Raw genomic sequence first — 144,179 nt, 5'->3', positions numbered from 1 at the left:
TGGATAGTAAGAGGCTCAAAGAGCTGGCAACTCCCCACTCTATTTCCACTCAGCACAGGGCTCTGGGTAAGGCTCAGTCAGTCAGAGCTGCTAGCATAATCAGGCGGGCTTTCCGCCCACTCGAAGACCTCTGGCTCTGCCACTCTATCCGGTAACACAAGCGGGCGCCCACTTCCGGGGCGCTTGGAGGAAACTCTCACTCACTGTCTGCAACCAGGATATCCGGCCAGCAGTCTCACGCTCTGAGTGAAACCCCCAACCGCAGGGAAAAGTTGCAGCGTTGGAATTGAGTCTCGCTCCGTCCCCGTGCGCGGCTTTTGCAAGGCGCTGGGGCGGCCCGAGATTCTGCTTTGGCCCACACAAAGGCCCCTGACTCTGCCCCTCTGTGCGATAACACGGGCGCGCACTGCGGAGGCACTCGGAGGAATCGCTCACTCCTTATCTGCGCGCGCAAACCAGGATATGAGGCCGGCCGCGGTTCCCTCTGAGTGAAACACCCTCCAGCACGGAAAATCTCCCTTTGGAATTAGTTCTCACTCCCTCCCATGCGTGGCTTTCCCAGGGCGCTGGGGCTGCCCAGAGACTCTGCCCTCAGCCCACAGAAAGGCCTCTGACCCTGCCTCTCCGTGGGGCAACACGGGCACCCACTTCCGGGGCTTAGGAAGAAATCTCTCTCCCACTAACTGCGCACCGACCAGGAGACCGGGTAAAATGGCCGCTCCGCTTGTCTTTCTTTGTTTGGGTTTGGCGCGAGTGTTAGCTTGTATTGCCCGGGTTGCCACAGGATCAGATTTTCCTCGGCTTGGATCTCCGAGCCACAGCCTGGTTCGGCCGTTTGTGCTGCGGCGGCCTGGATCTATTCACCCCCTTTGCCCGCCTCAGTTTCTATATTCACAGTTACCAGAGAAAGCCGCCCTGTTTAGGTTAGTGAGGAAGGCGGAGCATTTCTTACTCCCTATTTCCTTCGGGGTTTGGTTATATATTTAGCCAATTTTTCACTCAATCATACCTTTGGGTGTATTGCGAAGAATCTGGAAGCTCCAAGTATAGGTTTTTCTGTTTCTGGTTGAAGATCTTGTTGAGTTTTGGGGGAGATTTATCGGTATCGCTTCCTACCCCGCCATTACTCTGACAAGATATTATTTAGTCATAAAGGAAAGAAATCTTGAGGGGAAGTGGGAATGGGTAAAAGAAGTGAAGTAATTAAGGAGAAAAAACAAACAAAAAACCCCAAACATACAAAAACTCTTAGACACAGACAACAATATGATTACCAGAGGAAAAGGGGGTTGGGGAGAGGTGGAAGAAGGTAAGGGGGGATAAATAACTCAGGGAGGTGAACATACAATACAATGTACAGATGATATGTAATAGAATTGTACACCTGAAACATAATTTTATTAACCTTTTTAATTTAACCCAAATAAGTTAAATTAAAAAGTTTTAAAAAGTGTCACATATTTTAAGTTGTAAAAAAACCACATATTGCATGAGTTGATTGATATAAAAGGCCCAGAATAAGCAAATTCATAGAGACAAAGTGGATTAGTGGTTGCCAGGGTCTGTAGGAGGAAGGAATGAGGAGTGACTGCTTATGGGCCCAGGGTTCTTTTTTTGTTTGTGACAGAGACAGAGAGAGGGACAGATAGGGACAAATGGGAAGGGAGAGAGATGAGAAGCATCAATTCTTCATTGCAGCTCCTTAGTTGTTCAGTGATTGCTTTCTCATACAGTATTTCCCCATGTATAAAATGTACCTTAATTTTGGGGCCCGAAATTTGAAAAAAAATGTATTACATAAAGTTATTGAACTCAAGTTTTATTTATCATAAAATTCATAAAACTCCTCATCACTGTCAAAACTCCTATCCATTAGTTTGTCCTCATTTGTGTCTGATGAGGAATCACTGTCTTCATATATTTCCTCGTCCTCAGTTCCATCTATGGTATTTGAAATGCCACACTTCTTAAATGACTTGACAACGATCTCAATCATGATACTATCCCAGGATCTTTTCACCCAGGTACAAACTTCTCCTATAGTTGGTTTCTTCACTCTTCCTGATGGTGTCAGATTGTCCCCAGAAGACTTCATCCATTGGTTCCATGCATCTCTCATGGCAGCTTTGAAGGGTTTGTTAATACTGAGATCAAGTGGTTGGAGCTGGGATGTCAAGCCTCCAGGTATGACGGCAAGTTTTGTTTTTTGCTCTACAGCAATATTCTTTGTGTTTTTGTTATGTGTGCCCTGAACTGATCAAGCACCAATAGGGCAGGTTTGCGTAAGAGCCCACCTGGTCTCTTTCTCCAAACTTTCTCAAATCAGATCTTCATCCTATCCTGATCCATCCAACTCTTGTCATGAACGTGGACAATCACTCCTCGATGAATGTCTTCTTTTGGCTTTGTTCTGCATTTGAAAATCAGCAAAGGAGGCAGCTTGGTTCTGTAGGCACAACAAGCTAGAACAACTGTATAATGGCTCTTTTCATGTCCGCTTATCTTCACAGTTACAGTTTTCACCCCCTTCTTAGTTCTGTTACTTGGGACATCAAATTGAAAGGGGACTTTGTCCATATTGGCAATCCATCCCAACTCAAACTGATATGTTCTGACATTGAATGACAAAACAATGAAATTCAAGGACCTTCTGCTCACAGCTTTCAGGCATCTTTTGGGCAAGTCTTATGCGTGTACGCATGCTTAGTCCATTCCGTTTCATGAACCTGAAGCACTTATTGTGTCCTCCTTTGAAATCAGTAACTTCTTTTTCATCAGCAATTCTTCTTGCCTCATGTTGAACCATCTTTGTGGACACAGGAATTCCAATTACCTTTTGCTCTTCAATCCATATCTTTAATTCTCTCTCTAAATCAGGCCATTTTGCTGACTTGCCTCTCATGGCCTTCTTCTGCCGTGGCATTTTCAGTAGGGTTTCTTCTTCCCATAGTCAGTCTCAGATTGATTTCTCAGTTGGAGGAGGGCCAAACTTACATTCAGCAGCATGATTTCCATTCACTTTTGCAAACTGGATCACTTTTAACCTGAATTCCACACTGTAAAAAATTTTTTCTGAGCCATTTCTGTGCAGAAAATAACCTACTATAATATACTGGTAACAAGTGTGAAACAATGAGCACAAAGACAACAAGTGCAAAAAATCAGGAAATGCAAGTAAAAAATTTACAACAATGAGCACAAAAACAAGTTTGATAAAGTGGGAAATGCAAGTAAAAATAAAAAAAAATACAACCGCTATATAAGATGCACTTAGTTTTTAGACCCCAAATTTTTGAAAAAGGGTGCATTTTATACATGGGGAAATACAGCATGTGACTTGACAGGGGAGGGTGGCTACAGCAGAGTGAGTGACCCCTTGCTCAAGCCAGTGAACTTAGGATCAAGCCAGTGACCTTGGGCTTCAAGCCAGCGACCATTGGGCCCAAGCCAGTGACCATGGGATCATGTCTATAATCCCATGCTCAAGCCAACAATCTCACGCTTAAACTGGTGAGCCCACACTCAAGCTGCTGACCTTGGGGTTTCAAACCTGGGTCCTCTGTGTCCCGGTTCAATGCTCTATCCACTGTGCCACTGCTTGGTCAGGCAAGGGTTCTTTTTTTGAGATGATAAAATATTCTAGAATTAGATAGTGGTGATGGACACACAATTTTATGAATACACTGAAAACCATTCGCTTATACACTCAGGGTAAGCTTCATGGTATATGTGAGTTATATTTCAATAAAGCTGTTACTCTTTTGTTTTTTTGGAAGGAATCTTGCCATATGTGACAACACAATAAATGTTGGAGGTACTATGCTAAGTGAAACAAGTCAGATGGAGAAAGACAAATATCGAATGATTTTACTTTATGTGGAATCTAAAAAATAAAACTAAACAACAACAAAAACAAACTTATAGCTACAGAGAACAGATTTGTGGTTATAAGAAGGAAAGGGAGCTGGGGAAGGGCAAAATGGGTAAAAGGTAAAGAGGATCAGCAGTATGGTAATGAATGGTAACTAGACTTGCAGTGGTTGACACCATGAAATGTATGAAAATATGAAATTATAATGTGGTGCACCTGAAATATATGTAATCTTATATACCAACTATAATAATAATAAAAAAATAATAATAAAAAATCAGATATTAGAAAAATAAAATGATTGTTGATGTAGTTGGATTAATATCTATCAGGTTTGTAACTGTTTTACATTTGTTTTACTTCTTATTTGGTTATTTCTTTTTACTTCTTGCTCCATCCATATAAATATTTATCAATGTTTTTCCAGAACTTGCCTGAGCAACATCATATGTAGCTCTATCCAGCAAAATATGCTTCCTCACACCTGTACACAATGAGACAGGTACAAAAATGTTCATGCACACTGCCTATACAGTGAATTTTGATAGAAAACCAAATGTTTATCAAAGGGGCAATGGAAATTTAAATTATAGCTCATTGATCTAAAGGAATACTATGCAGTAGTTTAAAGTAAGCTAATACGTGAATATGTCCTGGAATACAACAAACTCTAACATATGTTGTTAAGTGAAAAATCAGCTGCAGGAAATATATACATTATAATTATTTTACATAAAAATTATTTTACACTGACCTGTGGTGGCGCAGTGGATAAAGCGTCGACCTGGAAATGCTGAGGTCGCCGGTTCGAAACCCTGGGCTTGCCTGGCCAAGGCACATATGGGAGTTGATGCTTCCAGCTCCTCTCCCCTTCTCTCTCTCTGTCTCTCCTCTCTCTCTCTCTCTCTCTCTGTCTCTCCCTCTCCTCTCTAAAAATGAATAAATAAAAAATTAAAAAAATTATTTTACATAAAAAATTTCTATGTGTAAATGCACAGAAGAAATTCTGGTATACAAGCCGATATGGTGATGGTGGGTTTGGGAAAGTGAAAAACTGTTAGTGACTTTTTTATTTTCTGATAAAATTGCAGTCAGATTTTTATTTTTATTTTTATTTTTATTATTAATTTTAATGGGGTGACATTGATAAGTCAGGGTACATATGTCCAGAGAAAACAGCTCTAGGTTATTTTGCCATTTGCTTATGCTGCATTCCCATCACCCAAAGTCCAATTGTCTTTCGTCACCTTCTAACTGGTTTTCTCCCCTCCCTCACCCTTCTCCCTCTCCTCCCCCCCACCCCGTAACCCCCACACTCTTGTCCATGTCTCTGAGTCTCATTTTTATGTCCCACCTATGTATGGAATCATATAGTTCTTAGTTTTTTCTGATTTACTTATTTCGCTCAGTATAATGTTATCAAGGTTCATCCATGTTGTTGTAAATGATCTGATGTCATCATTTCTTATGGCTGAGTAGTATTCCATAGTATATATGTACCGAAGCTTTTTAATCCACTCGTCTTCTGACGGACACTTGGGCTGTTTCCAGATCTTCGCTATTGTGAACAATGCTGCCATAAACATGGGGGTGCATTTCTTCTTTTCAAACAGTGCTATGGTGTTCTTGGGGTATATTCCTAACAGTGGGATAGTTGGGTCAAAAGTCAGTTCGATTTTTAATTTTTTGAGGAATCTCCATACTGTTTTCCACAGTGGCTGCATCAGTCTGTATTCCTACCAGTAGTGCAGGAGGGTTCCCTTTTCTCCACATCCTCTCCGGCACTTATTCTGTGTTGTTTTGTTGATGAGCGCCACTCTGACTGGTGTGAGGTGATATCTCATTGTGGTTTTAATTTGCATTTCTCTAATGATTAGTGATGTTGAGCATTTTTTTCATATGCCTATTGGCCATCTATATGTCCTCTTTGGAGAAGTGTCTATTCATTTCTTTTGCCCATTTTTGGATTGGATTGTTTGTCTTCCTGGTATTAAGTTTTACAAGTTCTTTATAAATTTTGGTTATTAACCCCTTATCAGACACATTGTCAAATATATTCAGTCAGATTTTTATTAAAGCTTTTAAAACAAAAGAATCTGAAAGTGTTTTTCCTCTGAAGCAGAAGGTCATCTGACGTAAGTAACCTTTTCAAAGCTCAGTGTTGGGATGGCTCACGTGAAATGGGTGCACCATGCCCCTGGTGATCCAGTGCCACAGATTCAGGGGCCAAAGATGTCCCTAGGCTCTTACTAATTCCAATGCTGCCCTCTCCCCCATTCTCCAGGACTTTGAGCAGATTGAGTCAAAGTGTATACTTTTTGGTTTACAGAGACAGAAGCAGGGCTCACCAGGACAGAGCGAGAGCCTCCTAGGATTTGGGGTGTTGGTGTTAGAAAAGGCTCTGGGCTTAGGGTGCTGGAGGACCCCTGAAGGGAGAGGGAGTGAATCTGGTCAAAGTGTGGATGATCCACTCATGTGGGCCTGTGCTTCTTGCTCCTGATTCTCAGGAATCCAGGGGACAGGCAGTTTTGATGAGAGCACAGCATGGCTATACTTCCCAGGCAGGTCTCAGGAGACAGGAAGATAAGGGGGCTTCACTACATGCACCAAGTTGGCGACCCTCTGTTGGGTACATGAGGGATGATTTTCTCTGTTACACAGTGGACCAGTCAGATGTTGTGTCAACTCACACATAGAGCTAGGATTATAGCACTTAATGAGCTGAGAGTTACAATGGGAGCCAGCTCATTTATTCAGGACCTTAAAGCCAGAAAACTCTGTTTCTGCTTCTTCTGAGTTATCCTCAGAAAGAGGAAATCACATACACAGAATCACTTACTGCAATTATGCCCCCAAATGAAGCAAGTTAATCTCATTTGGGGAAGTGGGCTGAGGGTTTTACCCTTCCCTCATGGGCATCATCACTCTGGATTTTATTGCTGTGGTCAATCAAGGTGAATTTCAGAAGTGTGTGACCTGCACATTAGTTCCCTAACATTTGTAATCAAGGTTGTAAGGATCTATAGCTGCAAGATACATCCTCCTGCTTTCAAATTTTCTCCCAGCAGAGTTGGGAGGTGGGTTGATATTGTCATCTTGGTTTGGAAGACAAGCTAATCTGTCCCAAATGTCAGTGAGTTTGTTCAGACGGAAACTTCCTCTCAGAGGTACATTATATTGGACAGGAAAGCTCAAACTCTGAGATGTCAGTTTCCCTGAGTAACCTACAGATTCAGTGTACTCTGTCAACCGGATACTCTTGACTTTGATTATAAAATGTACATGAAAGTAAAGGACCTAAAAAATAGATAAGATAATTTTGCTGAAGGGTAAGGGAACACCTGCTCTTCCAAATACCATGATGTATAAACTGCAGTAATTTAAACAGTATCAGACCAGTGGAAGAGAGCAGAGGGCTGAGAAGATATTTATGAAAATATTGGAAACGGATGTCCATAATGGCAGGTAAAGTATTTGGTCTGTGGTGCTGTAACCATTGGCTTTCTATGTGGGAAAATTGTAAAACTTGACCTCTATTTCAAACCATTCACAAAATATTCCAGAAAGAATAGAGACTGAATATGGAAAATACAGTTTTAAAACTTTGTGGAAAAAAATATTTTTATGACATAGTATAAGGGTAGCATTTCTTGATCAAGACAGAAGAATGCAAACCATAAAGGTCTGGTAATATGTTACTATATTAAACTTGAAAAAAAAAAGAATGTGGGACAAAAAAACAGTAAGTACAAAGTTAAAGAACAAATCTCAGATTAGGAAAAGATATTTACAATACATAGAAACAGCAAAAGATCATTATCTATAATATATTAGACTATTAAAAAAGAATAAGATAAAGATAAATAACAATTGAAAATTAGCAAAGTACATGAACAAGCCAATATCCATATAAAAGTACACTAACCCTTATTCAAATAAGAAAAATGAAAATTAAAACAACTGCTATCACTTCATACTCAGATTAGGAAAAAATAACAAGACTAATAATATCAAGCATAAATGAGGAAATGCCCAAGAACTTTTATGTAATGTTGATGGGAATATAATTTGGTACAACCGCTTTGGAGTCAATTTGACAACGTCTAGTAAAAATGAACCTGTTTAATTTCTCTAACCCCTCAGCCCCAGTATTTTCACTTTTAGGTATCACTCAGAGGAACTTTGAATTATAAGAATGTTTATGGAGGTATAAAGAACAGAAACTGGAAATTTCTAATAACAAAAATTAGAAAAAAAACTAAATATTTTATGGTAGGTGGATGGATACACAAATGATGATAAGTTAAATAACACAATGAATGAACTAGAGCCATGGGTATCAACAGATAAAACTCAAAGGTGTCATGATGTTCGATGAAATAAGCAAATTACTTGAGTGTACATGCAATCTGACATCATTTATAAAAAATAAAATAACATGCAAAATAATACTATGTTTATTATTATATCATTATTTATAAGTAGGTAGTATATAATAAAAGTATTACGAGTGTAAAATATAAAAGTTGGACAGGTAGAATCCATAAACCTCAGGACAGGGATTCCCTCAGTGGTGAATTCCCTCCCTTGGAGGTAGTAGAGGATGCAAAGAGGGTGAGGTAAGTACTAACATTTTATTTTTTATGAAATAAAAAATTAAAGAAAATTTGACAAAAATGTTAAAATGTGTAAATCTGACAGGAGTATCTGGGCATCTCTTATATAACTATCAGCACTTTCTTTAAATTTGACATATTTTACATTTTGAAACTGTTCTTTTTAGAAAGTTAATAGAATAATTACATATAGGGAGTACCTGCTGTGTTTCAAGCATGGTAAAAGTACTAGTTATACTCGGATTTTTGACTCCATAGGCCAGGGATTGGGGCCCCTAGATTCCCTGAGTTGTTCAAGGGTCAACAGTACTGAAATTTCCTAAGTTAATGAAACATTTTGTTGTTGTTGCTGTCCTGGAATGAGGGTGAGATTTAGATTGTTCAAAAAGAGCCAGGCAAATCATGTATCTGATAAGAGGTTAATATCAAAGACATAGAGAACTCATACAACTCAATAGCAAAAGGCTGAATAATTCTATTAAAAATTGGGCAAAGCAACTGAATAGACATTTTCCTGAAGAGTATATACAAATAGCCAGTGGTTCCATGAAAAGTTGTTCAACATCACTAATCATGAGAAAAATGCAACCCCAGTGGGATATTGCCTCAGAAATGTTAGAATGCCTGCCATCAAAAATCAAGAGCTAATCCTTGACTGGTGGCTCAGAGGATAGAGTGTTGGCCATGCATATGGACATTCTGGGTTCTATTCCTGGTCAGGGCACACAGGAGAAGTAATCATCTGCTTCTCCCTCCCTCTTTTTCCCCTTCTCTGCCTCTTCCCCTCCTGCAGCCAATGGTTCAGTTGGTTTGAGCGTGGGCCCAGGTGCAGAGTATTGGTTCAATTGGTTTGATCATTGGCCCCAGATGGAGTTTCCGGGTGGATCCTAGTTGGGGTTCATGAAGGAGTCTGTCTACCTCCCCTCCTCTCATCAAAACCAGCAACAACAAAAAACAAGAGCTAAATGCTGGTGAGGGCCCTGGCTGACTGGCTCAGTAGTAGAGCATCATTCCAGTGTGTGGATGTCCTGGGTTTGATTTTCAATCAGGGCACATAGGAAAGTGATCATCTGATTTTTCACCCCTCCTCCTTCCCTTTCTCTCTCTTTCTCTCTTTTCCACTCCTGCAGCCATGGCTCGATTGTTTCGAGTGCTATTGCCTGGGCACTGAGAATGGCTCCGTAGAGCCTCTGCCTCAGGTGCTAACAATAACTTGGTTACTAGCATGGCCCCAGATGGGTAGAGCATCAGTCCCAGACAGGGGTTGCCAGGTGGATCCTTGTTGGAGCGCATGCAGAAATCTATCTCCTCTCACTTGGAAAAGAAGAAAAAATTAAGGACATAATAAATGCTGGTGAGGATTGGAGAAAAAGGAATGTAAACACTATGATAATTCCTCAAAAAATTAAAAATAGAATGATTGTATGATTCCTCAGTTTCACTTCTGGGCATATACTCAAAGGCAGATGTCCCCAAACTACAGCCAGCGGGCCGCATGCATCCCCCTGAGGCCATTTATCTGGCCCCCGCCACACTTCCAGAAGGGGCACCTCTTTCATTGGTGGTCAGTGAGAGGAGCACATTGACCATCTCATTAGCCAAAAGCAGGCCCATAGTTCCCATTGAAATACTGGTCAGTTTGTTGATTTAAATTTACTTGTTCTTTATTTTAAATATTGTATTTGTTCCCATTTTGTTTTTTTACTTTAAAATAAGGTATGTGCAGTGTGCATAGGGATTTGTTCATAGTTTTTTTTTTATAGTCCGGCCCTCCAACGGTCTGAGGGACAGTGAACTGGCCCCTGTGTAAAAAGTTTGGGGACCCCTGCTCAAAGGAAACAAAATCACTATCTCAAAGAGATATCTGCATTCCCATATTCATTGCAGCATTATTTACAGTAGCAAAGATATGAAAACAGCCTAAATGTTCATCTATGGATGAATGGATAAAGACAAAGTAGTACATGTATACAATGGAATACTACTCTGCCATATAAAGAAGGAAAGCCTACTATTTGTAACAGCACGGATGAACTTTGAGGACATTATGGTAAGTAAAATAAGTCAGAGAAAGACAAATACTATATAATTTCACTTATTTATGAAATCTAAAAATAAAGTGAACTCATAGAAATAAGGAACAGATTGGTGGTTGCCAGAGGTGAGGGTAGGGGTGAGGGAAATAGGTGAAGGGGGTTAAAAGGTACAAATTTCCAGTTATAGAATACGTAAGTTATGGGGATTGTGGGGCAGATGTGTTAGGCTTGCTCGCGGGTTTACCAGCTGCAAGTACTTTGCCTGATTGGTGTGTGGGTGCGTAGCAGTTTCAGCTGTGTATGGCCTATGTAAGGCTATGGATCAGGGGTCCCCAAACTTTTTACAAAGGGGGCCAGTTCACTGTCCCTCAGACTGTTGGAGGGCTGCTACATACAGTACTCCTCTCACTGACCACCAATGAAAGAGGTGCCCCTTTCAGAAGAACGGCGGGGGGCCGGTTAATGGCCTCAGGGGGCCGCATGTGGCCCGCGAACTGTATTTTGGGGATGCCTGCTATGGATGCTTGAGCTCGAGAGAGATGGGAGATTGTGGATGGTGGATTGCCTGCCTGCCACTATGAGGGGTCATTCTTGCTGTTTGTTTGCCTGTGAAGCAGTTTTCCTCTGCCTGTGTGCTTGTCTACTGTTGTGAGACTTTATTAAACGAAGTGACCCAACCCTTTCCAGCTCCGCAGTTTCTCTATGTCTGCCTGAATCCAATGTGAATCTGCCTGGTCTCAGCCACCGGCATTACAGGAATATAACGTGTTGCATGATGATTATAGTAAACAATACTGTAAGGCATATTTGAAAGTTACTGCAAGAGTAGATCTTAAAAGTTCTCATCACAAGAAGAAAAATTGTAACTATGTGAGGTGATGAGTGTTAACCAGACTTATTGTGGTGATCATTTTGCAATATATACATATATCAAATTATTATATTATGTACCTTAAACTAATACAATGTTCTATGTCAATTATTTCTCAATAAAATGGGAAAGACATTGCCAGGCTTCCTTGCCTGTGGTCACACAGTGCCCAGGTCTGCCAGACATGGGCCTCTGCCCTAATTACTGAGCTGTCATGTCTGTCCCACTGGCTCCCACCCAAGTCTCCTCTAGCCTCACCTCTTTTCCTGTGTAGCTGGGTTTATTTGGCTTGAAATAACTAACCTTCCTTATTTTTTTTTCTCAAATAATCCAATAACTCAGACTTTTTATCAGGTTACACAGGCCTTCCTCTAAGTTTTTCTCTAAACTCACAGTCTTGTTTCTCCTCAAGGTGTCAAGGAACAGCTGGGCTATTTCTGGCTCCTGCCTGAGCTGCTAAGGTGTGCTAAAACTCAACCAGCTGGCATTGAATCTTAGCTCTCCAATGATTAAATGCTAGGTGATTTTGATTATGCCACCGAGCCACTCCAAGCCTCAGTGTCCTCACCTATTAAAGGGGTCACTAATATCCACCTGATGAGGCTGTTTAGAAAGTAGACAAAAAAGGAACACACAGCTCCCAGCATGGTAACAGTGCCTGGGAAGCTCTGGTCAAGTAGGAACGGTATTATTCTGCTGTCTTCTGGTGAGGAGCAGACAGGGTTTAAGACACAGCGGCCTCCTTCATGCCCTGTCCCTGGCTGGGGTGTGGGGCCAGTTGGCCGCTGCAGCGGGGCCTAAAAGCAGGTGGGGATTGTTTCTAAGTCAGTGTGGACCCCCAAGTGGAACATCTTCCCCCCAGGGCAAACCCCTCAGAACCCTTGGAAAATCACAGTTTCACTTTCAGCAAGCCCCTGCGGCAGTGCGGGGAAAGCCCCCGCAGTAACCAGTTCTCTCCAAAGGGGGTCCTCTCGGCAGGGCTGTGCCTGATCATTCCGCCTGCTTCCTGCACTCTCTTCTCCCCACTACTTAATTTCTTAGCTCTGTCCTGACCTGCCTCCTTTATCCTTTTGCTTTCTGACCCCTCTCCCCTCTTGTTTTGGAGGGCTGGTGCACCTTTACAAAGCTTTCAGGTTCTGATTGTTCATCTGCCGGCAGCATGGCTGAGGAGCCTCTGCCCAACAACCTCACTGCAGCCTCTCTTGCTGTTTCTCTGAGCAACTCATGCAACTCTGTTCTAAGATTAGGGCTCCCAAGTAAGCCTGCTCTGACATGCCCCTAGAAACGTGATGGAGATGAAACAGGTACCCCACTAGGGTTTGAGTTCCTGCCATGTGGACAGCATAAGCTGTGTGCTTTATCTGTATAAACACAGCAGGCAACTGTTAAGGAAAGATGTACCACTTGGGAAATATAGAGTTTTAAAATGCTGTATTTATATAAATAAGTGGAACAACAAATTGATGTCTCGCTCTCTTTCTCCCTTCCTCTCTCTCTAAAATCAATCAATTAATAAAAAGAAACCACTTTAAATGCTGTATTTTTCAAGAAATAATCCATGAAAGAAATAATTGATAAGCTGGTTTTCATCAAAATTAAAAGCCTCAGTTCAAATGCTATAGAAATGTTTACCTGAAGCCTCTGTACTCTTATTGATCCATGTTACCCCATTAAATTTAATTTCTAAAAAAAAACATTAAATAGCTTCTGCTCTGCTATATCAGTATTAGGAGAGTGATAAAACAAGCCGCAGACTGGAAGAAAACATTTGCAAAAGACATAGCTGATAAAAGCTATTATCCAAAATATGCAAAGAACTCTTAAAACTCAACAATAAGAAAACAAACAACCCCATTAAAAAGTGGGCCAAAAAAATCTTAATAGATATTTTTACCAAGAAGATACACAGGTGGCAAATAAACATAAGAAATGATGCTCCATATCATATGTCATTAGGGAATTGCGAATTAAAACAATGACACACTTACTAGAATGGCCAAAATCCAAAACACTGACAATAACAAATGCTGGGGAGGATGTGGAGCAGCAGGAGCTCCCATTCACTGCTGGCGGGAATACAGAATGATACAGCCACTTTGAAAGGCAGTTTGCTGTTTTTTCTTTATGAAACTAAACATATTCTTATCATACAATCCAGCAATCGTACTCCTTGTTATTTACACAAAGGAGTTGAGAATTTACATTTCTACAGATATTTAGAGCAGCTTTATTCATAATTGCTAAAGTGGAAGAAACCAAGATGTCCTTCAGTAAGTGAACGGATAGATAAACTGTGGTACAACCAGACAATGAAATATTATTCAGTGCTAGAAAGAAATGAGCTGTCAAGCCATGAGAAGACATAAGGGAATCTCAAATGCATATTACTAAGTGATCAAAGCCAATCTGAAAAGACTACATACTGTATGATTCCAGCTAAATGACCTTCTGAAAAAGGCAAAACTGTGGATACACTAAAAAGATCAGTGGTTGTCAGGGGTTGAGGGGAAGGGAGAGATGAAGCAGCAGAGCGCAGAGGGTTTTATTGTAACCAGACTACTCTGTAGGACACTATAATGGTGGATATATATCATTACACATTTGTCCAAACCACAGAATATACAATATCAAGAGTGAATCTTGCCTGACCTGCGGTGGCTCAGTCGACCTGGAATGCTGAGGGTGCCGGTTGAAACCCTGGGCTTGCCGGGTCAAAGCACACAAGACAAGCAATTAATAAACAACTCAAGTGAAGCAACTATGAGTTGACACTTCTTGCTCCCTTCTCTCTTCTCTATCCTTAAAATCAATAAATTAAGTCTTTAAAAAAAAAAGTGAGTCCTTGTGTAATCTATAGTCTTTCAGTGATGATGATGTGTCAGCATAGGTTCATGAATTGTAATAAGTATGTACACTCGGTGGGAGATGTTGATAATAGGGAGCTGCAAGTGAGGGGTCAGGGGTACGTGGGAAATCTTTGTACCTTCTTCTCAGTTTTCCGGTGAACCTAACATTGCTCTAAAAATAGTCTTTTTTTAAATGTAGCAATCTTCTAATACTTCTAATCTTCTAAAATCATATCAATACTTGTAAAGTATTTCTCATCTATAACCCATCAAGGAGGAAAAATGGTGACACTTATTATGGATGAAAGTGGATAAAACTGAGCACATGTTGGTGGCTTGGAATTTGATATCAAGTATTAAAAGGTATAAAAATATTCATACCCATATGCTCAGTAATGCCAACCTGGAAATTTTTTTCAGTAGATATTATTTTAAACTTGGCTTAATACAGTATAAATAGAGATTTTAAATGTTAGAAGCAATTGAAATGTTCAGAATAAAAGATTATTTAAACTATGATAATCTCTTCAATATAATTTTAAGAATTAAAATTATTAAGTGCTCTGATTATGAAAACTATGTAGAAACAAGAAAAATGCTTATAGCATGTTTTAGAAAAATATACATTCAGCATGATTACAACTATATAAAAAAGTGTTTTAAAAACATTCAAAGAAACTACATCAAGATGCTTTTCTCTGGCATTTTTTTTCCTAGTTTCTAAATTTCTTCCAAATAGTTAACTGCAGTTATATTACTTTTACAAATGGAAGACTTATCAATTACTTGCTTCCTTCCTGGGGGAGAGACAGACGCTCAGTGCTCAGCCCCACCGCAGAGACGGACTTCACAACTGGTCTTTTGGGGGCCCAATCCAGCTCTCTGTTGCCGGTGCCACTTATTCATAAGTCTCTCAATTCTCTGGTCTCGTATGTCAATATCTTTCTCCACAATTATTAAGAATTTTAAAGAACTATGGTAAAATATATATCAACATAAATTTTACCTCTTAAACCATTTTAAGTGTGCAGTTTAGTCATCAAGTACATTTACATTGTTGTGTACAACAGTCACCATCTTCCATCTGCAGAACTTTTTCATTCTCCGAAACAGCAGCTCTATCCCCATGAAACATTAACTCCCAGGTTCCCTTCCTCCAGCCCCTGGCAAGCCATTCTGCTTTCTGTCTCCGTGACTTGACTATTTTAACTGCCTCATATAAGGAGAATCATACATTCGTCCTTTTCCTACAACCATCTTGAAGGCTCTCTGAGGACAAGGACCAAGCCCGTGATCTGTTTTCATTTTAAATGTTATGTGTATTTGCTCATTTCTGTAATATTTTTTGTGCTAGCAGAAGGCTAAGCAAGACCTAAGCAGCACGTGTGGATTCCGAGGCTGATGCTGTGGTGGGACAATGATAATGGGGAAAAGCACCAAGAAGAAAGGACAGAATGTGATAGGTGTGGTGACAGACAACTCGGTGGGGCCTTCTTGAAATTCTGAATGTTCATAGGATGAACTAGGGAGCATTCCTTGAGGTAGGGACGGAGAAACCCTGCAGGTGTCCAGGCAGAGGGGTCCACTGAGTGGACGCACTGGTGGGAGTATGGGGGGGAGTCTGTGTTAGGGGTCCGTGGAGATGGCAGCCTGTGAGGAGAAGGGAGGGCCCTGGGCTTGGCCAAGGGCACAGCCTAGATGAAGAGCAAATGCCGGTAGCTTGTGCTGGGCTCCGAGGCCAGCACACTCTGCACCCACGTGACATCGTGGATGCCCAGCCAACGGCCTCTCTGGTGTGTTCAGCCTCTGGTGCTCAGCAGGGAGATGAGTGTTATTTCTAGATTGTAAGAGTGAAAACTGAGGCTTGGGGACGAGAAGCCAGCTGCCCAGGGTGGAGGAACAGTGAGTAAACAGGGACTGTGTGGTTGGAAGAAGGAGCAAACAAAAAGAGAAAAGGCCTAACCCCATCTCCCTGGCCATTCCCTCCCCGAGTCCTGGGGAAGGGGGTTTTCATTGCTCCACAGGCGGGAGAGGAGGGAGGGAGGTCTGTGGGTGGAGGAGGGTGGAGGGGGCAGGCCCCACCACAGCGGATGAAAAGAATTCTCATCTGTCCCCAGCGCAGAGAGTCTTCCGGTGCTTCTTTCCTGAAGCCTGGCCTGGACGTACTTACTGTAAGTGCAATGTCATGTCCCACTGTCGCTTAATTATTTGCACACACATTCTCTGAGTCTCTTACAAACCCTTCATGATCACAGTTGTTTAACTTTGAATAACATCGACCAAGTAAATGGACACATTTATTACAATTCCTTCTTATTGTTGATCACTTAGTGTTTTTTTTTGATATTTCTAAAACACATAAACAATGCCATTAAATAATGCTAAGGATACTGAAAGTGGTATTTCCTGAGGGTTGGTTTTCAGACTGGGTTTCAAAGGTCTGAGCAGTTTCTCTGGGCGCCGTGGGTTCTGACCCTCCACAGGGCCTTTGACAGCTGTGGATGTGTTGAGGAGGCCAGGACCAAACCCCGATGACATTGCATCTGCTTTTCTAAATGAACATGTTCCTTTTGTCCCAAGCAGGTGGGTAGGGGTAGGAGGGTACTGCTGAAGGGGGAAGGGCTGCCCTACATAACAGCCTCACATAAAAGGGGCAGGTGCGCAGGTGGAACCCGGGCTGGTGGCAGCTCTGCCTGACACCCTGAACTCATGGGGGGCAATTACCTGCCTCAAGTGTCCCCCACCCTTCCTTGGGCCATTCCCTTAGTTAAGAAAACAGTCTTCCTATAGAAAAAAGTTGAGGATGCAGGGATTCCCATAGATTTTCATCCGACCCTGTTTGGAGTGTAGCCCAGAGTCTGTAACTGTCACAGCAAACCCAAGCACACAGAGACAGAAGCTTGTGGCTAGCTTTCGGTCGCTGTGATCTGGAATCAGAGAGCAGCTGCCTTGACACATGCCACCCTGCACATCCCAGGTGGGAAAGGCCTGACATTAGGTGGATGTTCTGAGGCTCTGAGAGAGATCCCAGCTCTGTGGGCTTGGGCTCCAGACAGCTCATCCTTCTATTGGCGGATTGATGCCCATGAGCCAGACTCCTCAGGGAAGAAACCAACAGAAAATGTATGCAGAAGCAACGAAAGAGAAGGAGAGCACTGTGATTGTTCTTGGCTGCCACCTCCAAGTCAGAATGGTCAGCAGACCATAGCCAGACATGTGGAAGCTACCTAGAAAAGGCCATTTCCTTGCCACGCTCCTCACCTCCTGCCACCACCCCTGCCTTTTATTGCCATTACCTGACTGTACCAGGTTGCATGACTCAGCATGTGGCTGTCAACCACTCCCAAAGACACACCGTGGATAGCAGCCACAGACCCTGTCCTCAAGAAGGTGACCCGAGGCACATCAGTCAGGAGCCAGAACACGTACCTGAATATGTGTATGTCGATGGCTGGAGCTCTTAGAGGAAAAGATCCGACGGCTCCCCCAAACTCTGCTAAACTCATACACCAAGCAGGCTGAGGCACTCATGTTTTTAGGTGGTTTCAAGAAAGTCTCATTTATCTTATCAAGAGATGTGCCCTTGAAAACCTAGGAGGAAATGTGGTCTTGTGGGGAAGCGCTGTGCTGGCAACACAAGAGCCCCACAAGAGTTGTCTTCTTAGCTCTGCCACTTGTTGTCAGAGCTTTGCATCTGGGCCACTGGAGTGAAGAGGAGGTCACACCTGCCCTCTCATTAGCCCAGGACACCTCTCCAGTTGTGTATCAGGGTGATGGAGTCCTAAAGCCAATGTGCTCCTCCCAATAAACCAAAACAAAGAGTAACTCTAAAAGGTGAGTTTCTTGCAAACAATGGAATATTCTGAGAATCTGTGACATGAGTTTGTAAATGAGTAAGAAACAAGAACCACTGATGAGCTAACTCATAATGATACCGCTGAAAGCTAGAGTGGTTCTGGGCCAGGGGAGCACCAACACACTGTGCTGGAAGTAGGTTCATTGCCTGAGTCCTGTCATGTGGAAAGAACTCATCTTTTTAACCTTCTCTGTATGGGTCTCTGCTTGGGTATGAAATGTGGCAATTAAAAACACTTCTTTAATGAAGGGAGAGCGGGTTCAAGATTATTCCTATAAAATATAGCATCATTGTCTACCTTGAGTGAGCTAGAAAGTGTGGAGTGTCAGCTGGCACATTGGGAACTGGCTATAGAAATGGTCACATGGCCCTAGCCAGCTAGCTTAGTGGTAGAGCATGGCCTGGCGTGTATGTAGAAATACTGGGTTCAATTCCAAGTCAGGGCACACAGGAGAAGCACCCATCTGCTTCTCCACTCCTTCTCTCTCTCTCTCTCTCTCTCTCTCTCTCTCTCTCTCTCTCTCTCTCTCTCCCTCTCTTCTCCTTTCACAGCCATGTCTCTAATGGTTCCAGCAAGTTGGCCGTGGGCACTGAGGATGGCTCCATGGCCTCACTTCAGGCACTAACATAGCTTGCTTGGTTGCTGAGCAATGGAGCAGTGGCCCCAGATGGGCAGAACATCAGCCCCAGACGGGCTTGCCAGGCGGATTCCGGTCGGGGCGCATGCAGGAGTCTGTCTTTCTGCCTCCCTCTCACTTGAAAGGAAAGGAAAGGAAAGGAAAGGAAAGGAAAGGAAAGGAAAGGAAAGGAAAGGAAAGGAAAGGAAAGGAAAGGAGTAGTCACACATGAACACCATTGTGAATTCTGTGGCATCATAAAGGTCATTTTGGTGATTTGAATCTGCAGACAAGCATAAGTCATTGAATAATCTTGCTTTTGTGGAGTTCTTGGAAGCTTGCATAGGCTTCCTCTGAGAAAAACACTTCCTGGTAGAACTAGTTAAATGTGAAGTGGGTTTCCCAGAGAATGTGAGTTCCATGTCACAGGAGGTGTTTAAATGTGGGGTGGACAAGCACGTGGCAGGGTTATCATAAAGACTATGCAAGTATTACTTTGGAAGCTGAATTAGATAGACTTTAAATTCCTTTCCCAATATTGATGCCTGTAACTCTAAAGGATCAGATTTTACTGGTCACAAAGAGTTTTGAATTTTAGTTGCAGTTTGCTGCTGCTTTAGCCATAAGTAGAGTAGAGAAAGAGCCCATAGAAATGGCTTATATGCAGGGATCATGAACTCTGGAACTTCATATAGTGACAAGATTAGGTAAAATTGTGCAAGACCTTAGATTAAATAGTTCCTGCTTTTGTCCCCGTGGGTCAGGGTAGAGGAATAGGACATCTCACTAGGCATCGTTGAGTGGTTGTATTTGGGTAAAAGGCTATCTTCACCATTTACTCTCTAGCCTGGTGACTTGATGGAGCTCAGGTTTAGCGTCCTGTGTGTAAAGTTGCAAGAGTGCATACATGCATAAGGGGTTAGCTGAGAATACACGTAAAACAGTATGGTACCAAGCACATCACAGGTGCTTAGTAAATATAGATGATGGCTGGGAAGTGAGAACGAATGTCAATAAATAGTGTGAAGATCAGATCATCTGGTCTTTTTAAACTTTTAGTGAGATTGCATGTGGTCAACTTTTCTTTGAAAACAAGTAGAAATGTGTGTTTCTGTGTATATGGGTGTGGTCAAACTGATGACAACTTTTAAAAAGAAATGTATAATGTAGATAATCTCATTTATATTTTGGAATTTAAAATTTTATTTTTATTGTTTTTTGCTTGATGATGATTATTTTTTCCTCTCCAGAGAGATTTGCAGCTGCAGGAAGTGCTATAGCTGAACCCACTTCTGAAAATAAGGTGACTTTTGAATGACCCTGGGCACAGAGAAGAGTGAAACCCTCAGGGCAGTGGTGAGTGTGATATTTGGAGCCAAAGTGTAAAAGTGAAGTTCTGTTTAAGTATGTTTTAAATAGTTACAGCCCTAAAAACATTATTTTTAAATCACAATTTTGCTTATTTTTAGAGAAATTCTAGGATAAGCAAGGCAAAAAGGAGAAAATACTGATATAGTTCTATTCCCAAAGATAAAACTGGCAACCTCTGTTCTGCTACCTTCTAGATTCTTTTTTTTTTTACTATTTATTTTTTACATTTTATTTATTCATTTTTTTAGAGAGAGGAGACACAGAGAGAGGAAAGAGATAGAAGGAACAGAGGGAGGAGCAGGAAGCATCAACTCCCATATGTGCCTTAACCAGGCAAGCCTGGGGCTTCGAACCAGACCTCAGTGTTCCAGGTCGATGCTTTTACCCACTGTGCCACCACAGGTCAGGCTACCTTCCAGATTCTTTTACTCTTAAAAATGAGGTTGCTCTAATAATATTTTATATTTAATTTTTAAAATTTATTGACTGATATTTTAGAGAGAGAAGAAGAGAGAAAGAGAGAAACATTGATTTGTTGTTTCACTTATTAATGCTTTCATTGATTGACTCTTGCGTGTGTCCTGACCAAATGGAACCTGCAACCTTGTAGATTGGGTCAATGCTCTAACCAACTGAACTACCCAGCCAGGACCTAATAACATTATATATATGTATGTAAAACTTTTATATTTATAATTAGCCAGCTGGACTCAGCTTATCCCAATTTTGTTGGCAACATACAAAGCATCATAGTCAGGAGCCAGTCGAACACATGCCTTCTCTTCATCAGGTCAGAGCAGGGTGTTGACCTTGGCCACACCAATGTCATAGAGCATCTTCACAGCCTGTTTGATCTGGTACTTGTTGATCTTGACATTCACAATGAACACAGGTGTACTCTTGTCTTTTGTCTTCATGGCTGACCCGCAGTCAGAGGACCTTGATGGAACAGTGGTCAAGCCTGTTTCTCCTGGGGTGTTCTTCCGAGAATATTTAGTCTGCCTTCAAAGCCACAGTGTCTTCGCCTGTGAAAAGGTGGGTGATGTGCAGATCTTTTTTTTGTGGCTGTGGATGCCTTTCAGCACTGCTTTCTTTGCCTTCAAAGCCTTTGCTTTGGCTTTGGCTCTGGGAGGGGCAGGGGCTTCCTTCTTCGCTTTTGGCGCCATCTTTATGCAAAGACAATATTTTATGTTTTTAAACAATAACTTTTCTTGTCATTAAACATTTCCCCCATATACAGAGGTGGGCAAAAGTTAGCTTACAGATGTGAGTATATGAGACAAAGAGTGTATTCTTTTTTACTGTAATCATAACCTGTATGACTTTCCCCATATGAACAACTATAAACCTACTTTTGCCTACAGTCGTATATTTTTTCAAAATTGAACTTGCTTTATTGTTTTCCTGGCTATAAATGTAACACAGAGATAGAAATAGCATGATTAATATGAAGGTAAAATTACCTGTAACCTGCCACCTCCCCCCACCCTTGATAATCAGAGTTAACATTTTGGTATATATCTTTCAGACTGTTTTTTCTAATGCATGTTTCTTACACACAGATAATTCCCCCTCCTCCAAGATTGAGTTCATATAACATCTAATGTTTTATAACCTGATTTTTAAACTTAAAAATACATTGTGATTATTTTTCCAGTTATGAAGCATCTTGCATGGTTTATGTTAATGGCTCCCATTATAAATTATGGATGGATTATCATTTACTTCATTGGTGGCTTTTAGTTAATTCTCTGTGTGCTTACAATCATGTGATGCATGTCTTTGCTATTAATAATCCTGTGCATAAACATAATGACCTTTTCATGATAAGTTTGTAGAAGTGGAATTGCTGAATCAAAGAAATACACACAACTTTAAGGTTCTTAATGCACATTACCAAATTGCTCTTGACAATGGTGGTACCAGTCTGCACTCCCAGCAATGGCATACAAATGGGCACTCTCATCTATCTGAAGTATTATATTCTGGTAAAATTCAGTAAAATGCATTACTTTTTTTTTTTTGTATTTTTCTGAAGCTAGAAATGGGGAGGCAGTCATACAGACTTCCGCATGCGCCTGACCAGGATCCACCCGGCACGCCCACCAGGGGGCGATGCTCTGCCCATCTTGGGTGTCGCACTGTTGCGACCAGAGCCATTCTAGCGCCTGAGGCAGAGGCCATGGAGCCATCCCCAGTGCCTGGGCCATCTTTGCTCCAATGGAGCCTTGGCTGCAGGAGGGGAAGAGAGAGACAGAGAGGAAGGAGAGGGGGAGGGGTGGAGAAGCAGATGGGCACTTCTCTTGTGTGCCCTGGCCGGGAATCGAACCCAGGACTTCTGCACGCCAGGCCGACGCTCTACCACTGAGCCAATCGGCCAGGGCTGTTTGTTGTTTAAACAGCTCAAATCTATACATATTAGATACAAGTTTATATTTAATTTAAAAAGTGTTTTTTTAATTACAGTTTACACTCAATATTATTTTGTATTAGTTTCAGGTGTACAGCATAGCAGTTAGACAATCATATACTTTATAAAGTGTTCCTCTTAATATTTCTAGTCCCACCTAGCACGGTACATAGTTATTACAATATTTGTATTTACTTTCTTTTTTTTTTTGACAGAGACAGAGAGAGAATCAGAGAGAGGGACAGATAGGGACAGACAGACAGGAAGGGAGAGAGATGAAAAGCATCAATTCTTTGTTGCTATACCTTAGATGTTCATTGATTATTTTCTCATATGTGCCTTGACTGGGGGGCCACAGCAAAGTGAGTGACCCCTTGCTCAAACCAGTGACCTTGGGCTCAAGCCAGTGGCCATGGGGTTATGTCTATAATTCCACACTCAAGCCAGTGACCCCATGCTCAAGCTGGTGAGCCCCCGCTCAAGCCGATGACCTTGGGGTTTTGAACCTGGGTCTTCCGTGTCCCAGTCCAATGCTCTATCCACTCTGCCACCTCCTGGTCAGGCTGTATTTACTTTTTATTAGAATTTATTATTCGTTAAATTACTGACCTTCTGGTTTCTCTCTTTCAGTATATTTTAAAAACATTTATTTATGTAAACCACTTGGAATTTCTTTTGATGTAAAATTGTAAGTGACTAAACCTTAATTTGTCTCTGCACCCTTTATTTATATAATCCATTCTTTCCCCATGGTGTGAATGCCGCTTGTATCGTGTAATCCATCTATGCTACTGGGGTCTATTCTATATCCCACTATTTTAAACATTGGAATCAGTCATTCTAAATTGACCAGTATGTATCCAGTAGCTGACAATCTCATGGGAGGGAGAGGCTCTTGCTTTTGAGAAAGAAAACCTTCTTGATTCTAAAAATATGGGTGAGACATATTCATTAATCTCAGCAATGTTTCTCTCACTGGGCCCTAAGGATGGAAAACAGAATGTCATGGCGGGGAAGCAGGAATCCAGAATGCAGAGCATGACTGACCAGTAATGATACTGGTGGGGAAAGCTTGAGGGAAAACCCCTCTTGCAGAGGTCCCCGCAGAAACTGAAGGTTTGCCTCAGGGACTCTGACACTGAGCAGTCCCCCAAGTACTGGGACCCTGATGAGAAATTGAAAGCGAAGAGATTGTGGGAGGTGAAGGTGGTATTTTTCTCAAGTTTTTAGAGAAAAAACAAAACCAAATCAAAAGATCCATAGAGTCACGCCTCAGTAAATCAGTAACTTCCATTGGATCTATGCTTAAAATGCCACCATTTTAAATGTAAATACTGTACTACTAATAAGTTAAGCTACTGTAACAGCAAGTTATACATTTATGAAACAAAAACATAAGTGGGTGGAAATGGTGTCCTCTGATCTAACTGTACCTCTGAACAACCTGGATATTCATTCACACCACGAACCTTCAGCCAGAGCGGCAGAGGATACTGGGGTGGTGAATTGTAAGTGCAGGCAGATATAGAGGAGAAGATAAATTACCTTGAGTGATGAAAAACTAAGAATAGAAAGTAAGAGGAGATATGCCCTCTACTGGGTATATACCCCAAAAACTCAGAAACATTGATCCATAAAGACACATGCAGCCCCATGTTTATTGCAGCATTGTTCACAGTGGCCAGGACATGGAAACAACCAAAAAGCCCGTCAATAGATGACTGGATAAAGAAGATGTGGCACATATACACTATGGAATACTACTCAGCCATAAGAAATGATGACATCGGATCATTTACAGCAAAATGGTGGGAACTTGATAACATGATACGAAGCGAAATAAGTAAATCAGAAAAATCCAGGAACTGCATTATTCCATACATAGGTGGGACATAAAAGTGAAACTAAGAGACATTGATAAGAGTGTGGTGGTTATGGGGGGGAGGGGGGAAAGGGAGAGGGAAAGGGGGAGGGGGAGGGGCACAAAGAAAACTAGATAGAAGGTGACAGAGGACAATCTGACTTTGAGTGATGGGTATGCAACATAATTGAACGACAAGATAACCTGGACTTGTTATCTTTGAATATATGTATACTGATTTATTGATGTTGCCCCATTAAAAAAAATAAAATTATATAATAAAAAAAAAAGAAAGTAAGAGGAGATATGTAAAATAAGATGAAAGGCACAGTAACGCCATGTCATCCCAAATGAAGTGGCTCGAGTGGGAGATGAATGTTGGACACTGATATGTGGTGTGCCATTATGACACCACCACCTCTTCCATTGTGTGTTTGCCCTTATTTAAAGTTCCCTTTGCGTGTAAGTTTGGTAAGCTACCCCAGATCCCATTCAGAACTAGGCAGCGCAAGAATAAATAAATATATTGATTTAAATTTTTTAAAATTTATTTTTAATTACAGTATACATTCAATATTATTTGGTATAGTTTCAGGTATACAACATACTTTACAAAGTGTTCCCCCAAATATTTCCAGTACCCACCTGATACCATACATAGTTACTACAATATTATCAACTATATTCCCTAATTATATTGATTCTTAGGTGCTTTCTGATGTATTGTAAAATTGAGTTTTAACAATCAATCAGAATAAAAGGAGGAATACTTTTGTTTTGATCACTCCGTACTTAAGTGAAACTAATTTTTTTTCCCAGGAGAACTTCTGCTTTTTAACATTCATGCCCAATGCTGGCAGTCAGGTGAGTGTTCTACTGTGGTATTTGCCTGTATGCTCAGCTATAGACATGTGTAGGATTTTCTGCCAGTGAAGATTTGCTTTACAAAAATAGAATCATATTTTAAATACCTTCTGGCATCCTACTCTTCCTCCCTAAACATTCCTGGCAATCTCACCATATCATTCCTTTTAGTCATTCTTTTGATGGCTGGTGATATGTTAGGGCAGTGGTTCTCAAAGTATGTGCCAGGGTGCACTGGTGCACCCTAGAAGATTTCTAGCTCTGCCCTATGGTATTCCAGAGAAATATGCGCCTGTTGGGGACCAAAAAACCAACAGGGTTTTTGGAGTTTAGATTTTTGGGGGACAGAGGTGTGGGGAATTGGCTGTAAGCTGACAGTCTGCCCAACCCCCACCTCACTTGCCTGATTAGGTTGCAAAAGGCTGTTAAACTGTGGTGCTGGATTGTTTACACTACCCCCCATGTTCCCCAGAAAGACTGGCGGCAAGTTTCTTCTATCCTTTGTTTGGTGTAAAGTTAAGATGATATGTATGCTGGGGGTTTTCTGCACTCAATATGAATAAGAGTAAAAAGAGATGAATTCTTCAATGTATTGATGAAGAAATGAGAGTTTGCCTTTCAAATAGATGCCCAAACATTGAAGAAATCATTAGGACACATCAGGCTCATGTTTCTCATAAACACAAGAATGAAAAAACTTAACACACTCACGCTGGGACCTGCCGAATTTACTAAATCTTACTAAGAATGTATCTATATATATATAAAAAAATAGCTTTTTTAAATTTTTTAACCCCTTTTTTATGAATTCTAAAAAGCATAACAAAAAATGTAACATAAAAATGTTTTTTAATGTCAGAATAAATTTAATTTGACATATTTATTTCATTTAATTACCATAAAAGAACGCTTGGACTTTATATTTTTTCTTTAATATTTGACTTAATTATTATAACATATTTCTCAGAAATTTGATATAGTGTGCCTATAATTATTTGTAGGATTTTAAGTGCGCCTTGACTTCAAAAAGTTTGAGAACCACTGTGTTAGGGTGTTGATATGTTAGAGTGTTGATATGTTAGGCTAGGGGTTGTTTCTACTTTTTGTTTTGCCCAAACAATATGGAATTGAAATAGTCATCCTTTTTTATTTATTCTTATGTAACAATGCTTTTGCTTTCTAGGAGACAGTCTCCAGGAGTGCTAAGCTAGAATATGCAATATACTTTTGATGTTGCTAGAGGTTGCCAACTGCTTTCCAGAAGGTTGTCTCATAACATCAGCAGCAACCCCCATGGCTGCCCTTGTCCATATCCTCTTCAGTGGTGAAAAGGAATATTTCTTCACATTTTCACCCACCCCGTGACATTTCTGTGTAAGTGAAATTTTTCCACTTTCTGGAAAATGTATTCTTAATCTTGACCAAGTCACAACGCATTCTATGAAGATGAAATTTTGGTGTAGAGACCATGGGTAAGACAGTGAGAACACGTGAATCAACCTTCTTCTCTACCACATGCAGACACACTCAAAGGTCTTAATTTAGTTTGCATACAAAAGAAGGGCAGGGGAAAGGGTGAGCGATTCTGAATTAACATCAGCAGCGTCTAACCAGGTTCAACTAGGGTTAATGGACAAGCAGTCCATTCAAAGACCTTGTATGTCACAATAATCAGGAGTGGTTTACAAGGCAAACGTCCCAGCTCCCACCTGACATGGCACACACACAGGCGCACAGTCTGAAATGACATAGATAAAATCGCAATAGTACTATTTTTCATTCCACTGATAAGCTCCCTGTGTACTGGGAAGGCTGGCAGAGTCTTGAGAGCAGATGATGTGAGAAACCATTAATCAGAGCAAGGACTGGCTTCCATCTGAACCCCAGCACAACTTTCTTCTCACCTCCATCCCCCCACCCCCACCGCCCAACACACACATCACAGGGCTGGCTGCCAGAGATGTGATCCGTTTCTGGGCAGGTGGGCTTGGAGTGAGACCCAGGAAAAGACCTCCACAGAAGACTGTTTCTCTTGTGGAATTCGCTCTTCTTCCCCTTCCTGACACCAGAGCAGCCTCATGGCTGTAGGGAAGATGATGGGGCATGAGGGACAACTCAAAGTCTACCTTGTCCTGCCCTGCCCTGAGGCTCGGTGATCTCCAGCCAGTCCTGTGTTTTGTGCTGGCTGAGTCTGCCATTGCTCTTTGCTCCCCAGCCCCTCCCCCCAGGCGTGGCTGAGGCCTGGAGTTGGGTGAGGATGGAGGGACAGGAGTCCTGGCCTCACTTTTGCTTGGCCTGGCATTACCCAGCCAGCAGGTCTTGCCAAGCAGCCAGCTTTCGGCCCACAGGATGCTTAAGGGGCAGCAAGGAGGGGGGGCGTGTTGGGGAAGGTGGGCCTCCACCTCCCCGCCAACACTTCAATCTTCCCCTCCTAACTTTGTGTCCACCCAACCACAGAGACCTCCACAGAATCTCCTGTGAGAGGCTGCAAACGCTTCTATCAGCAGAACACAACTTTTTTTGAGGAGGCAGCTCATGCCTTCAGATTGTGAAACATTATCTGTATATTCACTTATTCTTTTATTTATCATCTGTCTGTGACTGGCAGGCACCAGGGTGGGCAAGTGAGGTGCCGAGGGCACTCTCAGGGTCACACAAGTGCTAGTCTCATGTCTATGCCCTCCAAGGTGATGTAAACCCATGGGATTAGAGACAATGTCTGCATATGTTCACGTGTTAGTTCCAAGAACACAATAGGTGCTCAATTAATAATATCTAATTGGTTGAGCTTGTGTTCTCCAAGGTATTTGTTGACTGTACTTGGCAGAATAAACATTCAAAAGTGTGGGGAATTCAAGTCCTCACAACCTGGAGGAGCCCGGAGAGGCTGGGTCAGGATGCCAGTGGGGAGGGCACTAAGAGGGGCACTGAGGAGGGTAGTACTCCCAGCTTGATGACGACGGGAGCCTGCAAACCTCCTAGAGGAACCTCCTGATCCCTTATTTATTCACTTATTTAGATTCTGGGAGTGCTGACCATTTGTATAGGTGGTAAGACAGCCCCCTCACCCCTGGCCCTTGGTCTCCCCAGGAGTTGAGAAACTGGCGAGTAAGGAGGGGAATGAAGCCTAGGAGCCTCTTTGCTAAGTGTGATGAACAAGAAGTGAGCCCTGGAAGCTGCGTCTACCCTGGCCAACCCAGTCCTGGCACAGGTAGGCTGGGCACACAGAAGGTGCCCTAAATAATAATATTTCAACTGGTAGCAAGAAGCCTAAGGAATAGGAGCACTAACTGCAGAGGGAGGGGCAGGGTGGATTGTTCACTCATAAATGACAGAATGGGAGACTGTCCGCAATAATAAATATATGAAAAAATGTAGGCCCTGGCTGGTTGGCTTAGTGGATAGAGCATCGGCCCAGTGTATGGACGCCCCAGGTTCGATTTCTGGTCAGGGCACATAAGAGAAGTGACCATCTGCTTCTCTTCCCCTCCCTCTCTCACTTCTCTCCCTCTTTCCCTTCCCACAGCCAGTGGCTCCATTGGTTTAAGCCAGGGGTCCCCAAACCACGGCCCGCGGGCTACATGTGGCCCCCTGAGGCCATTTATCCAGCCCCTGCCACACTTCCGGAAGGGCCACCTCTTTCATTGGTGGTTAATGAGAGGATGCATCCTGGAGTACTGTATGTGGTGGCGCTGCAAAGCGCAGCGTCGCTCACGTACAGTACTTCTTCCGGTGATGCGGGACGCATGCGTCATGGCTCCGGAAGCGCATCATATCACTTGTTATGGCTAGCAGTGACAAATATGGAACTGGACATTGACCATCTCATTAGCCAAAAGCAGGCCCATAGTTCCCATTGAAATACTGGTCAGTTTGTTGATTTAAATTTACTTGTTCTTTATTTTAAATATTGCATTTGTTCCCGTTTTGTTTTTTTTACTTTAAAATAAGATATGTGCAGTGTGCACAGGGATTTGTTCATAGTTTTTTTTATAGTCCGGCCCTCCAACGGTCTGAGGGACAGTGAACTGGCCCCCTGTGTAAAAAGTTTGGGGACCCCTGGTTAAAGCATTAGCCCCAGGCACTGAGGATAGCTCAGGTGATTCACACATCGGCCCCAGACAGGTTGTTGGGTGGATCCCAGTGGGGCGCATGTGGGATTCTGCCTCACTATGTCCTCTCCTCTCACCTATAAAATAGAAAAGAAATGTGGGTGGTTTCCATTCAAGTTCAGAAGCTAAAGCCAAGCTCTAAAATGGGTACTTGCATGTAAAAGTCAGTAATTTAATAAAAAAAATTGAATCTGAGGAGCCACTGAGCCATTTCACCCGCAGGTGTTGTAAAGTACCAAAGGCTACAGAATTAATATTAATATTTTAGGAGGCTTGGAGAACATTTTATTAATTTGGATTAAGGTGTGCAGAGAAATTGTGAGAATAGTCTCTGTACTGTGTGTGATTGGCATGACCAGGATGGCCCTTGGCATTGTATTGTAAATGCAAGGGGAGGAAAACATGGATTCCCAGACATTCCACCACACCTGTGGGGAAAGGGGTGAATGGCTAGCTAGGTGCAGGAAGAGAAAAGCCAAAATAAACCTTTTCTTATAGCAATGAGCCATTTGCGGGCATTTGTCCCCACCGAAACTACCTCTCCTATGTAAATGCGTGTGTGACTCTGGACAGAGAGATGGCAGATAAACACTAGATAATATAAGAATGATTTAATATGTAAAGAGACATCTTTCTACCATTGTGTTGGCTTGTAAATTTTGTTTTCTCCAAAATGATGTATGGTTTGCAAATTGAATGTGGTCCTATCATGTTAAAGGACATATGACTATAACCAATAGCGGTAAGGGGCTCCTAATTGCAATTTTTGCTTCTGTACTTCCCACTTACAAAACTATAAAAACTAAGTAGAACAAAGGGCCAGCGTGCTCTCCGTCAGATTTCTGTCAGAGTTCCCGCCGCTTGGCCAAGCTAGACAATAAAGCTTTAATGTGTAAACGACGGACCTTGCTCCTGTCTTCCATATTTCGGGTCCCTCCGAATTTGGATGAACAGAATCCTAGATAGCCAATGATACTGGGGCGGGATTACAAAAGTACCTTCTCAGCACGCCTGCGCTTACTGCCACACATATTTCTGTCAATCCCCAACTGACATGGTATTGGGGAATGCAGTTTCCGTCTGTTTGAGTCAGTGCACTGAGTTATGTAGCCAGGAGGAGCCAGTGACTCATGGTCACTGAAAAGTGACGCATCTGAGGAGGTTTCCCAAGAAGTGACAGAGGCAGTCTCTTTCACCCTGCACACCTGGAAAGGCCTGTGAAGACGGGGCTCTTTTTCTCTTTTCCTTTGACTGGGTGGTAGATTCAGATCAGCTTTGCAGCCCACACAGGGCTAGGGTTCACTTTCTGAAAACAAATTGCCCACTTCCTACAGGTAGAGACACAAGCTGCTGGGGTGGGGTGGGGATGAGTAAGGATGAAAGGAAGGAGCCCCCTTCTTCCTTTGAAAGCTGCCCTGCTGGGCGCCACAGCTGCAGGCTGCTGCCCAGAATTCTCTACCCTTAGAGAGGAAGGGAGGGGAGAAGACCAGTCCTGCTGCCAGACCTTTCTATCTATAATCATTCAAGACCCGCCGCAATACGGAGAGATGTTACTGGTACTCCTATTTCGGTGGGGAAAACCGAGACTCACGTGGGTTACTAGCTTGCCCAAGCTCAGACAGCTGTAGAGTTAGGTAGGCCCTGCTGTCTGGCCACGCCAGCATGCGCCACGATGATGTCCATGTCCATAAAGTTTAAATCTCATTGATGGATATTTAAGCTGATTTCAATTTTTTAGTAGTACAATGACCAGAGAGAGCCTCTTTAGAAGGAGGCTATTTCGTGCTCCCTCTGGCAACACATACTAAAATGGGAATGATAAAGAGAAGATTAGCATGGCCCCTGCGAGTTGCATATTTTAAAATAAAATAAAATATAAAAGAGGCTATCTCTTTGAAACAATTTTTTTTGTTTTTTTCTACAATTGCAAAACTAATACATGATGGTTGTAAAAAATTTATACAACACCAAAATGAACAGCTCAGAAATGAAAGTTCTCTAGAGTAACTGCCATTAACAACTCGGAGTATATTTTTTCTGACTTCCTTCTGCACATATACAAACAACTATGTCCACAGACCTTGATATATGATTAGAAAAAGTTAAATTCACAGACCATATTATGATTCAATCTTTTATTATATATATTATATATCATAAGATTGCAATTTTCTGTTTTAAAAAGTATATGCAGAAAAAATATGGACGAGCAAGAAACTCTTAAATACTGATTTTACATATTTCTGTACTGTTCTGTACTTGAATCTTATTTTATTGATTGATTTTAGGGAGAAGGAGGAAGGAATAGAGAGAAAGAGAGAGAGCATTCATTTGTTGTTCCACTTGGTTGTGCATTCACTGGTTGCTTCCCCATGTGTGCCCTGACCTGGGATGGAACCTGCAACATTGGTGCTTTGGGACGAAGCTTTAACCGGCCAGGGCCTGTGCTTGAGTTTTAAAATATCTTTATTAAAGTATAATCTATATCTATATTCATATCTATATTTGAAAGTTGACATATCATGAGTGTATAGCTCAATAACTTTTCAAAGGTGAATACATATATCCTATGACCAACTCCCAGATGGAGAATATATATATATATATATATATTACCCATTTTTATCTGTGCTTAAATTTTAAGCATGCATTCGGATTAAAATGAGAATAATCAATACAGGTGTTATTAGCATATATGCAGATACAGTGGCCATCATTGGCTGCCAGCATGAATGTCTGGCTCATTCCTTAACAGCTCACGTGGACTCTTCTTATAAGGCCGTTATCACAATTAATCTGGCTCCTTCAAATGGACATTTACCAACTATAAGAAACAATCTCCTATATTTCTCTGTGCATGTAACTTTGAGATGTGTGGGGGTTTTATTGTTTGTTTTATTTTGTTTTAAAGATAAATGCTACAAGTAGAATTGATAGTCAAAAGACAGCTAGATTAAAAACAAATTTTTTTAATATATTATATATATTTTGCCGTAATAGCTCTCCAGAAAGAAGTAACAGCTCAGTTTCTTCTTCAAAACAAAAGCCAGGTGCTGGATGCAGACCACCCCACCACAGCCCCTGTGGTGGGCAGCCAGCCAAGTCCTCTCCTTGGGCAGGCCTGCCTCCTCAGCAGGTGTCTGTGGCTCCACAAACAGACCAAGGAGCACACCCCACCCTCTACCCCCACAATCTTGCTCAACCCCTCCGCAAACTTGCAAAGAACTAAACAAAATCCCAAAGGCAGCAGCAGCGAGACCCTGTTAGATAGCAGAGCCTGCAGTGAGATGAGGGCCCTTGTGGCCTATTCTTACTTCCGCTGTGGACTGTGTGTGAGCCCTCAGAGAAGGCAGTCTGCCCCTCTGGGCCTTAGTCTCTTACATTTAAATGGGACATCTCCTAGCAACATGAACCCTGGCAAAGTCTGGCCCAGGTGACCCTGGCCCTTTCTCCCTCTTCTCAGCCTTGAGAGGTAGCCTGTTCTTTTGCCCTTGAAAGTGATAGGCAGAAAGTATTACTTCTCTGAGCACCCTCATCATCCACACTCTGCTACCTCCAACCACCACACCTAGTTCTGCTGGACCCTCAACCCCATGGGCAGCAAGCATAGCAGATAACGATAGATGGCTACACCATCCCTTCCTCACATTCTGAGGCTGCCAGAAGCCTCTGAATAGAACCTGGTTTGCTAATGCCCTTCTTAAAATGTACCTCCTAGTCCAGAGCTGGGCTGGACAAGCAGGTGGGATTCTCTTCTCTTCTGACCTGGGCATCATGATTCTGTAAATGCAGACTAAAGCTGCTTGTTCTCTCTTTCTCTTTTTCTTCCTTTCTTTCTCTTTCTTTCTTTCTTTCTTTCTTTCTTTCTTTCTTTCTTTCTTTCTTTCTTTCTTTCTTTCTCTCTCTCTCTCTCTCTCTCTCTCTCTCTCCTTCCTTCCTCCCTCCCTCCCTCCCTTCCTTCTTTTCTTTTTCTTTTCTTTCTTTCTTTCTCTCTCTCTCTCTCTCTCTCTCTCTCTCTCTCTCTCCCCTCTCCCTTCCTCCCTCCTTCCCTTCTTCCTTTCTCTCTCTTTTCCTCCCTCCCTCCCTCCCTCCCTCCCTCCCTCCCTTCCTTCCTTCCTTCCTTCCTTTCCGTCAAAGCTGTGAGATAGTAAAAAAAAACTAATGAGCATGTGATAGTGACCTTGATGCCTCACACCTTCTCTTTGGTGCAAGATCACTGGCCTTGAGTCCAGGGGTCCTTGGGGTTCTACCCTCAACAGAAATGAACAGATGCTAGTGAGGTCAGCTTGGGAGTGGACTGGAGGGCCTCGACCCCTGTGGCACCTGCTGCCTAGTGCTCTGTGCCCTGGTGCTTACCAGCCTTTCAGGCCTTCTCTGCACCTTCAACACAACAACACACTGTGGGCACAAATGAGGACATACACACTTTATCCTTATTTCTTTTCAACTGAGAATCAACATCTTTGCCGTACAGATGAGCTTCTGTGCCTTTATATCATGTGAGCCACTGGCATTTTTTACTCAGGACTTTATTTTTACAATCAAAACAATTTTTAAAAAAGAACAGAAACTGAGAGAAGAAATATACAAGCCATTAGAAGGCAGAATTGAAAACCATGAGTGGGAGAAGTGATCTCCTACACCCAAAACCACACGTTTTCAGCCCCAGAGGAGGCTGACGCGATGGTAGGAGCCAGGTCAACCCCTCCTGGAAGCTTTCTTTTCAAGCTGGGTCTGGTCTCTGAGGCTCTTTGTGAGGACAGCTAGCCACAGCCTGGGAAGAACCAGGGGACCATTCCAACACTATCCCCTGACTCACGACTCAGTGTACTGCCCTATCAGGGCAAAACAACTTGCAGATGGTGGCTGGACAGCCAGAACCAAAGGTCCAGCCAGCCTTGGGTGAGTCCAGGAGCAGAAAGTGGCATTTCTTACTCAGTTCTCCTGTGTGTCCCCAAGTCGCAGGAGGTGCCCAGGGGCTCTGAAGCCTTCTTTCTAAGACTTCAGATGACCAACTAACCAGTTGCTTCCATGCAGGAGGCCCATAGAAAAAACTCACAGTAGTTAAAAGCAGGCAGCTTCAGCAGGTCATTGAAATTTCCATTCAACTTGTCCCTTCTCTCTCATTTTTCCAGATCTTGCTCATTATGGACCAATGTATTTTTATAGCAGGACACCAAAAGCGTCTTCTCTGCTCATTTATAAAACCTAAAAACAACAGCAGGTTGTGAAACCACTTATTTTCTGGCAAATGTTATTGAATATCCTGTAAGAGACTAATGGCAAATGAGGAGCAGGGCTCTACTCCAAGTTAGTAGCTTGGGGCCAGGAGTTTTTTGTTGTACATTTTTAGGGCTCATCTTAGTTATTAACAATTATTTTTAATACTAAAAATAAAATAAAATAAAATAAAATCAGGCAGCCCGAAAGACTCTAGCTTTGAATACTGTTACTTCCTGCAGTGCCTTCTAAGATAAGCTAGTCACAGAGGCACTAAGGGCCCAGCGGAAGCTGGCCTGCTATGGGATGGCTTTCAAAGGCTAGTGAGAGGCTGTGGAACACCTGCTCCAAGTCGCAGCTTGAGTTTGGAACAGCTTATTGTGAGGCCCATGGACTATTTTGTCCAAATCTGGATCATGAGAGCAAAGCCAGAGGTGCTTTTCAAACTTTTTTAGCCACAAACCCTTTTGTTCAAATGATGTCTCACAGTAAGTGTAATGACAGGCAACAGATGAGAGCAGAGCTGGGAGCAGAAGGTGAGGGGTGCTCAGGGCCCACCCGGGACCACCCTCAGCTCCTTCTCTGCCTCAGCTGATCTGCAAACCCTTGGGTATGCCAAAGCATGAGGCCCTGCATCCCACCCCCCACAGACTGGCGTCACATCACTGGGGAGTTAAAGTGAAAGGGTGGGGAGGGGCAGAACCACAGGAGGTTTCCGAGGGGAGCTCATTCTCTGTAAAAGAACATTCTGGAGGTCTAGGTTTAGACAAACACACTCATGTTACTGTCTCTTAGGTAGCGAGTAGTTTCTAAATCTAATACGTTAGTTGAAAATTGCACACAATCAAAATTATCATTGAAAATAGCCCATAAAAAATAGCAAGCATGTTAAGTAACTATATATACAAATATGGTATATATGATAATATGGAGCACATCCATGCAGAGCTTATATGGAAATCATAATTTTAGAGTATTTAAAAATACATTTTGTTTCTTGGTTGTAAGGCTCACAGAGTAGCCTTTCCTAAGTGACATGAGCTAGCATTTGGACTCCATGGGACCAAGGGCGAGGATGTAAGTCCTCACAGTAGCCGTGAGGTTGGTGCTGTTATCCCATTTTGTAGTTGAGGAATTAGAGGTTCAGAGAGGTGAAGTGACTCACCTACAGTCATGTGGTTGATGAGTGACAGATGGGATTCAAATCCAGATCTGCCTCTTCCTGGAGCCAGAGCCTTTGAGCACAAGGCCCTGCTGGCTTCTTTAATCTAGAGGTATGGGCTTTCTCTTTTTTTGTGTTTTTTCCCCCAAAACAATGCTGTGGAGAGGTTTGCAATTAATAAGATGGGTAGATGTGAGCCATTCTCTATCGTGAGGAAGAAAAATCAATCTAAGAACACTGCCCAAGGCCCAACTGGGGTCTGGAAGTCCTTGAGGCTGGGAGCACCTGACAGCCTCTGGCCTCTCAGTGTCGGCTTCTGCCAGTGCCCTCATAGCTCAGTGGGACCACCGCCCAAGGTCTTTAGTCTCTGTGTCTCTGGGAGTTTGCTGGTGGTTTGCCAACTCCTGGGGCCCAGGTGGGGTCCAGGGCAGAAGATGGAACTCAGGCCACACAACACCCAACACCAGCAGGGAGGTCACTGGCCCTGAAAAGAACCCGCTGCTCCTGCTTTCAACTCAATTCTGCTCTTTACGATCCCTCATGTTTGAGCAAGTCTTTCAGCTGGTCTGTGAAAATAACCCTCCATGTCATGCAGTACCACGTCGAATAAAATAATGGGCAGAATTTGGGATCTCTGCTGTGTTCCATGCCTGCCAGAGCTGAAGCTTACCGTACTTGAAATACACTTAAATAACTAACTGGCACTTTTGTTTAAGTTATCTCTTTTTCTGGGCTCTATCACCCCATGGATTTACACAGTCTAATTTTCTGAAGGCAGCACCTGGCTTTGGCACCTTCAGCTGGAGACTGTGAGCAGCAGCAGGGGTTGAGGAAGCCAGGCCTACACCCAGGACCATGTCATGGGCACTTTTCAAGGTCGCAAGCACTTACTGTTTCATGAAGCGAAGCCGGGCTCTCCTCTGCAGGCCTAAAAGAAGAACCAGGTCAGTACAACTGGGACCGTGACACCAAGCCCAGAGAGCAGGGATTATGATGAGAGGAACAGCTGTGATGAGAGGGAGGGCTAACGCCTCCACCCCTTCCCCTGGGCCAAACTCTGCTTCAGCTTTATATATTTTAGTTCCCTTAGTGCTCACAACACACCTGTGGTCAGAGGTGGATTCAACAGAGGGCACACCAGGTGCACACCCTGGGCCCTGACTTCTGAAGGGCCCCACAAAACCCCAACTGTACACTTTTTCTAATGACACCAAGTTTGGTTTCATTTGTGCAATTTTAACATTAATAGTACATACTATTTTTACTTATTTAAAAATATAGTAAACATGTATTTTTATTTTTCCCTCTCTCTTTTTTAAGACACCCAATATTTTCTTCTGTGCCCGGGGCCTCAACTGAACTTAACCCACCTCTGCCTGTGGGCTGCATACTACTCTTTTTATCTCCAGTTTGCGTTTGAGGAAACTAAGGCACGGAGCACGTGTGTCCCTGAGTAACCTGCCCAAAGTCACGCAGCTAGTAAGTGGTAAAACCCAGAATTCGGACTTAGTTCATCTACTCAAGCCTGCGTAGCCTTGAACATGCTGTCTCGCCCTTCCCAGCAGGTCAGGAATGAGGGGTTGTACAGACCGGTGGTTTAGAACTAGAACACATGTATCTGGGACATGTGCAAGCTTTCCTTGTGGAATATGAGTGTGGTTATTTATGAGTTTATCTTACCTTTTATTACTTCTTATTTTTGAAGCACATTTAAAAACATACATAATATGTTAAATAAATAAATACAGCTCATTGAAGTTAGTGTTCATTATTTTTAAGTTTTTTACTAATGAGATCCTTGATGAAAAAGGTTTGCAGACACTGAACTTTAATGGAGTTCTTAGAACGAGGTAAATGGATGCCTCTGTGGGTGGCAACTGTGTGCACAAATACGCCCGTAACTGTCATCACGTACATGTTCAGAGCAGTCTGTGACTTATAAAGAGCCACTAACCTAGTCTGTACCCTTGCAGGCCACCCTCTCCCATTTCATAGAAGCCCAGAAAGGGTGACTTGTCCTAGGCAGTACGAGTAAGCCTGGGGTTCTGGGGGGTCAGGCAGCTGTGCCAGCCTCCCCTGCAGCTGAGGGGAGGTGGCCCATAGGAGATGATTCTGTGTCCAGAGTGGCCGAGAGCAGCAGCCATCTCTGAGTCTCCCTACAGCCAACAAGCGGGAGGATTTCTAGCTTCTGGGAACATAACCCAAACCCCACTTCAATCTCCTTGTACTGCTTCCATCCCAACCACCCACACAAGCCCCACTTACTAAGCGCCTATCCCATCTGAGCACCTGGGCAGCACTTTACAAACAGTAACCCTGGGAGGTAGGTAATAGTGCCCCTGCGTGCCCCTGGGAGGCCCAGAGAGACCAGGGCACGCATGCAAAGTCACTAAGTCAGGAAGTAGAGAGTTAGATTCAAACCCAGGTTTGTGACTCCAGAGACAAGAGTCTCGAACCCCTGCAGTGTGGCCTCAGGTCAACGATAACCTCTGGAACCACCTCGGGTTCCCAGGGGACAACATCTGCCACGCTGGCACCTGCCCTGTTCCCCTAGAGAAGGAAGGACCCTTAGGGATACCCCCAAATGCAAAAAGGGGTTGCCAGGACTGCCCCAAAGGGGAAAACTTACAGTATAGGTGAATGGCCACACCCAAAGACACCAGCAGAATCAGGACACCGGTTACCAGCAGGCCAAGGGTAAGGGGGCCACAAGGTGGACCTGAAGACACACATTGAACATGTAAGACACACAGATAAATACAAAGAGGGAAAATCAACTGAAAGCTGACATCCCAGAAAATACCACCACGGGCACTTTTTCTTACAGTCTTTTTTTTCTAGGTACTTTAAACACATTGAGATGATTTTATATGTAAAATGTCATGCCCCCCATCCAAATGAAAAAAAAAATTAAACTAAGGACCTATTTATATACAAAGGAAATAGACAATTTGAATAACTGATAATGGGATTTTCTACTTATTTTTAAAACTTTTAGTTTCCCAAGAAACATCCAAATATATTTTCACTGTAAGAGATCCAGGTATACGGTGCCTCTCGCCATCCTCGCTCCTTCACAGCAGTAAATGCCACTGTTGACTTTTCTCTTTGCATTTTCACGTATGCAATTTACACAGACACAGTCTTTTTTTTAAAGAGTGGATTATATTGTATAATTGTTCTGCAATCATTTTTTTTTCTTTACTGAAACTTTTTTTTTTCTAGCAGAGTAACATTTGAAGAATGGATATACCAAGGATTATTTTACCAGCAGGGAGGCATTTTGTCTGTTTCCCATGTTTTATGAATAACTGCAGCGAACATCCTGGTATGTTTCTTCCTCTGCGGAGCTTGCCTGATGCAGATACTGAAAACGGGACCCAATAAACGATAGAGAATGTCCACTTTAAATTGTAATAGATACTGTCAAACGCCTTCCAAACAGGCAACATTAATTTCCATTCCCAACCACCAATCGTGCACCCTCAGGACACTTGATATGATTGAAGGTTTTAGTTTTTGTCAGTCCAGTGGGTGAAAAATATTTTATTTCTATTCCCTGATTATTTGTCAGCCTCAATGATTGTCATACATTGGCCACTTCTTTTTCTTCTGTGAGTTGCATGTTTGTTCCTTTGCCCATTTTGAATGCTATTTAAACAGTATGTAGCTCTGTCTGGGTAACTCAGTTGGTTAGAGTGTCATCCCAATAAGCCAAGGTTGTGGGTTTGATCCCCAGTCAGAGCATATCCAAGAATCAACCAATAAATGCATAAATAGATGGAACAACAAATCAGTGTATCTCTCTCTCTCTCTCTCTCTCTAAATCAATAAGCAAATAAACAACAACAGAGTGTATATTATCAATGCCCCAAATTCTTCTCTGACAGCCTTCATGCCCCTATGGTTGGTCCCTTGTGATTAGCAAGGGGCAGAACAGGGACTCATGGGTGAAAAGGGCAAGAGATTGCAGCTGAAAAATTAGAAATAGTTTTGTATTTCGGGGAAAGAAGAGAATTTTTATTGAATACTTTTAATGTGCCAAGTATAATACTAACAAACTACAACATTCTTATTTCTCATTTTAAAGTTCAGAAAAAGATTCAGTTAAATTACATGCCCAAGGTCACCGAGCTACTGAAAGGCAGGGGCCAGAGTTTGAACCCAGGTCTTTCAAGTTCTAAAACCCCTGCTGTCCCACCAGGACAGCTGAGGGCAGGAGAGGTAGTGAGAGGATGGAGTGGGCTGCTCCCTGGAAGGTAGCCTGCCATCACCAAGGCTGGCGTGCGACGTGGAGGAGAGGTTCCTGTGCTGGCTGGAAGGTTCCTGTGCTGGCTGGAAGGTTCCTGTGCTGGTAGAGGTCCTTGGAAGGCCTTCCCACCTCTGAGATGCAGAGGTTTCTATCTATCTATCCTCTTCTCACCTCCATGTTCCCCCAACCTGGATGAACCTCAAAAACAAGACTCTTAGTGAAAGAGGCCAGCATGAGGAGCACATACTGTATGATTCCATTTATATGAAATGTCCAGAAGAGGCAGATCTATAGAGACAGAAAACCTCAAGTGGATTAGCGGTTGCCGGGGCTGGGTGGGAACAGAAGCTAGCTGTAAACAAGTACAAAGGATCTTTTGGGGGCGATGGAAATTTCTAAAACTAGATTGTGGTGATGGTTGTATAACTTGGTAAACTTACTAAAAATCATTGAGATATATGCTTCCAATGGGTGAATTTTATGACATGAAAATTAAACCTCAATAAAGTATTAACTTAAATTTTTTTCCATTGATTTGAGAGAGAGGGACAGAGAGTGAGAAAGGGTGAGGGGAGGAAGTAGAGAGAGAGAAGCATTAACTTGTTGTTTCACTTAGTGTTCCATTTAGTTGTGTACTCTTTTCTTTTTTGAGAGAGAGAGAGAGAGAAAGAGAGACAGACAAGGACAGACAGGAAGGGAGAGAGATAAGAAATATCAACTTGTAATTGTGGCACTTTAGTTGTTCATTGATTACTTTCTCATACATGCCTTGACGGTGTGGGGGGGTGCTCTAGTTGAGCAAGTGACTCCTTGCTCAAGCCAGCGACCTTGGGCTCAAGGCAGTGACCACGAGGTCATGTCTATGATCCCATGCTCAAGTTGGTGACCCTGTGCTCAAACTGGTGAGCCAGTGCTCAGGCTGGAGACCTCAGGGTTTTGAACCTGGGTCTACAGCATCCCAGGTCAATGTTCTATCCACTGTGCTACCACCTGTCAGGCTAGTTGCACATATTGATTGCTTCTCCTATGTGCCCTTACTAGGGAGGGGTTGAACTGTGATTTCTGGCATGCCCGCTCGATGCTAAGCCACCGAGCCAGGGCTAAAGTGGATCATTTAAAAAAACGTAATAGAGGTGGGTGAAGGCTGCAGGGTCTTGTAGAGCAGAAAGGTCCCCTCTTTCTGGGCAGGGTGGTGGGTCAGGGAAGCTTCCTGAAGAGTGGTCATAACTGAACCGGAGGCCACCAGTGCAGCTACAGGTTCACAGTATAGCATGATCATGTGCCCAAAATGTGACTCCAAGACAAGCTGTTGCTTCTAATGAAGGTGGTGAAAAGCTGACTGGCAGGGAGCCCCTGACCAGGGCCACATCAGTGACATGTAGCTCTGCTTCTTCACCTTACTGGGGTCTCCTGAGGTCTGAATCTCACTACACTTTTCCTGAGACAGCGATTTAGAAATTGTCCCCCAGGACCTCCCAGTGTCTCTCAAAGGATAGCCCTAAGCCTTAGGAAGCAGTTCCTTCCCTATGGTGGCCATGAGGGTTTTATTCATGATCACAAGCTTTGAGCTCTGTCTGGTGCTCTGCTAAACTGAATGCCAGTGTATAGTATCTCATTTAATCCTTCCCTTTAGTCAGGTAAACATCCTCATTTTACAGATGAGGAAACTAAGGTTCAGAGAGGCTGAATTATTTGCCTAGATCAAACAGTACAATCAGTGGTAGAGAGGGATTCCAATTAAGGCCTGGTCGACTTACCACTAGGTTATACTGCCCTGTGGGCTTCACCCCAAATGCAGCCATCACCTACCACCCACCCTCCACTTCACTTGGCCACAAGTTTATTCTAAAGAACCTATGGCTTGATCAGGTGGTGGTGCAGTGGATAAAGTGTCAACCTGGGACACTGAGGTCCCAGGTTCAAAACGCCCAAGGTCGCTGGTTGAGCACAAGATCATCTGGCTTGAGTGTGGGATCATCAACATGATCCCATGGTTGCTAGCTTTGAGCCCAAGGTCGCTGGCTTGAGCAAGGGGTCACTGGCAAAGCTGGAGCCCCCTAGTCAAGGCACATATGAGAAAGCAATCAATGAACAACTAAAGTGACACAACTACAAGTTGATGCTTCTCATGTTTCTCCTTTCCTCTCTCTCTCTTAAAAACAGAAACAAAAACACCCCTACCCCAAAACCTACTATTGTTAGATTTGTATTTTGCCCCAAGATTTTACTGAAGATTAATATTATTAGAAAGGATGCAAGAAATTTGAAGACCTTTCAACCATCGTTTATAAAAGTGTTACTGACCCACTATTATTCAGCAGTCCTTACATAGGATGAACAGAGCAGATTTCTTCTAGAATTGAAGGCCGGATAAAGACTTATCCTGGGCTGGTTTCCTTCCACCACTGGTGGGCATTGGTGGTGCCCTGGTGCTTGAAGTCTTCCCCTGTTTTAAGTGGGTTGGCTGACTCCTCCAGAGCCACAGCACAGACCTTGTGTTGGTGTCCCCATCTTTAAAGCCCTATTGTATTTTATTTTGTGTTGTACCCTGAAACCCTTCTGCGAAGTTGTGAGGCATAAGCTTTATAAAATGAGGCCATTCTGTCTGCCCTTTGTGCTCCCTAGGACAGTGCCTCTGTACACGGACTCTGATGTTCTTTTTCCTGTGACCTAATGGGGTGGCTTCCCACTCCCACCCACCCCCCAGATTCCGCTCGATGCCTCTCCCTGGTACTTTGTATATATTTAAGACAAAGCAACCCCAGCAGCATATGCCAGCCTGGTGTGGCTGCTTGTGGTTTGTTCTATGGGTTGGGGCAGAGGGCACTTTCTGTTTGTCACCAGTAACTTTTGGGGAACAGAGGTCAGTAGTTTTCAAGAAATACATTTGGCTTATGGGTTCAAGAAAAGTATGTGTGCAAGCATGCATGTGGGGGGAGGCGATATTCTAGCTGTGCTGTCTGCTGCTTATAAGACAGAGCGACTAACTTGTTCGCTCACTAACAAACACATATTAAGCTCATATTGTGTGTTAAGTCCTTTATTAGGCATAAAAGTGGAAAATTTTAAACTTCTGGTCCTTTAGGTTGGTTGGGTTTTTGTTGTTTTTTTTTTAGAATTTCAATTTTTTTAAAATTATTTTTTATTTTTTATTTTTTGAGACAGAGAGAGTCAGAGAGAGGGATAGACAGACAGGAACGGAGAAAGATGAGAAGCATCAATCATCAGTTTTTTGTTGCGACACCTTAGTTGTTCACTGATTGCTTTCTCATATGTGTCTTGACCATGGGCCTTCAGCAGACCGAGTAACCCCTTGCTCGAGCCAGCGACCTTGGGTCCAAGTTGGTGAGCTTTTTTGCTCAAATCAGATGAGCCCGTGCTCAAGCTGGCGACCTTGGGGTCTCGAACCTGGGTCCTCCGCATCCCAGTCCGACACTCTATCCACTGTGCTACCGCCTGGTCAGGCTGGTTGGTTTTTTTGTTAGTTAACACCTTTATTGAGATATCATTTATGTATTGTAAAGTTTGTTTGTTTCAAATGTATAATTAAATGTTTTCTGATAAATTTTTAAAATGTGCACCATCACCACAATCTAGTTTCAGGATATTTTTATCCCTGCGTAAAGAAATCCTGCACCTATTGGCAGTCCCTCCCCACTCCTCCCCGTCCCCCACAGGCAGCCTCCGATCTACTTTCTGTCTCACAGAATGCCATGTTCTGGACTTTCATATCAACGAGATCATATAACATAAGGTCTTTTGAAACTAGCTTCTTCCCCTGCATAATATTTTTTAAGATCCATCCATGTTGTATCATGAATTCAGTACTTAATCTTTGATTATGACCAAACAATATTCCACTGTATGGTTAGTCCACATTTTGTTAATCCATTCATCAGTTGGTGGACATTTGAGTGGTTTCTACTTTTGGGCTGTTACAGATAAGGTTGCCAGGAACATTTGTGTGCAAATTTTGAGTGAACATAGTTCTCATTAAATTTTGTTTCACGATTGTTGGCAAGTGTGTACCCCACTAGACTGTGAGTTACTGGAGGGCAACATGACATCCCTTCCCAACCCAGGTCAGAGCCTGAGAAACAGGCTTGAGAGTCTGCACTTGGGAAGAGCTTAAGGAAGAGAGGAAACGAGGAAGCAAGGGAGAAAGTGACAATGTCTTCTCTGTTTCTGAAAGTCCAAAGAGACCGAAGAACTCACCCTTCTGAGTCACCAGGCTTGGGAACCGGCACCTTCTCCTCTTAGTGGTGGTCCTCTTGGTGGGCTGAGCAGTGGTGGGAAAGACATCAACTACAGAAAGGAAGGAAGACACATCTTAGCCAGGCAAACAGCAGGTGGACCCTGAGTAAACCAAACACTACATGTCCTTTTTTTTTTTTAAGTTTTCCATTGGTTTGAAAGGGGGAGGAAGGGATAAAGAGAGAGTGAAAGAGAAAGAGAGAGTGAAAGAGAGAGAGAGAGAGAGAAGCACCAACTCGCTGTTCCAGTTAGTTGTGCACTCAGTGGTTGCTTCTTGCATGTGCCCTGACTGGGGATCCAACCTGCAACTTCAGTGCGTTGGGACAATGCTTTATCCACTGAGCCACCCAGCCAGGGCCAACACTGCATTTCGTATCTACAGGTACTAAAGTCCTTGTGACTATTCTCTAGGCTGCACCAGAGCTTGAAGGACACAGAACAATAAAATTTTTGAACTACTTCCGAAACTCTCAGCTCTATGTATGGGCCTAGGGGCAGGGGTCAGCTTGTTGTCCCGAAGAGAGAGAGGCTCTGGAGACACCCAGACCTGAACAGAGACCGGCATCCCTGACTAACCACTGTGTAACTTGGGGCAAGTCCCATCACTGTTCTGTGCCTCAGTTTTCCCATCTTCTGAAATAAAGATGGTGTCCACCTCCTTTTTGGAGTGTTGTGAGAATTAAAGGGGACAGTGTGCCCAGCAAAGTGTGCAATAGACATGGCTCCGCCTGCTGAAGCCATGGCACACTTGAACTGAAGCCAGAGTCGGGCCCTTTCAATCCCTAAGTGAGTGGAGGATGCTCACGTGAAGGAGGTGGGTGCCTTTTCCTGCATGTATGGGACCATGCAGGTTGTATATGTCAGGATTTTCTTTCTCAGGGATCTTTAAAATTCACATACTATCAAAGCCAGAGGGATCTTTAGTCTCAACCTTTCATTTCAAAGCTGAATGCCAGCAAAATTAGGGGGAGGGCTGGCCTCCGACGCCATCTGTGGAAAGTGCTGGACAGGGACCCCAAGCCACTCCCCTGACTCTGGGTGGGTCACTCCACTGTTTTTGTTGTAATTCCATGTCACAAGCTGAAGTGCTGGTATAAAACACAGGGATAAGGACACAGAGCAAAGGGAAACGCCTGAGGCACTGAGGTGCTGAGGAAGGTGTGAGCACCGGTGCTGTGGAGGGCTGAGGAAAGACATTTCACTGAAATGATTCTTTATAAAATCCTAGGAGAGGGAAGAGAGGGACACCATACACTTACTCTAGAGTCAAGGGAACAAAGAGGGGCAACTAACAAATTGGTCACTTTGGGGCTGGCTTCTTCCATGTAAAACGTGGACACTTTGGAGCCTCACCGCCCTGTGCCTCCTCTGGAGAGGGGCGATAACGTGCTCTGCTCTGCCTGCTCCAGGAAGTTCTGAGAAAAGCCAACTGACTGGGATAAAGTTCGAGAGACAGTAAAAGTAGAGCCAGGATCTGAGTCAAAAGACTCTACTTCTAGGCTGTCACTGAGCAATGTGGTCTCGGGTGCAAATATTTTTTTACAAAGAGTGAAGCACATCAAGTTGACCCAAGGCCCTGGTCCTCAGAGTGCTGGGGAACTAGAGAAAAGGAAGAACATCATCTGTTATGGCAATCCACGTGCATCTGTGGAACCTGGCCCTGGGTGAGGGGTATCACAGCACCCTGTTAGTGCCTTCGTCCTCGACGCCCTAGAAGTATTCATCCCCCTCCTTAATGCGCGAGGAGGCACGAGGCCTCCCAGGGTCAGCAGGGAGCCTGCCCAGGAGCCAGCTCTGCAGGACCTCAGTGCTTTGGCTCGGCCCAGTACTCTGGGTCTGATGGGGGCTTGTGACAGTGTGTTCCATTCTAATTTCTTCTTGCTCAGAACCACATTTCCTGGATTCCTCCTGATGCTCTCCACCCCAGTTCAATTCTTCCCCCTTCTCTCCTCTTTGAAAGGGACAGCCTTTCTGAACCTATGATGTGCTTGAGGGGCCTGAAAAGGCCCTGTCTTTCCCCAAATACTTTCTCTCTCATCTGGCTTCTTCCTTCAAACCACATTGACTTTCCAGGAAGAGTGTGGGCTCCAGCTCTGGACCCCAGGCCCTGGGAAGGGATGTGGCTTCAAGTACACATTTTGGGGAGGCATTGCCATTCCTGGGAGCTCGGCAGTGGAGGGGGGGGGCTTTGGAAATGTCAAAACCAAGCCTGAGTGGGTGGAGGAGGGGCAGCTTCTGAAACCAGCTGCGCTGGTTCAGCGTCCTCCCTTCTCAGACTGAGTCTCCTCCGTGGAAAGATGTGGGACGTCCAGAGACAAAAACAACAAACCAAACCAAAACCCCAAACCCCCCAAACCCAGTTTTAAATACAAGAATCAGTTGCCCAACCACCTCCAAGACATGCTCTGCTTCTTGCCCCAAGACGTCACCCCTGCCCTCCTCTACCTCCTGATTCAAGGCCAGAGGCTGGTGGAGATGTGACAGGGGCATCACTCTGTTTTTGTCTTCTAATTATGACACTGTCCCCACCTGTCCCTGCACATTCACGCTTAATGGTCTAATTCCTGGAGGTCCCATGTCACTCTCAGTGCCCCCAGTGTAAGAAGAACCCAGGTGAGTGTGAAGCAAGACAGCTGGGGGCTCTCCAGGAGGTAGCCCTGGCCAGGGGCTAATCTGAGGAGGGGGCTGAAGTCAGACTGGGCCTTGGAGAGTTTCTGCCCAATTCCCTTGCACCTTTGATAGCTTTAACCATCACTGTCCAATATGGCAGCCACAGGCCACGTGTGCTACTGAGCATGTGGAGCAAGGCCGCCTGAGCCGAGACGTGCTCTGCACGTGAGACACACACAGAGCTCTTCGCATGCAAGGGGAATATGAATTATTTCGGTAACAATTTTATTTTTACATTTTGAAATAATATTGTTGATAAGTTGGGTTAAATAAAACATTTAAGTTAATTCCATGTGTTTCTTTTTACTTTTTTTAATGTGGCTATCAGAAAATTTTAAATTACATATATGGCTCACAATATATTTCCATTGGATGTGCTGACTTAACCCATGTGGACCTGCAGTTTCTAAGAACTGGAGGATTCATGGAGGCCATCAGCAACCCCATGATACCAATGAGAAAACTGAGGCTCATCGAGGGGAATCACGTGCCCAAAGGCAAAGTGAATTTGCAGCTAGACTTGGGGTCCAGTCTCCTCATGCCCTGCAACTCCAGGTGTGGGTTAGGGCCATGGGCCCATATACAGAATGTGAGGGTGCCTGCCGTCCACTGGCCATGTGTGCACACTTCCGGGGGATTTCTGAGATCATCTTTAGGCCCGTGGACTCAGTCCAGTCTAGACATAGCCTCAGGCAGGCCTGATGTGGCTGAAGGACAGTGCTGTTCTCACCCCATAAGAAGCAGCAATGCTTCTAAGCATCCCATTTACAATGGAAATCATACTAGTACCTACCCCAGGATGGCTGGCAGCTTTAAGCAAATGTAAAACATTTGCATTGCTTCGTCCTGGGTAAGTCTCAGAATATATTTTCTGTTACTGTTAGCCACAGTGCTATTGCTCACAGCCATCATCCCTTCCTGTAGCACTGGGCTCATGAGGGCAGTGCCCATGCTCACATGGGCAGCCCCCATGCCTGGCACATGCCTGGCATAGCGTAGGTGTTCAATGTTATCAACAACGTCGAGCCAGGGTCTTACCTACACTCAGCTGAGTTCCCTTCCCGAAGGTCAGCTCCGGGCTCCCGATGGTCATGCAGAAGTAAGCACCACTGTCCTCAGGCTTCACACTTTTGAGACTGAGAATGGATCGGGTTGTCTCCTGACGCACAGTTAGCTTCTCCCGCACTACGTGCTCACCATACACAGTGTTTTTTGTAGAATCCCCGACGACTAGGAACTCGTGGTGTCTGTCCTTGCCTGGGACCTTGAGTCGTCTCAGCCAGTAGATGCGTGTACTAGAGGAGAAGGTTTTAGCCTCACAGGTGAGATCCACCGTGGTGTTGGTCTGAGCCTTTAGGTTCTCAGGACTCTGCTGCAGGGCAGAGCTTCTGTGAAGAGCTACAAGAAGCAGAAGGAGCAGAGATTATCAGCACATTTTCGTGGTCACAGAGGTGGGGTCTCAGAGTCACCCTGAATCAAGCGTCAAAGGAAAAGTTGTGGAGGAACCTGCCCAGTTGCCAGGTCCGGCGGCTGCTGTAAATGCAGCTGGTGTTTCCTGGACTCCAGAGCATGAACACCCCACCTCACATGAGACCAGCTGCATGGCAGAAGTTCACTCTGACCAGCTGTGCAAAGGGACAGAGACTGCCTGCTTATGGCTCTGCATAATTATCTCAATCAAGCCTCAAACTTACTTTGGAATTTTTATCTGCATTTCATAGATGAAGAAACTGAGTCATGAAGTTACTTGTTCAAACTCAAAGATTCAAAGTTTGAAGTCAAAGCCTTTCAGGTTGCCCTGCTGCAACTCAGTGCATAGACCTTCAACAGGATCCAGGCAGCCAAAGGAGACCCAGGGCAAGCGTGCCGAGGAGCTCGGAATCACAGGCAGAGCACAGGGCTGGGCTGGCCAGCCTAAAGACGGACAGCCACAGTTTCCGGACATGGATGTCAACCAGCAAGAGGCACCACTGTCCCCAAGCAGGCACAGTTAATGACCATCACTCTCCAGCCCAGTGATTGATAGGTCACTTACTCCACTTCCTGAGTGGAAGGGCAAACACCCCAAAAGCAGGGCCAGGCGTTTATCTTAGTCCCAGACAGGGAGCACTGAAAGTGGGGATTGTTCACAGAAACTTGGGGCAGAATTCACAGAACTGGCCTTGAACCCGCCTGTGCCCCCCAGCAGCTGTGGCACCTCAGGAAAGTCACGGTGCCTGTCTCTTCTCTTTAAAAAGAGGGAGGGTTAAGGCTGATGGCCTGACTGCCTCCGAGCATTAAAATGTCCAAGAAAGCAACTGCAAAGCACTGTAACACGGGTGCATCATTGTCCTGAGGACTCACATATCAAAGGGTGGCAGCATGAAATCTTAGGAGGATTAAAATGGGTTTTTTTGCAATGAAGTCCAACAAACTGAGTATCTGACTTAGCAAGCCTGTCATTTGAGCTGTCGGTGGAGGGAGAGCCTGCAGGCTGGGGTGGCGACCCAGGAGCAATGAGGGACAGAGCTGGGTGAGCAGAAGAGGCCGGAGACAGGTGCCTGTGTGCGTGTGCAGGAGCATGCGTGTGTATATACCCAAGAGGAGCTGGCTTGCATATTCAGTCTTACCCATACTTGTTCTCAGGCTCCATGGCCCCATAGCGGCCTTTTCTAATACTGAGGAAATAAACTTAAACGTTTTGACTCCACTCACAGAACACTCTGAGCTTCCACTTGCGTCAAGAATGAAGTGCACTTGGGCCTCTAGCTGCTGCTGGGCATTCTCTATTCTCCCAAACATCATACTTAGCTTTTTTATTTATTGCTTTGGGTCACTAAACTCTCAGGAGAGATAAGAATAAAAACTGCCAATATTGAACCGTGCCAGGCATAGTGCAGGCATTACCTCATGTAATCCTCACCAAATCCTGTTCCCATCCATTTTATACACGAGGAAACAAGGGCTCAGCAAGGTTAGAGGCATGCTCAAGGTCACCCAGCCTGTGTGTGGAGGACTCACATTCAAATCCAGATCCACAGCCCTGGAACCTGAGCTGTGAGGCACTCCCTGAACTGAGGCAACCTGTGGGTCCAGACTTGTGGTCATGTGCTCATGGGCACATAGTGGGGCCACAAATACAGACTCTCAAAGACCTTCCGAGAAAGCCCGTCAGTGGCTCCTCAAGCGGTAAAGAGGTCGGAGGGGCATCAGGCTGTCCCCCTCTTGCATCCTGACATGAAGGCTTCCTGGCTGAGACACACCCTGGTCTTTCTGGTGACTACTTGCTTTTTAGTCCCTGGGGACTGAACACCCAGCCGTGGCTGAACCAATCTATGTGCTGGACTCCTAGCCAGGCCTTGTCACATGTGTGGTGTCATTTGACTCATTTCATCTTCTCAGCAATCCAGTGACTCCATTCTCAGAGCGACCTGCTGTTTCTAAAATGATCAGCAATAACGTTAGTAGCTTTGAGTGGCCTGGATTAGCTTCTCCCTCCCATGTTGAGCTCACTGGCTCGGAGCTTGGGCTGGCAGACCTGTCATCCCTGGCAGGATGTCCAGCTTTGGGCTTTCAGGCAAGGGTTAGATCCACCACAGGTTAGTGGGCAGTTTGGGATGTGGAAGGATTTCTTCTGAAAGATGGTCTGAGTGGGTAAGTAAGCGGGTCAGTCTGGACCCCTGCTCCATTCCACACCCAGCATTCCAACCCCAATACTGCTTGTTACTGGCGCACACTCCACACCAGTCCCAGGGAATGCTGCAGAAACAGGGGGCCCTGAGGGAGCATCCGGCCATACTTGCCTGGGAACTGGCAACAACCAATATTTGGCAGAGTGTACTACGAATACTTGCCCGGAAGTAATCAAAATGTGTCTCCAGATCCCTGGGCCAAGCATGGCACCCCAAAACTGGGCCTGGTCCTCTGGCACCTTCTTGGGAGCACATTCCTGCCTCCTCACTGGACAAGGGCATTTTTTCTTCCTCTCTAGACCTCCACCCTCTTTTCTTCCTTTTGCCCCCCTTTCTCTTTCCCCTTCCCCCTCCCTCTTCTCTTCCTGTCCCCCCTTCTCCTAGCTCCAGGCTTTTGGGCAGAGGTGGGCTCAGTCTTCAGGCTCCCCAGTCCGCTGGGATAATGAGCTCCTTGGAGGACTTTCCCTTCCACCCTCAGGGGCGGTGCCTGCGGCACGGAGCGCCCCACAGCCGGGGCTCCCGACTCGGCACCTACCAGCACAGCCTTCCCACCGCCGGCTCTTCCCGGGTCCAGCGCAGACCACCCGGCCCACCCACTGCCAGTCTTCCCACCTTACCTGCCAGCTGAGAGGAGACGAAGAGCAGCCCGAGCCAAAGCCCCATCTTGGCACCCAGACACCTGGTCCCAGCGGGCTCAGCTGAGACCGTCCTGGCTGGGGGTGGGTGGGGATCGGGCGGGGCAGGGGATGGGGGGAGGTCACAGGGAGGGGGCGGGACCTGGTGAGAGTCTGGTGTGAGGACGGCAAGGTCTCCACCCTCATCCTCCTGCATTTCGAAGGTCTTAGCTCCGGTTCCAAAAAGCACACTAGGACCCCCTGCTTTCAGGTAAGGCTGTGACGGTGACACCACTGTTCTGTGCCACACACTAGCAGGTGTGTGATTGCCTCCTGCCCTGGGAGATGGTCAGAACCGGGTCAGGACTCCATGTGACAGTTAAGGCAACTGAGGTTCAGAGATGACAGGATGTTCGAGGTCCCACAGGAGAGAGGGGGGGGAGCTGACTCTAACTCAGGTCACTTCTTTTCTGAGATATTGCCAGCCTCCTGTGTGTCCCCAGTTCAGCAGGGACCTGAGTGACCAAGACCCAAGCCTTGCCCACAAGGACAGATACTTGTGAGGGACAAAGGCAAGTTGACTAACCATAACACAGTATGATGGTAAGCTGGGATCCCGAAGGAGAGGGCCCCAACCCTGCCTGGGGGTATGGGGGAGGAAACCAGACCTAGCCCTTCAGAGCCCGGAAATGCTGAGAAGATTCTGGAGTTTCCTTACCATCCTCACAGGTACAATTGCTGTTAAAATAACACTAAAATAGAAGAGCAGATGAACAGAGATGCCAACTTTGAAGCTGCGTGTGTGTTGTGTGTGAGTGTGTGTGTTTGTATGTGTGTGTGTGTGCCCTGCAGCTCTGCCTGCCGGTTTGTCATCAGCCCCGTGGGGGATACTTGTCACAGTAGTCTTCTTGTTCAAATGGGGTTTCCAGAGGAAGGGGCTGGGGAGCTGGGGGAGGAGCACTGGGCATGGGAGGCTCTGCAGGGTTGCGGGAGCCTGAGGATGCTGTGGGGGGGGGAGGCCCCAGTATCAACAAGCACCTAGATGGGCAGGCCCTGTGGGTCACCTGAACAGCTTGGAGTTTATCTAAGAGGGGACCACATGTCACTGGAGGCCTACAGCAGGCAGTGTGGTAGGGACATTGTCAGCTTCAGTGTCCAACACCTTTCTGCTCCATGCTGCCGGCTCCTTTGACCACTGCCACTGACCGGCAGTGCTAAGCTGGGTGCAGAGAGTTCAGAGTCACTCAAGGGGAGGCCCGGTCAGAGGGCAGAGTCTCCCTCGACACCTTCCTTGTACCAGGAGCTGAGGCCTGAGCATGCACAGGGCAGACAGCCTGGGAGACCGCACACTAGAGAGCTTTCTTCCTGATCTTCCTCTGGAGGAGAGCGTGAACGCGTTCCCTGCTACCACAAATCATGCAGTCGAGTTCCCCACATTTGGAGAAATCGCAGGGGTCAGCACATCCAGAGTGCAATGGGTAAGCCTCACCCTGGGAAAACCACCTTCCTGACCATGGTATCTCCCCTGCCAGGTAAGGATGAGCTTTTTTCTTTTTAATTGATATTTGCATAACATAAAATTCACTATTTTTTTTCTTTTCTATTGAATTATTGGGGTGACATTACTTAATAAAATTATGTAGGTTTCAGTTATGCAATTCTATTATACATTGTACAAAATTAACTATTTTAAAGTGTATCATCCAGTGGTATTTAGTACATTCACAATGTCATGCAACCAACTCTATCTAGTCCCGAAACATTTTCACCTTTCCAAAAGAAATTCTGGTACTCAGTAAGCAGTATCCTCTGTTGCCCCCAATATTCTCCTCTAATCTTCGTTTTGTTTCTATGGATTTACCTGTAGACATTTTATATAAATGGAATCATACAATATGTGGCCTTTTATGTCTGGATTCTTCCTCCCTCCCTCCTTCCCTCCCTCCCTTCCAACCTTTCTTTCTTCCTTCCTTAATGTTTGCCTCACCTAAAAAATTATTTTCACAGAACTTTTTGGCTTTTCTTTTAAGAGAAAGAGAGAGGAAGGGAGAGAGATGAGAAGCATCAACTCATGGTTGCGTACTTCAGTTCTCTGATTGCCTCTCCTAGTGCTTTGGCCTGGGGCTGGGTTGGGGGGGGCTCAAGTTGAGCCAGTGACACCTTGCTGAAGCCAGTGACCTTGGGCTCAAGTCAGCAGCCCTGGGCTTCAAGCCAGTGACCCTGGGATCATTTCAACGATCCTACGCTCAGACTGGATGAGCCCATGCTCAAGCTGGCAACCTTGGGGTTTTGAAACTGGGACCTCAGCATCCCAGGTTGATGCTCTATCCACTGAGCCATCACTGGTCAGGCTTGTATTAAATTATTTATAAACATCATCAGCCAGTTAGCTTAGTCAGTTAAAAATGTCAATCTGAAACAACAAGGTTGTGGGTTTGATCGGCAGTCAGGGTACACATGGGAAGCAACCAAAATATGCACGACTGAATAGAACAACAAATGGTTCTCTTCCCCCTCCCCACTCTCTCCCTTCTTCTCTCTGTCTTTCTAATAATCAATAACAAACCCTGGCTGGATATCTCAGTTGGTTGGAGCATTGTCCAGGAGCGCGATGGTTGCTGGGTTTGATTCCCCGGTCAGGGCACACACAGGAGCAGCTCGATGTTTCTATCTCTCTCTCCCTGCCTCTCTCAAAACAAATAAATTAGAAAACAAAAAACAAACATCATTAGCTTTAAATAAATGAGTACACTTTGTAAGTTGGTTTATTTATGAAAAGTATATAGTCTCTCCCTGTTTAAGTGAAACCATTGTTTAAGCTCTTTTAGAGTTGGATTCTTTTATTAGTATAATGTTTTTAAAGTTATCCATGTTGCAGCATGTATCAATATGTGGCTCCTTTCTGAATAATATTCTGTTGTATGTATATTTAACATTTTGTTTATCCGTTTATTTATTAATGAACATTTGAGGTCTTTTTCTTCTTCAACTTTTTGAGGAACTGTCCCACTGTTTTCCCTAGTAACTGCACCATTTTACATTTTTACCAATAACATATGAGGGTTTCAATTTCCCCACATCTTCAATAACGCTTGTTACACACACACACACACACACACACACACACATTCATTTTAGAAGCTATAAGGATATATCTCATTGTCGTTTTGATTTGCATTTCCCTAATGACTAATGATGTAAACATCTTTTATTTCTCTTTTTGAAGATTTATTGATTGATTTTTAGAGAGAGGAGAGAAGAGAGAGAGAGAGAGAGAGAAGCAGGAAGCATCAACTCTTAGTTACTTCTCATATGTGCCTTGACAGGGCAAGCCTTGGGTTTTGAGAACTGGTGACCACAGCGTTTGGGGTCAACACTTTATCCACTGCGCCACCTCAGGCTATGATGTAAATGTCCTTTCATGTGCTTGTTGGCTATTTGTATTTCTACTTTGTCTATTCAAATCCTTTACCCTTTTTAAAAATTGGATTGTCTTTTTATTGTTGAGTTATAAGAGCTCTTTTTAAAGTGTTCACTGCTGGTGTACAGAAACACAACTGATTTTCTATGTTGATCTTGTACAAAAGTGGTTGTGGATCAGGACCCAAAGATCTTAGTTGGATCATTACCATTATTTGGCTCTTTCAGCCCTGAGGTCTTGATTTCCTTGTTTGATAAATGCAGATAAGATACCAACCAGCCTTGTCTATCTCAATGAATTTTCTTCAGGGACAAAGGAAACCAGGACTTGGTTTTAAAATGTTTGTTCAATTGAACTCTCAGAGACTAAGCCAGGCATTCTCAGAGGGAGCAGGAGCCTCTGGGATGGATCATGGTTTGTAGATTTATGGAGTTCTCTTTTGATTGTCTCAATGTTTGGGTGGGGAGAGGGAACTACTGGCATTTAATAGATGAGAACTAAGGATGCCAAATGTTCTACAACTGGGAGATGGCACCAAACAGAAAACAGTGAACTCCCACAACCTGCCAGACTCTCGGAGTCCTTCCAGACCGTGTCCTGGTGAGGGGCCTTATTCCTCATGACCCAGGTCCCAGAATGAGCTCCATTTCATACGTCAACAGAGCCTTCCTTACTTCTTTCATTCTTTTCATCTCATTTGTATTTCATTTCATTTTTATTTGTACTTATCTTTTAGTCATTGACTAGAACAATGACTGGAATTCAATGTCTTATCTAAATAAACAGGCAAATGCCTATTTTCCTATTGGGTTGTTTATATTTTCTTATTCATTGGTAGAAGCTTTTTGTCTGTTAGGGATATATAAGTCAGAGCCAAGTCAAGAGACAAGCCATAACAGTAATTTAAACAGAGAAAATTAAGTTGAGCCTTGGCCAGGTAGGTCAGTTGGTTAGAGCATTGTCCTGATACACCAAGGTTGTGAGTTCAATCCCTGGCCAGGGCACATACAAGAATAAACCAATGAATACATAAATAAGTGGAACAACAAATGAATATTTCTCTCTCCCTTCCTCTCTCTCTAAAAATCAGTAAATAGCCCTGGCCGGACAGCTCTGTTGGTTAGAACGTCATCCTGATGCAGAAGTTGCCTGTTTAATCCCTGGTCAGGCATGCACATATTGACGTTTCTGTCTCTTTCTCTTCTTTCTCCTCTCTCTAAAATCAATAAAGAAAATAAAAAATAAAAATCAATAAAGAAAATTAAATTTAAAGATTTTTTAAAACTAATAACAGGTGGTTAACTACCAAAATGGTACCAGAAGACTCTGAGGCACGAATTAGCAAGCTTTTTTTGGTAAAGGACCAGGTAACAAATATTTTAGGCTTTGTGGAATACCAAGCATAATTAAAGATATATGTAAGTAATTATATAGCAACACAGAAAACAAAATTTTAAACTTTTGTATTGATAAAATTAAAACTAACATAGTTGAGTACAAGCTTTGGAATAAAGTTCTTTAATAAACAGAATGGGATCTATTTAACTGGGATAACATTTTGCTTAGTTGGAGTTTAAATGCAAAAACCATTTTTAGATGAAGGGCAGCACAAAAACAGGCAGAGCACTGGACTTGGCTGTAGGCTGCCATTGCTCACCCTTGATGTTTGATGGAAGGTGAACGTAATAAGGACAGAAACTTGGAAGAGAGGCTCCCCACATGACTGAGATTCAGACCTCTGCAGAGAGAACGTGGATGCCACAGGTAATACAGCCCACCAGTGACAAAGAAATCTGTCAGAGGGTATGGGCTACAGCTAGATCACACACACAGAGGCACAGACTTGCTGCCCCAGAAAACTGGCAACCCTGGAAAAAGAAAGTTCCTTCCTCCTGCTCACAGTTTTAATATGTTCCTCCAGCGCCCTCTCCTGCAGACTAACATCAAGCCAACTGGCAAAAGGAGACCCGTCTACAGCATCCCGTTTCACAAAGCTGCAAGAAGCTGCTTGGAGGTTAAGAAGCATCCGTTTAATAACTGGCACAGTGCTATTAATATAAAGTATACCAATATGTTGCTTGCCTTTAAAAATATTTACTTATTGAAAAGTTAATAGTCTCATCTGGCTGGGTAGTTCAGTTGGCAGAGCATTGATCTGATACACCAAGGTTGCTGGTTTGATCCCTGGTCAGGGCACATAACAAGAATCAATTAATGAATGCATAAATGAGTGTAACAACAAGCGTATGTTTCTCTCTTATTTGTCTCTAAAATCAGTATTTTTTAAAAAAGAAAGGTAATAGTCTCATATAATATAAAATTTAAAATAGAAATGTACACTTTAAATTGTCGCCTACTCACTCAGCTACTAATCCCAGAGCTCAGAGTTACCAGTGGCTGTGCATCTTTCTGGAACTGTTCTAGGCACATGGACAATGCTTGCCTTCTACTTTCTGTTTTGAAATACTACAACAAAATCATGTCATACACGGATTTAATATTTTTTCTTCTTTTATGGTCCCTGGTTAATGTGTATTGTTCAGGAAGGCCATTCATACTCCAAGATTAAAAACAATTTCCCTCTAATAGCTCTATATTTTAGTTTTTACATTTATGTCATTAATTATCTGGGTTTTATATTTGAAAAGAGCCTGAGTTTGGAATCTAAATTGTTTTCTTGGTGGCCTCCCTGCCATTAATCCAGCCTTTACAACGGGTTCAGATCATTTAATGTCAGAACAATACTGTTACTGATTAAATATCAGCAGCAACTGCTGAGGATAGCCTCATCCCACAGGTTCCCGGGCTGCGCGCTTCCTTTGCCAGGTGGCTGCTTCTCTCTGCGGGACTTTCTTCCCTCCTGGGCGGCGCCTTGGTCTCCGTCGCTCTTCCTCCTGCGCTCTCGTTTTCCTGCGCTTCCCGGCCCCACCCGCGCCTGTCGCCCATTCTCTTTGTGGGGACTCGCCGCGCTCGCGCGAGGCTCCCTCCGCCGCTCTGCGGGTTCCTCCTGGCCGCATCCGCCCTCTCTCCCTGGACCTTCTGCTGTGGCCTCTGTGTTGATCGCCCGCCTGACGGCCGCAAGGCGGCTGGCAGCTTCTCGGTGCTGTGCTGCGTGGGGGCCAGTGGTCTTTCCTTGCACAGGTGGGCTTGCAGGACACGGGTTTTTGAAGAGATGGTCGTGATTTTTCTGATAATGGTTTAGACTTTGCAGCCTGTCTGGAGCGATGAATTTTGGACCGTGGGGGTAACGGGCTTTGCACTGTTCTTCGCCTTTTGTAAGAACGGGAGGACTTCTGGGAGCTTCTGAAGGATAGTCTGTCTCTGCTCCAGCGTCGGAGGTGGGGATGCAGTGGGGCCCCTTTTTCGGAAGACAGTCTTCTGTCACCTTTCTAAAGCAAATCAGTTGTAATTCTCTGGCTCTCTGCTTTACAATGTAATCTTCAAGTTCATGTTGAAAAGTGTGGTAAGACAGCAGTTTTCCATTTTATTGACTATGGATGAATCTTGTAAGATGAAGGAAATGTTTGCTAAATGTTATTTAAATTATTTAAATAACATTTAAAACTTACATCTAATTACATTAATTTATTTTTATTTTTTATTAAATGAGAGGCTGGGAGACAGAGACAGACTCCCGCATGCATCCCAACCAGGATCCACCCGGCAAGCCCCGTCTGGAGCTGATGCTCTGCCCATCTGGTGCTAGGCTTGCAACTGAACTATTTTTAGCACCTGAGGTGGAGGCTCCACAGAGTCATCCTCAGTGCCCAGGGTCCTAGTGCTAGAAACAATAGAGCAGGGGTCCCCAAACTTTTTACACAGGGGGCCAAGTTCACTGTCCCTCAGACTTTTGGAGGGCCGGACTATATGAAAAACTATGAACAAATCCCTATGCATACTACACATATCTTATTTTAAAGTAAAAAAACAAAACGGGAACAAATACAATATTTAAAATAAAGAACAAGTAAATTTAAATCAACAAACTGACCAGTATTTCAATGGGAACTATGCTCCTCTCACTGACCACCAATGAAAGAGGTGCCCCTTCCAGAAGTGTGGCGGGGGCCGGATAAATGGCCTCAGGGGGCTGCATGCGGCCCGCGGGGCCATAGTTTGGGGACACCTGCAATAGAGCCATAGCTACGGGAGGGGAAGAGAAAGAGAGAGAGAGAGGAAGGGTTGGGGTGGAGAAGCCGCTGATTGCTTTTCCTGTGTGCCCTGACAGGGAATCGAACCCAGAACATCCACACACGCTGGCTCTACCACTGAGCCAACTGTCCAGGGCTCCCTTCTTTTACTTCTTATAAAAACAGAATGTTGTAGAAGTCCCAAACCATAAATGTTCTTCTAGAGCTAATCAGTTTCTAAATTCTTGGATTTTTTTTTTTTAATGTTCTACACTGGAAATGTCTAGGCAAGTCTAATAGAAAATCTCATGTGACCCCATATTTTCCAAGACCAGTGAGAATCAGATGTGCCTCTGGGTAATGCAAATGAGGGAACTGATTATTACCCCGTGTATTCATCTCAAAATCAGAAAGAAGGTGAGTGAAAAGTTACACGGCTTGCTGCGTATCTTACCAGATTATCATTACTAATTTCTTGGGCAAAGTGGCAAAGTAGTGTAACTGCCACTGCTTACCAAACACTAACACACCTATATGTTCAGTATAGAAATGACAGCATAAAAGTTTTTAAAACACTTTATAATAGTTATCTTGAAAAAAAAAGATTTATAATAGTTATCTTGAATTTGAGACACTGTATGTAATTTTAAATCCCTCCCCAGCAATGCCAAATATATGTCAAGAGACTGTGTTTCAAAACTTCAGTGTTTAATTTAGCTGAATACCAAGTAATTGACTCAAATTACTTTGAGAGAAATAAATATATCTTTAAAAAAATTGAAAAACATTAACAACTCAGAAAATCTGTATTACAGTCACAAAGCAGTAAAAGTAAGACATTTCAGGAAAAGCCAATAAATTTTGTTTTCTTTAAGTATATTATTATAACCCCTTTCAGTTCACAATTTTCCTGATATATGTAGAAAGTTTTTTACCAATTCATGATAGTGTCTAATTATTAATATCATTTTGTGAGAAATGTAACAATTCAATATAGTAAAATACCACTAATCATGGTAATAATATCCAAAGTTGTATCTAACACTGATTGTATACTTAATACTAAGTTGCTAACTACTTTTATGGATTTTATATATACAACTCAACAACCTCATGAGATAGGAAAAGTAACTTACTAATTGCTATTGTAGTGCATGGCTGGGATTTTTATTAAGAACGGACTCTGGCCCTGGCTGGTTGGCTCAGTGGTAGAGCATCGGCCTGGCGTGTGGATTTGATTCCAGGCCAGGGCACACAGGAGAAGCGCCCATCTGCTTCTCCACCCCTCCCCCTCGCCTTCCTCTCTGTCTCTCTCTTCCCCTCCCGCAGCTGAGGCTCCATTGGAGCAAAGATGGCCCCAGCTCTGGGGATGGCTCCATGGCCTCTGCCTCAGGCACTAGAATGGCTCTGGTCGCAACAGAGCGACACCCCGGAGGGGCAGAGCATCGCCCCCTGGTGGGCATGCCGGGTGGATCCCGGTCGGGCGCATGCAGGAGTCTGTCTGACTGCCTCCCCATTTCTAGCTTCAGAAATATACAAAAAATAAAAAATAAAATAAAATAAAAAAAGAATGGACTCTATTCCAGGTGCCATTCCTAGTGCTGTGCAAGTCTTAACTCATTCATTCTTCACAAATTCCCACAAAACATGGGCTCTCATTATCTCACTCCAGGGATGAGGAGATTGAAGTTCAGAGCTGAAGTGACCTGCCTGATACCACATAGCTTTAAGTGACACAGCCAACACTCAAACTCGGGCAGTCTGACTCAAACTCAGGGTCTTCCTGTCTTTGTGGAGCTCATTGTTTTCCCATTTTTCAGATGAAAAAGAGAATGCGCAGGACACTTGCTCAAGGCTCAAAACTTGGCCCTGCCCTCCTTCCAATCTCATTTTTTTCCCCATTTTATCGCACAGGGAAAGTGGGTGTGGCTTCAAAGAGTGAGTGCACAGTGACTCTCAGGGAAAAGTACACACTGTGAGAATGCAGTTAATCAGGTGCTAAGGTAGGAGACTCACTTCATATACACCTGAGACCAGGGGTCCCCAAAATTTTTTCACAGGGGGCCAGTTCACTGTCCCTCAGACCGTTGGAGGGCCAGACTATAAAAAAAACTATGAACAAATCCCTATGCACACTGCACATATCTTATTTTAAAGTAAAAAAACAAAACGGGAACAAATACAATATTTAAAATAAAGAACAAGTAAATTTAAATCAACAAACTGACCAGTATTTCAATGGGAACTATGCTCCTCTCGCTGACCACCAATGAAAGAGGTGCCCATTCCGGAAGTGCGGCGGGGGCCGGATAAATGGCCTCAGGGGGCCGCATGCGGCCCGCGGGCCATAGTTTGGGGACCCCTGCCTGAGACAGAGGAGGCAACGAGATGAGACCACACTCCTTCGTGAGCCTCCCTGCATCTTCAGAGTGCTGGCTTCTGAAACAGGGTAAAGGGGCTGCTCCCATCCAAAATCAGCCTCGAAGGCATTCATCAGTCTTGTGGCAACTTTGACTTTATGGGCTTGCCTGGGCTCGAAGCCAGGGTCAGAATCTATCTTCATGGCTCCTGTTGCCAGCTGTTTCTTAGATTTTTGGGTTAATTAGGTCATGGGTTTGGAAAGTCACAGGTCAGCAATGGAAACACAAGAGTAACTCCTTGCAGGGTGAAAACCAACTCATTGATTTTCCTGTTACTCATTTTGAGTTTTATTTTCTTCACCATTAAACATTAAGAATATTTTTTAAGTACTACATTGCAGTTATTTCTATTTTCCTTTTTTTTCCTTGTGGGGTATTTTTAAATATTTTCAATTAGTCTACTTATATTAGTTTCAGGTATACATGGTGATTAGACATTTACACACCATAAATTTCTATTTTACCTTCTGACATGCATTCATAACCTGTCTTTAACAGAATTTGTCAATAGTGCCAGCCCAGCCACATGCAAAAGACAATTCCCCCATAAAGATGATTTATTTTCAACTTTGTACACGATTCTTTTTTAAATAAAAAAAAGTTTATTATATAGATTTTAGAGAGAAAGGGAGAGGAGACAGGAACATCGACCTGGTCCTGTATGTGTCCTGACCATCAGCCTCAACCAGGGCTCACTGTGAATGTCACTCCATAGGATTACTGAGTGCACAGCCAGCCACATGCACTGCACTCAGAGCTCTGGGCTAGAGAATCTATTAACAGAAATTTACCATCCTTTGATTTTTACACCAGATTTATCCACAACCCTGTACCTTATTTCCAGCTTTTAACATTATAACTCTTTTCCTCTGCTGTTGCAGAACCTGGACAAGCAATATCATACATCTACATAATGTAAGACAGAAAGTCAGTGATTGGCCTATTTTAAATAGGTTTAAATTAATTTAATTTTTTAAATTTAGAGTTCCTGAGAGATGTTCGATGTGGAGCAAATTTGATTTGATCACAGCGTTGTTGTTGCTGCTCTTATTTGAATTGTAAGAGCTGGAGTTTGTGGCTTTGATAGGTGGGCTTTGCCATTATAATTGTGAAATGGAGCTACAAAGGTCGTCATCAAATCCTAGAATTAGAAGAAAGTAATCTGATTCACCTTGCTGGTTTACTGAAGATACATTTTAATGGTCAAATGAAATATACCAGCACTCCATCACCTTTGCATCTGACCAGTAAACTTTGTTTGCTAATGTTTTAAATGCCCAGCAAATATTCTTCTAATTGCAATTTTCTTTATTTTCTTTACTGGATTGGATTCTATAAACTGAACACAGAAGGTAACTGAATTTCTCATTTCTATACTTCCTGTTTTCTATACAGACACACACAGCCCAAATTCTCTACAATGCATGTTACATGGAATGATTTCTGACAAATGAAAAAACACAGTAACAGGTTTTTGTTGTTAACTCCCACTTCTAAATTTAGTTTGTTGGTAGTGTGTGTTTGTAAAATTGTGACAGGGTTTCCACCTGGCTAGGGAGAAACTCACTTCCATGTTAGAATTGTAACAATCACTAGGAAACTGCTATAGCATCTCATTTCTTTTTAGCGGAGTTCTGGAGCAATCTCTTATACCTGTAACATGTGGAGAAAGGTGTGTAGAGTCCACAACCAGACACTGATGCCAATAAACCGAGTCAAAATATTATATGAACACTTTAATGTAAAATGCTTAACATTTAAAATTAGCAAAGCTTCTTTTAAATTAAAACTTTATTTAACTAAAGATGGTTAATCCCAAGAATTATACAGTAGCTGATTTCTGCTCTATAATGCCAGTCCTAATGCACAACGGTAAGAATGGCCTGGGTAGCTGTCATTTCCTCCATTGCTCTTCTAAACCCTAAGGGGTGGAGAGGGGACACACAGACACAGAACAAATACAACCCAAATAAACTGTGCAGTTATTCCTTCTAGTTACAACCCATTTTGACTGAGCCATCCAACCAAACGGCTAGAGAAGAACTGCAGTGTTGTTCCAGAGCTGAGAAGAGGTTTTATTTTTATAGCTTGGTAGAAGTTTTGCACTAGGTGAGAAGTCACAGTTTAAGGGTTCATGTTCTGTAAATAGTTACTACATATACACATTTAGTGTCTGTAAACACTAGAAATATACATTAGACAGAGTACCCACACCAGGTACAGTTTAAAAAAGATGAGGTAACATGAATCTCAATGTCCACAGGAGTCCTGCCTGAAGAGTTTGAACAGCTGCCAGGATTCACTTCCAATGTACAGGGGTTAAGGTGTCTCGGGGACCCTCAAGGTTTGCCAAAACTGGATTCACTGGCTTTCAGCATAGCAACTGCATCTTTGACGGCATGGTAGATAACATTCTTTACCTAAAGGAATGGGAGAAGATATGGTCAGTTTACTGTTAAATCTAAAATTATAAAAAACAAAAATTTCCCCTACCAATTTTAATACCATTCTCTCAAATTAAAACTCAATATTCAATATGGAATGTCACTACTTGAAAGGACCAATGCCCTATACCTTTCAAACCCATGCCCCCTTTGAAGAACGCAAAAGACCCCTTGCACAGGCTTCGATGCCACAGGGCCCTACCCCTGGTGAGTGCAAGGAGAGGCAAGTCCAAAGGTACCGTTTTATTTTTCAGTTTAAATTTTTCCCCCAGTTTTCCAAACATGAAATTATATGTTACATAGTTGACTATTAAAAGCCGCTTGCACCCTCTCTGGGCCCCAGAGACTCAGTTCTGCTCTCCAGGGTTGAGAACACTGCGGCTCTACAGGTCTGTGTTCAAGACCCGTCTGGCAGCTGAGCCAGGACCAAAAGCCAGATCTATTCACTGTAATATTAAGGAGTCGGACATAGTCCCATACAGTCTCACGAATATCAAACCAAGGTGAGATCAGGCGTTTCAGCCTCCTTTGCCTAAGCAGACAGTGAAGTTAGATATAAAGCCAGTTCAACTCACTGTACCACATGGGAGTTCACAGGACTCTTTATAAGTGATGGGCCACAAAGCCAGAGTCAGTGAATGTCAGGACTCAGTGCTAGTTTTACCTGTAATTTATCTTCATGATTGGTATGCGTCTGTGACAGGTAACGGAATTCCTGAGTAAGCCAGAAGCAGTGTTTAACATGCTCTGGAGAAACAAAATCTTCAGCCACTTTGATACAGCTATATAAGTTATGAACCTGAAACACACCAAGACACATCAGTAACACACACAAAAGTTCGCAGTAAAATGAGAGTAAAGAATGAAGCAATGTTTCTTGCCTGATGTGGAGCTCCTGCTGGGATAAACACCACATCCCCAAGAAACTGCACAATAGCCCAGCCTTGAACTCCATACTCTTGGTGAAGACGCTTTCTTAAAGATCGGTCTAAATACCAGCTCTGATCATGAATGGGATCATGGTCTGCTGGGTTTTCTTGACCTTGCTCTTCTGAAACCTAGAATATATTAAAAATATGATGAAACTGAGCAACATGCTAAGGCCCAAGGAAGACATCGCCTCTACCCCTGAACAGTGACTGGGGCAGTAACTGCCAGGCTGCCCTCTTTTTCTTTTTTTTTAAGTGAGAGTAGGAGAGATAGAGAGACAGACTCTCACATGCAACTTGACTAGGATCCACCTGGCAACCCCCCTCTGAGGCCAATGCTTAATCAACTGAGCCATCCTCAGCACTCAGGGCTGACGCTCGAACCAATCAAGTCACTGGCCGCAAGAGAGAGAAGGGGGAGAGGATGGGGAAGACAGGCATAAGTTGTGTGCCCTGACCTGGGATTGGACCTGAAGTCCACACGCCGGGCCAACACTCCGTCCACTGAGCCAACTGGCCAGGACCTCTAGGCCTTCCTTATCATGAGTGCCCCACTGGCAGCAAGAGGCAAGTAGTACTCAAAGACATTAACTGAACAAACTAAGGAAAGACCAAAAGACAATGTGGCTTCCCTTCTGTGATATGCTATAAACTGAGACTGGCAGTCTGTATATTTTTGTAAATAGGTATTTGGTCTAGACTTTTAAATATAAGTTGGCTCAAGCTCCTTAGAAATAGACTTGCTATTATAAAGTTAATAAAAACTTGTATCCACTTAACAGTCTGAGTTACAAAATAGTTATGAAGATAGCTGTAGCTTAAATTTGTTTATTCTAGACACAGTACCAAGCAGCAAAGACTCAGTGACACCATCAGAAAACAACATGGTGACTAGTAGCAGGTTTTCTTGAAGACTCAAGTGATCCTTAGCCAGAAACACTGTGATTCCAAAAAAATGCCAGTGAAGGACTAGGAGTGCTCCCCTCCATTACTCATGAGCAGCTCAGGGATATCAACCACAAGTATGTGAGCTGCAACCAGCAGCCTCATTAGCGAACAGGTTAAACCAGGGGTCGGGAACCTACGGCTTGCGAGCCAGATGTGGCTCTTTTGAGGGCTGCATCTGGCTCGCAGACAAATCTTTAATAAAAAAAATAACGTTAAAAATATAAAACATTCTCATGTATTACAATTCATTCATTTCCTACTGCTTATGTTCATGGTTGCAGGTGGCTGGAGCCAATCACAGCTGTCCTCCGGGACAACACCAAATTTTTATTGGATAATGCATAATATACACAGGTCGTTGTATGGCTCTCACGGAATTACATTTTAAAATGTGGCGTTCATGGCTCTCTCAGCCAAAAAGATTCCCGACTCCTGGGTTAAACACTGAATATATCCTTCTTTTCAGCTGCCTAGAACTTCCACATGTAGCCCTTTGTGAATCACCTGCTGACCACAGAAGACTCTCGAAATCTTCAAAACCTTGGCATCTCCATGGCTCAATTGGAACGAGTTGGCCCCAGGTGCTGAGAATGGTTCCATGACCTCCACCTCAGGTGCTAATAATAATAATAGCTTGGTAGCTGAGCAAGAGAGCAATGCCCCGCATGGGCAGAGCACTGCCCCATAGGGGGCTTGCCAGGTGGGTCCCAGTCAGGAGAGCATGCGGGAGTCTGTCTCTGCCTCCCCTACTCTCAATAAAAACCAAAAACCAAAAACCTAGGCATCTCTTCCTAATGACCCTACACAGGCTAACAGCCACAAGGGCTGGAGGCCTTTCTGACCCGGTTTCAGTCAGTGTAAAAACCAACGGCCTTTTATATAAATGACTCAGAACAAGGTAACCAAGGGCCAAGGAGTAATACAAGAACTTAATGAAGATGCACTATAATGGCAAACAGATATAAGAAAAAAGACAAGGGCTCCTCTTTTCTAAGTGTGAGCTTCCTGGTTTAGAACTGCTTGTTCCTGGCACCAAGCTTCAGCCTACTCAATGTGACATGCACAGACTTTAATGCAGTGGTTCTCAAAGTGCATGCCAGGGTGCACTGGTGCACCCTAGAAGATTTCCAGCTGTGCCCTATGGTATTCCAGAGAAATATGTGCCTGTTGGGGATCAAAAAACCAACAGGGTTTTTGGAGTTTAGATTTTTGGGGGACAGAGGCGTGGGGAATTGGCTGTAAGCTGACAGTCTGCCCAACCCCCCATCTCACTTGCCTGATTAGGTTGCAAAAGGCTGTTAAGCTGTGGAGCTGGATTGTTTACACTACCCCCCATGTTCCCCGGAAAGACAGGAGGCAAGTTTCTTCTATCCTTCATTTGGTGTAAAGTTAAGATGATATGTATGGTGGGGGTTTTGGATTGATGATTAAACATAAGAAATTGTCTCTTGAAGCCTTCTGGATTTCTATAAAAGAAGACTATGTGGCAATATCTAAAAAAGCTTTGAACATTTTACTACAATTTTCAACATCCTATTTATGTGAATTAGGATTTTCTACCCTCAACACAATTAAGAGTAAGGAGAGGAATTCTTCAATGTATTGACAAGGAAATGAGAGTTTGCCTTTCAAATATATGCCTAAACATTGAAGAAATCACTAGGACATATCAGGCTCATGTTTCTCATAAACACAAGAATGAAAAAACTTAACACATTCACGCCAGGACCTGCCGAATTTACTAAATCTTACTAAGAATGTATCTATATATAGAAAAAGATAACTTTTTTGTCATTTATTTTTTAACCTCTCTTTTTTATGAATTCTAAGCATAACTCAAAAGATGTAATATAAAAATGTTTTCTAATGTCAGAATAAATTTAATTTTGTTGTATTTATTTTGTTTAATTACCATAAAAGAACACTTGGACTTTATATTTTTTCTTTAATATTTGACTTAATTATTATAACATATTTCTCAGAAATTTGTATATAGTGCGCCTACAATTATTTGTAGGATTTTAAATGCGCCCCAACTTCAAAAAAGTTTGAGAACCACTGCTTTAATGTTTGAGGTTGTGATAATACCCCAGGTAACCCAGTCAGGTCTTGACGTGTAGTAATTTATGAACTGCTATTCTCCATGCCTCCTTTACATGCCAGAGGGTAAGGCGCACACCTTCTTAAGAAAGTCTCGTATCTTCTCCGTGTCCTTAGCAGCATATATGTGCCAGAGGGCCCCTGGTTTCTCTTTTCCTTCAATAAATCGCTTTATTGTTAGTTCATCAGAGTCTCCATCTTGAATAGTTTTAAGGACTTCTGGAGCAAGAGAAAGCAAACATCAGATGCTGGTCCCCAGCTTAGAGGGGAGCCCCACTTTTATGCTCAGCAGCCTACCTTCCTCCTGGTCACACTGTCCTTTGGGAATCCCCACATAGACCATGACATTAGCTGCATCAGACACATCTAAGTGGAGATTTGTTGTTCCGTACTTCCGATCTTCTGGAGTAATCAATCCTGCAGACAGAAAATGCCTTACATTCCCTGAGATGACAGGGGTGCCACATCTTTCCATCCCTGGGGGACACCTGACCACAAGCTGAAGGCTACTTGTAAAAGAGAGCAATACTTAACATTAAATTACTTTATCCTTTCAACTAGGAAGAAAATCATTTCTTATTACTTACATGTAAAAATAATAAACCAACTCCTAATACTAGGACTCTGGTTTCTGATAATAGGCAAAATCGGTCCCTCACAGACCCACCCTGAGAACTAAAAATCCTGGATCACAGAATTTGGAAAAAAAAATTTATTAAAAAAAAAAAAATCAATGTGCAAGCAAGAAAAGAAGAAATATACAGGAACTGAAACTAGAAAGCAGGACTCAGGAGCAGGAAAGTGGACTACTGAAGCTGGGATTTGCCAAAGGGACACTTCTCAATCAGGTGAGCTCAAGCTTTGGTTGTCAGAGCCCAGGAGGTTCTGAAGCTATCCGAACAGCTCAGGGTCCACTCAGATGGGTAGTCTGAGAGAACCTCTCTCACATAGACATGAAGCTGAGACCTCAAATAGCTATCCTCAGGATAGAGGGAACACATGTTCCTCAGTTCTCTCAACTGTAAGAGGAGGGAGCCAGAGCATAAGGTCCCCGCCCATGCTCACGTCGGACACTAAATAACCTCTGACCCCAAGAAAAGACTCACCTTGCTCAGCAGTCACTGAGGCTCGCAAGCCCTGCAGTCACCTTAAATGGCCCATTCTGACAAAGGACTCTGCTTAGTCAACAGGCAGCAGAGGGAAGCATGGCTTTTGGTGGGCAAGCAGGGGCCACTTTCTAACCCACCAGCGCCTAAAACAAGCCTGTCTGGTGTGGAGGAGCCAAACCTGAGACCATGGCCCTCCACGCCTGTCCTGCTGTCCTTTCTCTCCAGCGTGCTGAAATACCAGCCCTAAGAGTCGGTGAAGCACTGGGCATTAGGGGAAAATCACAGGATGCATGAGATGTGCTTTAAAATATAAAGAAAAAATAAAGGGAGGGGATAATGAAATAATTATGGCAAAAAATCAATAGCTGTAATAACTGGGTGAATATATCAGGATACACTGTACCTAATTCTCAAGTTTTGAATGTATTTGGAAAATATTTCTATAATAAAAGGTAAAACAGTAAAATTTAATTAGATAAAACCAACTGCCATGGTAGATAAAAAGTGAAGTTATACATGACAGCATGGATGAATATCCAAGTCTGTTTCTATTTCTATAAAGCTCAAAAAACAGGTTATAACTGAACAAATAGCCCAAAGTTACACAAATGCACACGGTGAGATCTGCGTGAGGGAACGGTAAACGCACACCACAGGAGGTTGGTGAACACTGAGGCAGGAGGGCGGACATGAACCCAGGAGGGCAAGGAAAGGCAGAGGTACCAAGGCTGGCCAGGGGCCGCCTGCTGTGCCGAAGGGAGCGGGGAAAAGGAGAGCTGTGCAAACCGAGGAAGGGAGGAACACTTATCCAGCCATCAGCTCAAAATCCATCCAATCCCATTAAGGTGACTGCACATTGATAAAACCAGGCTCTAAACCAAGGCAGAACGGAGGTTGTAAAAGCACAACAGTCCCAGGGAAAGGATTCCCAGGAAATAGAAAACCCTGGAAAGAACACCGCAGACATCTATGGAAAGAAACATAAGCTGACGTGGTCAGGCTGCTGCACAACAGAGTCCTGGGGTTGGGGGAAGAGTAAGGGAGACTGGCTCTAGCCTGAAAATCAGGAGACCTGTCCCAGCCCCAGACTTGTCACTAGCTGCCTGTGTAAGATCCAGAGGAGGTCAATGTCCCTCCTAGAGTCTTGAGAACCGGGCCCCATTTGTAAACTGGCGGTGGCGGTGGTGCTGTTGGAACCGGAAAGCAGTTGACTATATGATTTCTCCAAAAAACGTTTCACTCTACTTTGAGGAATCACAGCTCGGACACCCAATCTTTGACAAATGACCACTCTTGAGGGATTAAGAAAAGAAAAAAAAAAATGGCCGTAGACACAGATAGCATGTAGTGATGAGGGAATAAGGGACGGGAGGTAGGAGAGGGTTAAGGGGGGACACGGAAGTAGACTCGACTTGGGAGTGGTGAACGCACAGTGCAGTGTACAGATGGTGTATCAGGGAATTAACTGTACTCCTGAAAGCTATGGAATTTTATTAACCAATGTCACTAAAATAAGTTCAATTAAAGAAAAATGACCACTCTTCAATGATGTTGTGATGTGTTTGAAAGTAAACAGATTTTTATTATTCTGAATCCATAACTGCTTACTCTGGATGAAAATGAGTTTGTCAGAGGAAAGCTTTTATAGAATAACACTGCTTCCTACCTACTGGTATCTAGAGGGACAGGATCTGCTGCCAGGCTATTTAAAACAAGCAGAGAATTTATTCTGTAAACTTCTGAGATGACTGCTTCTACCCTATAAAACTTCATTTCAATAAAACATGGATAATCACATCATGCAACATTACGCCGTTTACTTTAGTGGAAGAATGCTTTCATTTATATAAAATCCCTGTAAACTCCCACTGTGAGAGAGTGTGTCCCGAGATCCTGACCATCCAGCTACTTTGAAGGGCGTGAGGGAAGTGAACTCAGGGAGCGTGATACAGTCACACAGATACATTCAGGGCTCTCTAGTCTGAGACCTGAGAAGCAGAGGGAATAAATAAGCAAGGGCGCTTCTGCCTTTTGTGTCCTCTCCCTACAGACCACTTCCCACCCTATGCTGGCAGAACTCTCCTGGGCATCTAGTCTATGGAAGTCTCCCCAATCCTGCTCCTGGTGATGCCCTAGGCTGAGTCCACTATAACAGAATGGTGGCACTGAGGTCCAAGCACTTGCTCCCCACCTCCCCAGGTCTCTGAAGAACATGGCAAAGATGCCAAAGACTCCATCCTTTCTTCAGGAGGACTGCCATCCCATCCTCAAGCCTAAGAGTTTAGAGTTGGGAATAATTATGGGAAAAAGGAATAAAAAGTCAAAGTAATTTATAAAAGATTTTGAAAAATGGGGGCCAAGTAGTATAAAACAGTAAACTAAATTCACTGAATGATTCAAACACAACTGAAATGTCATTCAACAATAAATTGATAAATAACCCTTTCAAAATAGCAACTATAATCCAGACCTGAACAAAGACCCTACATAAAACTGGTCAAAATCACAACAATAATGACAGAAGAAGCTTGTAATTGTGGAACCCAATCTCTATACTGAGTCATGTGCAAACAAAAACCCAATTCAAAGGGCACTTTAAATACCAACAATACTATCCCCATCAACACAGGACATTGCATTTAAGACAGATGTTAAAATAGCTGGAATGTTTGCAGAATGACCTAAACGTCCAACAACACTGAAATGGTTAAGAAAATTCCATTCATTCTCTAATGTATCATGCGACTATTTAAAATTATCTTACTCAAGACTGTTAAGGACTAAAAAAGATAGAATGAAGTTAGTTAGCATCATTCTAGTTAGTTAGGAGTGAGAAGAGACTCCTTTGTTTCTCCCCTTAAATTTATAAGTAGTACAACTATAACTCAACAAAAGATCCCTCCGTTCAACACAGAAACACACCTGAAAGATAGACCCATTGAAACATCTGAAGGTAGGCAGATGGAAATGAGTAGGGGAGACAAAATGGGGGAAGGATAGGAAGGGTTGCCACAGACAGAGTTGGGCACCAGCAAGCTCAGGAGCCCAAACTGGAGTAGGGAGGGGGTCAAGCCTTCACACTACAGCCTGGATTGTAAGGGGCAGATGCAGCAGTTCCCTGAGAAAAAGCATCTCGCTTCTTCCTTCCCCACTACAGCAGACCCTGGTAGAAAAGGCTGGGAATCTTAAAACAACACAGCACTGCTGACAGCCATTACTGGAAGCAAGCAGAGCCACTAATGTTAAACTTGCCTTCATAGCCCCACCCATCCAGGCAGGCCTGGTAAAGAGATGAGAAGCCCCAGACAGTGTGGCAATACCCACGGCTGATGTTGGCGGGGTAGGGGGAGAGGCATTGCCACAAGGTATTAAAATTCCCCCTCCCCCATCCTCCACAGAGCCCAGCAGAGGCAGTGGAGACATTTCAAAAAAACACAGTGGGGTCAGTGATCGTTGGTTAAAAAAAAAAAGGTGGTGCTGGGAACTCACAAATCCAGGTTTGTACCATCCACCGTATACCCCCACCACAGTGTAGTGCCTCATAACCGAGTGAGCCAGTCACAGTGGAGACACCCATATTCCAGTGGGTATGCAGCATTTTCTTTAATCAAAGCAATGCTGATTCACCACATTTCCAGAGGTGCAAATAGTTCAGGTAAGAGAAAAACCAAAACTGTACTATAACACCATCTAGTGGAAAATAAAAGAAAGTACCCTACTTATCCTAGCAATCTGCTACATTGTTGAGAATAAAACAACATCTAAACAACAAAAGTACTTGTACCTCAAACACACAGGCAGGAAATAAATAATCCAACAAATATCATGAACAACCACGGTAATGTGGGAGCACAGAAAGAAAATGAAGTCTCCAGACACTAAATTCAAAGAAATGGGAGATGTGACTTAAGTGATAGAGAACTTAAGAGTATAGTTATGAAGAAGCTTAACAAAATCTAAGAGAACTCAGAAAGGCAGTTCAATGAGCTCAGAAAGAAAATTAATGAACTAAAGTAGTTTACCAAAGAGATTTTAACTATAAAAAGAACCAAATAAATTCTGAAAATGAAAAAATAAATGAGAAGACTTCATTAGAGAACACTGGAAACAAAGCAGACCAGATGGAAGAGAAAATTAGCAAGCTTGAAGATAGGAGCCTAGAAATGATGTAGGCCAGTGGTTGGCAAACTCATTAGTCAACAGAGCCAAATATCAACAGTACAAGCATTGAAATTTCTGTTGAGAGCCAAATTTTTTAAACTTAAACTATATAGGTAGGGGCATTCCTTATCGAGGTAGCGCCTGCACGTGGTATTTTGTGGAAGAGCCACACACAAGGAGCCAAAGAGCTGCATGTGGCTCACAAGCCACAGTTTGCCGACCAGGGACCTAGGGGAAGAATAGAACCAAAAGTTAAAAAAAAAAAAAAAGAAGGAAAGAAAGAACTCTGATTCCATTAGAAAGGACATCAGGATAAAGAGTAAACCAGAAGGAAACACAGAGCCCTCACAAAGCAATGAGAAATTCCCAAGCCAATGAAAAAAACTGGACTTCAGAATAGAGGAAACTAACAGAATACCTAATTATATCAATGCAAAAACACCTTTAGCAGGACATTTTTTTTTTCCAAAATGTCAAAATTTAATGACAGAGAAAGAATTCTTAAGGCAGCCAGGGAAAGGACTATAACCTACAAAGAAAATCCCATTACATTATCATCAGACTCTTCAATAGCAACCTTACAAGCCAGGAAAGAGTGGAATGAAATATTCAAAATATTGAAAGAGAGAAACAACCAGCCAAGATCATACAAAACTTTTCAGAGAGAAGCAGGAAACTGCAATTCCATTTCAGAATAGTGTATTAAACACTTAACTGTAACAAATATTAAAGAAGAAAAAGCATACTAAAAAAAGATAACTTCTGTGATTAGAAACACTCAACATAAAAAGAAATGATTTGTAACAACAAGCATAAAAGCAGAGGAAAAGCAGAGGAAGAGCCCTGGCCGGCTAGCTCAGTGGTAGAGCATTGGCATAGCATGCAGAAGTCCCGGGTTCAATTCCCGCCCAGGGCACAAAGAAGCGCCCATCTGCTTTTCCATCCTTCCCCCTCTCCTTTCTCTCTCTCTGTCTCTCTCTCCCCCCCTCCTGCAGCCAAGGCTCTACTGGAGCAAAGCTGGCCCAGGCACTGAGAATGGCTCCATGGCCTCTGCCTCAGGTGCTAGAATGGCTCAGAGCATCGCCTCCTGGTGGACATGCCGGGTGGATCCTGGTTGGGCGCATGCGGGAGTCTGTCTCTCTGCCTCCCTACTTCTCACTTCAGAAAAATTAAAAAAAAAAAAATGGCAGAGGAAGAAAAGAACTAAACTTGCAAAGGTGATGAAGTTAAGATGCAATCAGAAGAAAAAGGACTACAGTATGTAAAAAACTTTTTTTTTAACATATACCTAATAATGGTAACCCCAAAACAAAAATCTAGCACCAAGACAGGTAACATAAAAAAAGAGGAAGTAGAAAAAAAAATCACAGAACATCACTAAACTAACAAAGCAGACAAAACAGAAGGGAAAAGAAACAGTGAAGATACAGAGCAAATAGAAGACAAACTGTAAAATGGTTATAGTAAGTCCTCATATATCAATAATCATCCTAAATGAAAATGGACTGAACTCACCCATCAAAAGGCACAGAGTAGTGGGATGCATTAAAAAACAAGACCTGACTACATGTCGTCTGCAGGAGACTCACCTTGGTTATAAACAAACACAGCTTCAAAACAAAGAGGTATAAAATGATTTTCCAAGCAAATGGCGGCCAGAGAAAAGTGAGTGTAGCTGTTTTCACATCAGAAAAATAGATTTCAAGATATAAAAGGTATCAAGAGACAAAGATGTACATTTTATTTATTTTTATTTTAAAAATGGTTTTTACTTTTCAATTAAGTTGATATATAATATATTAGTTTCAGGTGTTCAACATAATTAAACATTTATATAACTTACAAAGTGATAACTTCAGTAAGTCTAGTACCCATCTTACACCATACAGTTATTACAGTATTACTGATTATGTTCCCCATGCTGTATTTTACATCCCCATGACTGTTTTTATAATTGTCAATTTGTACATCTTAATACCTACATATTTTTCACCCATTCCCCTAATGCCCTCCCACTGGGCAACCATCAAAATGTTTTCTGTATCTATGAGTTTGTTTCTTATTTTATAGATTTCACATATAAATGAAGTCATATGGCATTTTTCTTTCTCTGACTTATTTCACTTGGATAGTACCTCTATGTCCAAAAGATGAAAATATTATAATGATAAAGGGACAAATCATAAAGAAGACATAACATTTATCAGTATACACGCATCCAACCTGGGAGCACCAACATATATAAAGCAAATCCCAAGAGACTCCAAGGGAAAATATTGAGAAAAACACAATTATAAGGGACCTCAACACCCACCGACAACAATTATTCAAACAGAAAGCCAACATGGTAATATTGGCCTTAAAAGACACATTAGACCAAATGGATAGGATCAATATTTATAAAACTTTCCACCCCTAAATGACAGAACATACATTTTTCTCAAGTGCAAATAGAACATTCTCAAAGACAGATTGTATACTGGGCACAAACATGCCTCAATAAATTTAAAGATTTAAATCCTACCAAGCATGCCTCAATAAATTTAAAAAGATTTAAATCCTACCAAGCATATTTTCCAAATAAAACAGTATGAAACTGAAAATTAAATACAAAGTAAAGCTGGAAAAAAATCATAATTATGTAGAGATTAAACAATATGCTACTGAACAGCTGTTGGGTCAAAGATATATAAAGCCTGACCAGTGGTGGCTCAGTGGATAGAGCGTCGACCTGGGGTGCTGAGGTCCTGGGTTTGAAACCCCGAGGTTGCTGACTTGAGCATGGGCTCATCTGCCTTGAGCACATGCTCACCAACTTGAGCATGGGATCATCCACATGATCCCAATGTCACTGGCTTAAGCCCAAAGGTCACTGGTTTGACTGGAGTCCTCCAGTCAAGGCATATATGAGAAGCAACAAAGAAACTTTAAAGTAACACACTACGAGTCGATGCTTCTCATCTCTCTCCCTTCCTATCTCTCTCTCTCTCTCAAAAAATAAAAAACAAACAAACAGATACATAGAGATGAATGAAAATAAATATATGACAAACCCAAATTTGGGGGACGCAGCAAAAGCAGTCCTGAGAAGGAAGTTTTTGGCAGGATAGGCCTTCCTCAAGAAACAACTAAAGTCTCACTCTAACACAACAACTTAAGTAACTAGAAAAAGAAGAAAAAAGAAAGCTCAAAGTCACCAGAAAGAAGTAAATACTAAAAATTACAGCCGAAATAACTGAAACAGAAAACAAAAGACAATAGAAAAAAATTAATGAAACAAAGAGCTGGTTCTTTGACAAGATAAATAAAATCTACAAATCGCTAGCTAGACTCATTAAGGAAAAAAGAGAAAAGTGTCAAGTAAGTAAAACCAGAGCTGAAAGAGAAGTTACAACAGACATCAGAGAAATCAGAGTATACAAAAATACTAAGACTAGACCCCTTCAAACAATAATCTAGAAGAAATAGACAAATTCTTAAAAATATATATATAACCTTCCTAATTGAACCAGAAAGAACTGGAAAACCTTAAAAGACTGATCACTAGTAAAGAAACTGAAATAGTAATCAAAAACCTCCCCTAAAACAAATTCCAGGACCAGATGGCTTCACTGGTGAATTTTACCTAACACTCAAAAAATAATGAACATCTATCCTTTTCAAACTCTTCCAAAAATTTCAATAGGAAGGAGGCTCCCAAGATCATTTTATGATGCCAGCATTAATTACCCTGATTCCCAGACAAAAACGTTACCAAAAAATAAAATTATAAAGATGCAAAAGTCCTCAATAAAACATTAGCAAACAATGTAGTAATTAAATTAAAAAGATTATATAAGATGATCAAGTGGGATTTATTCCTGGGACGTAAGGTTGGTTCAATATTCACAAATCAATTAATGTGATACACCACATAAATAAAACAAAGGATAAAAATTATATAATCATATCAGATGCAGAAGAAGCATCTGACAAAAACCAACATCCAATTATGTGATAAAAACCTCTCAGCAAAGTGGAAACAGAAGAAACATGTACCTCAACATAATAAACATCATCCATGAGAAACCCACAGCTAACAACATACTCAATAGTAAAAACCTAAAAGCACTTTCCTTAAGATCAAGAACAAGACAAGATGTCCACTTTTACCACTTATCCAAATTAGTATTGGAAATCCTAGCTACAGCAATCAGAAAAGAAAATTAAAAGTATCTAAATTGGAAAAAAAAAGTAAAACTATAATTATGTACAGATGGTATTATATAGAAATACCCTGAAGAGTCTATATATAGAAAACCCTAAAGAATCTATCAGTGAATTATTAGAACTGGTAAATGAATTCAGTAACATAGCACATTACAAAATAAATATTCAGAAGTTGGATACACTTTTATCCACCAATAATGAACTATAAGAGAAATGAACAAAATCCCATTTATAATGGCATCAAAAAAAATAAAATGATAGAAATAAATTTAAACAATGAGGTAAAAAGACCTGTACTCAGAAAAGTAGAAGACATTGTTGAAAAAATTGAAGACATAAATAAATAGAAGTATACAGTGTGCTCTTGGATAGGAAGAATTAACATCATTAAAATATCCATATTACTCAAAGCAATTTACAGATTCAAGGCAATAACTATCAAAATATGAATGGCATTTTTCACAGAACTAAAAAATCCTAAAATTCATATAGAATCACAAAAGATGCCAATTAGCCAAAGCAATCTTGAGGAAAATACAACAAGTTGGAGGTACCATACTACCGGGTATCAAACTAGAGTACAAGGCTGTAGTAATCGAAACAGCATGGTATTAGCATAAAACAGACACACAGATCATTGAAACAGAATAGGGAGCCCAAAAATAAGCCTATACAATGTATGACACCTAAACAATGGGTCTAAAATCCATACCTATACAATGTATAACAAATGAGGCAAAAAAGTGGGGGGTAAAGACAGTCTCTGCAATTAACGGTGTCAGAAAAACTGAACACAAATGAAAAAATAAAGAGAAACTAGACCACCTTTTTATACCATATACAAGAACAAACAAAATATATTAATAACTTAAATGTAAGACTCAAAACCATAAAACTACTAGAAGAAAATATAGGCCATAAATTCTTAGACATAACTTGTAGTGTATATAATCTTTTGTATATGTCTCTTGGGCAAGGGAAACAAAAGAAAAAAATAAACAAATGGGAATATATCAAATTAAGAAGTCTTTAGAGTGAAGGAAACTATGAACAAAACATAATAAATGGGAAAAGATATTTACTAATGATAAGAGCTTAATATCCAAATTCTACAGAGAACTCATATAACACCTCCAAAAACAAAACGAAACAAAACAACAAAAACACAACAATCCAACTGAAAGATGGACAGAGGACTTGAACAGACACTTCTCCAAAGATGGCCAATAGACATAGGAAAAAATGCTCAATGTCACTAATTATCAGAGAAATGCAAGTTTAAACAACCATGAGATATCACCTCACATCTGTGAGAATGGCTATCGTCAATAAATCAACAAACAAGTGTTGACAAAGATATGAAGACAAGGTAACCGTTGTCCACTGATGGTGGGATTACAAATTAGTGCAGCTACTATGGCAAACAGTATGGAGGCTCCTCAAACACTTAAAAACAGCAATCATGTTTCTGGGGTATTTATCCAAAGAAATTCAACAGGCTAATTCAAAAAGATACAGGCACCATTATGTTCACTGCAGCATTATTTACAATAGCCAAGACATGAATGCAACCCTAAGTGTCCATCAACAGATGATTGGATAGAGAAGATATAGTAAATATATACAATGGAATATTACTTGGCCATAAAAAAAAGAAATCTTACCATTTGCTACAACATAGACAGACTTATAGGGTACCATATTTCCCTACGTATAAGATGCACATATTTCTGAAAAATTTCAGGTCTAAAACCTGGATGTGTCTTATTACAGTGGTTGTAGTTTTTTACTTGCATTACTTGCTTTTTCATGCTTGTTTTTGTGCTCATTGTTGTAGATGAATAAAACTTGAGTTCATTAACTTCATTTAATACATTTTTTTTCAAATTTCGGGCCCCAAAATTAAGGTGCGTCTTATACCGTACATGGGGAGAGTCTTATATGATACATGGGGAAATACTGTATTATGCTAAGTGAAAATAGAGAAAGACTAATATCATACAGTTTTACTTAAATGTAGAATCTAAAAAACAAAATAAATGAACAAAGAAAACAGAAACAAGCTTGAAGACACAGAGTACAAACTGACGGTTGCCATACCATGCTTTAGGAAGCAAAAACAAATTTTTTTTAATAAAGGAGAGGGAGGTTGGGGGCTGCATAAAAAAGGTGAAGAGATTAAGAAGTACAAATTCATAGTTACAAAATAGAGGGATGTAAAGCACAGCATAGATAATATAGTCAGTAGTATATATGTATGTATGTGTCAGGTGAGTAGGAGACTTATCAAGAGGATCACTTCATAAGTTATATAAATCCCTAACCACTATACAGTACATCTGAAACTAGTATAATATAGAATGTCAACTAAAATTGAAAAAAAAAAGTTGTGCACTTGAAATTTGTTTTTAACCAATGTTACCCCAATAAATTAAAGAATTTTTAAATAGGACTATTAACAACATGTAAAGATTTTACAATATAGTATTAGGTTTAGAAAAAGGAAATAGTGCAGCCCTAGCCAAGTGGCTCACAAGATAAAGCATTGTCCCAGCGCACGAGAGGTTGCAAGTTTGACACCCCAGTCAGGGCATGTACAAGAAATAATCAAGGAATGTACAACTATAGGAAATAACTAAGTCCAAACAATGAATTGATGCTTTTCTCTCTCTCTGTCTCTCTCTTCTCCCATCCTCCCTATTCCTCTCTCTGTCAAATCAATGGAAAAAAAATTTTTTTAATCGCATATGCCCGACAACAACTATGAAAAGGAAACACACACACGTGGCCAAGGAATAAAAGTAAATATGTAAAAATGAAGCCTACTCAATGTTTTGTTTTAGGTGAGCAGAGATAGTGAGGCATAATCCCACATGCACCCCAACAGAGATCCACCTGCAACTCTATCTGGGGCCGAAGCTTGAATAATGAGCTATTTTTAGCGCCTGAGGCTGATAACACTCCAACAGAGCTACCCTCAGTGCCTGGGGCCACATTCAAAACAATCGAGTCACTGGCTGTGGGAGGGGAAAAGGAAGAGAAGCGGGAGATGGTTGGGAGGGTGGAAGCAGATGATCACATCTCCTGTGTGCCCTGACCAGGAATCAAACCCAGGATGTCCATACGCCAGGCCGATGCTCTATCCACTGAGCCACCAGCCAGTGCTTAAGTCTATTGCTTTGTTACCTGTTTGGATTACAATGTTTTTCATCTCTCTCTCTCTCCCAAAATCAATTTTACAAACATTTTGATTTGCTTATTTCCATTACAGTCTTTTCAAGTTAGTCATTTCCTCCTTACCATAAGCATTATACATCTTGGGACCGAGATCTGGCCTAACAAAGTAGTTTGGCAGCCTAGAGGCCAAGTTCAGTTTGCCATCTCTCCGTGTGTACTCGGGCAGTGGAATGTTGGCCATCAGATCATCAAACCTGGTACAAAACAAAGAATTTGAAATATAAGCTTGTTTTTCTAATTCATTATTGTGCGATTAGTTTTGTTCCTTCTACACAAAAGGAACAAAAATATTTGTGCTCATGAAGATGGAGACAGTTTAACATTAAAAATATTTAAAATCAGAATTATACTAGTTATGAATAAGGACATCTTCTTCCTTCTTATAGCACAGAAATGTATCAAAATGATCTGGAATATTTCAGACAAAAATTTTGAGCCATGAATTCTGGACACTCAGGGATTTATTTATTCATTTGTTCTGAGGATCCTTCAAGGTTCAAGTTCAAATCAGGAAAACGAATCTACTAGTCTAGCTGTCATTTCTAATGCAAGACATGACTTTATCACACTGAACAATGGCAGTTCTGATCTACACACCTCCCACTCAGCATTTGCACATCTGAGCCGCCTCTTCCCTAGCAGAGCACTAAAAGTCTGTAACTTCCTCGCACTTAAACATACAATCTCCAAAGTTTATGGACTAGAAATGAAATATCAACCCCAGTAAAACTATGGGAACTTACATATTTCTCTGAAAATCATTTTCTCACTGTCTCAAAAAAGAATTTATCCTACCAAGTCAAAGACTGAATCATCTACCCCCAAGACCATAACCATACCTGGAAGGCATCATATCTCTAAAATCCTCTCCTGGTGGCCAGTCCTTAAGTTTTAACACCATTGGTTCTTTGTCATTTTTCAATCGGTCTGGAAAATAATCAGATTAACTGAATTATTCCTATTCATATCTCAGAAACAGACCATAATTAATGGCAAATTAGCATTTTATGCTTAACAATGCAAATATAATTTAACTCTGCAAAATCTTCATAGCCTGATACATTTTGTATGTAAATGTCATTTTTCTTTAATAGTCCCCTCCATCAATTGCTAACCATTCTCTACAGTGCCAAGAAATCCATTTGTACCCAGGAGGCAGCAAGGAGGAGCAAACTAAATTCATTTCTATCAGAAGCCTGTCTTTTCTAGATGCTTATTAATCGCTACTCATTCTTTGAGATTTTAGACACTCTTTTTTATGCATTATATATAAGTGGTGTTCTGACAGCTACCCCTCTCTCTCAAATCCAGTCTCCTTCTTGCATCTAGAGTTCTGGAAGAAATGAGTAGCTCCCCAACTAATGAACAGTAATGTACTTTAACAATCAAAGACTATTCCAGTTTTCTGTGACTAGCGTGAAATAGAAATGATTTGTTTACTGAGAGAGACTGAATCTAACTGATGTTCTGTCCAGGGAGAAGGAGGGCCAACAGGACCCACTCTCTGACCCCGTCTTCTGGATGGTACACATAAGGCTTAATCAGAACTACTTTCTTGTAATAGAACTATTACCTGTTGCAGGTAATGCCAAGGAACCAAGAACCAAGGAGCTCTAATTGGAAAAGATATATTGATTATTATGCTTAACAGCAATGACAACTATTATTTCATTCCTTGCTGTGTTTCAGTCTCTGCTATGTGTTTTAAATGAATTAATTCTTACAATTAAACCCAATATCACAATAAGATTAAGCACTACTTAATATTCCCAATTTTAGATGAGGAAAGTGACAGATACCCAAAATTATCCAGCAGAATTGGAACTGCAACCCAGACTTCAGAGCTTGTACTCTTGAGGACTAACATTTGTATAATTATATAATGTTTTTTCAGTCAACCAAGCACTGTTCTTCCATAACCTAGTTTAAGTGTGTGCACCCTCCCGGGGGCAATAAAGACAGGAGATCATAGGGTGCAGTGTGTGTTCGGAACACCAGCAGCATTTCAGTGTGGGTGGCATGCTGGGGTGTGTGCAAACAGGATCATCAATATGGAAAAGGCAAACTGCTGTTGACTCTGGAGAGTTTGGGCCCCTGAAAAAATTAAATCACCACGTTCAAGACAGGAGTTGAACCCAGGCCTAACTGCATAGTACACTGTGGTTGCTGTGTACAACGACCAGGGAGTCCTTAAAAGGACTCGCTGCCTCAGCGGGTCACTGCCGTTCTCAGGGCACCAGCATCTAGGCGGGGTAACAGCCCTGACATCGCCCACTTTAGCCCACTCTGAAACAGTGAGGGGCGCAGGGTAATGCTTGCTCCAGAACTCCCTGGCACACTGGTTGAGGCTTTGCTGAGACTGCATTGCAGCGGACTCTTTTTCCTGCCCAGTCCCGCCCCCACCTCTGTCGTCATGGCACAGGTATTGATCCCTAGGTAAATGTCTTCTGTCTGACACTCCATCTTAGCATCCCCCTACAGAAAAACCCCATCACGTCTTATGTAATAGTCATAATTTTATTACAAAGTTTGTTGAAATTACAGGCCATAATCTATCAATGTGGGTAATAGGGAATAAGGAAGCAGGAGACTGAAAGGTGAAAAGTATGTCTAAAAAGGATGAGAGTGATGAATGGGCATACTTGAATTACTCAATCTGAAGACTGTACTGGCCAAGCCTTCCACCAGCCGGGGTGGTGGCATGGTGACTCACTGCTGTACCGATGTGACCCACAGGGCCCAGTGTGCACTTCATATTATTGGAAACACTGAATGCCAATCCACAGAAAGGGCTAAAGCTCAGCACAGGGGACAAGCCTTCTTATTGCCATAGTCCCCCTCATCCACATGAAGTAGACAGTGATCAAGAGACCCTGTATTAAAGGAATACACATTCCTTGGCACCTTCCGGTAAGTCTATTTACCTTGTTAAACAATAAAAATAAAAAAGGCTATGTGAAGGTGAGATACACAATAAGACCACCAGCCTTGGGTCCCGAACCCTGGCTTTGTGCCCCTCCTGCTGGGCACAAGTGGAAGCACAGCACACCTGCCACAGGATGGACATGGAGGCACCTGAAGAACAGATGACTAAAACCTCACCACTCTAAGAAACTACAAAATGAATTTGCCTCATTTCAAAAACTTAAACTTTGTAAGAAGAAAAGGAAAGAGAAGACACTAGTTTTAAACTCCAAAATCTTGGAAAATGCTGTTGTTGCCACCGAAGTGTCTCAGGTTCCTGCTATTCCTGTGCCCCTCCTGTCACTTCAACACTTCTAAAAGGTCTTTAATACATACTTGGAACATCTTCAAATCCGTCCCAGAAGTCTCCTACTGTGGCTCCTGTGATGATTTCATTGGTCCGACAATTAACTAGGTCGACTTCCTGACTTCCAAACTCTTTCCTGAAGGATTCGGGTTTCCAAAGTTCAGTGTTCAGCTTGTGATGTACTCCTGACACCATCACTGGCTAAAGAAAAGAACAAAGACTTCAGTCTGAACTCCTCCTGCTCTGACCCCACACCTGGGCAGCTACTAGTTTGTTTCTGGGGTCATCTTGTCTCAGACCCCAAGTGCCAGCTTAGACCTCTGAGCTCCCACAGCATTTCCTGTCTCTGCCACCCATCTGTTACACATACCCCTGCTCAAAAACTATGTTGGTAAGATAAACCTGACTCAGATTCCATTTTTCACAGAATACCAGTGCCAAGGCTCAGGGCCAGCCAGAAACTGTAGAAAGACATGCAGGAGAGTCATATCCAAACACAGTGCTGACACTGGCCTCCAATCTGCCGCTGCTAGGCAGGAATATGGACCCAAGATGGCCAAGTCCTTAGGTAAGATGAGCCAAAAATCTTGAACTTTGTGAAATAGCTGACTAAAATATTGGCAATAAGTTCAATTTTTAAAAAACATTATGTTATCCATACTGGTGGTCTAAATTTAGTCTGTCACTATCATCATGAGCAAACTTTCTTAGAATCCAAGGGCTGAAAATATTTTTTTTTTAGAATTTTGTTTAACACATACATTTTTATTCTATATGGCAATTCCCAAAGTCCTAACCTTGTCCAAGAGCAAAGTACTCCTTTAGTGAGAACTCCCCATTTAGCCCCAAAGAGAAGCCAAAGATTCAGAGAACAAAAACCAAAACAAGAAAGCAGAGGAGCAGGTGTAAAAGCCATTTCTCTCCTACCATCCAAAACTTAAGAGGGAACAATGCTACCCTGTAAAGCAGACCCCTTGGTGACCACACATCAATTACAAGATGAACCACTTGGCTCTGGCCCACCTAAAAATGACTTCAGCATAAGGTTTTAATTTATGGAAAAGGAACACATGATTATCATATTTTCTCTAATCTCCCAAATCCCATCAGCCTCCTAGTCACACTACCACTTTTCCTGCTGAGGTTGATCACGTAAGAATAAGCTCCCATCAAAAATCCAATGACTAGTCAGAAGCAATTAAAACCGCAGAGCCACATTCTGCATTAATTATATTCACTCTAAATAATAAAGTACAAAAAACAGAAGATAAAGCATATAATTAGAGGGAGGCAGTGGGGTGGGGGCAATGTCAAAGTCTGCCAAAGGTATCAAGAAGGGGAATCTGACCTGGGCTGGGGGAGCAGAGGACCTGCTTACCTGCCCTTGTTTCCAGCACTCCCTAAACACATTCCAGTTGCTCCTGTTGTTGGGATCTTGCAGGCACAGCAAGCGATTGTCACACAGCCAGTAGTGAGGAGTGTCAAAGCCCAGAATGCTGGGCTTTATTGTCAGTCCTTGAGGCCTCTTAGATAAATCAGAGGAAGTCTTATTTTGCACCAAAGAGGCAAAGATGTCATCAAGGATTTTTGGTGTGTTCTTAAGTCCATTTTCTGTCTATTTGAGAAAAAATATAAGTCTTAAAGATGGTCATTCCTTACCATCAAAAAACCCATTCCTATAAGGTTAGGATAAGTACACATTACATATACAGAAAACAGAACAAGCCAGGACTCCGAATCAGAAAGTTAAGTCTTCTTCCCCTATCTGACATCACAACTCACAGAAGTGAGTACAGGAAAAAGTATAACAGAAGAAAATTGCCCAGCCCAGTACTATAAGCCCACCTGCCAATGACATGGCCTTCTGTAAGCCATGAAGGAAAGCCTAGGATTCATTTCTACTTTGTGCTTCAGTTTCTCTGCTCTCATCTATTTCTCTTTAGTACACGGAGAACAAACAATAAAACAAATTCATACCTTTCCTGTAGAAGAATTCAAGAGGTTTCGGAGGAAACCAGAACTGTTGTTGCTTACAGGTGTCAGAATTGTGCTGTTAAAGGTATGGAGGACTGTGCTGGATTTGCTCAAAGGGGGGAGGGGTGGAAGGCATTTGATTTCATTCTTTAAAATTGGCATCATTGGCTGTTTTTCTAAAAATAAAACCAAAACATCCAGATAAAAAAGCATTAATGAAGTCAAATTCCTACTGGTCTTCTATTAACAGTTACTTTGGAACCTGTTTTCATTTACTGGAACCAAGAAAATTAACAGGATAAATACTAATAACATTGATTTAGATAAAGATTTCCAACTGGTATTAAAATAGAAAATATCCAAGGTGACATTTGGTAAATGGTATTTTTTAAGCTTCTGTTTTTTATATTTTCATTCCTGGTATACAAAATACAACTGATTTTGATAAATTAGCACTGTAACTAGCAATTAAGATAGATGTGTTTATTTAATATAGATTCTTTTAGGTATTTCGCATGTATAATTAGACTGTCTACAATTATCAACAGCTTTATGTCTTTCCAAGTCTAACATTATCTTGTTTGTTTGTTTGTCTTCATGCAATAGGCAGGACTTCCAGGACAATGTTTAATACAGTAGTAATATCAGGTATGCTTGTTTCTGCCCTGAACACAAAGGGAAACTAAAAAAAACCCCATTCAACCCATTTAAAAAATCTATTGCAATTTATGTTTGCTGTCAGTTTTATTATATAACTCATTATGTTAATCATATTTCCTTCTGTTTGTAATTTAACATTTTTTAAAAAGCCATGACTAGGTATTGAACTCTACTACTCTTCTGTGTCCATCACATGCTTTGCTCCTAGTTTTCAATGTTAAACTGCATCACACTTCTGAAGCCCTTGTTCGCACCATCTAATTTCTTCATTTATAGTGAATTCTATCCATGGACATTTTGTTTAGGATCTCTGCATTAAAGAAATTAACCTACAATTTTTATTTCTTTTAACATAACCAGAAAGCAGAATCATGTAAATTCTAATCTGATTCCAAAGGCCATGTTCTTTATACTCTCATCAAGCACGGTTGAGAAAACAGCACAGATAAAAATAAAACTGAATCCAGATTACTACAATTTAAACAAAAAAGGAACTGTATGTAGAAAAAGAGTAGGGAAAGCAAAAACACCTCAATCCCAACCTTACCTAGCGTTCTACCATCAGCAAAAGTTCTTGTTGGTGCTGCGTTGTGAAAACACTTGCATTTGTGTCGGGTCTCAGGGTGACTATAGAGAACCCCTTTCCACTCTACTCAACCTCTAATCACTCTGTTTTCATAGCAACTGAGGCTGCCAAGTCATTCCCCAAATGGACTAAAGTTTCCAGGTACCCATAGAAAAGCAGGAAATGCTCACCCTTGTTTTCCTTGTTGACATTCCCACTGGTCAGGTCTGCCAACCAGTTCAAAGGAGATGAGCTGGCGGGACAGGCTGGCTTCGCGCTGCAGGCCGGCTTGGAGGCAGCACTCCCACCCACGGCCACCGGCTCCAGCACCGAGGGGTTCTGCTGGAGCATGGTTCCGAGAGTCGGTTTTTCTCCAGCTAAGGGAGCCTGAGTATAAAAGGAGAATTTTACACAAACTGAAAAGTAACATTTCTCTTTTTTTACCTTCTCCCCTAATAACTCACCAGTGAAAGACAAAAAAGAAACCAACAATAACTAACAGCCCAGACATCACCACAGCTGCAGGAATCTCGCAATAATAGAGCACAACTATAAGAAAAGAGAGGTTTTACTTTTTTAGCTTTTACATATTACTAGTGAAAACATAATATATGTTAAGAATTTAAATACAGCAAAATGTTCCCCTCATTCTTTTATCATCCCTCATACTTGCACATATTCTTATCACTCCATCTACCATGCTGCTTTAAAATGACAGTTTGTGCTTCTCTCTCCTGTGAACCCAGCCCAGGGTCCTGAACACTCAAAACAGGGTTGCTAAATGAATTAAACAAGGCAGGGTAGAAAAGGTACAGCTCAGACTGCAGAAGGAAATAGGGTGTAGAGAAAAGAAAATGCCCTTGATTTAGCACAGGGGAATAGGCTTTAAATGTAATGAACATCTCTTAGAAGAAGTCAAACTGAAAGAAATTAGAAAGAGTACACCACTTATCTTTCTGCTACTTAAAAACACTGCCTTGACAACTCAATCGAGGAAGTTACACATACATTAGGAAGGAAAGGGACAGTGAAATTCCTGCTTGGTCCCGGCCCTGCCTTCACATGTGATGTAATTCTGAGATGCCTACTATCAGTACACTTCATCATCCCTCAATTACTGACAAGGAAGCTGATGCACATATAAAGCAGGTAAGTTGAGCCAAAATTATGCAACTAGAAAAATGGGAGGAAAACCAACTCCAATTTGCCTGACCAGGCAGTGGCGCAATGGAGAGAGTGTGGACTGGGATGTGGAGGACCCAGGTTCAAAACCCCAAGATCGCAGGCTTGACCACTGGCTCATCTGACTTGAGCGTGGGATCATAGACATGATGCCATGGTCGCTGGCTTGAGCCCAAGTTCACTGGCGTGAGCAAGGGGTCACTCTCTCTGCTGGAGGCTCCCCCCATCCCCGCACTGGTCAAGCCACATATGAGAAAGCAAACAATAAACAACTAAGGAGCTGCAATGAAGAACTGATGTTTCTCATCTCTCTCCCTTCCTGTCTGTCCCTATCTGTCCCTCTTTCTGATTCTCTGTCTCTGGAAAAAAAAAATTCTGATTATTAAGCTCACTGTGGACTAATGATTACTGGAGAGGAGGGGAAACAGTGGGGGTAGCTGTGCTTCCAAGAAGAACATCAACACCAAGGAAATGGACATTTTTTTTATATTGAGTGATGAATACACAAAGATTCATTTCAGTATTATTTTCTTCAACTCTGTATATATTATAGGTAAACTATACTTAAAAACTTAAAAATTTTAGAGTTTATCTGAATCATTTTAGCTCTGCAACATGAGAAATTTTTAAAAACCCATATAAATTACACAGCAACTTATTAAGTAGATTATAATAAAAGGGGTTTTTGCTTTTTCAAGAAACAAAAATTAAAAACCCACTAAAAGAGGCTCCATAGCAGTAATGTAAAAAGTGAAAATGGGTCTGGCCCTGGCCAGTTGGCTCAGTGGTAGAGTGTTGCCCAGCGTGTGGATGTCCTGGGTTCAATTTCCAGCCAGGGCACACAGGAGAAGCACCCATCTGCTTCCCCACTCTTCCCCCTCTCTTTTTTCTCTCTTCCCCTCCTGCTGCCAAGGCTCCATTGGAGCAAGGTTGGCCCAGGTGCTGAGGATGGCTCCATGGCCTCCGCCTCAGGTGCTAGAATGGCTCTGGTTGCTACGCCCCAGATGGGCAGAGCGTAGCGCCCCTAGTAGGCATGCCAGGTGGATCCTGGTCATGAGCATGTGAGTCTGTCTCTCTGCCTCCCAGCTTCTCACTTCAGAAAAAAAAAAAAAAAAGTGAAAATGGGTCTATGAAGTGTCACATGAAACATGAATTCTCTTTCTACTGACAGCTGTCCCTATGTTACTTTCAAATATACTATAGAAATCCTCCCGTTATTTGAAAGCAGACAACAATCATAAGGATGGTGAATGTAGCATAAATGGTAATACCTGTTTTATGTCTTCCTTTGAGGCTGGCTTGGAAAAGAGTTTGAATTGCCTATTTGAGCAGGGACAATTTGCCTTTATTCCCCATTTTGCTCTTATAGAATGAACAATATCGCCGACATCATAGAGGGCTAAAAAAAAAAGGGCACAGGCAAATATCTGAACAAGGCTACTAGGTATTTTCAACCTCAATGTTACAAAGCAGGAGTTGACGTTTCCAACAGGATTACTATTTTCTAGCAGTATGGTGCTTACACTCCCTCCTTTTTACCCTCCTAGTATGTCTCCTCCCCAATGCACCATTTTTTACAAGACTTTAACACATTTCTGCACAATTTTGGCACACACTATAATAAAGTTAGCACATAATTATACAAAGTTAAAATTAATTCATCAGCCCCTCTGAGCTAACCAAAACAAAGTGGAAAATAGAAGTCAATGCACCATGGGAAATACCTTTTCCAGGAATGATCTGTGTAGGCATCAGGTTCTCTGGTTCGTGGATCTGACTCTTCACACATCTTATCCAAGAGAAAGTCTTGTAGGCAGTTCCTGCAAATAACTGATTTGTAGTAATTGTTCTTCATGGACTTGGGCGCCAAATACTTTAGGAACCCATCACCACAAATCAATGAAAGGCTTAATTTAAGTGTATAAGGGATCTAAGGGAAAATCGAGAAAGTTCTCACCCTGTTGACAATTTTTCTTCTTCATCCGGTAGCAATCCACACACACTCCAAATCCACACCGAGGACACACCCAGTGCAGGTTGAATATAGTGGTATCACACACATCACACATTTCTCGAACACCTTTGACAGCTCGCTTCCAAGCAACCTGTCCTACAAAAATCAATAAAGCACTTAGTCTTGAGAGAAGAGGGCTTCTGAAAATGTGCAGGCGGAGGGGAGTTGCTGTTATTCCTCCTCTGACTAGAGTTCCCATTAGCTCTGTTCAACATTACGAGAGCCTCTCAAATCTAGCCCATTGAGGCCTCTTCACACTGTAAGCAGTCAAGTGCAGGTTTACCCCCTCTAGATGCTCAGGCTCTGCTCCCCCCACTGCTCCCACCCTCCAAGGAGCTTTCAATGGAGATAGCAGCCATGGTTACACTGGAGTTCAGACTAAGGTGTCACACAGCAGCGGTTCTTCACTTCTGGAGTCATGAGCCCCTTTGAGAATCTGAAGGCAGCATGGGCCATGCTTTGTCCAGAGAAAACAAACTGACTCGGAGATAAACAAACCCAATATCTGGTGTAGTCTCAGGTTATTCACAGCTACCCTGAATCCACTCAGACTGCCCACTGAAAACCTCAGGGCACTTAGGGAAGTGGGAGTGAGCAACACATTAACATTAACTTAGTGAGGCACAATAGTTCATAGTTGGTTTCTTCTAGGACAGAGTTAGAAACTTGATTTTGTTACTGCCAGGAGTGATGCGAGCACTCAGGATTGACTCATACTAATCAAATAGCCAACAGATTTTAAAGCATCATCCACAATTCTACAAAGTAGCATTTTCTATTCTAGTGGATAAACCCTGACAACTGGGGGTGGGGGTGGGTTACAACACAGAACTGGGCAAGGCATGCGACACAAATGTCGGCTAAGATGACCAAATCAGGTATCAGAAAGCTTTAAGGAGTATGAGCAGAAGGAAAACATTTTCCTGGGTCACAGAAAAGCGCAGTGTCTGCTGATAAGAACACTCTTTTCTGTGTGTCTCTCCTGAACAAGACTGGGTCAATACTGCTACATTCTTGTTCTATGGAGAACATTTTTCCCCCCAATCCAGTTTGTGGTTAATTTATTCATTTTTCAGACTAACCACAATGCAAATGACCCACTATATTTTGCACTGAATTAATCCAATTACTTAGTGACTTCTGCCTTCATCATGATGCAGTTACTAACTGTACAACATGCAAAGCTTTAAGCATTTTGCAAATGGGATTTTAGGCACTTCACTTTGGTCACTTGGATTAGACTGTTTTATTAGAGAATATTCTTAGTTCTCTGAGCCACTATTTAATGATTTTTTTTGTCACTGAAAAAACAAAGTAAAAGTATAAAGGTTGAAATCTGCTTCGTAATCTCAGGAGAGGGTAATTCCTTAGGGAACACTATGTGGTAGCATCTTTCAGTATCACTCAGAGTAAGTTTCTTTCTCTAACTGACCAGCTAGAGTAAGTAAAAAGGAAGAGAGTAATCAAAAAGGCAAAGAGGAAAGGTTAATCACATTTAAATCTTCAAGGACAGAGTTTCTTAATTATGCCAATTTCTATACAAAAAAAAAAAAAAAAAGCATTTTTCAGATGACTCACCTCTAGCAAAGGAAAATATTGGTTGCTTACAACACCCCTGCTGATCAGGAATGATGCTACTAATGTATTCCAAAAAAAGTGTTTTTATATTCCAATCATTTATGTACACTTCTAGACCAGCTACTTAAAATCTTTCCTTTAAATTTACTACTTTACTTAAAAATCTTTAGAATAAAAAAACTGCATCTCTACTGAAAATAAATGCCAGTATCACTTGTCCTAAGTAGAAGATTACGGGGAAAACAACTATAGTAAGATTCTTGACTTATTAGAGTTTCTGCAACCCCAGCAGGCTGGAATGATTCTAATGCTGCTACTCTCCTCAGCATGACTTATGGCTGCCCCCAGAACTCACTCTCCCATTCCCCCACCTAGCTCTGAATTCCTCTCCTGGGAATGCCCCATTTCTATTCCTTGGATTCTGAGATGTAATACTATCCATACTTGTCTGATAAATTATTTTTGTTCTTAAGCTAGCTTCAGTTAGTTTTGGCACCTACAATCAAAAATTTTAAGACTAGTGTGTGTCAATGCTTGTATTGAAACACTGCCTATGCAAAGTCTGGGAAACTACTAGAGGAATGGAAAGGCTTTACTTATAAATTTCAATCATTTGGGAAAGAAAAAAATGATGGAAGAAAATGTGAGACTTAAAAGATAAATGCCCCTTCATGCTTCTGGCTGGATATCTCACTCTTCCAGAGGGACGAACAGAGCTGTGCTACCTTGAGATGTCATGGAGGAGGTCTGGCTCCAACGAATCACCCATGCTGACTGATCCCTCTGGTTTGTTTCGCTGCCAGATCAGCCTGAGAGTGGAGGACACCTGCACACACCCAGCTGCACCCTCTACCTATTTCCTTAAAAACTTGACTCAGGACCATTTTCATCTGAGCTTGCTTCCATTCTCATTCCTGGGATCCAGCTCCCACCCTGACCCAGACTGATATAATAGGCACAAGGTAGAGCCTATCCATTTTAACTTTCTTCAAAATGTATTTGTAATTAAGAATCTTTGTCATAAAATAAACCATTCTGAGGCCACATCCTCTTTTGGTGAGCCCACACTGCTGGTAAAGCTGTGCAAATTCCACTACCTCACCATTATCTCTTAACAGAAAAGGCATTCCACTATTTGATAATTGTCCCAAAGTAAACCCCACAGAGAGGTGACTACCTCTCTGATGAAACCAATAATAAAATCTGTTATTACCAAAGTCATCGAAAGCTTTGGTGTGAAAATGAAACCCCTGTAATTAGGGCTTAACACATTGTTGACTGCTCACGAGTTAACGCGTGTTCGCACTTGCATTAGCTATTTCAAGTTTTGAAGCTCAGGGTAATATAGGATTATTGTATTTGTGACTCTTCACCCTGAGGTTCAAAGTTCGAAAAACAGCACACAGTTCTATATTCTCATGAGGACTCCTTTTCTTCCCACTCCTCCAGACATGAGACCACAAAAACAATCATAGTGTTGAGCTGTCTAAACCTGGACTATCTTCTAACATAGTGGTAGTCAACCTGGTCCCTACCAGCCACTAGTGGGTGTTTCAACTTTCACGGTATAAATAAAAAGATTTAACTACAGTAAGTTGTTTTATAAAGATTTATTCTGCCAAACTTAGCGAAAATCTGACATAAAGTACTTGGTAAGTAATTATTATTATATGCCTTAACTTGCTGTAACTCTGCTTTATAAATTTTATAAAGTAAAGTTACTTTCCTACTTTATAAATCACCATTACTGTGGAATCGGTGGGTGGTTACAAAATTTTACTACTAACAGAGATACAAAAGTGGGTAGTAGGTATAAAAAGGTTGACTACCCCTGCTCTAACCGCTTGCAGTTTGAACATATCTTTATTATATGCGGCTTAAGTGTCTGTTTGTTGCCGATAGCTTATTGGTTGCTTGAGTAACTGTACTAGCCAATGGGGTGAAGTTGCCACGGCTGAACGCAAATTGAGCGGGTCAGGGGGAAGGTGAACATTTGTTTGCATTGGCAATCATCTGTTTTACATAAAAACTACGTCTTAACGTAATTTCTTTTAAGAATGCCTCCTAGAAAATACAGCACTGAAGAGGAGAGAAAAGGAGCTAAAGCTGCACAAAAACGGCTTTCTCGACAAAAAGAAACCACTGAGCAGAGAAAGACAAGGCTTGCTTCAGTCGCAGAGCAAATGCATCTTTCTCGGCAAAATGAGACTGATGAGCATAGAGAAAGGAGAGACCCCGTGGGGCACTAAGCAAAGGGGCGTCCTCGCCGCCTGCCCTGGGTTAATTCAGTTTGAATTAGCAGACACCTTTGCACAAATCATTTTAATTACAATTTATAATATCTAGAACAGCAGTCATTTCGTATGACCGCCAGGCTTTCTAGTAATACATATATAAGGATATTGTATAATCTTCTTTCATTGTGTTTAATCCAACTAGGACATGTGAAGTGTGTTTCAAAAGGAAAGCACAGTGAAACCAGATATATTTGCAAAACATGTTGTGTACCATTCCACATAGGTGATTGCTATACAGTATACCACACCAAAAAAAATTACTATAATATATAATATGTATAAAACATAATATGTAACAGATATGTACAAAGTTTCATTTAAATTCATTATGTATAAATAAAGTATACTGAAGTTTATTTAGATTGTTTCACTTTCGTACTCATTTACGAAAAAATAGCCAGTGACATGAGATAACCTCTGTGTAAAATTGCCGGTCAACAATGTGTTAAGTGTCATTCAGAAACAAAAATTAAGTCGGACTCTAAAATCCTATCCCCTAAGAGATGCTCTTACTGTGTGGCTCAATTGTTGACATAGCTTCTTTTTCAGAAATCACCATTTGACAGAAGTGGTCTCCAATATTGGCCAGGATATACTTTGCTGTGTCCAAATCAGTCCCCACAATGTTTTTGGTTAAAGGCAACCACAGGCCAATTGCTTCACTGTCATACTTATTTGGTGTTAAGAAGCCTTCTACACGTAACACACCATGTTTGTTGAACTGCAACCTAGAAGAAGTAGAGAAAAAAGTGCATTTCATACACACAGAAAAATATATACAACTTATAGTTACTATTTAAATCAACAAATTCCTTCCCAGTTTTCTATAATCTTCATGTCTATTAATAGTCACTTATTATGTGGCAATGTCAGTAGAAAGATGATAAAAAATTTTTCATGCCTGACCACATGGTGGTGCAGTGGCTAGGGCTTCAACCTAGAATGCAGAGGACCCAGGTGCGAAACCCCATGGTTGCTGTCTTGAGTGCAGGCTCATACAGCTTGAACGTGGGCTCACCAGCTTGAGCACGGGCCACGAGGTTGAGTGTGGAATCATAGACACGACCTCATGGTCGCTGGATTAAGCCTAAGGGGTCACTGGCTCAGCTGGAGCTCCCCAGTCAAGGCACATATGAGAAGAAATCAATGAACAACTAAAAGTGCCACAACCATAAGTTTATGCTTCCCTCACCCTTCCTTTCTCTTGTTAAAAAAAAAGTCCTAAAGATGTGGTGGGAACACCTGCTAGACCTGAGAACAAGAACAATCACAGTCACCACAGGAGTAAAAGGATAAACAGAAGGTGGTAAATAATCTGATCAGATATGAATACAAATACTGCTTCAAGAATAGTACCCAGCAAGGGAAGGCTAACCCTGGACAGTCACTGAGCCATGAGCACATACATAGCACTCATATGAATCCTAGCTGCAAATTATGGTGTAAAAGCTTCTGAAATGAGAGGCAGTGGTGGAGTAAAAGGCAGAATATTTTCTTAGTATTGTCTTCCAATATTTTTGGCACTTGAATTTTTTTCTAAGTTATATGCTAGTTTTAAATTTATTTATTTATTTATTTTTGAGGGAAGAGCATGAATGCAGTCCCCCATTACCACAAATAATGAGGTCAAGCCCCCCAAATTTGGGGAAATCACAGGAGTACACACATCCAGAGTGCAGTTGATAATCCTCACCCTGGGAAAACCACCTTTGTGATATAATACTTCCCCGGTGAGGTTACGTATTTTAATTTATTATAAATACATTTATGCCAATCTAGTTGGAGATGCATAAAAGTAGACAAAAACCCACAGTGAAGCAGGATATGCTAGCTCTAACAACCACTAAATTTTATAGGAACCAGAGGAGGAAATGCTGACTCTAAGGTTTGTGGAGCTGACATAAAGATAGAAACAGTAATGAAGTTTGACCTCGCCGATGGAGGGGGGGAGGTAAACACGAGGTACGAAGGGATGGCAAGAAAACATATTTCAAACAAAAGCAAAAGAAAATGCAGAGACCTTTTTTCACTGGTCACAGGCTGTTACTAGAACTCTTAAGTCTATGAGGCACACATTAAGTTGTATTTTAGAAAAACCATTTGTTTAGAACAGCATAGAATGAACTGGAAACACACTGAAAGTTGTGTAACAGATGCAAACTTACTTTGATCAATCCAAAGGAGAAATGTAAGTTTCTAACTGATAACTTGAATTAGAGACAGTCATAACACTAAAAATTGAACTTGAAAGCCATTTCAAAGGGGAGGAGATGGGAAACAGGGCTTTCTCACTGAGACCCCACCTTACCCCTCCTATTGTACCTGCAGAAGTTACTGAGAAACAGACTCGAGGCTAATAACAACCTCAATTTTTACTCTAAACACTGGAGGGGGGGGGGCAGAGCTCTGTTTTTTAAATTATTGTATTCTTTTTAACCAAAGAAGTGAGTTTGTTCTAGTTTCTACTGCACTGGCTTCTACTATGCAACAGTAAGCAAAGACACTTTCCCCTTCAAAGAAGTCAAAAATGGAAAAACAGCTAAGTCATAAAACCAATGATTTCTAGGCAGTTACAAAACAGTGGTTTAAAAAAACCCTCTAATAATATTGAAAGAAGGAAAATATTAACCCCTCCCTAAAATGTTCCTACAACTTAAACCAAATCCAAACATTCCCTCATGCAGTCCAGTTACACCCTTCAGGCAGAAGAGCATGACGACATGAAATCAAGTCTATCAACAAGAATACACAGATCTGTACAAAGCATTACCATTTTGTGCTTTTTTCAAAACAAGATATAAGTACCCACAAATGCATATAACTTTAACAAACTTGTGGTAAAGAAAAAAGAAAATCTCCAAAGGGGAAACAAAATATTACAGTTTACCTATACTGGGAACTTACTCTAGGACAGGCATTATTCAGATATATATACTAATATATGTGTATGTTAACATGTTAGCAGTTATCATAGCTCTAAAGGCTACACATAAAACTTATCATGATGCTTTTGAAATTTACTCAGAAATGAATGAGGCAAACTAATACCTAAAAAACTCTAGTTTATGAACTAAGCCTGAATCTCAAGTTACCAGCAGAAGTATAATTAATTATCTAAAATACCTATGCATTTAATACCGTCCATCAGCAACCTTTGCTCTTGATGAAACTAAAGGGGAGAAGGAAATAGGAAGAAACTAAAGTCAACACTTCTATTTGTGATTAGGGCTAGCTGAACCTGAGAGTAGCTAGATTTCCGAGAAAGTAACCAGAACAAACTACTCACTTATACACATACAAAAACAAGATATGGCTGCTTTTCTTTACTAAGGATCAAACACTTAAACAATTTATTTTAATAATTATAATATAAAAATGAAAGTTTTTGTCTATAAAATAGGAAAGGATTTTTAAAAACTATCTACTGGCAAAGCACAGATATAGAGACACAGATACACTGAGACACAAATGCTCAAACCCTGCCAGTGGGCACGGATACAGGTGCAACACTGCAGGGCAATATGGCAGAACATGTGTATCCAAACCTTAAAACATGCACACCTTCTGGTCCAGTGCTGCCACTTTCAGAAATCCTTCCAAAGTAAATAAATAGAGATCTGAACAAGGAAATGATCATTTCTACATTATTTCTAGTGGCGAAAAGTACAAAATAATCTTAATACCAATAAAGGAATGAGTTAAGTGAATTATCAAAAAATGCTGTTATGGGTTCTTATATAGTTATTCAAAAGTACTGTATTTGCGGAAAAAAGCTAACGTGATCAAGTGGTTCCTCCTATGAACTTGGAAAGTAAGATTTAATATCGTATACACACCTTGGAGATACTGTGCATTCCATTCCAGACCTCCACGATAAAGCAAGTATCACAATAAAGTCATACAAATTGTTTTTGTTTTCCAGTGTACTTTCTAGTGCCATCGAGTAAGTGTGCAATAGCACTTTGCCTTGAAAAACAATGTAGAGACCCTGGCCGGCTGGCTCAGCAGTAGAGCATCAGCCTGGCATGTGGAAGTCCCAGATTTGATTCCCAGTCATGGTACACAGAAGCGACCATCTGCTTCTTCACCCCTCCCCCTCTCCCTTCTCTCTTCCTCTCTCTCCCTCCCTCCTGCAGCCATGGCTCAAAATGATTTGAGCAAAGTGCTGAGGATGGCTCCATAGCCTCACCTCAGGTGCTGAAATAAATAGCTCAGTTGCTGAGAAATGAAAAGCAGCCCCAGATGGGCAGAGCATTGCCCTGTATGGGGCTTGCCGGGTGGATCCTGGTGGGGATGCATGCAAGAGTCTGTCTCTCTGCCTGCCAGCCTCCCTGCCGCCTCTCACTTAATAAAACAAAACAAATAAACAAAAAGTGTATATACCTACCTTAAAAAAATACTTTATTTCTAAAAAATGCTAACCATTATCTGAGCCTGTTGTAAAATAGCACCCACAGACTTGCTCAATTATGGGTTGCCACCAACTTTCCATTTTAAAAAAATGCAGTATCTGTGGAGCACAATAAAATAAGGTATGCCTGTACAATACACCAAGTAGCATGCCTGAATATATTTTATGACCCTAAAAACACTAAAACATTGAAAAGTTAACAGTAGTTATTTGTAGTGGTTTTCCAGAACCTTCAGCATTTTTCTGTTTGTTACTTTTAGAAACAGAAGTTTGCATTTTAAGCTTCTTTACTTTAAAAAATTAAAAGGGAGAACTTGTGAAGAAAATAATAGGTAATAAAGTCTAGATTTCCAAACCAGAGATTAAAAATAGTATCTCTACTCTTTTTAGTTCTAGATTTACGATTGCTAGAAAGGGGAGGGGCATGCTGTAGGCCCAGATTATCTGAGCTTTTCCCAAAATGCCTCACCTTCTAAAGTGAAAGAAGCGACAAAACACAGGCGAATCTTTCTGTTGTTCCTTATCCTTGCGGAGGCTGTCCAAGCGACACTCCCGGCACTTGGGCAGCTGTGCAACAATGTTCACACAGGAGTCATCCTGCACAAAGGCCTCCCCACTCTGCTGCAGCTTCTTGAGTTTGGCTGGGTCTGTCAAAACCGACTTCCGGGATGGAGCTAGGAAAACAAAAGTTTAAGGGATTGGGGCCTCAAATTTTTAAAAAAATCACATCAATGTGTTACTGAATTCTATTTAAAAAGGCAGTTTTCCAAGGGAGAACTTCTCAATAACTGGTTCAACTGTCATTTCTAAATATGGCTTAAGAGAAGACAACTATCAGAACAATCAGAAAATTTTTACTCTCTTTATAAAATCTCATTTGGGGAACCCATTTGGAAACTTAAAACTCCATTTTCAACAACCAGACTCACAGTTCCAAGTAGAATACACTTCTATTCACAAACCCAGATGAGAGAAATATTTCAGGAAGATTTTTCCCAATGTTATACTTAATTCAAACTCATTGCAACATTAGCAAGCACAGAGACAGGTTTACTCACCAAACAGAGAACACTGTATGGAAGTGAATCCTGCCACTTTCACACTCAGAAAAAGACTGGTTTAAGGTGTGTTTTTGGCAAAAGCTAACCATTCTAGTAAAAAATAAAAAACAAATAGCTCTCCTGCAGAGGTCCCTTGGTCTATTAAAATAAGAGCTATCTTCTAAATGCTTCCATAAAATGTTACCTGACCCTTGACATGTCTTCAATTTCCTTCACATATATGTTCCTTAGGGGTTAGGAGCATTGGCTAAAGACAGGATTATGATTCTCAGTAAATGTATGTTTGAAGCTTCAACTTGTAACAGGCAAGAGAACTGCACAGAAAATGTTAATATGGGTTCTAAAGAAAAGGAGAAAAATAGAGATGTAACAGGAAACAACAATCACTATGTCAGCCCAAATAACACAGAGAGGAATTTGTTTATAAGTCAAGAGCCTTAAAGAATATTTCAAGTAGAACTGACAGAAAAGACCTTTTCTCAGGGTTCAAGGGAGCTGAGAAAAGTAGTAGATTCTTAGGCAAACAAATGAAAAACAGGAAACCCCACAACTCTTTCTGGTGAACCAGCCCAGAGATGGGTGAGTAGTCCTAAAGGAAACTGAAAGAAAGATCTCAAACCAAATAAGGCTTTAAATAAATAAGGATCTTTAATAATTACCCTAAAAGCGATCTAATCTTACCTCTCGTTCAAAGCAGGACTAGAGCACAACACAATGAATGCTATCAGGCTTTGATTCCTTAAACATTACTCTTCAATTATAGTGAAAGAGACGGTTAAGAAAGGAGAGAAAGAGATCAGTAGTTCAAGAATGGAATTTTAATTACTCAGATATTGAAAATGCATTATCCTTTGAATTGGACCAGGTTGTCACAGAACATGGGCAAAGAGCCCAAAGGTTATTTTATCAGTTCTATCCTGGTTTAAAAGAAGATATATCTAGAAATAAGCAAGTTAAAACTATCTAAATCTAGCCCTTTATTGAGGAGAGCAATAGTTGATCCTAACAATGATTCTCAAGTCAAAGCAGAGCCAAGGAGAGGAAAAGCAATGCCTGCTTCTGAGGAGCCATACCTTACAGGGAAAAGTGTAGCTGTTCAACTCCAGCTTGCTTTTTAACTCCTAATCAGAGCAAAGGAGCAAAAGAGACGACCAGTTTCCAGTTGAGTCCTTCCCATACTTACAAGCAATACAAATGGAAACAACACAGAGGTCCTGGGTAGGCTTCTGATCACACTCTCAAGGCTCTGCCAAAAGTCCCAGTAAATAGGATGTACCACTATGTGACTAGGTTTTTCACTTCTCTTCAAATCACTTTAGATGGGGTATACTTGTACAATCCACTAAATGAGACCAAGCTGGACTCCTAATTCACTTATGTATTTAAAATGTGCTTACCAATGTAGAATTTTTACTGTTTTTTTCACATAATATTAAAATACTTTGCCTCACAAACTAACTGAATGTAAGGACTGATCATTCAAAAAGAATAAAGAAGTAGAACAGAGATATGGTAATGAATATGGACTTTCTTTTGGGAGTTATACAACTCCCAAGAATAGTATATGCATATGCAATTAATTTTATGCAATTTAATAGCTATATCAACTTTCACCTCAAGAATGAAGACACCGGGTTAGAAGAATCACTAAACACAAAAAATTCTTTTTCTACTTTTCCAACTCTATATCAAAAAGATCCACAGTTCAATCCACCCATCTTGCCCTCTAGTTTCAGAGGCCTGAAGTAAAAACTAGAGTGTGGATATATTAATTTCTTATGTATTCAAATGAAGTGTTTTTTAAAAGTTATCAAAACCCACACTGATTTTCCCACACAGCTGACAATTATCAAAAGGTATTTTTAAATTGTAATAGCTCTGAACCTTTGACACACTGAAGCCATTTAGTTCTCCTGATTCTAGTAAGAGAGCTTCTGATAACTACCATCACTGAAATGCATCCTCAAACTTAATACATGTAAGTAAAAGAAATACAGTGTACCATTTTTTCTACAATAACAGTCTTTAGTTTTAAATTGTGGGCGCAGCAAGACATTGCTCTTAAGCAAACAAACTGTACAGGGTGTTTCAGCCTCATTCTTAAAATTTTTAACCAAACATCCCTTTTCTAGAGGCGGTAATTAATACATTCTCTATCTTTAAAAAAAAAACTTTGGATCTGAACTACCTATGTGAGTATACAGTATCAATCATCTCTTCCAATTCAACCTGGATACTACAGAAAAATATGTTAGGCTGAAGATAAAGCAATTGTCAGATTACTTTAGATTTTGTTCCAAATTATTTTCTTACAACCAAATATTGGGAACCACCGAATTACTCAAGTGAAAGGAACCAGTTAAGTCAGTGGTACCCAACCCTTGGACCGGTACTGGTCCGCAGAGAAAGAATAACTAACTTACATTATTTCTGTTTTATTTATATTTAAGTCTGAACGATGTTTTATTTTTAAAAAATGACCAGATTCCCTCTGTTACATCCGTCTAAGACTCACTCTTGACGCTTGTCTCGATCACGTGATACATTTATCCATCCCACCCTAAAGGCTCGTCCATGAAAATATTTTCTGACATTAAACCAGTCCATGGCCCAAAAAAGGTTGGGGACCACTGAGTTAAGTCATATGGCAAAAGCATATAATGAAATCCTTACAGCCTTTAAAAATGTTGAACACCTACACTAATCCACAGGGTAAAATTGTTGGTATGAACCCAAGTAGTAACAGTTTGTCTATACTTCTATATACATGGAACCAGGTCTACTAAAATATCAACAGTAATAATTTCTGAGAACATTTTAGAATTTTACTTTCTTCTTTGAACTTTTCTGATCGTATAAACTTTTTCTACAATCATTTTCATAGTTTTTCTTCATCAGGTAAGATAAAACTATGTATGTAACCACTACCATCTCTTATCTTCTACCAGTAAAGATCTGTAGAAACACTCACCATTCTGGAGTTTATTGTTGCTTCTTGTACAATAGCTGTCACTGTCCACTTTTACTGAAGATTCCTTTAAATTCTGTGACTGGCAGCCTAAAGTTGAAGGTTCTATCTTTTTTTCCACACAACTGTTAGGGCTATCCCCACAGATACCTGCTTTCTCTTCTAGCTTATTTGAGAGGAAATCAGATGAGGAAGGTGCATGTTCTGGGTGCTTCTGCAGTTCAGGAGCACCGGCAGTCTCCATGTCTGCCACAGAAGAGGTTTTTGTAGGTAAGGGTGCCTTTGGAAGGCCAGTCGATGGTTGTGGAACAGATTCCAATCTGTTTTCCTGATCAGTGTTGGTCTTCAGCTGGGCACAGCTATCTTTTGCTTCATTTAAGGTTTCCAAGTCTCCAATTCCAACCTGAGAGGACTCTGAAGAGAGCAGCCCTACTTTGCAGGCATCTGGCTTTGTTCTAAGTATTTCTGGCTTTGTATTTGGAGAGTAAGAAATTTCTTCTGGTGAATTCTGTTTATGACATCTGAAAAAGATATTATGGAAAACTAGCATCTTAGGCCTCATTAATCTCTCCCCTAACAAAAAACAATTGTTTGGTTCCCCTAGGCAATCAGAGTGAAAGAGAAAGCTACTTATATCAGAGAATGTATGGTAACCTTCTGTGGGCTAGAGTTAAAAGTAATCAGTCAATGTCTCTGCAAAAATATCTTAAACATTCAGAAAAATACAGCCTTAAATCCTTTGCATGTTCTCATGAATCCTGAACTACCATATCTCCCATGTATAAGACGCACCTTAATTTGGGGGCCCGAAATTTGAAAAAAATTGTATTACATAAAGTTATTGAATTCAAGTTTTATTCATCATAAAATTTATACAACTTCTCGTCACTGTTAAAACTCCCATCCATTAGCTTGTCCTCATCTTGTCTGATGACGAATCACTGTCTTCAACAATGAGCATAAGAACAAGCGCAAAAAAGTGGGAAATGCAAGTAAAAAAAAAAAAAAAAATCTATAACCGCTGTATAAGACGCACCCAGTTTTTAGACCCAAAATTTTTTGGAAAAAGGTGCATCTTATATATGGGGAAATATGGTACTTCAAGTTAGTTCTCTTACAGCATAATAAACCTTAGCTTTCCCTCAAAATGAACAGAGCATCATACGGAACCAAAACCATCAGCAACACAAAACCCCATCATCCTGCCATGAACATTAACCAGCCCCATCACTGGATAATGCCACTGGTGTTTGATCAGTGTCATGACCCAAAGGAAATGGAAGAGCCGACTGATTACTGCTTGTTCACAGAAAGATCTGATAATCTCCCAACCCCCCATCTGAATAAGAATACCTTAAAGAACTTTTTGTTTCTCTGAAATCCATCCTAAAATTCCTTTCCCAGTGAAACACAAAGTCCTTTTTCCTGTTATATTTTTCTTCCTTCCTCTAACAAAGGATTTCATCCTGAGTGAAAGTTCCGGTGTAAGGACTCATATTAGACATCTTTGCTTAGATACCACTGACCTTCTCTGTTCCCTCTTAATGTTTCTTTAGGAAAGGGAAGACTGCTCCCCTCTCATCTCACTGCTACAGGGCATCCTCCAAGCTCTATCCTACAGAGCCCACTTTCTTTCCAGTGAATCAATGTGGCTACTCTCTCACCTTTCTGCAGGAGTCTCCCAGACCTACCTTTCCATACCACAGTCTCTCTGACCTATATCTTTAGTCTTTACCAACTGCCTCGACTACACCACCCTTCTTAAAACAGAGCCTTCTCTAAAACTCTTCTCTCTGTTAACTCGCCTCAACACCTCTCACCTACAGCTGGGGTCTGGGCTGATGAGAACCATTCATTGTAACCATGTCTTCCTCTTTTCCACACTCCCAGAGACCCCCGCTTTCCACGTACAACCAATCTGCTCCCTTTTCCTGGAAAGCAGGAAAAGTCTGTAGTATTTCAGTTGACCGTTTTCACCATATCAAGTCAAGAAAGCTGCTCCTTCTTCACATCCCCTTTCATTTCCGTAGTGTTTTCTACGTTGTTCTGCATGCCTACTATACTTTTGACTTCTGAGGGTACCTGATCAATTTAGAAACTCTAAAGAAAAACCTCCCTGGACAACATGAAATATAACGTATGGAAGATCATTTTGCCAAATTTCAGCCATACTAATTCTCTAAGAAGCACGGAATGTAGAAATCTTGCCACCTGAGCAATGTAAGCTCAGACAGGAAGAACCATGATTTAAAATACTTTTTCTCTTTATTACAATTCAAAATCTTGTAAAAATAACGGGTAACTCACCCTTTAGAAGTTTTTGTCCCAAGGTTAGGTGGAGGATTGGTAGCTTGGGGAGTACTCTGCTGTCTCGGGTCCTTACTAGGAGGAGTTGCTGTAGGACAGCTGAGCAGTTTATCCTTAAAAACTGTTGTGTGAACAGGCTGCACAGGTCCCATACTGGCAGAAGTCTAAAAGATACCAAACCAACAGCTATTAAAAAGAAAAGTCCCTAGTTGGAGAAATACGAAGTGCTAGCAAGATTCAAATTTATGTTTGGTTTAGTACTAAACAAGCATGATACCTTCACCAAATAAAAAGAACAGGACAGAAGAACAAGTGATAAATCACAAAATTAAGGACTTATATCTGAAGGCTGTTAATTAAATCACTCTGGCTTTTCACAAAACTTGAACCTTCCTATAAAAAGTTACAGCAGATCTGTTTTCACAGACCTCTGAATCATTGTGCCAGGCCAATAAAGCACGTGGCAATTACTTTAATAATGCAATGCACAGAAGTGAGCTTTTAACAGTCTTCAAATGGTGGCAGCTTCACATGCATTCAGTTTAACATTACTTGAGTGCCCACCACGCACTTACTGTGTAGACTGGCAGGAGACCAGACCACATAGGACTCTTGTAGGCAGTGGTGCCTACTGGATACCAATATAAGCCTTTACAATGCAGTAAAGGTTGAGGACACGGTTCTTGTTCTTATGTGGCTCATCAAGTCACAAAGGTCATCCCATGCTGCAAAAAATATCAAGTCAGGGCTGTGGGACAAAGCTGGGACACCCGTCCCCTTCCCTTTTCAGGTAGTAGTTTTATCCCACTTCTGCCTAGTTTATACTATCCACAAAAATAAATTCCCCACCACAGGGACAGGAAGATGAGACTAAACTGAACTCCAGACAACTAGTCCATGGCTAAACCAGGTAAAACCTATTCACTGTCTTCACCAGCCTCAGGTCACATACCTTTCCCACCACAATGACATTTACGTTTGCCTTACCACCAAATCTAAACTTGAAGAATCATCAAAGTTTCTCCATATTTTATTTTTAGTAACTTCTAATCTGACCTAGAACAACTTTGCTTAGTAAGCTTTTAAAACCTCACAATCCTGAATATATTTATATACAGTCTACTCACGAATCTTTTTCTCATTTACTCTGTAGACCCTAGAAAGACTAATATATACATATGATAAATATCTAAAAAAATAATTTACTTAATCACTATCAAAATTTTGCATAGCTTCAAACTATTTTAAAGTACTAAATTATCTGTTCATATATTATACTATTATAGTCAAGTCGATTTTGGTTGAGTATCAGTTTAGTGTTCTCTAGAAGGATTTCTAAGGAGATGTTTGGGTAAGAATATCCGGGGGGGGGGGGGGGAGAAAAGAATATCCTGGGAATAGTCAACTTTGCCTCTTTAGGTCTCAGTTTCCTAATCCTTAAAATGAGAAAATTAACCCTTTGAATAGTGTTCTTCATGTTTGCTGAGCCCCGGGAGTGAGTTTTTTTTCAAAAAATGAAATTAGTTCCAGAAAGTGTTTTATTAATTTAAAATCATGTTTGTTTGATAACCAATTTATGGAAACAAGAACAACATATATTTGCCTTTTTTAAATGTTGCCTTACACGTTTTGAAAATAAATTGATTGTACTCTGGATAGTCAGGAGGCATGAGAACGTACATAAACGTTCGTATTACTCAAAGGGTTAAATAAGTTTATTCCCAAAGTCCTTTTCAACTGTATTTTATAATTCTCTTATTAAAGATTAACTCCCCAGAGTTTAACTGCCAAGTCACTTCAAAATGCTTATTCAAGGGCTCACTTTTACTAAGCATCTTCCCTCATATCACCTTTGTTATTCTGAGTTGTTTAGAGTTGACACACTAATACCGTTTCTTAAATTACTCTCCTAAGCACCACATACATAAGGAATTTAGATAACAAACCTAGGCATAAATTTTTATCTTATATATTATTTCCTGAACTGCTCAAGTCAAAAAACCCTCCATCTCATCTTCCCTATCCAATCAATGAACCTGTAAATGCTGCCTCTATTTCTTTTTTTTTTTAATGGCCTTTTTTTTTTAAATTTAATTTAATTTTATTTATTCATTTTTAGAGAGGAGAGAGAGAGACAGAGAGGGGGAGAGAGAGGACGGGGGAGGAGCTGGAAGCATCAACTCCCATATGTGCCTTGACCAGGCAAGCCCAGGGTTTCAAACCGGCGACCTCAGCATTTCCAGGTCGACGCTTTATCCACTGCGCCACCACAGGTCAGGCCGCTGCCTCTATTTCTAAACTATCTGCAGAATCTACTGACTCTTTTCTTTGCCACCACTATCACCATCTTTCCCCTAGATCATGTGTCTCCTCACTGGCCTGACTTCCATTTTTGCCTAAATTTTTCACCTAAAATTTATTCTACTAGATAGCAATCTTTATAAAACATGAACCAATCAGATTATGGTGCTCCACTGCCTCCAACAATTCTGTGTGGTCTGGTCTCCACTCACTTCTCCACTCATCCCATCCACGTGTCCACCCGGCTCCAACTACGCCACCTTACTTTCTAATTTCAAATGTTCTAAGTGCTTTCTTGCCTGTGCCTTTGTACTTGCTATGCAACCTGTCTGGATAGTGGTCACATGGCTGGCTGGTTCCATCCCTTCACCGCCATATCTGCTCAACTGTCACTTCCTCAGAATCTCTAGTCATTCTTTTTAAAGCAGTGCCTAACAAGCCACCCCTACTGCTTATCATTTTACTGTGTTTTGTGTCTCTCACTGCATCATCACACTGTGAAAACACCTTTACTTCAATTACTTTCTTTACTGTCAGGCTCCTTGCAATATAACATACACATCTAAGGGCACTGATTCTGCTTGTACCCACTGTTAGACCTCACACAGTCAGCTACAAGCCACACAGCAGAGGCTCAATAAATAAGACTGGCAGAATACATGAATGAATAAATGCTGTTAGCACTTAGTATTTCAAAATTGCTATAAACAATTCTTATTAGTTATCTCAAGAGCCAGGCAGTAACAATGACCAATGTTTACCACACATTAAGTATTCAATGAATATTTTTTGGAAAGAGGGATGGAGGGGCAAAGGGAAGAAAGGAAGAATCTGTTTTTACAATGGTAACTCACCATACCAAGAAAAGATTTGCAAAGGCGTAGCAACAACAGTACAGTGGGAAAAAGTATTGGGTTTTGGTATTAGACCTTGGTTTGAATACAGTTGCTGACACTTCCTGGCACATTATTTAACCTCTAAGTTTTGGTTTCCTCAATTGTAAAATGAGAGCAATGAAGCATACTTTATAGGGCTGTGCTTTGCCATACAGTCTGGTACAGAGATTAGCTGTCTCAAAGCAGAAAAACATCATAAAAATATTCTCAGTTCAGCCACCATGGGTTAGTCAGAACATAGGATCTTTCCTTTAAGAAACTGAAGTATATCACCCTACAACTTTCCTAGGGGTTAGTTCAGCAGGGGTAGAGCTTCCATTCCAAGCCCCATGTTCATGTGCACACCACTGCACTGGTCTCTGATTTACAAGGGTCAAAGTTTCTTCTTACCTGAAGAGTTTTCCCTGAAGGTCTTCTAAACCAGTCATGGCAATAGTTCCTCCCTGCCAGCAGACGGAGATAATATAATTGAGTGTGTGATGATACTCTGAAAAGGACACTGCTGGCTCACAAGCCTTAGTAGACTCTTCCAATTAGCCAAGCTCTGAGGAACAGTCTGCTAGGCAGAGAAGACCTTCAAGGAGCCAGATACTACTGGCAACAAGTTTACCTTATCCAAAAGGATTCATCCAAACAATCAAGAATCTCCTCTACCTACTCCCAAACTCCTGTCATCCAAAGACCACTTTAAAAGTAACCTTTCTGCCATTCCACACATCTGGGAAGTGCAAACACCATGAGATGTGTGCCAGGTGTGTTTCTGTCCTCATCTTTCACTCACATTTAAATGAACTCTCTTCCCCCAATTCTACTACCTGTTCAGCTCTCTTGAAATCTCAGCCAGGCCAGGGTTCCCAAAACTTGCCTGAGTACAAAAATTAGGATAAAAAAAGAGTATTTACTAAAAATCACAACATACTATAAAGGAATCAAGAAAGCTAAAAAGAGTTTGACTTTTAGTTTAAAAAAAGGGGAGGGTGGCCTCCATGAATATACAGGGGGGGAAAAACCCAAGAAGACAAGTATCCCAAAATGTAAATAGTGAGTCTCAGAGAAGTATGATCACAAGTGGTTTCTTTTCTTTATGCTTTTCCAAGTTAACCAAAGAAATTTTAAATGAGAATAACTTTTTTAATATAATAATCTTTATTTTGACAAATAAGTACAGGGTAAAAGAGAGTCACTGTTAACATATATTTATATTTTTTAAATTTCTAAGAATGTTCATAGCCAGGTAAAAATCTACCATCTCCAAGTTCCTTGAGAATGAGAAGATGGAGATGTATAGGGCTTAACAACTGAAACAATTATTTTTAAAAATTTAGTTTCTCATTTTAGATACATGAGTAAGGCTCAAATAGGTTAAAAGAGGACTTATCCCCCAGCCAAAGTTCAGGTTTAAAAAAAACACACAAAAAAACACCCCAGCCCTAGCCCAGTAGCTCTGTTGATTAGAGCATTATCCAAGTATGCCAAGGTTGCAGGTTCGATCCCTGATCAGGGCACAAACAAGAAATCAACCAATGAATACATGAATGCGTGGAACAACAAGCTGGTGTTTCTCCTTCTCTAAAACATCAATAAAAATAAAATTCCCTTTAAAAAAACAAAACAAAACACACTTCTCTGGTGGCCAACAATTAGTTTATAGCACACAAACCTACTGAGCCGAACAATACACTTAGATAAAAAAGTCATGCTCCCTGACCTTAAGAATGTGAGTCAGGTACAGAGGATCATTTATGTATATATATGTGTATATGACCACATTTCATAAGTACCTCCTTCAAGGTTATAAATTGACTTGCTCAATTACCTGTCCTATCACTGATAAACTGGCACTTTGAAGAACTGGTACCTTCCCCTATAGGAGGGCCTCACTGGTCCCAGTCCTGCCTGTATCCCAGGTTGATTCCTCCATGATCCGTCAGGATACCATTTCCTCTTCCTTGGCCCTCTCCCCACCACATCACATGGCTCTCCTTTTCATCACACCAACTCCTTATACTGATGCATTCTCCATGACAGGCAGCGCCCAATCAACTTCTTCAAACTGGCCTTTATTACCTCTACCCAAGACCACTAGCAATGTATCCAATGTCAAAACCTGACCAATTATTCCACACTGTTACTTTTTCAGCTTCTAATACTTGGTATTACTTGACAATATTTTCTGTGAGCTTAATTCTAAGATGCAATAATCACCTGCTTGACATCCTTTCTACAGTAGTTCCCTTTTATTGGCTGTTTCACTTCCATGGTTTCAGTTATCCACAGTCAACCACTGTCCAAAAATATTAAATGAAAAAAGTCCAGAAACAATTCATAAATGTTAAATTGCACACTGCTCTGGAAAGTGTTAATAAAATCTCACTCCATCCCACCAGGACATGAAGCATCCCTTTGTCTAGTGTACCCATATTGTACATGCTATATAAATGCTAGTCACTTAGAAGTGCAGTAGATTATCAGATCTACTGTCATTACATTGAAGTGTTTGTGTACAAGTAACCCTATTTTCCTTACTAATAGCCCTAAGGTACAGGAGTGATGCTGGCAATTTAGATACACCAAAGAGCAGCCATAAACTTTACCGTAAGTATGTCTGTACAGTAAAAAACATAGTATTTATAGAGTTTGATACAATCTGTGGTTCCAGGAGTCCACTGGGGGTCTTGGAATGTATCCTCCGACAGATAAGGGGGATAATATTGTACATTACTTCACCTTTGTAAACTTTAAGGCAAAAAATGAATAGTAATGTTAATATTTTTTTCTTTTTTCTTCACTTTAGGTAAGAAGAGGGAAGATAGTGAGGCAGACTCCTACATGCATCCCAATCAGGATCCACCTGGCAACCCCTATCTGGGGCCAATGCTTGAGTACCAAGCTATTTTTAGCACCTGAGGCTGATGTGCACAGACCAACCGAGCTATCCTCAGCACCTGGGGCCACACTAGAACCAATGAGGAAGGGGAAGAAGGAGAGAAGAGGAAGAAGGAAGAGGAGAGAAGAGGAAGAGGGAAGGGGAGAAAAGCACATGGTTGCTTCTCCTATGTGTCCTGACTGGGATTCAAACCTGGGACATCCATACACTGGATTAATGCTCTATCCACTGAGCCACAGGCCAAGGCCAACTAATTTCCATAATTACCTCTTTATTTTTTCCTGAACAACCTCATCAGGCCTACATACTTGGAAGATAGTGGTATTAGATACCCTGATTTACAAACTTTTTGGTCAAGTATCAAAGTTCTTCTTGCCTATATAAAAGGCTTAAGATTCAGGAAAGCCAATCATTTCCAGATGCCCAGACTCTTTAAGTATTTGAGAAACACAGGAATATGTCCTAACTACTTCAGAAAAAAGTGAAATCCAACACTTATACTCAGACTGGCACTTATAGAAGTCTATATTTTTCTGGGCAGAAATTAGTAATAACAAACCAACCACTTCCTTCAAAATACAAGTATTCATATATTAGTTTACCCAATCATAAATGCCCAATCAAACCTTGTTATTATTGAGCAGGTGGAAGTCCTATTTCAACACCAGATCTACTCAGAATTCTAAGTTTCTTGCCCTCTTCTCATTCCAGGTGTTCTTCCAATTTGCAACACACAAGTCAATTTACCTTCAAAAACACCTCCACATTGTGAAATTGTCAAATCTACTGAGAATTTTCAGAAAACATCATAACAAAAATAGTTTACAAAAATAAGTGAGCCAGAAACTTATATTATCTCCATCTGCTTGAGTGTAGAAATTATGGCCAAGATCTGGAACTATCAAAGAACAGCAGATAAGACAGCACAAAAGAGCAGAGAAGACAGCTTTACAACCACTAAACAAACTGGCCATGCAATGCTGGAGTTAAGGAAAGCTCACGTTAAGTGATAAAATAAATCAAGGTTACCTCAGAGCAAGATTTTGCTTGTTTGGAAACCAGGTTTCCATTATTTTCAGAAGACTTGCGTTTTACAGCTCCTGTTCTTGTAGAATTGCCTAAAATATTTAAAAATAGTTAGTTGGCTTCCCTTAACATGAGGAGGATGGGGAAAGACAGAAAGAAAAGATTTTAATCAAACGATGTATCTTACCACATGTCATAAAGTTATTATCATGTACAACTTCAACATGAATCAGTGATGGATCAACAATTTTCAGTGCTGGAATCTTAAAAATAAATAAAACAAAGACACTGGAAAAATTTTAAATGCTCTGTAAGATACCAGAAATTAGCTCTATTAACACGACAATAGGGGCTTGTTACAAATAATTTCTTTTAAAACAACTGTGGTATTTTCCTTTAGACTATAATATTTTCACATAATAAAGGTGGTTAGCTCTTATATATCAAAATTCCTTTGAATAAGTATCATCCCCCCCCCCCCCCCCGTCATATTACATGCAATTGTCATCTTTACCTCCTCACAGTTGACTTGAAGAGTTTTTGATGTTGGATTTCCATTTACAACAGTTGCGGAAAACCACTGAGTTGATGGATCCAAGCTATAAATTTTTACTTCAGAACCAACTAAGTTTTTGTCACCTTAAAAGAAAAAGAAACCCTTAGAGCAGCAGTTCTCAACCTGTGGGTCGCGACCCCGGAGGGGGTCGAACGACCAAAACACAGGGGTCGCCTAAAGCCATCGGAAAATACATATTTATTATAAGCCGACCCCTGTGTTTTGGTCGTTCGACCCCCACCGGGGTCGCGACCCACAGGTTGAGAACCACTGCCTTAGAACAATTTGGATTATCTCTCAACAGCCCCATCATCCAGGATAATTTCTTCGTAAATCTTAAAATGTTACAAAAGTAAACATTAACAGGTATTTCTATGAACAAGACAGACATTTTCACAAAGCTAAAAGAAAATTGAAACTTTTTGTTTTGAAACTCCATTTTCCTAGTGCTTTATCTTAAAAGAGTGGCAATATATTTATTGTAGCATTTGTAGCAGATTAAATATCAGAAAAGTCACTGAGACCTAACTCATGTCCTGGGAAGAGTTTTAGGAGATCCAAATTCAGGAACCCTAACAGAACTGCTAAGTCTGATAAAAGACGTAGATTGTGAAACTGACCAAGAAACTCACTTAACAGTAAATGGGAAGCTCAGAATTACCAAATTAGTATTTTATCAATTTTATAAAGACTGAAATTCCAACTACACCAAATTCCATGTCCAAAGATAGCTGAACTTTTAAAATATCTACTTTACTTTTAGTTTTCACATAATCCCTGAACTGTCCAGATTTCAGAGGTTTTAGAATATATTATAGAATATATAAAGTCCTTCAATCATCTAGTTGCATGGGGAAAGCAGCAAAGAAATTTCTAAACAATTAGAAACTTCACTAAGAGAACAAGTGAGAAGGGCTCAAACACAGGTTCTTAGAAGCTAATCATTCGTAAATTCATTACATACCTTGTAGAAGATGGCTTTCATCTAAATGTTTCACAATCAGAGCTTGAAATTCTTTACTGACTTCTTGGTTATCCATAAGGGAAAGTCGAAGGTTGTTTACATCCTGAGAAAGGGAAGATCATTACATTTGAAGATAAATAAGATGAGCTGTTGAAATTCCAGTGTATATTTCAATCAGTTTACTCAGAGGGGTTAAAGTGGTGTCAATTAGCCATTTGACGGCACCAATGAACTGGACAGGTCATAGTAGGAAACCATCTAATGATCACAGGTATAAGGCAGACTGAAGTAAAATTACCCCAAGATAAGAAGAGCATGACAAATACTAAGAGTAGCTCAAAGCATAATTTAAAATATGATATAACTTTGGCTATGGGAAACATAATAAGCAAACAAACTAGCACGTGAATCCATGTCCAAAACACTGTATCTCAAGCCCTAGGGATTAGGAACATCAGATCCAAATCAAGGGGCAAAACACAGAGAAACAGATATCTCTATTGTCAACTCACTGATATTGCTGTTTTGAACAAATCATTTCACACAGATTCATTTAACCTAACTAGAATTCCAAATGCATTCTTCTTTACAAACTGTAAAGGGGTCGAGGGTGGTGGTGACAAAACCTGAATGAACAGCCTAAATCTTCACCAAACCAGTTTTGAAATACTCAGTTCCTGGCAGCAGCTCCATTTTGGGCACTATTCCATAGTCTTCTGATTTTGTGCATATACTCAGTTATGATAAATGTATACATAAACTGTCTATGGGAATAACCTGCCAAACCCAAACTATGTACCACAGAAGCCGGTCCAGTACTAGGCATTCATGCTTTTCTGCCACAGTGGCCAAAAATAATTTATCCATCTCTCCCATTAGAAAGAATAACTAATATTTTAGAGGTCATTCTAAGAAAATGCAAGTAACATTAGACAACCTACAGTCTTCAAAGAGCTCAACATTAATTATCAGAATGGGCCATGTGTGGGGTTTTTCCCCTCATCCTACTGCAATTTCAAAAATTCTAAATGTGACCCTCCTATTACAACATAAAACAGCACAATGGGGAGAGCCAGAAAGGGCTCTTAACTAAGGTAAAATAATTCTACTCTGCCTAGGAGAATTTTAGGGTTCATCAAAAGTGCCAGTGAGGCCCTGGCCGGTTGGCTCAGTGGTAGAGCGTCAGCCTGGCGTGCACAAGTCCTGGGTTCGATTCCTGGGCAGGGCACACAGGAGAAGCGCCCATTTGCTTCTCCACCCCTCCCCCTCTCCTTTCTCTCTGTCTCTCTCTTCCCCTCCCGCAGCCAAGGCTCCATTGGAGCAAGGATGGCCCGGGCGCTGGGGATGGCTCCTTGGCCTCTGCCCCAGGCGCTAGAGTGGCTCTGGTGGCAACAGAGCGAAGCTCCGGAGGGGCAGAGCATCACCCCCTGGTGGGCAGAGCATCGCCACTGGTGGGCGTGCCGGGTGGATCCCGGTGGGCACATGCGGGAGTCTGTCTCTCCCTGTTTCCAGCTTCAGAAAAATACAAAAAAAAAAAAAAAAGTGCCAGTGAGTTGACCTGGATACTTTGTCTTTTTCCTTAACTACAGATAACTGAGTCAAATTAAGTCCAAAAGGCAGACCTTAAGTTTTCATTCTAACTGTTGCCTATGGCAAATGATTTTCAGGTTCTTTGTTCATTTTTTAGGGCAAGCATCCTCCCGGTAATCACATCCCCCACAGAGTTTCATACAGTAAAAGCCTGATGTGATCATTCATACCAACAAGGGAATGCCCAGAGGCACTAAACTTTAACCACTATTATCATCAAAGTCAAGAGCGTACATAATAGTCTCCTTAAATTAATAGTATATTAATAATATTCACACTGATAGGCCACAGTGCATCTCCCTGAGAATAAAGTTACTGATCAAGAGTTTTCTTTATCAATTTCAATAAACCAAATTATGAGTCCTACTTTAATGGAAAAGCTTGAACACATGGAAGATGTAAAACAGAACTGTCTAGCAGAAAATGATGCTAAGAAGTAAAAACTACTCTTATCACTCAGTAAAGCAAGATAGCCTCAGCCCCTGCTATATATTCCTTGGTCCTTAAGAGCCTTAAGAGCAGGTTATTCCTTCTTTAAAGGCAGGAAAAATATTAAGATGTCTTATCTGACAAATAAAGGCAACTTGCATCTGAAATTAAGTAAAAGCATCTTTCTCTGTTCCAATTACTTAAATACTATAAAATAAGTATGAACTTTGTTTTCACTCACTTCCAGGACATGAAAATAAAAGTGAGACTTGAGTAGAGAAAAATAGCCAGTGCTCTGGGTTTTCCAATAAGGGTCAACACTAGAAACATTTGCCCTCAAGCAAATAAACAGGTTTAATTGTTCTATAGGTCAGAGAATAGATGCAGGTAAAGGAGATTACTAAAGCTTTATAAATGACAACTAAAAGATGAATGTTACTATAAGATTAACATTATTCCCAAGGTAGTGGTTTGTGGAGATAAATTAATCTGTGTGTTCTTCCCCTTCCATCTCAACATTCTCATAATAAAGAAAATAATCACATATGAACAATACCCACGAACCTAAATGTTGTGTAGAAAATGGTGGGAGTTTTATAAGATAACTGGAAAGAATATACACACACTCACACGTGGTTCTCATTATTCATGGTAGTTACATTCTATTAAGTCACCACAAACAATGAATTAGTGAATATTAAACCACTGCTCCTAAGGGAAAGATTGAGTTAGGTTCCTTCAAGCCTCCCCTGACAACATTTTCATGAACCAATCAATATGTAACTTTGTTTTCTGTGTGATTTTGTTGAAATACACATCATTAAGTAAGTATATATTACTACATTATTAACCTTGAAACCACGACCAACAGATTAACATGTGTTTTCTCCCCAAGACAAATCACAGCCTTCTTGTACTTAGGAACACTAGATAACACTTTAGCACTACTTTTGAGGGCCATTTTAAACAATGAAATTATCAACAAAAAAGCCCTAAAATTCAGCCCTAAGCAGGTCTCAAAAATTAATTTTACACTATGAGAGATGAAACAAGAAGGCAGAATGTCCTCTTATTTGACTGCAGCTGGGAACATGTGTCGGACAGCTCAAATTATATGACACTTGTACATGTCTGTGAAAGCACCAAAATATTGATTTGGGGGTTACCAATTTAGCAAGTAGGCAAATCTGCAAATATAAAATCCACAACTAATGAGGACTGACGTATATGTGTGTATATATATCTATAGATATATATATGTATACGTAGAGATGAATAGTCAATCACCTTTTAAAAGTTATTTTCGTACCACCCAGGTGTTGCCATACAAACATATCAATAATTATAGTACCTTTGTTCTTCCGACTTCATAGGAGGACACCAACCAAAAGACTAACACTAAGGAATAATGTCTAACAACTAACTGTTGACAGGATGGCTTCTTTTCTGTTAGATACCTGAATTATTTTAGTTTTCATATCAAGGAGGATTTTCCCTATTTTCAGGATTTAATATTGTTTCTGTGTTATACCTGTATAGGCTTCAGAAGGTCTTTAGAAATAAATATTCTTTGCTGATCTCCTAGAAAACGAATGGAAGTTATGGATCCCAAACCAGCTTTGTCCAACAGAGATTTGTATACCTGAAACAAAACAAAAGAAAGGATTTTGGCATCATAACTGCTGTCAGCATAATTCTGAAAATAGGAACTGGTAATATTCCACACACACAGGAAGAGATAAAGCTACTAAGTTTTCTATTCACAGCAAGTATATCATTAACAACTATTTATGCAACCACAGTAAGATCACATAATTTTTATACAATTAATAATTTAAACCAGATACACATTTGGGAGTCATTACCATGTATGTCTGAGCCCAGAGTTGCATGGCTTCCCCAAAATTCATGCAAAAATTTATGTGTATGTGTATTTTCCTAGAGAAGCTGGACCATATTTTTAGTGAATTCTTAATAGATGGGAGAAAAAATATAAAGAGCAAAAGACAACTTTAACCAAAATCTTACATCTCTCGAAAACCTGTAGAAACTCTTCTCACCCACCCATGGGTAAAATCTTAAGTTAGCTAGCACAGCATACAAGGCCTTTCACAATCTAGTCAGCCTTTCAACCACCCTCCCAGCTTTCCCAACTATTTAAATCTGGCCCTTTTGCCTTCAGGCTCCAGCTCATGTCTCTTAAACTCTGAACAATGTAGAAATGGCACAATTATATCCCACTGTCAGTATCTCAAGAGTCACACAATGTTATGAGCCAGAGGGAAACTTAGAGAACAGGAGACCAAGACCGGAAACACTTCCAGGGCCAGGCAACAGCTATTATTTAGTTCTAGCTAATTGTTGTGATGAAGAATTGCCAAAGGGCTCCAGTTCTGCCATATCGTAGTTTTTTCAAGAGAAATTAGAAATCTAGAGTTTTAGATATATTCTGTACACATTCTTATACAAAAAGCACCATATATTCTTATACACAAAGCACCATACATTTACACAGTGTGAACTACATCGGTCTTATACTATAAGAGACCACTATAAGATGTAGTTCACACTGTTCCCAATGTATAATTGTCTCCCACTATTTTCCCATAATTCTGAATGAGGAAACTGCTTTCCGGCATTGAATCTGCCTCCTATTGATTTCATTGGGAGTGCGGCGGATTTTGTGGAAGAGAGCTCCCAAGAATCTCGAATCTCAGGTTACCACACAATCCTCCACAGCCTCCTTTTGATTTCAATAAGAGGCAAAGAAATGACAGTTTCCGACACATTTCTTCCTCTCCTATTCAAGTCAGTGGGAGGCCGCAGCAGGTTCCGCTCAAATATAGAGCATGTTGCTTAATTTTTTCCACGCTAGAACTTTTCCTAGAGCAGAAAAATTCCAAAGGTGGAATCTGCCACTCCCAATAGACTGCAAGAGGCCTCACACTGAGGAATCTGCTGTGCGGATTCGGATTCTGCAGTGTAAAAGATCTGCCTCCTATAGAAGTCTATTGGGGGTGGCGGATTCCACCTTTGGAATTTTTCTGCTCTAGGAAAAGTTCTAGCGTGGAAAAAATTAAGCAACATGCTCTATATTTGAGTGGAACCTGCTGCGGCCTCCCATTGACTTGAATAGGAGAGGAAGAAATGTGTCGGAACTGCATTTCTACCGTACAGGGGATCTCCTGTGGAATCCATGGGTCTCCCATTGAAGTAAATGAGATGTGGATTCCACCGCAGAAACCGCTGCTTTATAGTGTGAAAGAGCCCTGAAAGATACCATGCTGTGCAGAAACTGCAGTGTACACTAGGTAAGGAGGTCCATTAGTAATAAATATTTCTCAATATATAATTAAATATTGTTTTTGTGATTAATCACTATGTTTAAATTATGTTTGATTTGTAGCAATGAGAATACATCAGGTATTTACATTCCGAATCATAACTGTAGCAAAATTACAGTTATGAAGTAGCCACCAATATTATTTTTTGGTTTGGGGTCACCGCAACATGAGGAACTGTATTGCAGGGTCACGGCATTAGAAAGGTTGAGAACCACTGCCCAAGAAGGTAAGGGTCCAGAATCTCCTAGCAGGGCTGAAGCAGATCCAGGGTGCCCTTCTGACTCATCTACACTGACATGGATAAAATACTCTCTTCTCACTGAGTTCGACAAGCTCGAGTTTTTACTCACTATTGCAGGCCACTGTACAATTCCTTCAGAAATTTCAGGACACTTTCGTTCGGCCAAAACCAAGTTATGCTCTACTAAAAATGCTCTCGTTAGAAGGCCATAGACTTCTATCCATCGTCTCTTCCTCCAAGATTCTCCATCAAACTCCACACACACCTAGACAAACAGAATGGGAAAAAGTAGTTTTAATTAACAAAAATAACCAGAAAAAAATACCCAAGTTAAATTATACCCTTATTATTCTACTGAAATATCTGAATATGCTATTCCCTTTTCCTGCTCCCTTACTTCTCCTCACACAATAAACTAAACAGACATGGATCAAGCTTTTGCTCCCAAACCACTCTGGGAAGCAGAAGTCAAGGACTTTGAGGGTTAGACTTTACCCCCAAAGTCACCTCTCAGAAGCCCACCAAGCACAGAACATCCATGTAGGTGTTTAGATATGTTAGACAGTGGAGTTTAGGGAACTGAAAGACATAGTTTAAAAGAAATACTAACTGCATGGCATTGTAAATTTATGTTGACACTGTGTGTGGTGGGCTTAAGATGACTCCCCATGACCACAATCCATCATTTGCTTTTGAATTCCCTTAGTTCAGGACGAGGCCACATAAATGGCACATCCTCAGAAATCCCTTTTAATGGAATAACCTGGGAAATTTATCTCAGAATCTAGGACTATTTTGCTAAATAGAAAAACAAGTAATTGGATAAATAACCCCAGAGTTTTCCAAAACTAACTCTAGCTTCTTATATGAAAATTAAACTACCTTTGAAATATTTTCCAAGTAATTGTCAAGTTTTCTGCTTTTAAAATGCAAAATACATTTTAACTCTAAAGCTAAAATCCTCACAATTTATATAAATATTTTAAGACATAAAAAAAGAATTCGGTTCAAAGTGGGTCACTGCCCCAGAAGAGAATTCATTTACAAAACCTTAAAGGTCATATAATGTTCCAAAACACCCTAGCTTGCTTAACCCATTATGAACACGCTACCTATTAATTTGTTCTAAACCTTAAAAAAAAACACCTTTTTTGTATTTTAAATATACAATAAACTTCCTCAATATTTGATGTAATTATCACTATTTCTATTTGATTTAAAATCCTCTTAACTAGAAGCTTCTCATTTTTAGTTTCAAAGAATTAGTTAATAAAGCTATCAATACTGCTCATACTTTCACAGACAATATCTCCCTTTTCAACTTTTGATGGAAAAAAAGTTTAGTTAACTTCCATTATCTGTCAGAACCAAATTCAAAAATCCTTTCCCCAAAGAAGTCTTCCCTCACCAAGGAGTCCCTCATTCTCCCCAAAGAGGTCCCCTTGCTAACTGTACTCAAACCCTGTGCTTTTCCTTACCATCACTTAGCCACAGTTTGAATTATTTACTTGTGGTTACCTGATTGACATATTATAAATCCTAATTGGTCAAAGCTAGTGTCTGCTTTTACTCACCACTGTGTTTCACTGGTATCCAGTCCTAAGTCAGTACTCAAATACTTGTTGAATGAATTTCTCTCTGAATTAGGCTTTTACACTACCTTCCCCCCACAATAACAAAATGTACATCACTAAATTCCCAAGCAACTTCCCCCAAGAAGCTGCATATCTTTTTGGTATGGCAGGTTTTTAACCTTACAGTTATTAGAGAATAAGTGCAAATATGTGAACACCTACTATGTAATAAGACTTCACGTACTCTCTCTTTGGTGCTATATGTATTCTATCCATCACTACTGTATAACCAGCCAAATGGTCCTTCACAGAAGTGTTCAAAGACTGAAACTGTCCATCCTCCTTTGCTTCTATTTCCAGAGCTACAGGTCCTCAGTCATCTCTTCTGCCCTACATCACACACATCAACCAACTTCAAACCCAAGCTAGCTTTGGATGACAGTATTCCCATCAGAGTGGTGTAAAAAGAGTGAGTATATACAAATTTCAGAATTAGAGAAATCTGGGTTTGACTTCCAGCTATGCTGAAGTTTTCTTAGAACGAATTCAGATATATGTATGAAATAAAATACATAGAATTACAAAGGAAACCAATTAAACTACACCCCAGGTTAAGAACTCTTGTTTAAATCTAATTTCTCTGACTCATGTTTTGCTAGCTTCAAAATACAAATACTAACACCCACCCTCACTGAATTATTAGGTAAATTTTAAAGACAATGTATATAAACTATCTGGCAAAGAGACTAGGTAGTTTTAAGACCTCTGTGGTAATTCAAATGCTAAGTTGTCAGGGTTTAACTCCTTCAGTTAGGAATGAGGGAGAGAGGATCATCAATATGATTACCTAACACAGGGGTCGGGAACCTTTTTGGCTGAAAGAGCCATGAACGCCACATGTTTTAAAATGTAATTCCATGAGAGCCATACAACACCCCGTGTACATTAAGCATTATCCAATAAAAATTTGGTGTTGTCCCAGAGGACAGCTGTGATTGGCTTCAGCCACCCGCAACCATGAACATGAGCAGTAGGAAATGAATGGATTGTAATGCATGAGAATGTTTTATATTTTTAACATTATTTTTTTATTAAAGATTTGTCTGTGAGCCAGATGCAGCCATCAAAAGAGCCACATCTGGCTTGCGAGCCATAGGTTCCTGACCCCTGACCTAACATCTATTCAGCAAAAAAAGCAAAGAATTAACATCTTAAAGGGTTTCACAAAACTTCAGCAACACCACAATTCTTACCAGATTGCTATCTATAAAACATACAATCAGCCCTAAACCAAAATTTAAACAGGATCTCTTTTTTATACTCCAATTTTTGAGTGATATGAAAATTCAGTTTAGCTTCTTAAAAATAATTTAGTTTATGACTTTGGAGTATTAGGTTGCACTGGTCAAAAATTACATTTAAGTTTGGTTTGAAAAAATATGACAAAATATAATTAAAACCAACAGGTTGTGAGCTTTCTTACATATCCTTTCAAGTTTCCTATTAACATCACCTATGTTTCCTTTTTTTTGTCTGAGGTTTGACATTCTCTAGGATACCACCCCTACCCCCAAAAAGCTCTTCTGCAGAAATTTCTATAAAATGACATACCAATAAGAATTTAAATCCAGGGGGAACTAAAGTAACTTGATCAAGCTCCTGCAAGCTGACAAATGTAACTAGTTCTCATTTCAAAATGTGTTCTTTCTCCCTAATCCCTTGCCCTACTACAGGGGTCCCAAAACTACGGCCCACCCCTGAGGCCATTTATCCGCCCCCCTCCCCCCACACTTCTGGAAGGGTACCTCTTTCATTGGTGGTCAGTGAGAGGAGCATAGTTCCCATTGAAATACTGGTCAGTTTGTTGATTTAAATTTACTTGTTCTTTATTTTAAATATTGTATTTGTTCCCGTTTTGTTTTTTTACTTTAAAATAAGATATGTGCAGTGTGCATAGGAATTTGTTCATAATTTTTTTTATAGTCCGGCCCTCCAACGGTCTGAGAGATAGTGAACTGGCCCCCTGTGTAAAAAGTTTGGGAACCCCTGCTCTACTACAAAAATGTTATTTATGCTGTCTGACTCCAAAGCTCAAAAAGAGGCTATTAATTATGATTCACTACCCATTTTGCTATTTCTGATAAAGAGAATGCCCCTGCTCCATCATTAAATTATTCCTCTAAACTGCTTTTCCATGCATAGACAATAATTATACAATTCCTTCATTTTTTCATTCAAATATTTTGACAAACACTACAGGCCAAACAGTGTTCTAGGTGCTAAGGATATAGAGGCCAATAAAATAAAGTGTTCTAACTTCACTCTACCTGAATATTAAAACCTAGTGTTTAAGGTCTAGAGGCAAACTTAGGCAAGTTAACTTCTTTTTTTTTAAGATTTTTAAAAATTTATTCATTTTAGAGAGGGAAGAAAGAGAGAGAGAGAGAGAGAGAGAGAGAGAGAGAGAGAAAGGGGAAGGAGCAGGAAGCATCAACTTCCATATGTGTCTTGACCAAGCAAGCCCAGGGTTTCAAACCGGAGACCTCAGCATTCCAGGTCAATGCTTTATTTACTGCTCTACCACAGGTCAGGCAAGTTAACTTCTTTAAGAATCAATTTCTAACACTAAAAAATGTGGTTTCTCATCTAAGATACTTTTGAGGATTGAAGAAAGAAAGTAGTATTTGCCACATAATAAGCATTTAATGTTATGTCTTCACCTGAACTTCTCTGTGTCTCGATATATTGTATCTGAGTAAGTGATGTTGTTACAAAGTCTCCCTCAACATAAAACAATGCTAATAAACCTTGGCCTCAATATCATCCTCAACTAACTAAGCCAATCAGACTGTTCTTCTAATATTAAAATGTTGCATGGTGCTTGAATTTTTTTCATTCATATTCATCTCAGTCCCCAGTCCTACCTCACTCCCCAAAACTCAAGATCCCTAAATCCATGTGTAATTAAGGATTGTCTTAGTTACCTAGTCCCTGCCTTCATTTCACCAAGCCCAATTTGGTTCTACCATTTTAAAATTCTATTTTTTATCAATAAAACATGCCTCTAAAATTAAGCCAATTACTTCACCTTCTATTCAACTAAGGAAGGTAGCAATAAGTAATGATTAGAAAGATTTATACCTATGTGAGACTGAGTTGTAAAGTCTGCAAGTAAAGCAAAAATCCAATACAAGTAAAAATTGTTCTTAAATTAAAATCCCCCATCGTCTCCAGGTCAGGCACTTTAGTTCAATGCAAAAGACACATAACGAAACCTAGACTCAAATCCTCCTTCCATCACTTAGTAACTCATTATGCAAGTCTAAACAAGACTCCTTTTCCTAATTCTATTTCCTCATCCTGAAAATGAAGATATTACCACCACCTCGAAGGTTGGGGGTTAGGGAGATGTGGAAATTAAAAAGTATACACATAAAGGACCTCTTGCTTTCCTAACCCAACAGGACCTTAATCACTGTTGGGAAAGAGAACACCTAGTCTCTGCAAAAGAACTAAAGACTGTAAAGTTAAAATCAAATCTTGTTTCCATTCAAATCAGGTAAAAACAAATGAACAAGAGAAAAGTTTATTTGGCAGTTGAAATGAACCACAACAGCTATAACTGAAATTTAGCACATAAAGCCCATTTATTAGCCTAAGGAAATAGGTTGACCATCATCTCTGCTCCACACTACACTGTTTCTGTAACACCAATACCTGGTTTGCTAGGAGGGGTGCAATGGAGGAGAAAAACCAAACTTCACAGTGTATGACAAGAGTCCTTTAAGCCATAAAGGCACAGTCCTTGATTAGGGAGTATGATAATTAAGAGGGTGGGCTCAGAAGGCAAAACTTCCTGGGTTAGAACACAGGATATGCCAATTCGTAGGTATGTGACCTTAGGCAAGATACTTAATCTTCCCCAGCCCCAGGATTTTTGTCTGTAAAATGGAGCAATATTAGTACCTAGTACCCCCACCCCCAAAGAACTGCTGTAAGAATAAAATAAAAACATGGCTGTGAAGTGCTCAGCATGATTTCTGGCACATGGTCACTACTCCTTTTCAACATAAGACAAGGCACACTATGTAAGCTTCAAAAATATAGAACCACACATCCTTTTCCCATATCCTTTGCAGACCAATACAGGTTTGAGCATGCATGGTCACCTCGTAAGTATTTCAAAGGAACTGTTTGAGAAATCAACACATATTCAGCTGCCGATGCTAAAACTTGCTTTCCTTATTTGAGCAGAGTTTTCAAGAACAAACAAAGATGATGACCAAGACACTGAAACACCTATTACCAGGGTTAGAAATCTCTTCTGTTCTGACAAGCTTCCTTCATGTTATCATCACTTCAGAGTCTGTTAGAGACCTTTTCTCAGTTATTTTTGCACAACGGAGTCTTTGTTGGCACAATAGCTTCCTCACTGGTTGTTCCCAGACAATCCTTTCACACCAATACTTTTAAGGAGTACAATCAGAATTCATCTCTTTTAAAAAAGATCTAACTGAAAATGGTTCTGAGTGTCGTTCCAATTAAAAATCCCTGGCCACACTTGCGCTCATTTCTCTCCCACCCCCTAAACACGGAGGTGGAATATTTTAAAGCCATTCCTCCAACATACCATATAAGGGACAGCTAACTCCACCCCATTCTTCCATATATGGTCCTACCCTACACCCTCCCACAGACTAATCATGCACAACCAGGAACCCACTCCTGCCCTGATGCACCATATATGGACAAATACCCACCCTAATATGCATAACAGAACCAAGCTCCTCCCCTACACGCACACTTCATTTCTAACAGGACTAAAAGTTTATAAAGTTGGGTTAAGAAATTAAGAAGAAGAAACAAACAGACACCTGAAAACACTTCCAAACACCAGCCCTAAACTCTTAATAAATCCAAACGTCACCCAGCAGCCCAACTTAACGTTAATAACAACACTCCCCCTCCAGAGAAATAATCATACAGTCCTAATGGGGCACAGCGCCGGCAAGACCGAAGCATGTCTAAACAATCCTAAAGCCCATTTTTAGACACAAGCAGCTCTAGGCCAAATATACCTCGGCTCTACACAACCATTTCAAAAACTTTTAAGGTCTAGTTTTCTGCACCTTTAGATCAGATGCCAACTTTCTGATCGCCCTTCTCACAAAAGGAGAAGAGGGTGCTAGCTGTCTCGGGACCAAGGTAACCACTAAACGTCCGACGACCGAGGCCCGGTTTTTACCTTCAGATCCTTCTTGGTCACGTCGGTGTGGGAGACGGCTCGAATGGTCCCGGACAGCCAGGGCCACTCGGCGACGCGCTCCACGTCCCAGCCGTCGTGGCCGCCGTCGCTGCGGTCGGCGGCGGCCAGGCTGAGGAATCTCTTCCCCACCAGCACTGGCCAACTTTCTCGGAGCGTGAGCACCATAGTTTCCACGCCTGCAGGAAGAGCTCCTCCCTGCAAAAACAGAAAAACAAAATGCAATGGGGGCGGCAGGTGGTAGGGGGCCGGTGGGAGATGGGCGGGGGCGGCGGGGGCAGAGGGAGGGGAGGATGAGACCCCAGACCGCGGCGGGGACCAAGGGAGGACACTTCACCCGATCTCTCCAACCGCACCCTCTCCGCCCCCCGATCCCTCCCCCACAGCAAACACGGGCCCAAGCGCCGCGTGACCCTCGCTCTCCCAAGTTTCGCTTTTCCAAACCCTTTAACCTAAACACAGAGAGAGTAAGGGGAGAATTATCTGCGACTTAAGTGGATTTTAAAGTGTTCGCCCCTCACCCCAGAAAGGAAAAGGCCCCGATGCAGAGTCTGTCCAGGGGGCCGAGTCCCCCACAGTTTCGCACTTGCCCCGCCCCGACACCTCGTTTCCCGGACCCCGATCTCCAGACGCCCCTCGCCCCAGCCTGAGGCGCAGGGGCGTCGGGGACGCGGGCTCGGCTTCTTCACCTTTCTTCCTCTCCCCGCAACCGAGGCCGCGGCGCTTTTACCCCGCCTCCCTGAGTCACCCGCAGCGACCGCTGTCTCCAACCACCCAGCCGACTCAGGTTCTGACTTGGTTCAAGAGCTCTCACAAGACACGCACTGCCTCCCTGGCCCGCCCCCTCGGAGCCGCTTACGCCGCTCATTGGCTCAGACCTGGGAGAAGAGAGAGACTCGTGGAGACATAACCCCTTGCTATTGGTCGGTCTGGCCAGGGCGGGGCGAAAGGAAAAAACAATTCCTTGGCTGCCTCCTCCCTCTGCCCTCCCCCTTCCGACTCCCCAACGACCCCCATTAGGTTAAACTACCACACAACGTAAGCGAAAGATCCCTCCGCCACAGCCATTCTTCTCATTTGTTGACTCACGGAACGCAAAAAAGTCCAGCGAAATCGGTTATCAACTTTAAGGGCCCTGAAGAAAATTGCTGTGGTGCACTGATAAGACTGAACGGCGGACCCCAGGGCTGTAAGCGACCATTGGATTTGCTCCCCAAGTGCACAAGCTCTCGACCAAAGATAAGCTTTCTGCTTGGCGGAAGAATCACAGGAAAGGGGTGCAGAGTCCGAGGGGGAGGAAAGAGATGGGAACGTGCGGTTTCAGGCGTACTCAACTAGAGGGTGGAGCGACAGTACTTGGGAAGCTCGTGCGTGCGCAGGCGCTTCGCGGAGCAGAGTCTAGCTTGGGCTGCTGGGTGAAATGGCCGCGGGAGGCGCAGGCGCACGTGGTGCAGCTGATCATGGAAAGTCTAAAGCCCGCCATTTTGAAAGGAAAATGAAGAAAGGCTTGGAGTCACTGGGAAATGACATTCATTAAATCTGGAGCAAAGGAAGCCATTCAGTACATTGCAAAATAGAATTTTTTTTTTTAATGTAAAGAAAAGATGAGAAGATATTCTGCGACAAATTGAAAGACTCGAGGAAGGCCATAATGATGCGAGAGATATGAAAAGGTTGGGACGTTGAAGGACAAAGAAGGTAAAAGGTGATTGTGTGATTTGGACCTGAAGTTTCTGGGTTGTATGAAGAAGAAATGGAATGAAGGAATTGAAGACCTCTTCTTTTATAAAGGATGATACTTGACATCTTATTTAATTTTTCAGCTAATGAGTGAAGAATTTAGCTCCAAATTCTACAACTGTGAAAACTGAGAATCCAGAAAACTTTAGACATGTATTTGAGGGATTATAGATGCAAGTTAATTCAGATATTGCTTTCAAACATGTATGTTCTGAAGAGTTGACATTAATTTTTTAATGAAGACTAAACACTGAAGAACTAAATTGGACTTATAATTTGTAGACCATTCAAAAGGGGGAAATAGAGCAAAGATAACCTATTCAGTCCAACAAAGGTAAAACATGGAAAAAGGAAAAATAGACAGAAGTATGGTAAATAGAAAAAATAAAATTAGGGAGTAAGTTCAAACACTATTTACAATAAATATAAATTAGTTAATTTTACTCATAAATTAAAAAGACACAATGGATTAAAAACAAAATCCAGCTACAAATTAACTGCAAGCAAACTTCAACAATAGCACAGAAAACTCAAAAATGTTGAATTGAAAGTTACCCTAATCAGAGGGTAATGGAGGGAAAGCAATACTGCAATACTAACATAATTAAAAGCAAAAGCATCAAAAGAGAAAAGGACTTTTTGTTGATAAAGGATAATGTCCAGCCTGACCTGGCGGTAGTGCAGTGGTTGGAGCATCAAACTGGGACCCAGAGGACCCAGGTTCGAGACCCCGGAGTTGCTGGCTTGAGTGCAGGCTCATTGGCTTGTACATGAGGTCACTGGCTTGAGTGCGGGATCATAGACATGACCCCGTGGTCGATGGCTTGAAGCCAGAACACATGACTTGAGCCCAAGATCGTTGGCTTGAGCAAGGGTCTCTACTCGCCCTGCTGTAGCCCCCCTCCCCCAGTCAAGGCAAATATGAGAAAGCAATCAATGAAAGGCTAGGGAGCAGCAATGAAGAATTAATGCTTCTCGTCTTTCTCCCTTCCTGTCTGTCTTTATTTGTCCCTCTCTCTCTCTCACTGTCTCTGTTGCAAAGGAAAAAAAAAAAAGTGTCCATGAAGATAATATAAATATTTGTACTGTTATGACTATGAAAACATAGCCTAGCCTAGTGGTCGGCAAACCACAGCTGGCGAGCCACATACAACTCTTTGGCCCCTTGAGTGTGGCTCTTCCACAAAATACCCTGTGAGAGCGCTACCTCGATAAGGAATGTACCTACCTATATAGTTTAAGTTTTAAAAAATTGGCTCTCAAAGAAAATTTCAATCGTTGTACTATTGATATTTGGCTCTGTTGACTAATGAGTCTGCTGACTACTGGCCTAACCTAAGACTAAACTATTAGAACTATGAGAAAATTTTGACAATTTGTGGTCAGAATAGGAAATATAAATATATCTATTACAGAATTAGGCACCTCAAATAGATTTTAAAATAAGTGAACATATGGAAGACTTAGATTACATAATAACCATTATTTTGAAAAACAGTTGCTAGGGACAAATTTTTTTAAATTGATTCATGGTTTTTTCCCATTTATAAGACACACCTTAATTTTGGGGTTCGAAATTTGAAAAAAATGTGTGACACAAAATTCATCATAAAATTCATACAACTCATTGCTGTCAAAACTTGCAGGACATGCATGTTTAAAAAATCTGCAGCCACTATATAAGACACACCCAGTTTTTAGACCCCATATTTTTTGAAAAAGCATACGTCTTGTACATGGGGAAATACAGTAAGTGAGAGAGGAAAGGAGAGAAAGAGAAACATCAATCTGTTCCTGAATGTGCCCTGACGGGATTAAACCAGTAACCTCAACACTTCAGGAGGATGTTCTAACCAACTGAACTATCTGGCCGAAGAAAGGACAAACTAGCAAACTTTGCTGAACATATAACTTCTACTTTATATTCATGGTACCAGAACTTAGAAAAGATATAAAGAGATTCAGTGCATTTTATAAAACTTACAAAACTCTGTTACCAAATCTGAACCAGGAGAATACAAGAAAGGACAACTATAGTTCAATCACTCTTATGAATTATGATAGAAAATTCTCATATAAAATATCAGCAAGTTACGTCCAGTGGAATATTTTTAAATAATGGCCATGATTAATTAGGGCTATTGTATGAATACAGGGATTCTTCAAGATTAGAAAATTACTATAGTTTACCACAGCAGCTTAAAAGAGAAAAGTAAGTTTATTTTCATAGAGGCTAAAAAGAGCATGCAGTCACTGAACATTGAACTACTTAGAAAACTAGAGCACACATACACTGCTCACAAAAATTAGGGGATATTTCAAAATGAATATGAAATGATAAAAAAGCATTTTATTTTATTTTTTAATTAATTTTAATAGGGTGACATTAATAAATTAAGGTACATATGTTTAAAGAAAACATCTCCAGGTTATCTTGTCATTCAATTATGTTGCATACCTGTCACCCAAAGTCAAATTGTCCTCCGTCACCTATCTGGTTTTCTTTGTGCCCCACCCCTCCCCTCTCTCGCTCCCTCTCCCCGCCCCCCGCAACTACCACACTCTTGTCCATGTCTCTTAGTCTTGTTTTTATGTCCCACCTAAGTATGGAATCATGCAGTTCTTAGTTTTTTCTGATTTACTTATTTCACTCCATAGAATGTTATCAAGATCCATCCATTTTGTTGTAAATGATCCACTGTCATCATTTCTTGTGACTGAGTAGTATTCCATAGTATATATGTACCACATCTTCTTTATCCAGTCATCTATTGAAGGGCTTTTTGGTTGTTTCCATGTCTTGGCCACTGTGAACAATGCTGCAATGAACATGGGGCTGCGTGTGTCTTTATTAAACAAGAACATCAGAAAAGCAAACGACAAGTCAAAGAAAGTGTTCAATTATGCAAATGAGATGCAAAATCAACTTTTATTTCATTGGTGAAAATGCACTACTCAAAAGGCTGAAAGTACAGTACTGGAATATCTGCACATTCCCTGATCCCCTAATGTTTGTGAGCAGTATATGTTCAGTACCTGGTCATGATTTTAAAAAATAATTTAAGACTTTCTAGAAACCTAGGAATATAAGAAATCTACCCTAGAAAAACACCCACATACATGAATAGGAAATATTAATAAGGCTGTTCATTTCAGCTTTGTTGTAAAAATTTAGAAAAAAATCTAAATGTACTTCAGTTGAGGAGTGGATAAATAAAATGAATAAATAGAATAGAATACATAGTGGAAAGTGGTAGAGCATGTGAAAAGAAATGAAATAGATTTAGGGGTACCAATAAGGGTAGATTAATAAAACACATTGTGAATGAAAAAGAAAGTTGTGTTTGGTACTATTTTAAATACACATACAAAAACACCACATACTTGATATATATATCAAGTATGGTACTGAGGGTTTGCACTACAATTGCGGGTATTGGTCAAAAGTGATTTAGCATTATTTATAATTCATTTTTAGAAGACAGGTGTATTCATATGTTACTTTTGAAATTTAAAGTTAATATTACAATCCTGTGAATGGAATAGACTAACACTCAAGGGCATCCATGGCAATTTATTAGAACTAAGACAAGAGTCAAGAAGGTGGTACAGTAAAAGATCAATAAAAATCTGAAGGATTTTATTTTATTCCATAACAAAATCAATTAGAGTATGTAGTGGAAAAAAGAAACCATTTATGATCAGAAAAACTAAAGACTACCTAAGGAAAAACAAAACTTGAAATAAACAAAATATATGAAGAAAATTATAAGACTTTACTGACATGCGTAAAAAAAGATTTTAAAAATTCCATCTCCTTATAAAAACTGTCATTTCTCCTCAAATTAGTCTGCAAATTCAATGAGTGAATCAAAATAGAAATATATAAATAGTTAAGAGAATACAGAAACAGACCCATGTATATATAAAAATTAGTCTATAATTAACATCATTTAAAAATGAATGTAGCCTGCCTAGGTGGCGGTGCAGTGGATAGAGCATTGAACTGGGACACGGAAGACCCAGGTTCGAAACCCTGAGATCGCCGGCTTGAGCATGGGCTCACCAGCTTGAGCACGGGGTCATTGGCTTGGGCATGGGATCATAGACATGAATCCATGGTCACTGGCTGGAGCCCAAAGGTTGCTGTCTTGAAGCCCAAGGTCGCTGGCTTGAGCCCAAGGTCACTGGCTTGAGCAAGGGGTCACTCACTCTGCTATAGCCCCCCCCCTTAGGGTAGTAATCAATAAACAACTAAGGAGACTAAGGAGCCACAGCGAAGAATTGATGCTTCTTATCTCTTTCCCTCTGGTCTGTCTGTCCCTGTCTGTCCCTCTCTGTCTCTTTCTCTGTCACACACACACAAAAATGAATGTAAATAATAAACTATTCAATATATGCTATAAGATCTATCGCTTACCCATTAAGGAAAACATAATAGTCAGATCCCTACATCAACATTCACAATAATAAGTTCCAGGTGGATCAAAGAGCAAAATATAAAAAGTCTAGTAAAATTTTAAGATTCCTTCCCCCTTTCTTTTCTCCTCTTTCTCTTCCTCTTTTTGAAAATTTTAGTCCTAAAGCCATTAGAAGTGCAGAACACAGTAGGTTTTCATAAGGAGAGACTGCCTGGCATAGAATTTTGAGCTCAAAAAAGTAAGGAGTAATAGCCTGACATGGAGATTCAGAGTCCAAGTGGGGTGAGGAGGGTAGACACACAGAAGGTCATCCAGCATGGGATATCTAGAGTGAAGTAAAGAGGGCATCTATGAAAGAGGGCTACCTACTTCTGTTTGACTATGACCAGAGTGAAGACACTGCTCACATGAAGGACTTGGGGAGGAAGCCTGGAAGGAAGATCTGAGCATAAGGACAGTATTCATGCAAGGATGAGCAAAGGACATTGAAAAGACCAAGATAGATCCTAGAAGCAGGAGAAGCAGGAGAGAGGTGCATCCTAGAAACAAAGCAGGAAAAAATTTCAATTTGGAAAACGATTCAGAGAGGTCCAAGGATATGCTGAGATCAAGGCGGATAGAGGACTGCTGAGCAGCAGGATAGTGACACTTCCAACAAATATATTTTAGCCTTGTGGTACCAAAACTCGTTTCTACTAGTTAGTGAAAACTATTGTCCAAGCTCCAGCATATACATTCCAGTCAAAATCTTGCTATTCCCTAGCTGAATTTACTTTTACCTCGAGGACCTCAGAAGTTTCCAAAGTCTTTAAGAAAGTTAGCAATTAGAGATTTGGAATCATTTTGGACCTTGATTTTGCAACTGCAAAATAATTAGAATACAATATATTTTTCTAAATCTGGTTCCCTTAAATAGCAGAAAAATGGTGTTTGGTGTGAAAATTTAAATGTCTTACACTATTTCTGGTAATGCTGTGCACCTGTGACATTAATGAAGCAAGCAGAGCATCAGCTTTTTGCTTGTTTTTCTTTGTACACTTTTTCTTTTGCAGAGTAATTAACATGCATAGAAATGCACAGCTTTTAAGTGAACAGTTTCATCAGTTTTATAAGCATGTAGATCCATATAACTCACACTGCTATCAAGATATAGAATAGGGGTTAGCCAACTATAGGCCAAATCTAGTCCAGTACTTAATGTTCTACTCCCTGTGAAGAATTATTTTTACATTTTTTTAATGTTTAAAGAAAACCAAGAAGAATTATATTTTGTGACCATAAAAATTATACAAAATTCAAATTTCAGCATATATAAATAAAATTATAACCCAGCCACACCCATTTGTTTATGTTTTATCTCTGGCTAATTTCATAATACAATAATAAAGTTGAGAAATTACTACAGGAACTGTATGAACCTCAGTCTAAAATATTTACTTTCTGTCCTCTTACAAAAAAGGTTTGCCAGGCCCTAATAGAGAACCTTTCATTATCCCTGAATGGTTTTAACTGCTTTTTTCTAGTTAATATCCTTTCCCACAGTAATCTTTCTTTCCATTTCTGTTACCATAAATTAGCTTTGACTATTCTTGAATTTTATTTAAATGACATAATACAGGTAATACTCTTTTGTGTCTTGCTTTCTTTACTCAGCATGTATTCAAGATTGATCCATGTAATTACATCTGTAAGATGTTTGTTCCCTTCCATAGCTAGGTATTCCATTGTCTAAATATGTCATGGTTTGTATATCCATGTGCTTCATGAATACCTCAACTATTTTTCAGTTCTTGGCTGTTATGAATAATATAATTATGAATATATTTGAGTTTAGGTCTGCTATCTTAGTGTGTGATTTCTTTGTCTTATCTGCTCTGCTAGTCTTAATTTCTCCCAGATTTCTGTATAGGATAATTTTCCTTCAGCCTATTGAACTTTTAAAAATGGTCACATAAGCCCCAACAAAAGGAATAATCTGATAATGCTCAATGTACAGTTTTGCCCATTGATAACACTAAGCCAAGATTTTAATATTTGTATTAACAGTTGTAATACAAATAACCTAATAATTAATAAATAGATAGTACAAGAATAAACTCTGTTTTGTGTACTCACAACTATAAATCTGCTTTTGCCCACCCCCCATATATTTCACTCAATTGCATTATGCGTTTCCATATGTGTGATTTGATCAACAAGAAAAATGCATAGAGAAGACAAGATGGCGATGGAGTAGGTGGATGTAACAACTTCCACCTCCCAGAACCAAAGTGGATTACAAACTAATTTTAAGAACCATCATCTGGAAAAACCAACCTTAGACTAAACTAAGAGGACTCTTCAACCAAGGAACACTGAAGAAGCCACACTGAGACTGGTAGGAAAAGCAGAAATGCAGAGAGGGCTGCCCAGATCCCCGGAGCGAATGGCAGCCAGGAGAGACTTGCGTGGTGGGAAGTGAGTTTAGCAGAAAGGGGAGGGTCCTGAGCCCCAGGAACAAAGCCCTAGCCTGCAGCCCCAGGGTCTAGAAGAGGCATATGGACAGTATTTAGCTGGAAACAAGTCAGGATACTATTTGTGAGAAAGAGTCTGATTTCTCAAACTCAGGATTCTTCTAAAAGGGACTGGGCAGAACACCTCCCTCACAACCACTCACCCAGGGCTCCGGGGGACAGGGAGAGAGGAGAGGACCAGAGTGGCAGGAAGAGAGTATAATCTAGGAGGCACAGGGAGAATCATTTGCAAAGCCACCAACTTAACCCCTGGGACAAGTCACTACCCAAATCTGAAGTGAGTATTTCCCCCAGAAACAGCAATACCAGCAAAGGGAAGCAGGACACCAGCCAAACAAGCTCTCCCGCGGCACTCAGAGCAGAGTCACTTAGAAGGAGGGAGCTTTCGGGTCTACAGTAGTGAGTGTTAGGGTCTGAGCTGCAGCGCCCCCACCCACACAGCTGAGGGCTCACCCGAGGGTGGGCGGCAGTGGGACATGGAAGTGCGGTCCTGTCGGCAAGGATGGAAGCCGGCTGGCCACCACTGAGGCCTAAGTGTGAGCTCAGTCTTGCCTGGCTGGGGAGGAGGGGACCTGCAAAAATGGTCAAGCCCAGCTGCAAGCTACCTGCAATCCAGCCTGCAGGGGAAGGGCAGAAGCCCCAGAAGGGGTGGAGACCTGCCCTTGAGCAAGGACGTAGGAGCACAGCCTTGTCCTGCCCACGGAACTGAGGCTTGTGGCCTGACTTGGGAACTGGCTCCTCCGGTGGGGGTGGAGCCAAAAACCCAGAACAGGCGGAGTCCCGCTACTGAGTGTGGGCAATTATTCCCGCCCAGCCTGTGGAGCCAAGGCTTGGAGCGGGCTCCTCCTGCGGGGGTGGGGCAAAAGCCTAGAATCAGGCAAAGACCAGCGGCTGAGCAAAGGTGCTCATCCCTGCTTAAGGCGGAGCATAAGGCCAGCCATGGGGACAGGGCAAAGGCCAAGGTCAACAAGGCTTGCACACCCGAGCACGGGATCACAGCCACTCCCATGAAAAAGAGGCAGAAACCACAGCAAGAGCCCCAGAGGGCAGGCACCGGCAACACCCATACCTGAATGCCCTAGGTAGCAACAGCAGAGGGGGTGGTGGGCCTGCAGACAGACCACACCTAGGGAACACAGAGGCCACACTCAGTGAACTCCAGTGGCCAAAATTTCCTTTAAACAGACAAAATGAGAAGGCAGAGAAATGCAACACAAATGAATCAAGAGAAATCCCCAGAAAAAGACCTAAATGAGTCAGATATAACCAAATTACCAGATGCAGAGTTTAAAATAACGATTGTTAGGATGCTCAAAGATATTAGAAAAACAATAGATGGTCATTACGAACACCTAAATAAAGAGGTAGCAAATATAAAAAAGGACATTGAAATAATAAAAAAGAATCAGTCAGAAATGACAAATACAATATCAGATATCAAGAACACAATGGAAGGAATTAAAAGCAGGATGGATGAAGCTGAGAATTGAATCATCAGCAAGTTAGAGGACAAGATAAATGAAAGCACGGAAGCAGAGCAGAATAAAGAAAAGAGACTCAAAAAGTCTGAGGAAACTCTAAGAGAGCTCTGTGACAACATGAAGAGAAATAACATCTGCATCATAGGGGTTCCTGAAGAAGAAGAGAAAGAACAAGGGATAGAGACTTTGTTCAAACATATCATATCTGAAAACTTCCCTCAATTAAGGCAGGAAACATCTCACAAGTTCAAGAAGCACAGAGAACTCCATTAAAGAGAAACACAAAGAAATCTACACAAAGACACATCATAATTAAAATACCGAGGCTAAGTGATAAAGAGAAAATATTAAAAGCTGCTAGAGAAAAAAAAGACTATCATCTACAAAGGAGCCCCCATAAGAATGACTTCCACTTCTCAACAGAAACACCTGAGGCTAGAAGAGAATGGCAAGAAATATTCAAAGTAATGCGGAACAAGAGCCTACAACAAAGACTACTTTATCCAGCAAGGCTATCATTTAAAATTGAAGGAGAAATAAAAAGCTTTACGGACAAAAAAAAAAACCAAACAAACAAAAAAAAACTCAAGGAATTTACTACAACCAAACCAAGGCTGCAAAAAATGCTAAGGGGCCTGTTGTAAACAGATCAAAGGAGAAAAAAGAATATAGCAAAAGAGGAATACAGTTTTAAAGAATAAAATGGCAATAAACAACTACATATCAATAATAACCTTAAATGTAAATGGATTAAATGATTTGATCAAAAGACATAGGGTAGCTGCATGAATAAGAAAACAGGACCAATACATATGCTGTCTACACGAGACCCACCTAAAAACAAAAGATGCACATAGACTGAAGGTAAAAGGATGGAAAAAAATATTTCACGCAAATGGAAATGAAAAAAAAGCTGGGGTAGCAGTACTTACATCAGACAAAATGGACTTCAAAAAAGGAAGACATAACTGTTATAAATATCTACACACCTAAGCCCTGGCCAGTTGATTCAGTGGTAGAGCGTTGGCCTGGCCTGCAGGAGTCCCGGGTTTGATTCCCGGCCAGAGCACACAGGAGAAGCACCCATCTGCTTCTCCACCCCTTCCCCTCTCCTTCCTCTCTGTCTCTCTCTTCCCCTCCCGCAGCCGAGGCTACATTGGAGCACAGTTGGTCCAGGTGATAAGGATGGCTCCATAGCCTCTGCCTCAGGTGCTAGAATAGCTCTGGTCACAGCAATGTCCCAGAGGGGCAGAGCATCACCCCCTGGTGGGCATGTTGGGTGGATCCCAGTCAGGGGTATGCAGGAGTCTGTCTGACTGCCTCCCTGTTTCCAACTTCAGAAAAATACAAAAAAAAAAATCTACGCACCTAATATAGAAGCACCTAAATATATAAAGCAGACTTCTATGAATTTAAAGGGTGAGATCAACATCAATACTATAATAGTAGGGGATTTCAATACCCCACTAACATCACTAGATAGATCCTCAAGAAAGAAAATTAACAAAGAAACAGCAGACTTAAAGGACATACTAGATCAACTCGATTTAATAGATATCTTCAAAACCTTTCAGCCTAAAGCAGCAGGATATACATTCTTTTCAAGTGCTCATGGTACATTCTCTAGGATAGACCACATATTAGGGCACAAAACCAGCCTCAACAAATTTAAGAAGATTGAAATCATATCGAGCACTTTCTCTGATCACAATGGCATGAAACTAGAAATCAACCACAACAGAAAAACTGAAAAATTCTCAAACACTTGGTAACTAAATAGCATGTTATTAAATAATGAATGGGTTAACAATGAGATCAAAGAAGAAATTAAAAAATTTCTAGAAATGAATGAAAATGAACATACAACAACTCAAAATTTATGGGACACAGCAAAAGCAGTCCTGAGAGGGAAGTTCAGAGCATTATAGGCATACCTCAAGAAGCTAGAAAAAGCTCAAATAAACAACTTGACACTGCATCTAAAAGAACTAGAAAAAGGCCCTGGCCGGTTGGCTCAGTGGTAGAGCATCGGCCTGGTGTGTAGAAGTCCTGGGTTTGATTCCCAGCCAGGGCACACAGGAGAAGCACCCATCTGCTTCTCCACCCCTCCCCGTCTCCTTCCTCTCTGTCTCTCTTTTCCCCTCCCGCAGCTGAGGCTCCATTGGAGCAAAGATAGCTTGGGAGCTGGGGATGGCTGCTTGACTTCTGCCCCAGGTGCTAGAGTGCCTCTGGTTGCAGCAGAGTGATGCCCCGGAGGGGAAGAGCATCGCCCCCTGGTGGGCAGAGCGTCACCCCCTGGTGGGCGTGCCAGGTGGATCCCAGTTGGGTGCATGCAGGAGTCTGTCTGACTGTCTCTCCCCGTTTCTACCTTCAGAAAAATAAAAAAAAATAAAAAATAAAAAAAAATAAAAGAACTAGAAAAAGAATAGCAAGTAAAGCCCAGAGCTAGTAGAAGGATGGAAATAATAAAGATCAGAGTGGAAAAAATGACATAGAGGCTAAAGAAACAATACAGAGGATCAATGAAACCAGGAGTTGGTTCTTTGAAAAGGTAAACAAGATCAATAAACCTTTAACCAGACTCACCAAGAAAAAAAGAGAGAGGACTCAAATAAATAAAATTAGAAATGAGAATGGAGAAATAACAACTGAACAACAGATATACAAAATATTGTAAAAAAATACAATGAAGAACTCTATGCCAAAAAACTAGACAACCTAGATGAAATGGACAAATTCCTTGAAACATATAATCCTCCAAAAATTAATCTGGAAGAATCAGAAAACCTAAACAGACCAATTACAATAAATGAGATTGAAATAGTTATCAAAAAACTCCCAAAAAAGAAAAGTCCTGGGCCTGATGGCTTCACATGTGAATTCTAACAAATATTCAAAAAAGAACTAACTCCTACCCTTCTCAAGCTATTTCAAAAACTTAAGAGGAAGGAAAACTTCCAAGCTCCTTTTATGAGGCGAGTATAATTCTAATTCCAAAACCAGGAAAAAACAACACAAAGAAAGAAAATTATAGGCCAATATCCCTGATGAATTTAGATGCTAAAATCCTCAACAAAATATTAGCAAACCGGATCCAGCAATATATGAAAAAAATCATACACCATGATCAAGTGGGATTTATTCTTGGTAGGCAAGGCTGGTACAATATTCGCAAATCAATCAATGTGATTCATCACATAAAAAAAAGGAAGGAGAAAAAACCACATGATAATTTCAATAGATGCAGAAAAAGCATTTGATAAAATCCAGCACCTATTCATGATCAAAACTCTCAGCAAAGTGGGAATACAGGGAACATACCTCAACATGATAAAATCCATCTAGGACAAACGCACAGCCAACATCATACTCAATGGGCAAAAATTAAAAGCAATCCCCTTAAGATCAGGAATAAGGCAGGATTGCTCCCTCTCACCACTCTTATTCAACATAGTTCTGGAAGTCCTAGCCACAGCAATCAGACAAGAAGAAATAAAAGGCATCCAATTTCGAAAAGAAGAAGTAAAACTATCATTATTTGCAGATGATATGATATTGTATATAGAAAACTCTAAAGTCTCAGTCAAAAAAACTACTGGACCTGATAAATGAATTCAGCAAGGTGGCAGGATATAAAATCAATACTCAGAAATCAGAGGCATTTTTATACACTAACAATGAAATGTCAGAAAGAGAATTTAAGGGAGCAATCCTCTTCATCATTGCAACCAAAAACATAAAGTACCTAGGAATAAATTTAACCAGGGAGATTAAAGACTTGTACTCAGAAAATTATAAAACATTGATAAAAGAAATCAGAGAAGATACAAAAAAGTGGAAGCATATACCATGCTCATGGTTAGGAAGAATAAACATAATTAAAATGTCTATATTACCCAAAGCAATTTATAAATTCAGTGCAATAGCAGTTAAAATTTCAATGACTTACTTCAAAGATATAGAACACATATTCTAAAAATTTATATGGAACAAAAAGAGAACACGAATAGCCTCAGCAATCTTGAAAAGGAAGAATAAATTGTGAGGTATCACACTTCCAGATATCAAGTTATACTACAAAGCCATTGTACTCAAAACAGCCTGGTACTGGCATAAGAACATGCATATAGATCAATGGAACAGAACTGAGAACCCAGAAATAAACCCACAGCTCTATGGACAACTGATATTTGACAAAGGAGGTAAGGGCATACATTGGAGTAAAGACAGCCTCTTCAACAAATGGTGTTGGGAAAATTGGACAGCTACCTGCAAAAAAATGAAAGTAAACCACCAACTTACGCCATTCACAAAAATAAAGTTAAAATGGATAAAAGACTTAAATGTAAGCTGTAAAATCATAAGCATCTTAGAAGAAAACATAGGTAGTAAGCTCTCTGACATCTCTTGCAGCAATATATTTGCCAATGTATCTCCACGAGCAAGTGAAATAAAAGACAGGATAAACCAATGGGACTATATCAAACTAAAAAGCTTTTGCACAGCTAAAAACAATAAGAGCAGAATAAAAAGACAAACTACACAATGGGAGAATATATTTGACAATACGTCTGATAAGGGGTTAATAACCAAAATTTATAAAGAACTTGTAAATCTCAACACCAGGAAGACAAACAATCCAATCAAAAATGGGCAAAAGAAATGAATAGACACTTCTCCAAAGAGGACATACAGATGGCCAATAGGCATATGAAAAAATGCTCAACAGCACTAATCATTAGAGAAATGTAAATTTAAATCACAATGAGATATCACCTCACACCAGTCAGAATGGCGCTCATCAACAAAACAACACAGATTAAGTGCTGGCAAGGATGTGGAGAAAAGGGAACTCTCCTGCACTGCTGGTGGGAATGCAGACTGGTGCAGCCACTGTGGAAAACTATGGAGATTCCTCAAAAAATTAAAAATCAAACTGCCTTTTGACCCAGCTATACCCCTTTTTGAAATATACCCCAAGAACACCATAGCACCGTTTGAAAAGAAGAAATGCACCTCCATGTTTATGGCAGCATTGTTCACAATAGCGAAGATCTGGAAACAGCCCAAGTGTCTGTCAGTGGACGAGTGGATTACAAAGGTTTGGCACATATATACTATGGAATACAACTCAGCCATAAGAAATGATGACATCGGGTCATTTACAACAACATGGATGGACCTTCATAACATTTTACTGAGCAAAATAAGTAAATCAGAAAAAACTAAGAACTATATGATTCCATATATAGGTGGGACATAAAAATGAGACTCAGAGACATGGACAAGAGTGTGGGGGTTACGGGGTTGAGGGGGGAGGAAAGGGAGGGGACTGGGGGAGGGGAGGGGCACAAAGAAAACCAGTTAGAAGGTGATGGAAGACAATTTGACTTTGGGTGATGGGAATGCAGCATAATCAAATGTCAAAATATCCTAGAGATGTTTCCTCTGAACATATGTACCCTGATTTATCAATGTCACCCTATTAAAATTAATTTATAAAAAAAGCAAATGCATACAAAATGTCAAGCTGGTTTTTTTTTTTTAAGAGCAGCTCAATGATTTGGGGAGTTAATTACACAATACAGAGAACATAGGGGAAAAATACAAAATAGCACCTAACACCAATGTCAGGACTATCTCATGCTTATAACTGAGAATATTTAAAATTTTTGTGTTATTCACTTTGCTTTAGAGTGTACATTAAGCTATCAATTTAGTTTGAGATATACACACAATACACACATAATTGTATGAACCATACTTTTCATAAGGAACATCAGGTTTTAAAATATTGTAAACTGGCCCTAGCTGGATAGCTTGGTTGGTTAGGTTAGAGCATCATCTTGAAGCATAGAGATTGCCGGTTCTGTCCCCTGTCAGGGTACATACAGGAGTATATTGAGGTTCTTGTCTCTCTCTCCTCTCTTTTCCTCTCTCTAAAATCAACACAACAAACATTATAAAAAATAAAATAAAATACTGTAAACTGAATATCAGCTACTGATTTGATTTTGACTTAATGGAAACAGAGACCAACATTCAACTAGGAATGGTTATACTGATGCTAAAGCTCTTAAATGCACGTGTTCCTCTCCCCTTTTACTTACTTACACAGGCTATGCATCATCTGGGGAGGATTCATTATGAGGAAAATGTCAACCATACCTCTAAGACAGGGATTGGGAACCTTTTTGGCTGAGAGAGCCATGAATGCCACATATTTTAAAATGTAATTTCGTGAGAGCCATACAACAACCCATATACCTTATGCATTATCTAATAAAAATTTGGTGTTGTCCCGGAGGACAGCTATGATTGGCTTCAGCCACCCGCAACCATGAACATGAGCGGTAGGAAATGAATGGATTGTAATACATGAGAATGTTTTATATTTTTTAACATTATTTTTTTTTATTAAAGATTTGTCTGCAAGCCAGATGCAGCCATCAAAAGAGCCACATCTGGCTCGCGAGCGATAGGTTCCCGACCCCTGCTCTAAGACCTTACTAAGGAAGGAATTTAGGAGAACGCAAATTGGATGGCATGACTTCTTGGTTTTTAAAAAAGTGATCTTGGCCCTGGCCGGTTGGCTCAGGGGTAGAGCGTTGGCCTGGCATGCAGGAGTCCCGGGTTAGATTCCTGACCAGGGCACACAGGAAAGGCACCCATCTGCTTCTCCACCCCTCCCCTTCTCCTTCCTCTCTGTCTCTCTCTTCCCCTCCCGCAGCCAGGGCTCCATTGGAGCAAAGTTGGCACTGAGGATGGCTCCATGGCCTCTGCCTCAGGCGCTAGAATGGCTCTGGTTGCGACAGAGCAATGCCACAGATGGGCAGAGCATTGCCCCCTGGTGGGCATGCCGGTTGGATCCCAGTCGGGCGCATGTGGGAGTCTGTCTGACTGCCTCCCCGTTTCCAACTTCAGAAAAATACAAAAAAAAAGTGATCTTAACTTTTATTTCCATAAAAAAGTGTAATCCTTTTTATTATAATATATGTAAACTATTAATTTCACAGCTTTACAGTAGAGTTCTGTATGTCTTTTTTACTAATTAACTTCTTTTAGTAGATCTTGCAGTGCAGGTCATCAGAAAATAAATTTTTTCATCTTTTATTTGTTTAAAAGTATCAATTTTGCCTGACCAGGCGGTGGCGCAGTGCATAGAGCGTCGGACTGGGATGCTGAGGACCCAGGTTCGAGACCTTGAGGTTGCCAGCTTGAGCATGGCTCATCTGGTTTGAGCAAAAGCTCACTATCTTGGACCCAAGGTCGCTGGCTCCAGCAAGGGGTTACTCAGTCTGCTGAAGGCCCACGGTCAAGGCACATATGAGAAAGCAATCAATGAACAACTAAGGTGTCGCAATGTGCAACAACAACAAAAAAGTATCAATTTTTTACCTTCATTTTTGAAGAATACTTTTGCTACAAATAGAATTCTAGATTGGCTGGGATTATTTCCCTTTATCATTTTTTAAGATTTTATTTATTGATTTGAGAGAGGGGGGAGGAAAGAAGAGAATGAGAGAGCTCATAATTGATTCACTTTAGTTGTTCATTGATTGCTTCTCATATGTGCCTTGACCAGACAAGCCTGGGTTTCAAACAGACGACCTCAGCATTCCAGGCCAATGCCGTATACACTGTGCTACCCCAGGTCAGGTTCTCTTTACCTTTAAAGATGCTAACACATTATCTTTTGGTCTCAATTATTCCTGATGAGAAGTTGGACATTCTTATTGTTTTCCTGGATGTAAGATAGCCTTAGTCAGTTTTCCTTATCTTTGTTTGTTAGCAATTTGACTTGGAAATGCCTTCATGTGATTTTCTTTGTATTTAACCTATTGTAGAATTACTGTATGTCTGTATGCTAATGTCATTAATTAATTTTAGAAAAATTCTCAGCCATTATCTCTTCAGATGTTTTCTGCTCTATTTAATTCCTCCTCTCCTTTCATGACTCCATTCTAATATACATGGGACTGTTCAATATTGTTCTACACAACTTAGACACTTAGTTCATTTTTATTTTTACTCTTTTTCCTATTTGTATTTTTGTTAGGGTGATTTTTAATGACTTGTCTTCAAGTTGGCTGATGCTTGTGTCTGACCTTCCCTTTAAAATAATTCTTTATCTGTTATATCCTGTTTTTAATTTCTAGTGTTGGTCCGTTTTTATAGTTTCCCTCTCTCCAGGGAAATTCCTGTCTCTTAACATATGTTGTCCACTTTTTCCACTAAATATTTTATATATTTAATTTAAATTATGGAGTCTGATTATGTTAATATATGGGACAACTCTGTGTCTGGTTCTACTTCCTTCTTTCTCTCTTGACAATATATTTAATTTTATTGGTTAAATTTTTGTTGTTTTTCTCATCTCTTT

General features: G+C 41.2%; 2 protein-coding genes, 1 long non-coding RNA gene, 2 other non-coding genes and 2 pseudogenes across 8 annotated transcripts; 2 read left to right on the top strand and 5 right to left on the bottom strand.

The window, feature by feature from the left end:
- Positions 1-20,794: 20,794 nt before the first annotated feature.
- On the bottom strand, positions 20,795-21,250 carry LOC136329902 (large ribosomal subunit protein uL23 pseudogene; annotated as a pseudogene).
- Positions 21,251-31,115: 9,865 nt separating this feature from the next.
- Positions 31,116-31,210, top strand: LOC136332760 (U6 spliceosomal RNA; annotated as a pseudogene).
- Positions 31,211-33,742: 2,532 nt separating this feature from the next.
- CD8B (CD8 subunit beta) lies at positions 33,743-51,272 on the bottom strand. The gene is made up of 6 exons (XM_066267648.1): positions 51,178-51,272; positions 47,928-48,287; positions 44,181-44,270; positions 38,343-38,432; positions 36,605-36,641; positions 33,743-34,539 (listed from the first exon to the last, which is right to left on the bottom strand). The coding sequence occupies exons 1-6, from the start codon at positions 51,221-51,223 to the stop codon at positions 34,527-34,529; spliced, it is 636 nt and encodes a 211-aa protein (XP_066123745.1). The 5' UTR covers positions 51,224-51,272; the 3' UTR covers positions 33,743-34,526.
- A 1,158-nt stretch (positions 51,273-52,430) lies between these two features.
- LOC136330595 (uncharacterized) lies at positions 52,431-70,176 on the top strand. 2 transcript variants are annotated; one of them, XR_010730341.1, is made up of 3 exons: positions 52,431-52,706; positions 68,208-68,414; positions 69,521-70,176. It is a non-coding gene; the product is annotated as an uncharacterized lncRNA (long non-coding RNA). The 2 variants fall into 2 exon arrangements; XR_010730342.1 differs by lacking the exon at positions 52,431-52,706 and adding an exon at positions 58,991-59,142.
- Positions 52,553-52,714, bottom strand: LOC136332478 (U1 spliceosomal RNA). The gene has a single exon (XR_010730735.1). It is a non-coding gene; the product is annotated as a U1 spliceosomal RNA (small nuclear RNA).
- On the bottom strand, positions 61,614-126,455 carry KDM3A (lysine demethylase 3A). Of its 3 annotated transcripts, none has more exons than XM_066267642.1 (26): positions 126,331-126,455; positions 125,624-125,839; positions 118,914-119,069; positions 116,751-116,861; positions 113,201-113,303; positions 112,195-112,319; positions 111,868-111,943; positions 111,684-111,772; positions 104,571-104,734; positions 102,267-102,784; positions 98,704-98,908; positions 94,337-94,551; positions 89,892-90,044; positions 89,659-89,754; positions 89,206-89,333; positions 86,944-87,139; positions 85,531-85,703; positions 84,932-85,168; positions 83,583-83,754; positions 81,122-81,209; positions 80,346-80,476; positions 67,864-67,983; positions 67,646-67,785; positions 64,471-64,647; positions 64,254-64,388; positions 61,615-63,565 (listed from the first exon to the last, which is right to left on the bottom strand). In XM_066267642.1, the coding sequence occupies exons 2-26, from the start codon at positions 125,807-125,809 to the stop codon at positions 63,485-63,487; spliced, it is 3,975 nt and encodes a 1,324-aa protein (XP_066123739.1). In that variant the 5' UTR covers positions 125,810-125,839; positions 126,331-126,455; the 3' UTR covers positions 61,615-63,484. The 3 variants fall into 3 exon arrangements, with proteins under 3 accessions (XP_066123741.1, XP_066123739.1, XP_066123740.1); XM_066267643.1 differs by lacking the exon at positions 126,331-126,455 and adding an exon at positions 126,163-126,324; XM_066267644.1 differs by lacking the exon at positions 64,471-64,647 and having other exon boundaries at positions 61,614-63,565.
- On the bottom strand, positions 95,404-95,567 carry LOC136332502 (U1 spliceosomal RNA). The gene has a single exon (XR_010730753.1). It is a non-coding gene; the product is annotated as a U1 spliceosomal RNA (small nuclear RNA).
- Positions 126,456-144,179: the final 17,724 nt, after the last annotated feature.

The sequence above is a fragment of the Saccopteryx bilineata genome, chromosome 3 (genome assembly GCF_036850765.1).
Source record: "Saccopteryx bilineata isolate mSacBil1 chromosome 3, mSacBil1_pri_phased_curated, whole genome shotgun sequence".
Taxonomy (NCBI): domain Eukaryota; kingdom Metazoa; phylum Chordata; class Mammalia; order Chiroptera; family Emballonuridae; genus Saccopteryx; species Saccopteryx bilineata.
This window is presented reverse-complemented; position numbering and strand designations above follow the sequence as displayed.

What these genes read in the sequence shown, in the direction of transcription:
- CD8B (XM_066267648.1), bottom strand. Translation starts at nt 51,223, where the DNA reads ATGGGGCTTTGGCTCGGGCTGCTCTTCGTCTCCTCTCAGCTGGCAG. An exon ending in GGGAACTCAGCTGAGTGTAG is followed by an intron (nt 44,271 to 47,927) that starts GTAAGACCCTGG and finishes TCCTTTCTGTAG; the next exon opens with TTGATGTCTTTCCCACCACT. An exon ending in AAGCCTGGTGACTCAGAAGG is followed by an intron (nt 38,433 to 44,180) that starts GTGAGTTCTTCG and finishes GTGTGTCTTCAG; the next exon opens with GTCCACCTTGTGGCCCCCTT.
- KDM3A (XM_066267642.1), bottom strand. Translation starts at nt 125,809, where the DNA reads ATGGTGCTCACGCTCCGAGAAAGTTGGCCAGTGCTGGTGGGGAAGAGA. An exon ending in TTCAAGTCAACTGTGAGGAG is followed by an intron (nt 111,944 to 112,194) that starts GTAAAGATGACA and finishes TTTATTTTTAAG; the next exon opens with ATTCCAGCACTGAAAATTGT. An exon ending in GAAGAAAAATTGTCAACAGG is followed by an intron (nt 89,755 to 89,891) that starts GTGAGAACTTTC and finishes AGTTATTTGCAG; the next exon opens with GAACTGCCTACAAGACTTTC.